This window comes from Caretta caretta, chromosome 24 (genome assembly GCF_965140235.1).
Source record: "Caretta caretta isolate rCarCar2 chromosome 24, rCarCar1.hap1, whole genome shotgun sequence".
NCBI lineage: Eukaryota > Metazoa > Chordata > Testudines > Cheloniidae > Caretta > Caretta caretta.
Genome location: NC_134229.1, coordinates 7,626,279 through 7,766,943, shown reverse-complemented (window position 1 = coordinate 7,766,943; position 140,665 = coordinate 7,626,279). Strand labels below are relative to the sequence as shown.

General features: G+C 55.8%; 2 protein-coding genes across 4 annotated transcripts; one reads left to right on the top strand and one right to left on the bottom strand.

The window, feature by feature from the left end:
* The first annotated feature begins 8,326 nt into the window (after positions 1–8,326).
* On the top strand, positions 8,327–13,776 carry MCL1 (MCL1 apoptosis regulator, BCL2 family member). Its single transcript, XM_048827794.2, has 3 exons — positions 8,327–8,998; positions 11,128–11,375; positions 11,985–13,776. The coding sequence occupies exons 1-3, from the start codon at positions 8,362–8,364 to the stop codon at positions 12,099–12,101; spliced, it is 1,002 nt and encodes a 333-aa protein (XP_048683751.1). The 5' UTR covers positions 8,327–8,361; the 3' UTR covers positions 12,102–13,776.
* A 40,434-nt stretch (positions 13,777–54,210) lies between these two features.
* ADAMTSL4 (ADAMTS like 4) lies at positions 54,211–112,888 on the bottom strand. Of its 3 annotated transcripts, none has more exons than XM_075122734.1 (19): positions 112,855–112,888; positions 111,942–112,051; positions 96,837–96,985; positions 88,748–88,817; positions 83,676–84,481; positions 81,604–82,930; positions 79,802–79,904; positions 68,207–68,343; positions 66,602–66,806; positions 64,244–64,422; positions 63,820–63,925; positions 63,184–63,426; positions 62,106–62,235; positions 61,047–61,251; positions 60,493–60,666; positions 59,419–59,592; positions 57,433–57,612; positions 56,591–56,735; positions 54,211–55,944 (listed from the first exon to the last, which is right to left on the bottom strand). In XM_075122734.1, exons 3-19 carry the CDS (start codon positions 96,866–96,868, stop codon positions 55,805–55,807), a joined length of 4,356 nt encoding a protein of 1,451 aa, XP_074978835.1. In that variant the 5' UTR covers positions 96,869–96,985; positions 111,942–112,051; positions 112,855–112,888; the 3' UTR covers positions 54,211–55,804. The 3 variants fall into 3 exon arrangements, with proteins under 3 accessions (XP_074978835.1, XP_074978834.1, XP_074978836.1); XM_075122733.1 differs by lacking the exon at positions 112,855–112,888 and adding an exon at positions 112,472–112,718; XM_075122735.1 differs by lacking the exon at positions 112,855–112,888 and adding an exon at positions 112,591–112,718.
* Positions 112,889–140,665: the final 27,777 nt, after the last annotated feature.

Genomic DNA, 140,665 nt, shown 5'->3' with positions numbered 1-140,665 from the left:
CTGGGCTGACTAACCTTCCTCCAGGAAGCCTACTTCCTCTGCTATCTCTAGTGGAGTTGGTTGAAACACTTCGGTTCCATCAAAGCTAAGATATTTTGCAGAGATGTATCTGTTTTGATGACATTTTCGATGTGAAGATTCCTGAACTCTTCGCTCACTGAGAGAGACCCAAATCAAAAACCTAATCTTTCAGAGCTGAAAACAGACATTTAGACACAATCCCATCTTGTAAAAGTATTTGGTTTTAGTCCATTGTGAAATGAAAACAAATATTGAAACCTCAAAAGTTTGTCGCACAATGGAATTGTTGTTCTCTGACTAGCTCTGGTCTCTCAGGCTAAATCACCCTCCCCACAGAGACAGATCAAGCCACTTCAGGTATGCCGGTTGGTTCAGCCATAATTACAGGAGAGACAGGAAGAGAGAAGGAACATCAGGTTGCCACAGAGCTCTTGGGAACCAATCCATTCTCCTCCTGCTTTCTTTCTTAAATCTCACTCAACCCTGGGGGAAGCTAGAATTCACTCACTTAATGGCAGACAGGCCTTTTCTTTTAATGTGGACAGGACCAGATCATTCAGACTGGCCTTTGCTCATAGTGTTAAGGAGCAACCTATAGCCACAGAGAAGTTATCCAAGTGGATCTCCAACCGTAAGGATGTGTTATGAGTTAGTTAGCCAGGGTAGCTCCACCCTAGAGCTCAGGCAGCTTCTGCGGCTTGTTTGAGGAATATTGCTGCATCTGAAATGTACAGGATGGCTACAGGCGCTTGAGTCATACCTTTACAAGGCCCTGTTCCTTACTAGACCCTTCCAGGTTGGATTCCAGTTTAGGTAGGTGATCTTGCAGGCATTTTTTAAGTAGGACACCGAATACGCACCAACAAGCAATTAGCAGCTTGTTGGTCACCAAAAGTGGAATCCATTTGGACCACCACTCAAAGAAAACAGTTACTTGCTCTACAGCAGTGGTTTTCAACCTTTTCTCATTTGCAGACTGACCCCTAAAAATTTCAAATGGAGGTGCAAACCCCTTTGGAAATTTTAAATGTAGTCTGTGAACCGCAGTGATCCGTGGGCCGCAAGTTGAAAACCACTGCCCTACCGGAAATATAATTCTTCAAGATGGATTCTATGGCCTGCCTCCATCCCCCCTACTATGACGTCCTGCTCCTATCAGATTCTGTACTGGAGAAGGAACTGAGGGACAGTTGGGTTCTTTATGCCCTCAGGTGGGGGCGCAAGGGGACACAAGGGACAGGTGTGGCCCCCACACACACTGGGTTCCTTTGGCCAGCAATCTGGAACAGCTGGGGGGATGTGCACATCAAGAATAGGATCTGTGTGGAGAGCACATGTCAAAGAACCCGCATTACTGTAGGGTCAGTAACTGTTCTTTTTTCCTATGATCTGGTAGCAATGGTATACAGGGTTCAGGAGCCACCCACTAGCCCTGTGTTCTCTACCCCTGCTCAGGAAAGTGCTATCGTAGACACAGCCTGTGTGGACGTGGCTCACTTGTATTGGGTAATTCTAAAACAAAGGCTTTTGACCAGGCAGTGGCTTCGAAGTCAAAAGTGGGGATTTGCCCCAATTACAGCCAGTGGAATAGCTGCAGCAGTGCAAACTCCTAATGTAGGCTGGCTGAGCCATGATTTGCTTTGATATTTATGTATATTACAGCACTGTCTGAAGGCCCCAACCGAGATCAGGGCCCCACATAGGAACAGTCTCTCACTGCCCTGAAGAATCTAAAAGAGACAGAGAATAGAAGGACAGAGAAGGGAAATGACTTGCCCAAGCCCAAGCAGGCCTGTGGTACAGTCAGAAATAGAACCCAGCTCTCTGGAGTCCTGAGCCACTTTACTAGCCCCAAGATGACAAACTGCCTCTGGTATCAAGCAGGAATGAGTTGTATCACTACGACTTGTGGCTGAAAACAGTTTTGCATGTCTATATCAGAGGTTTGCACGGCTGCAGTTACTCCAGTGGTTGGTGATTGATGGCTAAAATTCCCAGGTATCAAGGCTTAGCTTCCATTATCCGGCCTCTTCTGCTGTCTATCAAATAATATTTGGCATTGATAGAGCACCTTTCATTCATCCTGTTCCTACAGCATTGGACAAGAATCATCACGGACCCCTAAAATACGCCAGCTGTTTAAGAGCATGCCTCACACCATCCGAGAGCTTAAGACAGGAAGTGAAAAATACTGCATTCAACCGAAACAGCAGGGCACAGCTGTGCCACACAGCTGCCTTCAAGAAGCAAATCCTTACTGCCAATAATAAATACAGACCAAAAGTGAGCAGAGACAGGGACAAACTAAACAAGATGATCTTTCAATCCATGGGATGCTGATTTGACGCTCTGCACCCCATACTGGTTCTAGTCAGGGCTTGAAGGGCTCTCCCTCCAAACTGGGGGAGACAGAGGGGTAAAGGGAAGTTGGTAGCTTCCTAATGATTTTGCTCATTCACAGAAGTGCTTGTCTTGAACCCTACCATGCTCCCTCATTAGACCATTGTTGCAAAGGAAGTGATTTGCACCAAATAAAGAGTGCCTGTGACTGCTAAATCTACTTTGTTTTATTTCACCAGTGATTAACTACGCCTTCGGTGAGTGAGAGATTGCCCCCTCCATTTGCAGAGGAATGTGAGCTATGTTAGATACAGATCTGAGTCATGCTGTTTTCTTCAGAACTCAGGCATCCTCTCATCTCCTCCAGGCTCAAAGCTTGAACACAAAACCAATCCATGTTTATTGCATAGCAGCATTTTCCTAGATTAAGTATTTTCCTAGCTTAATCTTAACGTCTGCTTAAGGGGGGAGAACAAAGCAATTATTTCACTCATGTCAAATTGCATGTGGCTGTCTAGTTGGAGGCAGTGTGGTCTAGCCGTCAGAGAAAGCAAGGGCCTGGGCATCAGGACTCCTGGGTTCTACTCCTGCCTCTGCTGCTGATCTTTGTGAAAGTCCCTTCCCCTCTCTGGGCTTGTTTTCCCATCCATAAAATGGAGACAATAATACTTATTTACCCTTGTAGAGTGTGCTCGGACTATCAAATGAAAAACAAATGAATGTATTATTAGTGGCATGGTTCACAGCCCCTTCTCTGACCCTATGGCAGGCTTCTTCCAGCTGCAGGGTTCCCCTTTTCTCACCTCCCTGATGGCCCACAAATCCTCTTCACTTCAGACATCTCCTTCAATCAGTTCCATTCCGGTGTTTAGTCTTCTCTTCCCTCTGGATTGTGCACACCTTCCAGAACCTGTGTTCTGAACCTCAGGACTCTCTTCGCTTGGGATTTACCACGACAGACACTGGTGAAGAGCCATCAGGGCAAATCTCCTTGTCTAGATGCACTGGGGCATAAAATAAGCTGTGTTTTGTAGCAGTGCAGCTTATGTGGGGTTTCAAGATGGGATGAACTACATCAGTGTCACTCCCACCTTCCTTAGTCTACAGCTGGGGTTCGCTCCAGTCCAGCTACATTGGATTTAGCTTCACTTTCTGTTCCCATGTAGATATGTTCTAAGTGATTTGCCCAAGGTCAGAGCTCGAGCTTGCACCCTGAACACTGCACTAGTTTACACACATGGACCTCTCTCCTGCTTACTTGCGTGTTTTTATAATGCCCCAGTGGGAATGGCAGCTTGGGGGATGTGTAAGGCCTTTTAGGAACTTCTCCCACGGCCATAGCTACCACTGCTTGTTGGAGGTGGTTTAATTCTGTTGATGGGAAAGCTCTCTCCCATCAACATAGAGTAGCTACACAAGAGATCTTACATCGGTGAAGCTGCATACGTACCGATGTGCCACAGCAAGGTCTCTAGTGTAGATGTAACCAAAGTAACAACTGCAGCTGCGGAGGTGTGAATGGCAACCCTCCCCACCCCTCTCATCAGCCAAGTGTTAAATGCAAAACCTACTTCAAAGCCTTTCTGAATGCTCACAACCATGCAAAGGGAGGGGAGAAACAGTCATCTGGAGTAAATCCCCTCTCCACAGCTTGCTCTCATTTCACCTCTTCATACCCCAGACCAGAAAGGCAATGTGCACCTGAGGAGTTTGATTTCTCACCATTGCTGTGGTGGGGTGCTAGTATAGACAGGACTGCATATTATCTGTGTAACTCAAGGACAAGTAGGTCTCCATGATGTGGTGTTCATATCTGTGGGCTTCATTATGTGGTATACCCATGGATGGCGGGTATAAAAGGTCAGGGAAGGCTTTGCCTTCCCTGGCACAGCTGCCCCCACCCCGGGACACCTGGGCTGCGGTGACCCTGCCTCTTCCCAGAAGGCCCCCCCCCACCTGCTGCTGCCTACCTGCACTCCACTTCCCACCCCCCAAGTCCCTGCTGCTCCTCGAGGGCAGGGGAGTGAGGAGGGACACTGAGAGCAAGCAGCGGGTGCAGGGGGCTGGCGGGGGAGTGAGGTGGCTTGGCCAGGCACTGGGGCCACCAGCTTGGATGGGGGGTGGGGCGCCGGCTCTGCCCGGCACAGGGGTGGGGGGCAGCTCAGCCCGGTGCTCAGGCAGGAGGCAGTGGCTCGGCCTGGCGTTCTGGGGCACGACTTGACTCAACCTGGTGTTGGGGCTGGCCTGGCACTTGGTGGGGGGCGGGAGCAGCTCGGCCTAGCTCTGGGATCAAGGGACAGGTTTTGGGGCTCTGGCATGCAAGGGTCGGGGCCTTGGGTGGAAGGGGCAGGGCCAGCAGGTTAGCCTCCCCAAAATGGGGGTTCACCCGCTGCCCATGGGTATATCCCACTGCCCAGTGACTGTTACAGATCAGGGAGTAACATACGAGCATCAGAGCAGCCACACTGGGTCAGGCCAATGGTCCGTCCAGTTCAGTGTCCTGTCTTTGGACAGTGGCTAATGTCAGGGGCTTCAGAAGGAATGAACAGATGTGGCAATCACTGAGTGATCTCCCCCTCACACCTCCATTGCCATCATCCACTCCCAGTTTCTGGCAGTCAGAGGCTAGGGACACCTAGACAATGGAGTTGCATTCCTGACCATCTTGACTAATACCCATTGATGGACCTATCCTCCAGGAACGTATCACATTCTTTTCTGAACCCAGTTGTAGTTTTGACCTTCACAACATCCCCTGGTTGACTGCGTGTTGTGTGAAGAAGTACTTCCTTTTGTTAGTTTTAAACCTGCTGCCTATTAATTATATTGGGTGATCCCTGGAAGTAAATAACACTTCCTTATTCACTTTCTCCACACCATTCATGATTTTATAGACCTCTGTCATATCCTCCTCTTAGTCATCTCTTTTCCAAACTCTTTTTAATCTCTCTTCATATGGAAGCTGTTCCATACCCTTAATCATTTTTGTTGCCCTTCTCTGTACCTTTTCCGATTCTAATTTTTCATTTTTGAGATGGGATGACCACAACTGCATACAGTATTCAAGGTGTGGGCATACCATGGATTTATAGAGTGGCATTATGATATTTTCTGTCTTATTGTCTATCCCTTTCTAATGGTTCCTAACATTACCTGTTTCACTGCTGCTGCACATTGACAGGTTTCAGAGTAGCAGCCGTGTTAGTCTGTATCCGCAAAAAGAAAAGGAGGACTTGTGGCAGCTTAGAGACTAATAAATTTGTTAGTCTCTAAGGTGCCACAAGTATTCCTTTTCTTTTTGCTGCACATTGAGCGGCTATTTTCAGAGAACTATCCACAGTGACTCCAAGATTTGTTTCTTGAGTGGTGAGAGCTTATTTAGATCCCATTATTTTGCATATATAGTTGGGTTATTTTCCAATGTGCATTACTTTGCATTTATCAACATTGAATTTCATCTGCCATTTTGTCACCCAGTCAAACAGATTTGCGAGATCCTTTGTAACTCTTCACAGACTGCTTTGGACTTAACTATCTTGAGTAATTTGTATCATCTTAAATTTTGCTACCTCTGTTTACCCCTTTTTCCAGATCATTTATGAATATGTTTGAACAGCACTGGTCCCAGTACAGAGCCCTGGTGGACACCACTAGTTACCTCTTTCCATTCTAAAAACTGGCCATTTATTTTTACCCTCTGATTCCTGTCTTTCAACCAGTTATTGATCCATGAGAGGACCTTCCCTCTTATCCCATGTCTGCTTACTTAGCTTAAGAATCATTCATGAGGGACCTTGTGAAAGGCTTCTGAAAATCCAAGTACAGTCCACTGGATCACCCTTGTCCACGTTTGTTGACCCCCTCCAAGAATTCTAATAGATTGGTGAGGCATGATTTCTCTTTACAGAAGCCGTGTTGACTCTTCCCCAGCAAATCATGCTCATCTATGTGTCTGATAATTCTGTCCTTTACTATAGTTTCAACCAATTTGCCCGGTACTGAAGTTGGGCTTACCGGCCTGTAATTGCCACGATCGCCTCTGGAGCCTTTTAAAAAAAGTAGTGTCGTATTAGCTCTCCTCCAGTCATTTGGTACAGAAGTGGATTTAAGTGATAGCTTGCATATCACACTTAGTATCTGGGACAGTACAGTACACACCAGTAGCGATGCACCATTACTTAGATTGTCAGCTCTTTGGGGCAGTGATCACCTTTTTGTCCTGTGCACAGCACAGCACCTATCACAACAGGGTCCTGGTCTGTGACTGGGGCTGCTAGTTGCTACTGCAAGTAGAGGTAATTAATAATAATGATGGTTACAATGGTGGAAATTGTTAAGGGAAATGTTCCAGTGTAGACAAGAGCAGGCAGCATTAGGTTTGCACAGTAATCCTTCCCATGAAATCACAGAAACTGGAAAAGATGTATTTGGTCTGATCTAGCCACGTAAGAGTCATGGTATTCCATACACCACATTTTCTAGTGTTTTGTCCAGTGTAGCTATAACTCTCAAGCAATGACATTTCCAGCACCTCGCTTGGGATGCTATTCCACCACCTGTTAAATCTAGCTCAATTTCACCACGTCTCGTAATTATACCTCTAAACCAGTGGTTCTCAAAAAATTTTGTACTGGTAACCCCTTTCACATATCAAGCCTCTGAGTGCGACCCCCCCCATAAATTAAAAAAACTTGTTTTGTGTATTTAACACCATTATACATGCTGGAGGCAAAGTGGGGTTTGGGGTGGAGGCTGGCAGCTCGTGACCCCCCCATGTAATAACCTTATGACCCCCTGAGGGGTCCCAACTCCCAGTTTGAGACCCCTACTCTAAACAATTCATTCCCCCTACTTGGTGTAGTCCACCTTGGCAATACTGGGGCACTTAGGGCAGTGGTTCTCAACTTTTTTGGGCTCACGACCCATTGGTAGACCTTGATGGCCTATTGTGACCTAGTAAATTGCTTTTGTGCAAAAAACATCTGGCTTACTGAATATTTCTTACCCACGATATATAATATACAATATTAACATCATAAGTATATAGCTGTGCTGCTGTAGCAGCTCCAATGTAGACATATCCTCAGTGTGTTATCCCTGGTGTCTTCATTGTATTCCTAATCTGACACTTATACCCTGCACAGTTCCTTCATTTTCCATTGGCTACAATGCTTTCCTTCACTCCCTGTCCTGACATTGGGTACGATGTTGCTGTGCGCTGCTAAGCGGCTGGCAGGATTCATCCCAGAGAAGGCTGCACTTCCCTGAGGATGGTTTGAAGCGAGGCCTGTAAGTAAGCCTTTTACGTAGCACCCTGTAAAGTGGGCTTGTTTGGGACCAACCTTGCAATGACGCTAACAAGAACGCAGGCATCGCCTACCCGTTTAGTGCTCTTTTTTGGTTCTAAATCCTGGTGGGTTTTTTTTTTCCCCCTCCCACCCCCCACGAGGGGAACATTTTATGATCTGGGGTCCCCCCCACCCTTTTTTTTTTTTTTTTTTTTTAAAGTTTAAGGATTGATAGATCTGCGGTGAGAACAATTGGAAAGTCCAGAATTGCCCTTTTCTCTCTCTCTCTCTTTTCTTTAAAAGAGAACCAAAATATGTCCCCTCTCCGGGAACAGCGTGGGGAAACCCACAGGCATTCAGAGAGTCGCTTCCCCCCCTCCCACCCGCAGGAGGCGCAAAGCCAGCGAGGCTGGATTTTTCCATCGCTGCCTGGATCCCTCCCCCCCTTCTCCCCTCCCCCTCCCCAAACCAGACTCTCCTGCCTCCTCCCCCCCTTTCCTGCCTCCGTGCTCCCCTCCACGCCGCCCCCCCCCCACTCATTCATCACAGCCAGCCCCCCCACCCCCCGCCAGCGCTTCCTCAGGCCCCGCCTTCGATGAGCCAGTCCATTCATCACTTCCCCTTCTGGCCCGTGGGGCCCGCCCTCTCCTATATATACGGCGCTGCCCCCGCCCGCCTTCACTGATTGTCCGACCTGGGTGCAGACGGCGCCATGTTGGCGTTAAAGCGGAACGCGGTGATCGGCCTCAACCTGTACTGCGGGAGCGGCCCGGCGCTGGCCCCCTCCCCGCCGGACTCCCCGAGCGGCGCGGGGGGCCCTCCCGCCCCAGGCGCGCGGGACCCCGGCCCTCCGGCGGAGGCCGGCCGGCCGGCGCCGCTGATTGGCGGAGCCGCTTGGGGTCCCAACGGCCGCTCTGAGGGGGCCCGCGCGCTGATTGGCGAGGGGCCCCGCGCGCGGAGCGGCTCCCCCACCCCGCCCCCGCCGGCTCTGGTGGCCGTGGGGCCCCGGCCGGCCTCGCTGTGGCGGCCGGAAGAGGAACTGGACGGCTGCGACCCCGACGCCGAGAGGATGGGCCCGCCGCCGTCGCCGTCCGCCGCCGGCTCCTTGCCCGGCACCCCGCCCGCGGAGGACGACGACGACCTGGACGGGCTGTACCGGGACTCGCTGGAGCTCATCAGCCGCTACCTGCGGGAGGCCGCGGAGCTCGGCGGGCCCGGCGGCAAGAAGCTCCACAAGCGGCTGCCGAGCGGGCCGCGGGGCGCGGGCCCCGCCGCCATGGAAAAGGCGCTGGGGACGCTGCGGAGGGTCGGCGACGGCGTCATGGAGAAGCACCAGATCGCCTTCCAAGGTGAGGGGCGGGGCCGGGCCGCCCGGGGGGGAAGAGGGGCGGGGCGAGGGGGCGGCGGCCTCCAAGATGGCGGCGGGGGCGGACCCGGGTTGCTCCTAGTTGGCCCCGGCACTGGAGAGGCGGGGGCCTGGGGGAGCCGGGTTCAGGCTGGGGCCTGCCGCTGTTGGCTGGATCCCAGTTGAGGGGAGCTGCCGGGGCGGGGCGGGGCGTTCCCGCGCTGTGGGCCCCCCTCTGCCGAGCGGAGGTGGGGACCTTGCTGGTGGCCTGTATCAGGCAGCGGTTGTTGAGTCACCTCGGGGGCGGGGGGGTGTTTTGGGGCGATCGCGGGCGGTGGTTTTTCAGCCTGTGCTCCGTGGACCCCTGTGGCTAAAGGGTCCGCGCCAGGCTGGCCTTGCCATAGGCTAGTGGTTTTCAACCTCTGCTCCGCAGCTGGGCGCCCTGCAAGATATCCGGGGGGGGGGGTTCCGCAAATGAAAAAAAGTTGCCAACTACTGATCTAGGGACTGGAGACTCCGCCCCGGGAAGCAGGGCTGGGAGAGGGGTCAGCTGCATGCAGCAGGCTGGGCTGCGGGGCTCTTGGCACCAGTTACGGGGCATTCTTTCAGAAGCCGTTGGGAAAGAATAACCTTCGTTTCTTCAAAAACGAAACTAAACCTTGTTTATCTAGAGGGTGGGGAAAACCCTTTAACTTCTGCAAAACTAGATTGTCACATATTAACCATAGTAGGGTGCAGAAAGTGGGCAAACATGCAAATATATTGTAAATCTTGTCCAAAGGTTAGCCAGTTATGGATTAGTCGCCTTTGTTTTCTAGGCTGCAGTAGAACAGAAGTGCTAGCAAGTATTTATTCTGACTTCTCTCTCTCATTACACTATTCTAGCATTTTACACCAGCTTCACCCTGAGTGTGTAATGCTGCACAGTAGTCTTAAAATAGCTACAGAAATTTGAACGCTAAAGTCCATGTCCATGGCTGGGTGTCCTGTATCTTCTTGATTAGTAATACTCCAGTCTGAAATTTCTGGGAACTTCTGAAGGTCACATTTTTCTTCAATTCTATTCTAGTGTCTGAGTAATAGCAAAACAGAATTTCAGTTTTACCTTAAGCTCTGAGTTCGTCAGGTTCTATTGAAATGCCAGACTTTGAAAACTTTTTTCATGAAATTTGTGTAAGTCACATGTTACAGTACTTACCATAATATGAAGTCCCAAAACTCCTACTTTTGAGCAATATTATAACTTTTTTTTTCTTTTTTGAAGAGAGAGCTCAAATAACTCATTAAATTTTAGAAGAGTCTAAAGTATTTGAGATACTGTAGACTTTCCACAGGGTTATATTTTTACTAAGATCAAAGAAGATAAGGACTTTAAATGGGTTTAGTTCCCTGGGAATAGAATTCATTAGCCTTTACAGTTGGCATTAAGCCACCTGAATAAATTATGGTACCTCTTTCATGAGTTTGAGTAATGCTGGGATAAACCAGTATTTTTGGATAACTAATCTTTTAACTCCTGGTGCTGAATAGGGAACTAATATTGGAGAAGAATCCTGTAAATCTTAACTATAACAAGAAAGTAGCTTCAAATGTCTAATTTATGCTAATTCATCAAGGGAGCCCTGGGGTCAGAATGGTTGGACTTCCTTTTAATAAACATAATAAAGGAGTGACAGTTTCATAATTGTTCTAACTCACCTAGCCTGTTCAAGGAGAGGCCAAAAGACAGGCTGAAAAGAAACTGGTTTTGTTTGATCTGTCATTCTAAATCCAGTGAGGAGGAGGGTACTGTGATTTGGCTAATACAGAGGTTTTTCCCAAAGCTTAAGTGTGCAGTGTCACAGCGCTTTCATTTTAGGTCCCTGTCTCAAAAAGAATTTAACTAACTAAAATAGCTCATGCTAATATAATTGTGTACTAAAGCTTCCAGACTTAATGCCTGCATGCATGGAGATAATGGTTTCCCCATCTTCCTCTCTTCCTCTTGGGAGGAAGGATATACAATAGTTGTCTAGCCTTTAAGGCAGATATTTTTGCTGGTGTTTATGCTACCTATTGTATAGTATTTGCAGTTGCTTACACTGAGACTACAAAAGTAACTCACTATGTTCTTCTGCTAATCTCTTACTTCAGGAATGCTTCGGAAGCTAGACATCAAGAACGAGGAGGATCTGAAGTCGGTGACTGCCGTTGCAACCCATGTTTTCAATGATGGAGTAACAAACTGGGGTAGAATTGTGACACTCATCTCTTTTGGTGCCTTTGTTGCAAAACACCTGAAGAGCATAAACCAGGAGAATTGCATCAACACACTAGCAGGGATCATCACAGATGTGCTTGTCACAGGCAAACGAGATTGGCTAGTTAACCAAAGAGGCTGGGTAAGTGAGAGATTGCAGGGACTGAATGTGGTTAATGAAGTTGTCCATAAGTCTAGTAGTAATTGCCTATCTCTGGCTGACACTTGGTGACACCTGTGCTTGTACATTCCTAAGGTATACAGGATGATTTACCAATCCACTTAAAACTACTGGCTGGAGCAGTGCAAGCGGATTATGAATCACTTAATTGGTGTAATAAAGATACATGGTGTTTTATGATGTTACTCTGCACTTGGAGCACTTTCATCCATATATCTGAAAGCCCTGTGGACATTATCCCCAAATTAAAGATAGGAATCAGAAGGTGCAAAGGTGAATTGAGTTCTGTCATGCCATGAGTATTCTGCAATTAGAGCCAAATTCCACACTCAAGCCACTAGACAGGTTCCCTTAATCAGGTAGAATGTACTGAGTTGCTTCTGTATTTGGTACAAGTTTGTCATGATTAGTCCCCAGTTGGTGGTGTGCAGGGATGCTACTGTTATGAGAACTTCATAAAGACAAATTGCATTGTGAGCACCTCTTTTTCCCCTTCCCCTCCCCCCCCCCCCACCCCACCCCAGGTAAATGGCTAATGTTAGACATTAATAATTCACTTCTTTCTTCCAGGAGGGATTTGTTGAATTCTTCCGTGTAGAGGATCTAGAAGGTAGCATCAGGAATGTTCTGGTGGCTTTTGCAGGCTTTGCTGGACTGGGAGCAAGCTTGGCCTACATGATGCGATGAGCCATGGAATGATATAAATGACCTAAATGCGAGGTGGACTAGCTCTCCTTTGCATCTGGAGTTAGTGAACTGCACACTTCCTGCTGTGAAAGAATACCTATGACACTGTACTTCAAGGGAACATAGAGAATAACATCTGGGAATCTCACTGAGTGACTTCCCCCTCCCTCCCCTTCCCCCCTGAAAGGGTAGTGTGGTGCAGTCTGACTGAGAGTACCAACAAGAGGATTTTTTTGCTAAAGAGAACAGAAAATGAAGCAAGTAATACTGCTTCCTTGAAGAGCCTTGTGAAAGGATGCTAAGAGTACTGTTTTTAAGTGCAGTCTTGTCACTAAGGGAAACAGCTCCTGTTCAAGTCAACAAAAGCACCAGCGGCTCTTACTCCGGACTGTCTAGAGGCTTTTATTAGTTTTGGTATGATGGCTGTATACGGAATGAGTTTCATTTCCTTCGCTCTGAGTTGTGATCATAGCTCACTGGAAATGTGGACTAGGGTCCTGTGGACCCATTGAGTCTCTAAGTTTGTGGCTTGTGTCTTGAGTTAGAAGTGCAAAAAGGTATATTCTGGGTATAACCAGATATACCAGCTGTGAGTGGAACTTTTGCTGAAATATGCCTACATTCCATCAGCAGTGAAAAGGGGTACAGTCATCTTGAAAGCTGAGAAGCCCTGACCTTGCTGTAGCTAGCCAACTTTAACAGGCTGCCAGTAGAGCTCCTTAGGCCATTATTTGCCACCTCTGTTATGACTCTCAAAGAACACCTGCAGTCATAAAGAGAGGGAGTGCAGTTGTAAGTATGTAAAAAAACAAAAAAAACAACTTCGCAGGGGGTGGGGAGGCTTGTACAGAGAACTTTGTAAATGTCTATAAAACTGTAAAATATGTACATTTTTACAGAGATGATCTCTTGAGAGAGATGGCTAGAGTGAGTCCAGATCCCTTTATTGAAATGCTGTACACAGCATTTCCTTTTTTGCTTCTCTCTTACCCTGACTTCCACAAAGTGTCTCTTCCTCATGTACTCTAGTAAAACTGCTAGGCTTCTCTGGCGAAGTTTGGCTATGTGACTGATGCCTGTGTTCCCTATGACTTGCTGGCCGCAGCACGAGTTTTTGGTTTTTTTATTAGATTGTTTTAATCTTTGGATTATTCCTGACTCTTTAATGGCTGGGTGAGTGTTCTGGAAGCCACTGTTGGCTATTTCCTAGTCATGTTTTATTTTGACCTATTTTTTTAGTCTTGATTCAAAACTAAGCTAATTTGAATGTAAGCATTTTCTCAAACTAAATAAAACAACTAAATTGGATTGAATCTGCAGTTAGCACCATGAATCCATTAATTTGACATACTCAATTCAATCCTTCAGTAGCTATTTCTCACATTCACTCTGGACAGGCTTGCAGGGAGTAATCTGGTATTAATTTTTTTTTTGAACTGAGCCAGTTGATTCCCTCTCTGTATGCACAATAGTTTCATATTAAATTTTGGGTTTTCAGCAAAATGAGGTATGTTAGTCTTCACTGTATTTAAAATCTTGTTCAGACTGAATTAGGGTTGAAGTGGAAGCTAATGTAAAACAAAGCCTAGACTTCAAACATGGTGCTAGCATCAGGCTTGCTTGTTTACATAATAAATGAGCGTCCTACTCTTGTCAATAAAGTGGTTTTTGTTCACTTCTGCACAGTTAAATCTTGCTGCTGTTCCTCTGCCTGGAAGTTAAGGCAGTAGCACCCCATAACAGTATTTTGTGGCCAAGTGTATGCTGTGATTGTAGTGAACTTCTCTCTCTAATGTGCATGTAATTTCCAGCCTACAGTGGTAGCAGAAGTCTTCAGTTATAGTATGAATGAATATACTGTACAGGGGCCTGGGGTAGCTCTCACAGGGCTTAGCACTACCTATTACCGCAGTCCCACTTCTGCTTGCATCCAGCTGTTGCATCAAGTTACACAGATGACAAAGCATTGTAGCTTTTCTAGTACTCCATGTACAGCTGCTCTAGCTGTCTTAGCAGTAGTGTCCAGCTGTGAATGAGGAGGTGTCAAGACAAATCCCCAACATCCTGTCGATAGTGCAAAAGTTGTGAGAACCCTTACTCCATGATTATGTTCAGTTGACCCAAAATTGTGTGTTAGTAAGGAAACACATTCATCTCTAACACTTTAAATCTTAACGTGTTCAGCAGATCACAGCTCTCTTTAAAAGGAGAAGGGGGAGGGGGATCTTTCTTCACTAAGCAGCTCAATTTACCTCTTCAACAGTCGCATGCAAGCGTTCAGCTAAACATCACACAGGGCTACATAAAAAGTGCTAACAGCTGCACTCAAAGGCTCAACCACAAAGGGAGAGGCTAATTCAACAGTTGCAGTAACATTTCACAAATAGCCTTTAATCTTTAGAGTTTTTGTTTAAGCTTGGATAGGGTTAGTCTCTTCAGCACTGCCCTGACATTCAGGCAGGGTCCAGACAATGTGTACAACTGAAATACTTGTTCCTCTTCTTCCTCCTCTTCTCAGCCCCCAGAAATGCAACAGCCTTCACCAAACAGGCATAGCTTTTCACGGGTATATTAGATTCCAACTATTCTGCAATTGTGCCTGCCTGCTTTTCTGTAGCCTGTTCCCTGCTAAAATAAACTATGCAAATATAGTAAGTATGATATCTGTATTTAAACCACACACACTTTTTATAACCTGGCAAGGGTTTACTATTAATTACAGCCACTGGATAAGCTAACAGCATAGTTCTAGCTATACATTTAGCCTCCTTTCTTGTCCAGGGCAAGAAAACATCAATTGGTATTCAAGTATTATTCCTGCCTGAAGCAGATACCCAGGATTAACTCAAATAAATTGGTTAGTCTCTAAGGTGCCACAAGTCCTCCTTTTCTTTTTGCGAATACAGACTATCACGGCTGTTACTCTGAAACCTGTCCCATACAAGCTTCTTTAGAAACAAGTACCTCACTGCTCCAGCTTCTCTCCTCCATGAGGGGATTGCACTATGAGGGCAACTGGCCTGCTGCATCTTGCTGCAGAAGCAATATGTTCGATCATACTGACATGTTGTCTTACCAAAGGTTCCTCTCAACAATGGGATATGTGCTACAGCTGCCATCTTTTTGACTTACGCAGATGCCCTCCCTCACTACAAGCTGAGGGTGGTAGGTAGGATTGCTTTTAAAGGTATAGCAACTGGGGGGCGGGGAGTTCCTGCGGTATGAGTGCTGGCATTGAAGGAGCAACCAGCTGTATGAGATTACAGGAGAGTGGGGTGTGAGGTATGGGTAATGAGTTAAGAGTGTGCTGTGTACCCAAGAATCATGCTTGCTCACCCTCTCAAAAGCTTTAGGCTGGCTCTGTGTTTACTGGTGCTAATGACAAATTGCTTATAGGTGGGGAATGTGGGAGGCAGGGTACTTGGCACGCTGGCAAACAGCTGTTTCTGAAAAGGCAAATGCTGTATTTTGTGGTATAGCGGGGGATGGTCGTGTTCCTAACTCATGGGGTCTTCTCCCTGCTGCTTCTTTGCATTCATCTCTTGCTTGGGAGGCAAAGAGTGGCAGAATTCTTGACAGCATTGTTAAAAATGAAACCTTGTCACGATTCAACTAGAAAATGCTCAGTGCAATTCTCCCCACCCCCACTTCGAATGAACAGTCTGTCCGCTTTCATTGAACAATGCGGCAGATGGCCACCTTCAGCAGCAGCTGGTCACTCTGGCCCAATCCTCAAAGGTATTTGGGCTCCTAACTTCCATTGGAATCAATGGAAGTTAAGGGCCCCAACACCTTTGAGAATCTGGGCCTCTGCCACTGGAAGAAAGTTGGCAGTTTTTGTATATGGTGACAAGGCATCTGGCAGTGTTTGGCTGTGTCTTCCTTTTAAGCTACTTTTAGGAATGCTCTCTATGCAAGCCCTTCCCAAAGTCCAGTGGCTTCATGCAAAGGTGGGGATTTGCTATGGAAACATGCAAATATGGAATTTGTAGACTGGTTTCCCCTTCACCACTTGGCTGCTCTGTTTCTAGGTAGTGGGTGTAAAGTGCGTCAAAGCTGCCTTGCTTCCTGGTAACCATGTATATACTGTGAAGGCTATCTATTCAATACAGGCTATCTCGGCTTTGGTAAAAGGGTGGAAACTTCCTTTCCCTTTCAAATAAGGGCTTTCAGAGAGCAGAAAATGTGCCAGTAATCACAATCCATTTTTCCTTCTCTGAAGCAGTTGTTTAGAACATGAACCTTTATTAACTAAGAGTTTCCTCCAATTTTTGAACAAGGTCACTGCATTCATTCATTTATCCTTTCTGAGAGTGATCCAGCAGTGCCTGGAAGTAGGAACATGTTATCAATGCCTGCTCTATCATCTTGAACATATCTATCATCCCCCATCCGCAGCCCTTTCTCTCTTTTTAATAAAGATTCCCTGGACTACTTGAATTCCTTACTCCCCTACCACTGATGGTGTTTGTGGCCCATTAGCCAATCTCTGCTCACTTTCTTATATTAGAAACTGGGGCTGAGATTTTCAATGCTGGCTCTGGAATTTGGACCTCAGAGTGGGGTTTCCAACCCCTCCCCCACTTCAGGAAGCTTTGCAACTCAGTCAAAAACTGGACTATGGAATATATTCCCAGGATGCTAATAACGGAATTAAAAGTGACAGCAGTGTCCTCAAACTGCTGAAATGGCAGCCTGCCACTTTGGGGATAGTTCAAAACTCACCTTTTCTTCAAAACTTCACCACACTTCTTCTCTCCCCTTCTTTCCCCCCCCCCCCATCCCTATGGGGCAACCATTATTTTTATTCTGTACCCCATTGACATGTCTCTGCATTTAACACCAGAGGCAGAGGGACTTACTGTGCACTATGAAGAGTTGGTACGTGGCTGGAATACCGAAAAGGTCTGCCCGCAATGTGTCTTTGGACCTTTTTAAAATCAATTCATTCTGTTTACTGTCTTGCATCCACCACATGCAGCCTGACGGCAGTTGTTGCTCAAGCATAAATGCTTCATACCCTTTGAAGGGCGAGGAGGGAGGGGATCGCTTTGTAACTTTAACAAAGAATTCGTTTCTGTCAAAAGTGGTTGTTAGGCCACTGGGCCCAGCCCTCAAAGGTATTAAGGCTTGGAAGTTAGGAGTCTGAATACCTTTTGAGGAACTGGGCCTTGACTACAACTTTCAGGTCAGGATTGAAGTGGGGAAAGGAGCAAAATGGTAATCAGAAGTGATGTTTAAAGGTCCAGCTCTTGCCACCTGCTATGGCTAGAAACTTACTTTATGGTGCTGCAAACGTAGCAATCTCAGCACTAACAAAAGGTTAATTTGATGTTCTCATTGGGCCCTTGTCTAGCAGTGCTTTTGTACTACTGGTTTGGAGCGAAACATTGCAAGTTCTCAAGCTAACAAATGTACTGTTCGATCTCCCAATTATAATGCTCAGGGCATGATGTAATAGTTTCTATAGTGACAGACAGACGCCATAAACAGAGGACAGCAGTGGTCAACAGTCTTTGCCAGCTATTCACTGCTGCTCCCAACTAAAATCCCATAGCTTGGCTCCATCTACCAAAGTTACGCTGTTCCAAAGTATCACACACTAAACACTCAGCAATGTGTTTTTTTGCATTCTTGCTAAAGCGCTTACTTCATCCTGTGGCATGAGGCTAGGCCCGTTTCCTTTAATGGATGCAAGCTGAAGATGTTTTTCTGAAATACCATGCAAACAGCAATGTGCAAATCATGCCTGAAATTTTTTGGTGTTGCACTGCAACCGTTGTGCAAATCTCTCTTGGCATGCATGCTTCCGCAGGTAGCGGGACAGTACTGTGACAAAAAGACAGCCTAAGGCGTTCATAGAAATTGGAGAGGGAAGCAACCTGTTATGTGATCTAATACAGCAATTTCCAAAACCCCAACAGCACCATTTTCCTGGATTCTTTCCTAGAGTCTGTTCAGTTTTAAATGCCCCAAACAGCGAGCCTTCCATTATTTCTCTTGGGAGGCTACTCCAAGGCTTTGCAGATGGTTGTATTCACCTTCCCGTTAGACTCCATTAAATAGCTCCCATCCATCACCATAATATCTGAATGTCTCCTAACTCCCGATCAGGTATCGAAGTACTATTATCCCCATTTTCAAGACTGGAGAGCAAGGTGCATAGATGAAGTGACGTGATTGAGATCCCAAACTATGGGTTTGTCTACACAGCCGACGCTAAAGTGCTGCCGAATGTGGCTGCTCTGTAATAAAAGAGAGCAGCGCTGTACTAAAACCATCTCCGCGTGGGGAATAGCTCCCAGCGCTGGGATTAGCACGGTCTACACAGCCACTTTACAGCACTGAAACATGCATCGTTTTTTCACACCCCGAGAGAAGAAAGTTTCAGCGCTGCAAGTGGCAGTGTAGACAAAGCCGGAGTCTGTAGCAGAACCAGATCTCCTGAATCTCCACGCACAGCCTCAACTTCCTTCTCTAAAGTGCTCCACTTTGAGTCTTTCCTTAGACGAACTCACATCAGTTTTCTTCTCAGAAGTAGTCATCAAAGGAAAGGTACTTTATTGAAGTGCGACCCTAACCTTGCTGTCCATCCTTCTACTCTGGATATTTTAGGTACTCATCACATTACTGTAGTATCTGAACAATTTAAAATGTTCCAAGTATTTATTCTCACCCCTGTGAGGCAGGCCTGTGATCCCCATTTACAGATTTTTAGCACTAGCTGAGCAGATAAAGTCATGAGCGAACCCACCCCAACAGCTGGTTGTGCACAATGTTCTCACTTCACATCTTGGTCCCGACTGTTGGATTGGCACCTGTTTTTCAGGTCCCTTTGCCTTTCCTTTTTGCCAGCCCGCCGGCTCCAGGCGGGATATTCTGTTCGCCTTTCAAAGCTGCCATTTGTGAAGCGCGTTCTTAGAAAGTCCCTTTGCTCTGTTCTCTTGCCAGTGAGCAGATGCCAGTGTCCCAGAAATCCCCGGCATGTTGGCCAGCAGACTCCCTTTCTTGGAAGTCTCAGTAGAAAGAGTAAGGATTGAGAAAGCCATGAAAGCTGCCCCAAGACTAATGGGGTTCATGCAAAGCTGCTGCGATGAACGCTCTTCAGCACCCCCAAAGTGCTTTGCACCTAAGCATAGTCCAGTGGACAAAGCTGACTTATATGGGATCTTGTCTTTGCAAGGGAGCCTCTCTAAGTTACACCGCCTCTTTTAACTTTCCATCCTGGGAACAAACACTTGAATGCTGCCCATCTGTTAACACCATTGCTTTCCAATGAGATCATTGCCTTGGCTCATACTGTAATAAGAGACCCCAGGGCCTTGCAACAACAACAAAGGGAATCCTTCCAAGAAGAAGGAGAAATAATCGCTTGAGATGAGGGGAAGATATTCTGTCCCCCCAACAAGTTTGCACTGGTTCAAGTTTGCATGACCGTACGAGTGCTGGTACAAGTATGCATGAGCCTGGTTCTTCGGTCTCACTGGAGTTACATTGGTGCAAAACTGGCATGAGTTGCCCTGAGGGTGTTTCATGCCACCTTGGCTGCATAAAGCTGCCTTGAAATGGGTGTAAATAGCCCCCTAGAGTCCACTCAGGGCAGGGGGCCTCCCTAGCTGGTCTATCACTGCACCAGCCCTGCTCCCAGTCCCGCAGCATAGGGTGCCGGGCAAGAGCACACTGCACTCTGTGCTTCTCGGGGGCCAGTAGAACAGAATAGAGGAGAATGTATAGATACTTCCACGCAGCTGCTGGGAGGTGTCATTCCTAGCTCAGGTAGATATGCACGTGCTAGCTTGAGCTGGTGCCTAAAAACAGCAGGGTGGCATGGGATAGCCACCTGAATATTACCCTGCCTGACCCCCGAAGCGTGTCCTTGAGTGGTTCGCCTCCTGCCACAGCTACACCGCTCTTTTTTTCGGCGCTAGCTTGAGCCCAGCTAGTGCATGATCATCTACCCGAGCTGGGGGTCGCTCGTCCCAGCGGCTGTGTGGATGTACCCGATGTGAGCGCCGCCCTGCATGGCGCCCAATGCAGGAAGTGCTACCTTCTCTCTCCACCCCTGTCCCTGCCCCAAGTGCAGAGTCTAGGGCCAAAGAGTCCGGCCCAGAGTGTTCAAGGATGGACATAGAAGTGAGCGTGGGAGGCATTCCATCAGGATGAATTCATGCCTGGGTCCCAGCCAGGGCTGCAATGTGTGATGGCTCCCATTTTAATTCCTTTCTCGAGTGTAAATAGTGCATTGAACAGCCTGGGTTGCTTTTAAACCAGGTTCATTTCAGTTGCCCTTCAAGGTGCAATAAAAGAAATCCCAGGTCACCCCCACTTCCTTTCATAGACTCAAAGGCCAGTAGGAACCATTCGAGTCATTACAGGCATGGGTTCCACACGGTCAGTCGTTACCAGCTGCTGGCTGTTTGACAACATCTGTGCAATGTGCCAAAGGCTCTCGGCCTGGTCACAAAATCTAGGCAACAACTATAACAACAGGGTCCCTGGCTGGTGATCTTAGAGGACAGGCTCCAGGTTGAACGGGCCACAGAGCCGGAGCCCCCTGCTCTAGTTCACCCCCTCCAGGGCAGGGCTAAGGTACGTTGGCAGGGCCGCAGGTAGGATGCTTGAGCGGCTACAGCCTTTGCTCTGCCTGTTGTGCTACAGACTGGGATACAAGACACCGGGGTTCTAGTCCGAGCTCGGACAAGGCCTTCCTCCAGCGCTGCCCATTCATTCCCGAGAACCTCCTCTCTTTCCTGCGGGTGCACTGAGTTCCCAGGAGGTCCCTGAAACTAGAAACACCGCAGCTGCGCTGCAGTAATGCAGTAGTGTTGAGAGTCACTGCAGCGCCGGGGGGGGGTTCTTCCCTCGCTGTAGTTAACCCACCGCCCTGGAAATCTGCCGCGGACCTGGCAGCATCTACCCCAGAGCTTAAGTGCATCACACAGGACGTGAATTTTTTCACAGCCGATGTAGTTAGATTGATTTCACTTCATGGTGTAGACCAAGCCTGAGTCAACAAACAAAAGCAAGCCCAGGAGCTTGGAGAAATCGGAGGTCAGAAAACACATTTGGGGTCCTGAGTCCACTCCATGGACCATCCAGGGGATGTTCCACTGCTTTGTCCTTGGCCTGACGGCGCAGATATGTCTACTGCAGCAAGATCCCAGGCTTTAGCGCTGGATGGTCATCTCTCCTGCTCTAAATGCAGACCCCGCTTCTCGCCACGTAGCTGGGAGCTGGGCAGCTTTGGGTACTCTAGGTCAGTGGTAAGGGAGCTTCACCGAGGGAACTGGGTTAGCTGCCGAGGAAGGACGAATGAGTTGGAATAGTTAATGCTAAAGTATGTTTTGGTAGAGATATTAAACCTCATGCTTCAGGGTCTAAACGAATTGAACTAAAGTGACCAGAAGGAAACCTAATGTGGGAGGCAGATTATTCCTCATCTGCCTGACGAAAAGTTTCTTGCACCTTCTTCTGAGGCATCTGGTGCTAGGCAGGGTCAGAGACAGGATACTGAACTCAATGAATGACAGGGCTTGTGGGTAAGGCACTGGGCTGGAACTCAGGAGATTTGTGTGTTAGCCCTGGCTCTGCCACTGTGGGTAAATCAGCTAATTTCTCTGGGCCTCAGTTCCCAGGTGCAAAATGGGGCAACGAGATTGTAAGCTCTTTGGGGCAGGGACTGCCCCTCACTGGGTGCACACAGCACCTAGTACAACGTGGCCACCTCTAAGGGAAGGTGCAGAGGTAGCTTATCATCCGCCTTGGGTCTACAGCTGAGTCAGTTTCATTTTAAGCATGCTCGGGCCCGCCCAGCTGACCCTGCTTTCTCAGAATTCAGAACGCTCTTGCTAAGAATAAAGTGAAACATTTCGGTTTTACTGAGAAATCTGAAGGAAAGAGGGCATGGACCTAACTGGGGCCCCAGGCAGAAGGCGAGCTCGCTCAAGAGATCAGGGCCCACTTCCTAGAACAGCAAAGGACCAGGAGAGATAAAACGCCAGCTGCAGCTTATCGCTTCTCCGTGAGCAGAGCGGGCCTGCTGAGCAGAGAGGGGGTGGGCTAGAGACAGGACTGGGCATCAGATGCAAGTGGCAGCGAGTAGCTCACATTCAGAGAGGCTTGGCTCCCTGTGGGATATAACAAAGCCCCAGAGCTGGAGCAGGGTTCCATTCTACATGCAGGCTAAAGCCCACAATGATTTCCAATTGGATGTTTGTCCCGCCCAAGGGCTGGCAGAACCTAGCTCTTTTCATCCATTGGTCTGAAAGTATTTCGCAACACAGGGGAAGTAGCACCACGCCCTGTTTTACAGATGGGGAAACTGAGGCACGGAGCACAAGAAATGACATGCCCTAGATCAGAGCCAGAACCCAGGGATCTGGAGCCCAAAGCCCACATGGGGTAAGGTGGCCGTGGAAGCACATCCAGGAACCCAGCTGAGCTGAATTTATCTCACTGGGCTTCCTTCCTGCTGTCTCGGGCTGGAATTCCCCTTCCCGGTGCTATTTCCGGTTCCAACCCCTTTCTCCCCAGCCCCATCACCTTTGAGAAGGTTCATCGGATCCCGGCAAAGGGAAAAGAGGGGGACTGGCAAATAAACAGCCTGGGGGAGGAGATCAAAGGGGACAAGAAAGCAGCTCGGGCCTGGGCTGGCAGGTAAACGTCAAACAGAACCGAGAACAATGCAGAGCTTGAGAGCCAGCTGGGGCCGGATGGCAGCTGGTGCTGCAGGCCTGGCCTGCCATCTGTTCCCAAACAGCGGCAACCCGTCCCGGGAGGCGACAGCTGCCCCTTTTGTTTGCCCCTTTGCAAGGGGCAGCCTGGATCCCACTTCCCCAGCCAATCGACAGCCAGTTAATTAGCCCATCCTGCCTTGTTCCTTCCAAGCGTCGGCACCCAGGGGCTCAAGGGAAATCTGCTTCGGCCTGGAAATCCTGAGCTGTCCAGCTGGCAAGTGGAGAGATCCCCTCCCCCTCCCCACTTGTGCAGAGTGAAGCTCGACCTGGGAGGGAGCTAATCCACCCCCCCACCCCGTGGGTGTTGCATGCTCCCTCTGCATGTGAGCTCAGCATCATGGGATCTCCTGCTTTCCCCATCCCTGCACCTCCTGCTCCTCCACTCAGCACTTTGCAGAGACAGGAGACAGTCACATGTTCTCCTGCCCCCCACTGGACGTGGGCAAAGGGACCAGAGCCCAGCTGGCTGGAGGCCACCTGGGGGGATCTCTGGGGGATCCAGCCTGCACTATCTCAGCTGCATGTGGACACACAAGTCTGGCTCTCCCAGCTGGATATAGATTACACACACCAGGAGCAGGGCCCTGATGTGCTAGGCACTGCAAACACACACACAAAACACCCCCCTCCCTGAAAACACAATCGCACACACACAATCCCCCACCTTAACACTGCTCTTTCCCCCCACATACAACCCCCTCCACACAGCCCCAACCCCTGCTATACACCACACAACCTGCTACACACACTGCATACAAAATTTATGCAACCCCTTCTGTATACCACACAGCCCACCCCCATACAACTTATCATAGAATATCAGGGTTGGAAGGGACCCCAGGAGGTCATCTAGTCCAACCCCCTTTTTTGCCAATCCCCAATTTTTGCCTCAGATCCCTAAATGGCCCCCTCAAGGACTGAACTCACAACCCTGGGTTTAAAAGGGCAAGGCTCAAACCACTGAGCTATGCCTTCCCCCCTATACAACCCTCTGCATACACAACCCCCTCTGTATACCACCCAAAAAACCCCTATACACAGCCCACACAACCCCTCTGTACACACACACACACAACCCCCACTCCCACAGCTTCCTGCTACACACAGCACCTCCCCCCAAGCCTAACACACACCCTTCACGCACAAACACAACCTCCTTCCAGCACAAACACACACACCCCGTGACGGGCAGAGACCGGAACACACCACACCCATTTATAGCAACACACCCTTGTCCCAGGTCCATGGCTGAGCGATCCTTCTGGGACGCCCCTGCTGCCAGTTATCGCAGGGGCAGTCCTAGCTCAAGGCCCCCAGGCCCTGTGCCCAGGGGCTCTCCTGTCTTCTGACCCAGTTAAACGCACCCTGCGCCCTGCTATCAAAGCCGCATGGAGTACGGGGGGACCTTGGGTTGTTTAGATACAGAGATCCAAGATGCACCGCCCCTTGTTCTGAGCTGCCTTTCAGAGCCCCTGTTGCAGCTGATCTTGCATCTAGGAGCAGTTTCCATTAGGCACCCTGGAGCTGCTAGGGTGGCACTGGGGGAGCGGGGCAGGCTGGCAGCTGCAGAACCCCATGCTAGGCCTGGGCACCACCCAGAAACCCGGGGGTGTTTAACAGCCTCAAGCTGGGCTTCTGCCCAGGGCTGGGCCCTCCCACGCCTTCTGCAAACTGGCTGAGTCCCTGCGGAGGGCAAAGGGCGTTATTCCTGCACAGGGAGGGGAAGTGTGTGACAGCTGCTGGGTTAGGGAGGGGAAGGAAATGGAAGCAGCCCTCTCAAGTATAGACCCCGGAGCGTGCTGGAAGGGGATGGGTTAGTCACTTAGGCCTCACAAGAGGTGCTGTCGCAGCTCACGTAGACAGACCCGAGCTAGCTTGAATTTAGCTAGCTCGGGTGCCAGACAGCGCGGGCAAGGCCCCCTGAATAATTACCCAGGGCTCTGCGCAAACTTGTCCAGCCCCTGGTGCGGTCTGAGCTACTGCAAGTGGGACCCGACCTAGCTTGGCTGTGTGTACACAAGCTGCGCTCACGCCCCGTGGCTGCAGAGCAGACATATCCTAGGACAGGAGACAGACAGGTGGGGAAGCCCAAGGAAGCAACGAGACGCTACTGGTCAGCAGGATGGACTGTGGTCTCTTTAGTTAAGGGCTTGACTCCCAGCCCTCCATGCCTCTGCGGCAGACACAGTGATATTTCTCGTGCGGTTTGCTCCCTTGAGGGGCGGGGGTCATGCAGTTTGAAGCATCGAGGTCTGGGCTCCACACATCCCCAGGGCATTATCTATGCGAGCTGGGAGGATGCCCTCAGCCTGGGGTAGGTGTTTGGGGAAAAGGAAATCTGCTAGATCATCCCTTAAGTGGCTTGTTTCAATAGGAGCCAAAAATTCCCCCGTCCCCTCCAGTTTCCCTGCTAGCCGCTCTCTCCTGCAGCATGGGGGTGCCTGGACGTTACTGGTCCCCCGTCCCAGTTTAATCTGGCGGGGGGGAAGGTGGTCTTGTGGATAAGGCTCACGCCAAGAGGCCTGGATTCCCTGCACCATGTGAGCTCAGGCACGTCAGCGCCCCTCTCTGTGCCTCATTTTTGCCCTCTGTAAAATGGGGGTTGTGATACCGACCTGGCTTTGGTCAAAGCGCTTTGGGATCCTTAGATGGAAGCTGCCCGGTGCTGAATATAAAGGGCTAGTGAGGGTGGTAGACTCAGGCCCAGCAAGGCCTCAGCAGGATCCATCTCACCATGGTTCAAGGAGAAACTGGTCAGTCTCCTGAACATTAACACAAGGTTGAGGGTTAACGCTGGGCTCAGAGAGGGATTGGTGAGACTGGATGGGCATCTGGGGGTTATTGCTGGGGTCAGATGGGGGTCAGAGGCACATCTTGGGAGCATCAGTGGAGTCAGATAAGCATCATGGGGGCAGTAGTGAGTCTCTTGGAAGAGCCAGTGGAACTGGATGAATATCTTGAGGTGGTATCATTGGGTCCCCAGGAAATATCCGTGGGATCACAGGGTATCTCGAGGGTGCCCACGGAGTCATATAAGCATCTTGGACGGATCAATTTGATCAGCTGATTCTCACATGCCCTGCTTTGAATGCATTTCTCACCAGGGACCTCCCAGAGGTTCAGCTTCGCCTTTTGAGGCATTACTCTGGGACCCCCTGGGTGAGGACGCAGGAGGCTTATCACATTAACAGTCAATCCCCTGGCACTGCTGGGTGCCATAGGGGCATCTGTAAGCATCCAGGCCTCCTCGAGGTTACGGAGCCAAGTGGCCAATCAGTGGTCTTGCCAAGCGTTCACCAGCTGAGCCCCGGATTTTCCCCGCCATCGCTAGGGAAGTGGCTTTGCTTTGTATCTGGTTTCCCCATTAGTCATCCGGCCCCCTGACATGCAGCTGGAACGTTGAACCGAGTGGGTATTTTTCACCTCAGGGCAGCCGGGGGAGGCTGACCTTTTCACGAGGCCCATGACTAAGCCGAACTGGGTTAGAAACAAGAGTTTCCACAGAACACAAATATTTTGGTTGTTACCGGCAGCAGTGGCCGGGGAAAGAGTAGAGGAAACCATATGCTCAGAGGGGTTTTTAAGGCCAGGATTGGGCATATTTCACCTCATTATACACATGGCCCCAGCCAACATGTGAACCCTCCGCCAATTCTCATGGCAGTGCTTAGAGGTTCCATTGTGCTAGGCATCACACAGCCACGGAGTTCAAGACAGGTGGAGAAAGGGGAAACTGAGGCACAAACAAGGGCACTGACTTGCACACGGTCACTGGCGGAGATGGGAGTAGAACCCAGGTGTCTGAGTCCCCAGTCGTATTAGCCCCTCTTTCTACAGAGCCCTTCTATGGCACTTGAGGACCTTGAACCACTTTGTAGACAGGGTTTATTAGCCCCATTGTGTAGATGGGGAAACTGAGGCATTGCAAGCAGGCCACTTGCCCAAAGCTGATGGCTACCCTTTTGCTCTAACCACTAGACCCTACTGCCTCCTCAGCTCTGGAGGAATCACATATAGCCTGAAAGACTCAATCACTCGCCACGGGCCATTCAAGTCTAGTATTGCCCATTAAGGGGTGTCCTCCACCATCCCTGCCCAAGCAGCCGGCACACAGCCACTGTCAGAGGCAGGCTACAGAGCCAGATGAGCCACGCTCTGATCCAGCCACCAAGCCAGAGCAGAACCAGCCCCCATGGAAACCAAATCTCTGCCCCATTGCTAACCCTAAGAGCCGTTTGCTACTTCTGATGCCTGCGAGCCAGTTTAGTAGAGTTGGAGAAATGTGCCCCTCTCTCTAGGGTTGCTTGTGGCCAGTGGAGCTGACAATGCCAGCTGCAGATCCCATTCTGGACCTGTTCCCACAAGCTCCCTTAGGGCCTGGAACCCCCAAACCATGCATGCATCCATAGTCTCAACGCTTGAGTCCCATGCCGGGCTGCATGATGTGTTTTTTTTAGCGCTTGACTAAGCTTTTCCCCTTGGCAGCTCAGCGTGTTTCTGTCTGCCACGATGACACCACGGTGGGGCCATGAATAAAACAACACTTGGCTCAGCTCAAGCCAGCGGAACAGGGCTTTGATCCCCACTGGGCTCAGCAGTTCCTAGGCTGTTGACCCTGGAAGATGCGATTACAGAGCTTGGGTAATCAGGGCCTGCAGCATGGTGCTACACGGCTCATGCTATTATGGTTCGGAGGGCCGGACTGCAGTGGAATGCACATTAAAGAAACTAGCGAGGAGCCCTTCACAGTGGAGGGCATGGCGTAGATTCAGCCACTTTCTGTCTTTGTAGGCTCAAAGATCTACAGATCTTCCCAGGGCAATACACCATACAACAGTACCTAGTCCTAATATGCCACCATTCATCGGTACATCCCTGAGGAGGTCAGTATCATTAGACCCATTTTAAAGATGGGGAAACTGAGGCACAAAGAGAGGGCAGTTGCTCACCCAAGATTACCCAGCAGCAGGGAATTTAACCCAGGGTCTCCTGCCCTATCCACTAGACCATACTGTCTTTGTGGGGACATGCTCTCTAGAGATGTCCTGTGGGAGAAATCTTAGCAGCTGCAGACCTGTCAGATCTAAGTAAATATTAAAGTTCCCTAGTACTTTCCATAGGACCAGAGATTTGGTCTGTTGGCCATAATTTCTGCTCTCTCCCCAGCTGTGTGCTAGTTGGTTGCTCTTCTCCACCCCAGAGGTGGGTGCATTACCCTGGTGTTGTCTGAATACACAGCTTGAGAAGCGCTTTGGGGGGGAGCCTTCAAAGTGCTAGTGAAATGTGAGCTCAAGAATGTCGCTTTTTTAACGCCGTCCGAGCTGAACCGCAGGCTAATGGTGCCTGCTTCCAGATGGTGCCTGAGATTTTTACTGGAGTTGTTCCAGGGGAGCTCAATGAAACCGGCCTCTGAATCCGAACTAACGGCTACCTCCTTCACAAATCCGAGCAAACTTCCTGCCCTGGGTTGAATGCGCTGTGGGCTGTCAGCGTCCCCAGCCTGTCGCCAGAGCCTCACACCTGTCTCGAGTTTGCCGGGTCTCAGCCGAATGCACAGGGGGCCCACAATGTCCAATGGGATTGGAAGCCCCTTTCCCAGGGTCCCCTGAGGCGTAGGTGCTGATTTCTGGTTTGCCCTGTGGGTGCTCCGCCCTGAGGCCCCACCCTCTCTCCGCCTCTTCCTACTCCCTCCCCCAGCCTGCCACTGGCTCCTCTCCGGACCCCTCTCCGCCTCCCACCAGCTGCTGAACAGCTGATCGGCGGCCCACCCAACAGCTGTGACTGGTGCCTGCCGAGCACCCCCTATTTTCTCCCTTGGGTGCTTGAGCCCCAGAGCACCCATGGAGCGGGCGCCTCTGGCCCAAGGGGCGCTGCAGACAGGCCCCGAGGTGCCATGGGAAAAATGCATGTCGGGGCCCTGGGCTAATACCCAGCTGTCGGAGCTCAGGAATGATGGACGCTGGCAGAGCAGCATGCGGTCACCAGGCCCTGCAATGCTGTAGCCGCGGATTGAGGAGCAGCGGCGGGCTCTGGGCCAGAATAGCGGGGAAGGAGTGCTGGAAGCCTGGACCGAGATGCATTGGCTGGGCTGAGGGAACCCCAGGCCAGATGGAGCTGTGGGCAGAGATGTGAGTGGAGCGATTGGGGCTGGATTCCCGAGGGGGCCGGGGGCTTGGACGTGAGGTGCATTAGCAGAGCAATCCCAGGATACGGACCAGCAGGGGCAGCTGCAGTGCGGGGCTGACGTGCCCTGAACAAGCGGGGAATTTGCACAGCTGCAGGGTCTGCCGTATCGCCCCCGTCCTCAGTACTGAGCAGTATCCCATCGAGTGGCTTTCTGCTCCTTCCCTAGGATTCGGAGCTGGGCGGATGCCCAGGGCCCCTCTCCCATTTGCACTCTTTAGATCCCAGCTCACAGGAAGGAGGGCGGGCGGGGAATCAGCCAGGGAGAATCCTTAGCGATTGAGCGTGGAAAACAGCTTGGGTTGGATTTGGGGCAGATCTGATTTTACCAGAGCTGGTTCACACATACCCCACTGATCTGAAGCCCTCTGTGTACAAAACGCCCAAGGCTGAGCTGAACCCCTCCATCCCCACTCCCCACCACCAGATCCGAGGTGCCATCTGTGTCATGCAGGGAGATCACCCATCTGGTGCCTGCAGATGTTGCTGGGGGCGGGGGGGTGTCAAAAAAAGGCATTTCAGTGAGCACCCCCCCATTCATTCCATTCATTCCTTGTCCTGGGGCAGCTGTTCTCCAGCCAAGGCAGCCAGGACGACACACCGGCTGAGTTTGTGCCGTGCGTGCGCAGGGCGGGCTGGGCCCATTCAGAATGCGGCTTGTGTGGGACCAGTCCCACGCACTGAGGGTTACACTCCTCAGACGCTGGAGCCAGCTCACGGCACATTGGAAATAAAAATGAGGGTGAGTAACCCTTGGAACAAACTACCAAGGGGTTTGCAATGTCTTGATGTCTTCAAATCCAGACTGGAGGCCTCTCCGAAAGCCAAGCACAAAATGTTGATTTCAATTTCACTGGAGATGCTGGGCAAAGCCTCTGGCCTGTGTTATACAGGAGGTCAGACTAGGTGGTTTAATGGTTCTTTCTGCACTAAAAAACTTGTGAAGTGGCTCATTTTTGTTCATGCAGAGCTGGGAATAGAACCCAGGAATCCTGACAGCTACTTGTCCTCTAACCACTAGACAAAACTGCCTCTGAGAGACACCTGCTGTTCGGCAGCCGCCTGGCCCCTGGTGTTTTTAGCTGCTGATCTTCGCGTTGGTTTAACTCCTGTTGTGTCTGTTACCAAAGTGAATCATTTCGTTAATTAGATGTTGGTCTGAGCAAAGACTGGCACCAATGCTGAGAGAGATTTGAAGGCCTGGCAATCCTCATGCTTCGGGGCATAAGGTGACAGCCAACAGGGGGGTCAGGAAGGAATTCCTCCTGGTACCATCGTATTGCACAGTGCAGGTGTCAGTGGGTGGGTTGTGCATCCATCTCTGGCACCATTGGAGATGGGATGGTCCCTCCTGGTTTGCCAGCTCATAGCTTCCTCTTTGAGATCCGCCTCTAGTTCCCCCATCCTGTCTTGCTGAGCCTATTGCAGCTTTAAGCCACACCAGTGCTGCCATTTGAGACCCCTGCGGGGATGTGGCTGGTTCCGTTTTGGGCCTGTTTCCCCTTATGTTCTGCAGGTGCTAAGCCCAGACAGCTGAGGTCTCCCAACCAGGACAGCGGGACAGGATCTTGCAGCTGTCCATCCCTGTGGCAACAGCAGCTCATGGCTGGAAGGGCAGCTGCAAGGGAGGTATCCGAAGAGCCAGGCGGTAGGACACGAAGGCAGCCTCTGGTAGTTCTGCAGCCTGGGGGACGTTTGTAGATGTATTTCCCCGGTACTTTTTGCTTCTCCGAGGTTTCTATGCAGGGGACTGTCCCAGCAGCCACAAGCAAAGTTACTTTGAGCATCTGGTAAAAGCTTGATGTCTGGCTGGGCTTTGCAAGCGAGAACATCTCAGCATCATTAACTATTGATTATTTCTTTTCACGAGGCAATATGATAGGACAATGGCTGGGTGTCAGAGCTGCTGGGTCTTTTCCTAGCTCTGCCACTGACTTGCTGTGCAACCCTCGGCAAGTCACCTCTACCCTCCTTGTGCCTCAGTTTCCCCATCTGCAAAATGAGGGGCATGATCCTGACCCTCCTCTGCAAAGCATGTTGCGCCCGATGGATGAAAAGCTCTGTAGAAGCGCTAAGGTTTATTTATTAGTAGCCAAACAGGCCAAAGCAAAGTTGAGAAATCGAAGGCAAGGAACATATTGTTACAATGAAGTCACTCTCGGGTGGAGCAGAGCAGCTGATACCACACACCGCGACACTGCACAGAGCTCGCTCACCCAGCGTGGAAATGCGGCCACCTCTGGGGCGGAATGCAGGCAGCTTTCGAACAATTCACAGCAATTCACAGCAGCGCCATACAAAAGGTTAGAACCTTAGCCAGCTGAAACCGCGGAGGGGGATTGAAGGAGGCTAAAGGGTAATTACCCAGACTGGAATTTACCCCGGGCTGTGGAAGATACCATGGAATTTACGGTGACGAGGTGGCCAACACCCTGATTGTACGCCTCATCTGAAAACCGGGGAAATGAGTCTCCCTTACCCAACCTCTTGTGCCGTCATTTGCATGAGTGTGAAATGGGCTGGAAAGCACCAGCAGTGAGAATGCTGTGGCTAGTGCTTGCAAGTTGTGTGTAGCTGGGGAAGAAGGAAGTGACCACAGGTAAGAGCCAATTCCGGGTTCTCTGAAACCCAAGGGGGGCCATTTCTTAGAAACTCATCACGGAACGTCATCTCTCGCATGGCCCTGCTGCAACTTGCCATCATAAAGTGTGCTGGGAGCCCCCTTTCCCTGCCCATTGCAAGATCCTGGACGCAATACAGAGGTAAATGGGTGAAATTCTCTGGTCTGGGAGCTCAGACTTGAGGATCTAATGGTCCCTTCTGGCCTTGATGAAGCTGTGATTACAAGCAACATATAGAAGTCACTTCACCTGTCACTGAAATGCAACCCCCTCTGGGATGGAGCAGAGCAGCTGATACTGTGCAGCATGATACTGCACAGGGATCGCTCATCCAGCCTTGAAATGTAGCCACCTCTGGGGTGGAGGAGAGAAGCTGATACAGTGCACCATGACACCGCACAGGGATTGCTCATCCAGCCTTGAAACGCAGTCACCTCCGGGGTGGAGCAGAACAGCTGATACAGTGCACCATGACACCGCACAGGGATTGTTCATCCAGCCTTGAAATGCAGCTACCTCTGGGGTGGAGCAGAACAGCTGATACAGTGCATCGTGCCACTGGACAGGGATGGCTCTCCCAGCTGCTTATAGAAGTTCCTTCAGCGATCACCCAACCGAGATAGGTGAAAATGCATGAAAGGGTCCATCCCCCTCCGTGGGGGCATCGAATGATAACGAAATGCAACACGGCACACTCAGCTATTAATATATTACCCTGGGCGTGATCGTGTCCCCGGGATCGTGGGATATGGCACTGAGAACTTCCCTCTCCACTATATTTAGAAAGGTTATTTACAGCAGCAATTCCAGCAGTCCCTGCGGTATCTAGCGCCTTTCCCACAATTGACTCAGGACTTTTCTGCAGGAATCAGCAGAATATTTTCCCAAGGGAGTACTTGATGTACAGGTTTCACACACCCATGCGCACGGACACACACACGCACATAGACACCCACACAAACACACCCACTGTCATGCAGACACCTGATTTTGGGTACTCACACTCACAGATGAACACACACTCAGATGGGCACTCACACACATGCACTGTGGTGAAGATGCATTCCCATATGCTCTCAGATTTGCACACTTACATCCTCACGTGTCATTTCAGGCATGCATCGCACACACACACACACACACACTCCTACTAGGCAGTTTGCTCTGCCCAGCAACATGCTCCCTGACACGTCCACCCTGTTCCCACTCACTTGTGCATCCTGACACTTACACGCACAGCATTGGTGCGCTCACACGGACCCACGTGGCCATGGGCACTAAGAGGCACACACATCCCTGTGCACTCTCGTTCGCCCCCTGCACACGCTCCGACACTAGCGGACTTGTGTGCTCCCATTCATTTCGTTTCAGGTCAGGGCTGGCGCCCGGGCCTCTGGGCCAAAAGCAGAGCTCATCTGGGACACACGACGTTCCACGGGTCTGGCTCTCCCCGAGGGCTTGTCCTGGTGAACGGTCCCATGGGAGGTTCATCCCACCCGAGGGCTAGCTCAGATCACACTGTATATTGAATCAGTGCAAGTGTTGCCCCAGAGGCTGTCTTTAGCTGCAATGCCCGTCAGGGGCCATCGCACCAGATTAACCGGGTGTCCAATGTGCTTTTTCCAGGGAGAAAACTGAAGCTGGGGAGAGGACCCAGGAGTCCTGACTCCCAGTTTCCCCTGAGGTAACCTGCTAGACCCCCTTCCTCTAGGGTGACCAGATGTCCCAATTTTATAGAGACAGTCCCAATATTTGTGGCTTTTTCTTATATAGGCTGCTATTACCCCCCACTCCCTGTCCTGATTTTTCACACTTGCTGTCTGGTCACCCTACCCTCCTCTCTCAGATCTCGGAACAGAACCCAGGAGTCCTGATTTCCAGCCTCCCCCGCACTAACCACTAGACCCCACTGCCCTCCCAGAGCTAGAGACAGAACCCAGGAGCCCTGACTTCCAGCCCTCGTCCGGCTCTAACCACTAGCCCCCACTCCCCTCTCAGTCCCAGTGCAAAGGGAAGATTCCCCCACACGGGGACAGGGTGTTGCTCTGCGGCCGGGGCTGCTTCCGCTCTGATTGGCCCATTTTGAACATACACCGACACGCCTGTGCACACACGCCGGCCTGCACACACACACGCCTACTAGGCAGTTTGCTCTGCCCAGCAACAGTGCTGGTAATAGCATCATGGAGGGAAATCACATGGGTCGGCTTCCAGGAAGCCAGTTCCTGCATCACATAGGGGGAGGGGAGCTGCTCCCTGTCCTGCTAGGTGGAGAGATTCCCCTGGGCCTGACTCTCCCCTCAGCCTGGTGTAAATCAGGAGTAACTCCCCCAGAGGCTGGGGATCAGCCGCCGTAGGGCCCCCTATGGCTGTTTCTCGCCCGGCTGCCCTGTCTCTCCGCTTTCCTCCGCGTGGCTCCCACGCTCGGTCCATCCTCTCACACCGTCCGCCAGCAGCCGTGCCAGCCCCCCAGCAGCCGCGCCAGCCCCCCACTCATGCAGAGACTGCAAATGCAGATCGGGCTTAAAAATCACAAGCGCTGTAAAAAGTCATGACCTTGGGGCACCGTGTGTCCTGGGTCAATATTTTGCAGCCGCTTGAGCTGCACTGATTCTTACGGTCGGTCTTAGAGGCCCAGCTGAGATCAGGCCCCCAGCTGCTGTGCAGGCACGGAGAATTGGGAAGGGAAACTGAGGCACAGAGAGGGGAAAGTCCTTGTCCCAGGTGAGCGACAGAGCTGGGAATAGCAACCACATCTCCTGGCTCCCAGTCTGGTGCTCAAGCCGCTAGGTCACACTGGGACCCGCTTACAAAGCCATTCTGGCTCCTCCGGTAAACAGGAGTACTGTGTCCTCCAAAGGGTGCTACAGGATCTCAAAGTGCTGTGCAAATATTTATTAGGTCTCACGCCACTCGCTGTGGTGTACGCATCTCTAGTCTGCCGCTGGGGAAACCGAGGCACCAAGCGAGACGGGAGGCACAGTCATACCATGAGTCAGTGGCAGAGCTACAAATAGACCCCAGGAGTCCTGAGTCCTTCTCCCTTGCTCTAGCCACCAGACCACGCTCCTGCCCAAAGCTGAGAAGGGAACCCAGGAGTCCTGGCTCCCGGTCCCCTGTTCTAACCACTAGCCAGACCGCGTTACCACTTGCTCAGCCCTGCCTTTCTACCCTGTCCTGTCCTGCTAACCCCAGTTCCTGCAGCGGGTGTTAAATACAGGAGCGACCCTTGGAAATATCGGCGCGGGACGCCACGGCTGCAGGGCGGGTCTCCGTGCAAGGACACAGCCGTTCTGCCCTGGCTGAAATTAGCGGTGGAAAGTGAAACAAGGGAGGCCTGTATGGCGGGGGAGGGGGGCCGGACAAAAGGCCTTTTGTAGCTCCTGTTTATATGTAACCAGATGCACCAGAACCCCCCGGCGTGGAGTTAAAACGCTCCTGCTGCTGGTAGTGTCAGTGGAAAATAGGCGGAGGGCCAAATGGATCCCTGGTGTAGCAAACGCCTTTGTAGCCAGCCGAGTCCCCCCATGGAAGGGATCAGGCCCCTGAGCGCTGAGTCCCCCACAGGGGCAGGTGCTTGGGGGCAGGCTGGGTGAGCTCAGTGCGGGCAAAGACAAGGATTTGTGATTTGCTGGTGGCCCTTGAGGCAGCCAGGAAAGGCTCTAGGTCCAGTGAGAGTAGAGAATGCCTCAGCTTCAGCCTGTCTCATTCCACTGGCCTCCACCCCTGGAGGCCTGTTCACCCCATGGCTTATGTCACACATGAGATGAGTTTTGGTTGTTCTCAGTCCAGCTCCGGTTAGTTGCTGGCCCAGAGATGGTTCCCCAGCTGTGCTCAGGCAAGGGTCAGGACTGAACAGCGGGGCCAGGGGCAAGGGCTGCAGAAGAGCTGTCTGGGGGGAGCCCAGGGCTGAAATGAGGGGGGAGGGTCGAGCCAGAGGAGCATGGGAGCCCCGTGGACTGGAGGGCTGCGTGCATGGAGCTCCGGGCTGGAATAGCCCGTGGAGGATGAGGGACAGTCAGCACGGAGGGGCGTCGGCAGGGTTGTGTGGGACCCCAGGTCTGGAAGAGCGGGGGGAGCTGCAGAATGCAGCAGAGGGGTCTGTGCAGGGCTGCAGGAAGATTGGGGGGGGGGGGGGGGCGGGGTGTGGTGGGGAGCATGCACACTGCATGTTATCCGTGCCTGCCCGCGTGTGCTTGGGACCCCTGGTGGCCCTGACGGGCTCAGTGCATTGTAGGAGTATGTGAAACCTCACGTACACCCAGCTGGGGGGGTGGGGAAGGGGGACAGAGGTCAATCATCACTTGCTCATAGACATCAGTTGCACACGTGGCAGAGAGCTGACCCCTGAGCCTGGCCTGGGGCGAGGTCAGGGAGCTGCACACAACAGCCAGGAAGGAAGCCACAATCCCCGCCCCTCTCTGACTCCAGCCGGGAGGGTGGGGCAGGAGCCCCCATGAGCCTCCCTGCAGGGCAGCTGGGGCCCAGGCAGTGCGGGCTCTTGCAGGAGAGGGCTCTGACCCAATCACTGCCCTTCCCCATCTTCCCCCATCTATAGTCAACATCCTTGCAGCCGCCTGGCACTGCCCGCAACACACGATGATAATGCAACCAGCTGGATAATGCACGCACACACGCACACATATACACAAGTGGCAGTGCCCTCTATTGGATGCAATGAGAACGTCTCAACTGTGTATCGTAGGCCCTATACTGCTGACAGCACATGGGGATTCTCCTTTAGGTGCAGGGAATGTAGGGGCTTTTGGGAACCAGAGGACCCCTGTTGTTGCCATAATCTTCCAAGTGACCCCAGATGCGTTACAATGCACAAGGCTTCCCTCGGAAACAGTTTGCAGATGGTTTGCTAATTAACCCTCGCAATCCAGTGTTATTGTCCCTGTTGTGCAGGTGGAGAAGCTGAGGCACGGACAGCTGAAGTCCTGACTCCTCGCCCCGTGCTCACATTGTATCAGGTAGAGTCGCCGCCTGCCTGCCTGCACTTAAATGCGGCTGGTGCTGGGGCAGAGCACCACCCCTTTTGTCAGCCTTCTGACCCGCAGGATTTTCACTGTCTGCTCTCAACGACCCCTGTGCAGCTCAGGCATGGGGGTGGAGCTGGTTCTTAGGCCCAGATCCCCAAAAGTATTTAGGCACCAAACCTCCAGTGGGAGTTAGATGCCTACACTGCGTTGGAAGATCGAGGCCTTAGTCACCAATGCTGGGGACCACTCACGAGCCAGACTAGACCCGGTTCCCTTCCCAGAGCTGGGCTAGCCCTGCCCAGCTGATGAGAGGGGAAGCGTAGGGCAGAGCAGTTATGTCTGCAGGGTCCCTTTTCACCCCGCCTCTCCTAGATGAGCCTCTGCATTTTCCCAAGCTCAGGGACTTTCGGTCTCACACGGCTGCAAATGCTTTGGAAGACTGCCGAGGGAGTGGGAGAGCTCCGTCAGAAAGCACGAGGCGGGGAAAGTTTGCAAAGCCAGCGAGCAAAGCGACTCCCAGCTTAAGTTGCAAACAGTCCAGGGGAAATTCTGAGCTCTGTACCCGGGACGTTATTCCATCCTGGGGCATTTGCAGAGTTACGAACCCAAATTCTCCTCTCAGTCACACAAACGCAAACTCATTGCACGGCTACGAACGGACACGACACCAGTGCGAGCGCCCCAGCAAAGTGCCACGGCACTCGTGTTAGCGAGAGTCAGGGCTGCTCCGTTGTGACAAGGATTGACGCCGGTAATTTTGCTGCGAGGCAAATTCCCCCTCTTGCAGGGAGCTGGGAAATGTGTCCCCGCTGCAAAGCTTGGGTCACGATCCAGTTGCAAAATTCCCGAGCATCGCGGGGGGGGGGGGGGGGGGGGAAGGGGCCAGATCCTAATCTTCCATCCAGGCCTATGCGGTCAAACGCTAAGGGAGAAAGATCTGGGAATCTCCCCAAAGCGCCATTGGGGCAGGTCCTGCTAGGAGCCCTGTGGGCCCAGCCCTGTTTACACGGGCACTAAACCTGAGCAGACCTTGGCCTGCTGGCCAAGGTGGCCTTTGTCTCTGGCTTAGTCGGTTTGCGCAGAATTCACACTGCACTGGATTCAGGTGGGCCTGTGCAGGACCCAGCCATGCCACTGGGGTAGTCCCAGGGGAGGTGAGGGGACAGGCTGGGGGGGCTGCAAGGATTGGAAGGAGAAGAGGTGGTGAGAGGGAGACGAAGGGGGTGGGGGTTAGGAGGACGTGGGGCTGAGGATGAGGCGGCTGGGAGAGGGAGGGGAAGGCGGGGGAAGGAGATTGGGTGGGGGCGCTGCGGGAGGTGAGGGAAGGAGGCCAGGGGGACAGGCTGGGGCTGCGAGGCTTGTGGGGGGGAGGCCCCGTCTGGAGCCCCTGGTGTAGCGCAAGGCAGCCGAGGCTGGGGCGTCCAGCTCAGATTGCGGAGCCTGCCGGGCCCTGGGGCGGGGTGGGGGAGCCCCGCACGGCCTGACGTCATGCAGCCCACAGCCACACGGCCGGCGTGTCTCCCAGCCACGGAGCCGGACACAGGCCACTGCGCAGGCAGGAAGAGCTGTCATGGCCCAGCGGGTTCTCTTCGGGCTATTTTCAGTAGTCTTGGCACGCACCGTATCACACGGGCATCACTAGCTTGTATCAGCCCCAGGGTGGGGCCGTCAGCCCGAGGGGCTCACCTGGCTCTGCTGACACGATGGGATTAAACCTCACGAGCTGCCCCGGGGGCCGGCCCCAGGATCAGTAACCCCCATGGAGAGCCTGAGACACAGAGAGGGCAAGGGGCTTGCCCAAGATCACGCAGTGAGTCGGTGTCGGAAGGGGAACCCAGGAGTCCCGAAATGCCAGTCCCCTGGTGTAACCATAGACACACTCTCGCCCCTGAGCTGGAAAAAGAACCCAGGAATCCTGACTCCCAGTCTCACTCCCCGCCCCTGGCCCCTGTTCTAATCGCTAGACATCACTGCCTTTGAAGGCCACCGCACTTTGCACTCACTAGCTGAGCTGGTGCATTTCACATGGGCAGGGGGGCGGGCGAGCAGGGCTGGCCGCGAGCTCTTGTCTGCCCGCACACTTCCCGTCCCGGCAAACCGCTCCCCCATTGTTGCCAGTGGCAGGTACGGGCTTGCTCTGGAATGCCTGGGAGCTGCAGGGGGTCCCCGAGCTGCAAAGGAATGCAGCCCCCCCCTTTCCCTTTCCTTCCCCCCCATAAACACCAGGGCACTGAGTCAGACCCAGCAGGAAGCTTCTGGGCCACGATAACCACATTGCAAAGCAAGCGGCAGAGCAGCTCCCCGGGTTGTCCCAGAAACTTCCTGCCCAGAAGGTGCCGATCTGGTCAGCTGCCCACCATTAAAGCCTTTATGGCTAGTCACTATCAGCCCAGGACTCCTGGGTTCCAAGCCCAGCTCTGCCGCTGCCTTCCTGGCTGGTTTTCTTCTTACGGTTTGTATTCGCACCGGGGCTGGGAGCCTGTATCACGGACCCTGCTCCAGGTGCTGCACAAACCCAGAGCAAAGAGCCAGCCCCTGGCCCAAAGAGCGTCCAGGCTCAGGACAAGGCAAGAGGAGCAGCTGGATAGAGGCCGCGGAAACAAGGAGACAATGGTGTCTTGTAGCCCAGCTGCAGGCAGGGGTGGGATGGGGGGGAGCATACAAGCAGAGCGAACACTTTGCTAGCAGCCAACAGGGTTTTTTTGGTTTCGCTTTAAAGCTTTTTTTCTTTTTAGATTTTGTTTTTAGATCTTTAGCTTCTGCTCGCTGGCTCTCAGTTTCCTCTTCTATCAAGAGGCGATCATGCTGGAGGGGGTGAGGTGGCTGGGTGTAATTCATTGGGAGAAGCTCTGGCGTTACACAGATGGGGGTCGTTATCTCAATAATGAAGTCCTCCAGTCCTCCTCTGGCAGGTGCCATGGCCCTGGCTCTGCTCTCATCTACCCTGGGAATATATGAGCGCCCCCATAATTCCCCTGTGCCATGGGGCAGGATCATTAGTCCCATTTTAGAGAAGGGGAAACTGAGGCACGGGCCAGTGAAAATTACTCGAGGTCATGCAACCAGCCAGGGTAAGAGATGAAAGCAGAATCCAGGAGTCCTGACTCCTAGTCCCAGCTCAGAAATGGGAATGGAACCCAGGAGTCCTGACACCCAGACCCACCTTCGCCAACCACTGGAAACCAGTCCCCTCCCCGAGCCAGACTAGATTTCAGGACTCCTGACTCCCAGCCCCCTGCTCTAACCCCTAGACCCCACTCTCTCCAGCACACTACACCTATGCCCCTAGGGGCTCGAGGTACATTCCAAGCATTGCTCAGTCCCCAGCCCGGCTTTACTGGCTACACCCACGAAACCGCCAGATTCCTGGCCTCGCCAGGAACAAATAGCAGGGGATGAATCACCCCTGCTGGCTGTGGAAATATGTACAGCGGCTCGTTAGGCGTCCGGCCTGTTCAGCAATCTCTGCTCTCCAGCGCTGACATGCCTGGCACAACCCAGCGCTGAGAATCCCCGACTGGACAAAGTCAGGTCCTTGACGCTGGCTGCCAACCCGCCTGTGAACAAGCCACTTGCTTCCTTGAGCTCAGAACAAGACCCTGCCGAGGGACCCAAATGAAGCATCCGGCTTTTCCAAAGGAGTTCAGCACCCAGCGCAGGTGGGGCAGCAGGACGCTGAGCGCTTTAGAAAGAAATCTGACCTGCAGCTACCAGTGAAATGCAGCCACCTCTGGGGTGTGACGTGGCAGCTGTTTCACAGCTGTGCAACGCCACAGTATGGGACAGGACGTGAGGAAGAACCTGAGCTCAGGGCCCCGCCGGGCCAGATGCTACATTGACACAAAGGGAAAGACAGGCCATGTCCAAGGAGCTTCCAAGCTAAATAGCTAATGGGTAGGAGGGGAAACTGAGGCACAGAGAGGGGTCCTGATGTGCTGAAGGTCAGTAGCTGAGCTAGGCCTAGAACCTAGCTGTCCTGGCCTCCAGACCACTGCCCTGCCTACTAGCCCATGCTGCCTGCCGGAGCATTTGCTGCCTTTACACAGTTGCGAGATCGAGATGTGGAACCTGGCCTCAGAGGCTGGCCGGCTATTTCCTGCCCCAAACCTTGGTCCAGCACGTTGGCAGCCGCAGATTCTGCTTTCGCTGCCGGGTTCTGCTGAGCCGTGCAGTGTGGGCTGGAGGGGCCGAGCGCCGGGCTTGCAGAACTGCCTGGCTCAGTGAGACCAGCGCCCTCCAGCCCTGCCCTCCCCACATGCTCGCTGGCGGGGGAGTTCTGTTCTCCCGGTGAGTGCCACGCGGCCAGCACAGAGCTGACGACCTCCAACGCCAGCCGTCCCAGGACTCGCTGCAACCCCCCCTTCACTAGCCATGACCCCTCTATGGCAGCGCTACCCTGGCTCACCTGAGGCGCCTCCCCCACCTTTGCAGGGGAGATTCTTGGGGGGCTGTGGCTAGGGCCAGTGGGATGAACATACCCCAAGGCTGTGTACAGGCCCGTGGCGGGTTAAGATTTTCTAAAGCTTCATAAACATGTATGAAACATGCTTTTCAGCCTGAAACGTTTGGTGCGGGATCACGTCCCCCACGCTGGAATGCAGCCACTTCTGGGCTAGGGTGCAGCCGGCCTGTCACAGGCAAACAGCCGTGCAGGATAGGAAGCAAGGAAGACTCCTATTTCCTGCTGAAGCTGAAGAATGGGGAGGGGGAGGGGATTAGACCGGGCCATCAGGGTTCAGGGTTCAAGGGATTTTTATGGGCCAGTAACCTCTTGGCTTTTACTTCTCAGCTGAGAGACCCGTCTGGAGGGGCGGGCGTCACAGCCCCGGCGAGTGCTGCTCCAGGATGTGCGTCTGCCCCAATCAGCTGCTCCCTGGTGGTCTCGCGTCCACGCCCGGCCCTGCCTGACCCTGCTCGGGGCAGGATCGTAAACCAAGGTGGTACAAATTGCAGGGGGTAAACCTGGGATCCCCTCACGCCCCCATGCAGTGGTTGCTGGAACAGTTTTTATAGTGTGTGGGGCAGGGTCCCCCTCCACCCCATTACAGGACGCTGCCCCCACACCCGACTCTGCCCCCTGCTCCTTCTCCGGGTGGCTTGAATGGGGCGTCGTGGCAACTCTGCTCCGTCAAGCACCCCATTGCCCCCCTGAGCAGCAGCTGGGGAACAGGCCATCTCTGCCTCTGGCTCCTGTGTGCAGAACCCAGCAGACAAGCAAGACAAAGCTCTGTGTGTCTGCTGCCAGCCATGCCTGGCACCGGGGGGGGGGGTTGTGCCAGCTCCCAGCCATCTGCCATCTGGAGCACGCTCTGCACAGGGCCCGCCAGTGGGAAGCGGCTGGGTGGGGAAGACGGGGGCAGGATGCCACCATGGGAGAGCAGCGGGACAATGCCCGGGCAAGGGGGGGAAGCTTGCTCCTGGTGCCCCTCTTTGCAGCTAGGCACTGTTCAGGCCTAGTCGGGTATTTGGTGCAACCTCTTTTATTTCCAGGGAACGGACCGAGGCCTGTGGCACTGACATGGCCAGGCTCAAACCAGCCGGCAGCGCAGCTCCCACCCCCGCGAGGTCACACGCGCCTTCTGTCCCAGCCTCTGCCAGGTGCGTCCACACCTGCCAATCTCGAGCAGGTTTGAACTCACCCCGGAACGAGGTTACACACAGCTCGCAACAATCCAGATTGGCCGGCCTGGCTCGGCCCTGGTCTGCGGAGCAGGGAGAAGACAGGGCCGTTGCAGAGGTAATGAGCCCTGCTGGGGGGCAGGGGGGTCTCTGCAGCAGCCTCCTCTCTCTCCACCTGGCTCAGCAGAGCTGCCCAGCGGCTAGGGGGGAAGCCAGGACTTTTGCCGTGAATTCCAGCAAATCCCCCCCACCCCCCCCCCACACACACACAAACTTCCCGGCCTTGGACGGGCTCAGCTGCAAGGCAAAGGGAAAACGAAAGCGACAGGATGTGGTGGGCCGAGTGGGGTGAAAAGCCCCGGGCTGCGGTAGAGACAGAGAGGGGAAGCTGCAACGCAGCCGAGCGGCAAGTTCCCAGCCCACGAGTCCCACGCACAGCTCCTAGGACGGCTCCCTGCTCCTGCTAGCCCTAGCCAAGCCTGGGACATCCCCTCACCCCCCCGCCAGCTCTGCCGGTGCCCCTCAATCCCGACCCGCAGCCCCTGCTATCCCCGCCTGGGGTCCCCCTCCCCCAGCTCTGCCGGTGCCCCTCAATCCCGACCCGCAGCCCCTGCTATCCCCGCCTGGGGTCCCCCTCCCCCAGCTCTGCCGGTGCCCCTCAATCCCGACCCGCAGCCCCTGCTATCCCCGCCTGGGGTTCCCCTCCCCCAGCTCTGCCGGTGCCCCTCAATCCCGACCCGCAGCCCCTGCTATCCCCGCCTGGGGTCCCCCTCCCCCAGCTCTGCCGGTGCCCCTCAATCCCGACCCGCAGCCCCTGCTATCCCCGCCTGGGGTCCCCCTCCCCCAGCTCTGCCGGTGCCCCTCAATCCCGACCCGCAGCCCCTGCTATCCCCGCCTGGGGTCCCCCTCCCCCAGCTCTGCCGGTGCCCCTCAATCCCGACCTGCAGCCCCTGCTATCCCCGCCTGGGGTCCCCCTCCCCCAGCTCTGCCGGTGCCCCTCAATCCCGACCTGCAGCCCCTGCTATCCCCGCCTGGGGTCCCCCTCCCCCAGCTCTGCCGGTGCCCCTCAATCCCGACCCATAGCCCCTGCTATCCCCGCCTGGGGTCCCCCTCCCCCAGCTCTGCCGGTGCCCCTCAATCCCGACCTGCAGCCCCTGCTATCCCCGCCTGGGGTCCCCCTCCCCCAGCTCTGCCGGTGCCCCTCAATCCCGACCCATAGCCCCTGCTATCCCCGCCTGGGGTCCCCCTCCCCCAGCTCTGCCGGTGCCCCTCAATCCCGACCCATAGCCCCTGCTATCCCCGCCTGGGGTCCCCCTCCCCCAGCTCAGCTGGTGCCCCTCAATCCCGACCCACAGCCCCTGATATCCCAGCCCTGGGGCCCCCTGCATTTCGTCTGATGCACTTCAGATACCCAGTGCGTGGGATTGGCAGCCCCAGGGACTTAGGTCCCCACAGCAGTGACCCCTTCCAGGGGGCATCCAGGCTCCAGGGCTGGGTGCAGCTCTGTCTCTGTCCGCGGGCTCTGCTAGTGACCAGGCTGAGACCTGCCAAACTCATCTCACTTGGGCACCTCGCAAGCAGCCATCTGGCTCTCCAGTGCAGGGGAGCTCTGCGTGCATGGGTGCACGGCACCTCCCTGCACTGGGCTCAGCCCACGCAGCGCTGAGGAGAGAAGAGGTTTCCACATCATGTCTGGGGAAAGTTCCCCTTTCGGCTGGTCTGTGACGAGGCACTTGACCAGCAACTGCAGCTAGAGACACCCCCAGAGGGCCCAGGTAGAGCAAATGCAGGTCAGGCCGTGCACAGAGCTCTCAGGGGGCTGCGTGGGTCTCCAGCCCCCCTCCCTAGTGCGGCAATGGCCCCCACCCCCAGCTCTCCTATCATCCCCCCCACACCCGACATAGCCCCCTTCCCAGTGCAGCAACGGCCCCGACCCACCCCCAGCTCTGCCGTCGCCCTCACGCCCAACACAGCCCCCTGGGCACCCACTCGCCCAACTCTGCCGCTGCCCCTGAACCCCGACCTGCAGCTCCCCCCACCACCACCATTTAAATGGTCAGGCCTGACCTAGGATAAAAAATCACTTCACACACACACACACTGCCCCCCCCCATGCGTGGGGGGGCGCCCCAGGCCCGCCTCCCTCTCACTGTGCAAGGCGAGGGGGCAGTAGTGGCTGCCTCACCATGGGCTGGAATGGGAGCCCCCCCAGCCCACCCCAGAGCCAGAGCAGGGCCTCGGAAAACACCCTGCCAAGGGAGCCTGGCTGGAGTCACCCGCCCCGCCCGGCCGTGCCCCCGGCCAGCGCCGGGCACCTTTGGAACCAACCAGCAGGAGCACCCAGATACTGGCACCAGGGTGTGGCTGGATGGCCCTGAGCTGAGCAACCAAAAGCCTCTCGCTTACACCACGGGGGCCTGTCGGGGCAGCCCCCCCCCGGGGCTGGGCATGGCACAGATCGGGGGGGGGAGGTCTCCCAGCTGCTGCAAGGTGCATGTGTGTGTGTGTGTGTGTGTGTGAGAATGCAGGTGTGTGCACTTGTGCCTATGCCTGTGTGCGTGTGCAAGACACCAGCCCCTGGCTTGCCCCCGTGCGGCGCTGCCGAGGGCGATAGCAGTGCTGAGCCGAGCTGCCGGAGTCGCCTGCCATCCCTTCGTTCATCTGTTTCAAAGGCCAGGGATTTCCTGCGACAAATCCAAACTCCAGCCACCCGCCCAGCAATTCCCGCTCCTCGGGACAGGCCCCCGCTGGTGTTTCGCCAGCCGATGCGCCAGCAGGAATCCGGATGCGCTGGGGTTATCTGCCTTGACCCTGGGGAGCCTGGGGCCCGGCAGGCCGGCGGCTGAATCACTGCTCAGGAATGCTGGTTGGCAGCCCCCAGCCTACAGCCGGCATGAGCCGCCAAGTTCCCAGCAGTCCCCGCTCCCGCAGCTCACTAATCACCCTTCGCCTGCTTCCCACCCCCTCCACCCCTGAGCTTGGGGCATGGCCTGGTGGGGTTGGGGTTCAGGCAGTGCTAAGCCCCCTTCGCGCGCCCCATGCTCTGGGGTTGAGCCCCGGGGTTCAACTGCAGCAGCCTCAGGGCTGCTCTATCTTCTGCTACGGCCCCTGGGGAGCAGAGACTAGCCACAGCGCAGGGCACTCGGGCCACGCCCCCGATCCACCCCCTGCACTGGGGCTGGGAGAAGGGCTGGTGCAGAGCCCCCCATATCAGTGCCACACCACCCTACGTCGCCTTCGGTGCCAGGGGATGGGGGGAGGCTTCTCAGGGATCGGCTTCCCCCCACTCCAATGCCCCTTAGATTCCCAGTGGGGCCTCAGCATCCCAGAGAACCAGGAACACAACTTGGGGTGGGGGGGGGAACCTGCCAGCAGCAGCCTCAGCACAGGCCCCGAACGTGGGTCGGCCCAGGGCGGCTCTGTTCTCCGTGGGAGTGGGGGCCGGGCCCATGAGGCCGGGGGGCTGGGCAAGGGGTGCAGGCGGGCTGGCCAAGGTCATCCCGCCAGCAGCAGCTGCTCCCTGCAGGGCATCAAGGAGTGGGCTGGTGCTGGTGATGTGATGGGAGAGGTCTCGGGGCTGCAAATGCGAATGCAGGCACCTCCCTGCTGCTCTGCTGGGACAGGAGAGGGCTTTAAGAGAGTGCCCGGCTCTGTGCCAATCACATGCCCAGCCCAGCTTGTCCTTTGGACGGGACCTGCCCTGCTCCTGAAGGGTCTCAGGGCCTGACCCAGCCCGAATAAAAGATGTCTCCAAATACACACCTACCCACCCATCCATCCACAGAACCCCTGTCTAGCCATCCAGCCTTCCTCATGTACCCCCTCTATCCACCCACCCACCCATCCATCCACAGAACCCCTGTCTAGCCATCCAGCCTTCCTCATGTACCCCCTCTATCCACCCACCCACCCATCCATCCACAGAACCCCTGTCTAGCCATCCAGCCTTCCTCATGTACCCCCTCTATCCACCCACCCATCCACAGAACCCCTGTCTAGCCATCCAGCCTTCCTCATGTACCCCTTCTATCCATCCATCCACTGTTTCCTCTAATTTTTCATGACCATGTGCAGAATGAATTTTGTTAGCTGCACCAATATGGAGGTGATGTGTGGTGGGAATGGGGTTGAGGGGTTTGGAGTGTGGCAAGGGGGCTCAGGGCTGGGACACAGGGCTGGGGTGCAGGAGGGTGAGGGCTCTGGCTGGCGGTGCGGGCTCTGGGGTGGGGCCGGGGATGAAGAGTTTGGGGTGCAGGCTGCCCCAGGGCTGCGGTGGGGAGAGGGGATTCCCACCCCAGCCCTCTCTTGCCGCAGCAGCTCAGGCCGGGTGAGCGGTGCCTCTCCCTGCCTGCGCGGCCCTTGATAGCCTGCTGCACGGTCACACAGCTTAGAGGGAACTTAGCCACCCACCCACCCATCACGAGCTAGCTAGCCCCATATTCACCCTTCACCTCTCTCTCCCTCTCTCTCTCTCCCTCTCTGTTCTTTACACGCTCCCCCTGGCTGCAGTATCTGAGCCCCCTCCCATGCTCCTTTGCTGTGGCCACTGTCCTTTTCCAGCCCCAGCAGCTGATTTCTCAGCCCAGGCCAGGGCTCAGGGGTACGTCTCATACCCAGGGCAGGCCTGGGCTCCAGCCCGAGGGGGGACGTCTACACTGGTATTTTTAGCACCGTAGTGTGAGCCTGAGCCAGCTGATCCAGGCTCTGAGACTCGCTGCCGCAGGGTTTTTTGCAGTGTGGACGTCCCCAGGTGGCATGCAGGCAGCTGGCTGGGCATGGGAGGAACTGCAGGGGCTGCCCATGTCCAGCAGCCTCTGTACATTGCTCCCAGCTGAGCCCTCCCTCACCACAAGGGCAGAGCACCTGCGTGGTCAGTCACCGTCCGGCCGTCCCCCTTGCCCGCCGGGCTGCACTGCAGGAACTGGGGCCTGGCCGTTCCCATGGCAGGTCTGCAGGGCATGGGCGGGTGTTTAGGGTTTTATAGCCAGGAGATTGCCCTTGAATGGCTTCATAACAGGATATTTGAGATAGGACTGAGCACGTGGACACTACAGTGCAGATAGAAAACAAGCCCTGTGCATCCTGGCCTCTGCACCACCACACGGGGCACCTCCTGCCCAGAGCTAGGAACAGAACCCAGGAGTCCTGTCTCCCAGTACCCCGCTCTAACCACTAGCCCCCACTCTCCTCCCAGTGGCGGGAACAGAACCCAGGAGTCCTGTCTCCCAGTACCCCGCTCTAACCACTAGCCCCCACTCCCCTCCCAGTGGCGGGAACAGAACCCAGGAGTCCTGTCTCCCAGTGCCCCGCTCTAACCACTAGCCCCCACTCTCCTCCCAGTGGCGGGAACAGAACCCAGGAGTCCTGTCTCCCAGTGCCCCGCTCTAACCACTAGCCCCCACTCTCCTCCCAGTGGCGGGAACAGAACCCAGGAGTCCTGTCTCCCAGTGCCCCGCTCTAACCACTAGCCCCCACTCTCCTCCCAGTGGCGGGAACAGAACCCAGGAGTCCTGTCTCCCAGTGCCCTGCTCTAACCACTAGCCCCCACTCCCCTCCCAGTGCTGGGACTAGAACCCAAGAGTCCTGGCTCCCATTTTCCATAGAGCCCTGGCTCCCAGCCCTCCCTGCTCCAACCATTAGTCCCCACCCCACTTCTTTCCCAGGTACCCCACCTCATGTCATCCCAAGAATCAAAACTTGCTGACACACTACGGACGGGGGAGGCTTTGTCTGCTGGGCACAAAGCCATTCATTACAGCCATGATTTTCAAACGTTCCTAAGGGAGTTAGGGGCTCAAATCCTATGGAAATTCTATGGGAATTGGAGTCACAATTCATTTAGGCTCCTTTTGGAAGCAGCCTAGTGGCCAGTGCATTGGACTTGGGTGCAGGAGACCTCAGTTGTATTCTATGCCTCGCTCCGCCTGCTGGCTGACCTTAAGCAAGGCCCTTCCCCCCCATGCCTCAGTTTCCCCAGCTGTAAAATGGGGATAATTGTGATGGAGGGCAATTGCCTGTGATATCCTGGGTTCCCGTCACTGAATGATGTTTACTACCTTTGCGTTAAAAAAGTGCAGTTGTGGCCCTGTTACTGTCGGGTTGTGTGCAACCTTCCTAGGAGCCGTGACTAATGTCAACCTCGGGGAACTGGTAGGACCAGCAAAGGACGGTCTGGGCCGGGCTGTGTGACGTGCGTTTCCTAGGAGCGCCTCGGCTGCGTCAGAGCCCTGCGGCCCGTGGGGATGGGGGGGTGAAGTCTACACCTTGCTGCTCGCCCCCAGGCTGCTGTGGAGTGACCATCGGTCAGACGCCCGGCCCCATGCTCTGGTACAATCACAGCACGTGGATTGAGTCCTCAGCTGGAGGGGCCCGGACCCTGGCTGGAGCGTCTGCACTGCAGCCTAGATTCCACCACCGCACTGGAGCGTCCACACCGCACGCTCAGCCTGGGCTTACCAGGGCTGGGGCTGGGTCTCCCAGCTGTGCTAGCGTGCCCACACCTTAGGCGCAAGCCTGAGTCAAGAGTCCAGGTTTAGGGCGCCGTGTAGACAGACTCTGCGCAGCCCTGGGCGCGCTGTTCCGCTGAAGCTGATCGCTGGTGACCCCTGGTGGCTGAAATAGGTAACACACCAGCGGTTGTGGCTCTTTTCACCAAGATGTTCACAAGGGCGCTGCATGTTGGGTGCTAAAAATCGGCGCCACGGGACCCGCTGGGTGCCGGGCGCTTTGCAGACTTGGGCCCTTGTTTTGGTGCCTCGATGGGAGCCGAGCCCTAGGATATCCGGCTGCTGCTGCCCCCTTTGGGAATCCGAATTCCCTTGGTTTCCTCTCCATCTCGCCGAGCCTGCAGGGGTTGGGCTGGGTTTCACAATGACCTGGCCTCTCTGCGTGGCGTAAGTCGGTTTCAGGGCAGCTTGGCTTTGTCCTGGCTGTAGTCTTCCTTTCCTGGTCCCAGCTGTTGGCGGTGCTTTGGGGTGATGGGGTGCCCTCACCCGCCCGCCTTCTTCCTCACACTCCCCAGGGTGTGCGCTCAGTGACCTTTTACCCAGGGCAACAGTCGATATACAAAACCTGCCGTGCGTGTGGCTCTCTGCTCAGGGCTTGGGGGGTAGAGGGCCGCTGTGTGACTGTCCTGTCCTTCGCCCCCCTCCCGAGCATGTCCTTCCAATCCTAGCGCTGCTGGACTGCTTGAATCTTTACCCCAACTAGCCCCCGATCAGACAGTTACCCCATCAGCTTCCTCCGGGGACTAATTAGCAGCTGAGTGTTCGGCCCCCCGGCTCCTGGTCACCCCCTGCACGCTGGCACAGGGAGTTTTCACAAAGCCCCATTTTGGCCTCGTATCAGGGTGTTCCTGAGCAGGGCCTTAGGAGCCATTGTCCTGCCCTGCAGATCTTTACGCCAGGGCAAGTGCACGTATAACTCACTGGTTTGTGCCGGGGGGGGGGGGGGAGGAAACGCGGGGGCTGGAGTCCGCTCTCTCACATAGGTTTTGCACTGGTGGGCCCCCGTTGGGCTCACTCGCCATATAGGTCTGTGCATCGCAGAGCCCGGTCAGACCCGTGTGCCTATAAACTGACTGCGCTGGGAACCAGCAAAGAGGCAGGGCAGAATTCAGGCTTGAAGGAGGAGGTGAATTCCCCGGGCGGGGAAGGGCTACTTACCTTGCTGGCAATGTGCTGGTTCCAGGTGCTCAGGGCATGTGCTTTGCTGGGTTCTGTGCTGTATCTCCCGTGTGTGCTACCGTGGCCACTGCTGTCTGGGCAGCGTGGGATCCCCCCAGCTCATTGCTGCCCCCTCTCAGCTGATAGTGCAGTGGCAGGTCACCTCAGAGCATCCCGCTGCCCTAGGGCTGCGTCAGGTACCAGGACACCACTCCTGGCAGGGGGGTGTCTCTAGGGCTTGCATGCTGATTAGTTGCTGGGGACCCTGCCCTGTACCGACAGGAGGCCCAGCAGTGCTGGGGGCGGGGGGGTGTTGGAGTGCAGCAGTTCAGAGCAAATCACAGTACCGTGAGGTCCGTGAGCTGCTAACGGGCCCTGCCCAGCGAAAGCAACCAGCTTCTCATGCTGCTAGGGAAGGGGTGGGGAGGATTGCTGATGCTGATTGTTTCAGAGCAGCTTTGGGTGACCCTACAGCCGAGCTGCTGCCTCTAACGAGAGCCCAGCCACTAGCAGGGGCAGTGTTTGGTTCTGGTAAACTCGGGCAGTAACCGTGTCAAGAAGACCCAGTCTGCAGACCGGCCTGCACCAGCAGAAAAGCGTCCCACGGAGCTCAGCTCAGAGGCCGCAAGCCGGGCTGGACAGCTGTTCTTGCCAGATGTCAATAACACACCAGACCAAAGCAAACATACTCCTTAGAGCTACCATGTGTCCGGCGGCAGGCCCTGCAGTGAGAGGCAAACCGCTGGGCACCCCTCAGGCTGCAAGGATGGTTCCTCCGTCACCTCCTCGCCACGGATCGCAAAGCACCTTGCCATTCATTACTGAAGGCTCCCAATCCACCCCACATTGCCCCTGGAGATGTTAAGCGCAGAGCAGGGATGGGACTAACTGAAGATGGCAGGCCAGGAATAGAAACAGAACCATCCTGGCTCCCTGCTCTTACCGCTGTCTCAGGTGTCTTGATGCCCAGCTCTCTGTTAGTTCATGCTCCACTGCCCCTTCCGCCCCACAAGGTTCCCTCCAGCGTCTGCCCTCTGGAAGACCCATCCCTCTTTGTAGCAGAGAAGCGTAGCTCTCTGAGTCTGATTGGCCAGCATGTGCTAGGTTCTGCCGCCAGAGCCTGTCATGGGAATAGGAGACTAGCTGGACGGGTGACAGGTGTGTCTGGGAGAAGACAACTCCTGTGGGCGGACAGGCAGCTAGAGATGGTGGATTGTTTACAGTGCAATCAGCCACGTGAGACCATATGAGTGTGAGTTCAGGACTAGGATCCGGCTGCATCAGGATGCAGATTACGCACTGTCCGGCCTCTGCCTTCCTTAAGTTTGCAGGCAATTGGGGGAGAATGGCTGATTCGGCTCTCACTTGCTCCTGTGTAAATCCGGAGTAACTCCACTGAGCTCAATGGGCCTGAGTTTCTGCTTACCCTGGTGTAAATCAGGCGTGATGCCCTTGCAGGCCATGCAGTTACTCTGAGATAGGAACGATATGATGGGACTCAGGAGCAGAGTGGCTTTTCCTCCCCCTATGCAGCCTGGATAGAAGGAGGAAATGCAGAGGTGAAACTGACTAGAAAGATGGTAGAGAGACGAGGTGCGGGAGGGAATATATTTTATTGGCCCAGCCTCTGTTGGTGTGAGAGACGTTTTTGAGCTTCTTCTGCAGGGCTGGGAAAGGTAGTCAGCACCTCATAGCTAAACAGAACGTGGAACAGATTGTTTAGCATAAGGACCATTCAAAGAGACGCGGCCCGTTAACACCCCTGCAGGACCAAAAGTGGGTGAATGGGTTACACATTGTTGTAATAAGCCATAAATCCTTTGTCTTTATTAAGACCATGATTTTTAGCATCTAACAAAGGTATGAATTTAAGCTCCCAGGCTCGTCTTTTGAAGATGTCGTGCAGGTTTCCTTCAAGGCTGAGGACTGAGAGGTCAGATTGTGATCACTTTGTGACAAGTGGTAGCCACAGGTGATGTGGTGTTTGTGTCTTTTAGCGTTTTCCTGTGTGAATTCATCTGAGAGTGTAGTGATTGTCTGGTTTCATCCACATAGTTGGGACCAGGACATTTAGTGCCCTGGATGAGGTACGTCACATGTTGTGATGGGCATGTGTAGGACCCAAGGATTCTGAAAGGTGTGTTGTGGGAGGTGTTGATCATTGTAGCAGTGGAGACAGGTCTGTAGGTCTTGCATCTGTTGTTCTGGCAGGGTCTGGTGCCACTCTGAGTGGGTCTGTGAGGAGCTTGCTTCTGCTGATGAGCTTGGCAAGATTGTTATGGGTGAGGAGGAAAAGGATGACTTTGGCGACATGTTTAGGGTGGATATCTGAGAGTCGTCCATTGTCTTGTGGATATTTGAGGCAGGCAGCTATGCCATCACTGTGTGGGATGTTGGCATATAGGGAAGTAATCTCCATAGTGGCAAGGATGGTGTTCTGAGGGAGGTTGTTAATGTTGGGAGATTTTGGAGGAAGTCAGTTGTGTCCTGGAGGAAGCTGGCCCTTTGTGAGGTGAGTGGTTTGAGGATGGTCTCTACGGGTCTCAATATTCCTTCAGTAGGAGTGCCATGGCCAGATATGATGGGTCTGCCTGGGGTCTCTTGTGTCTCTTGGGAAGCATGCAGAAGGTCCCTGGGGTGGAATTGTGGGGAACGAGATTGTAGAGTTTCTCTTGAGAGTAGTTTGGGGAAGGATTTGATGATTAAATTCCTGGGTGACTTGTGGTGGGGGTCTTCTCTGATCTCTTCCTAGTAGGCAGCGTCAGAGAATTGTTGGCTGGCCTCGTTAACGTAGTCATCACGGTTGAGTACTACAATGGTGCCCCCATTGCATGCGGGTTTGATCCGTATCTGGTGGTTAGCTTTCAGGGACTGTGTAGCTGTTCTCTCGGTGGTAGAGAGATTGGGGTGGATGTGATGTTTTACTAAGGATTTCAATTTTTTCCCTGACACAATCAGTGTAATGATGATGGCGTGATATCATCTACTGGGGGGTCATATGATTCTTTTCCCTTATGACCTGTTGGTGGGGACGTGATAGTTGTGGGTGGTGTTGCTATTGTTGTGAAATTCTTTGAAGCAGAGTCAGCGAAAGAATTCCTCTAGTTCTCGACGTTAGTACAATACCAGATTTTGCAGTTGGGCAAAGTTCAGTCCCTTGTAGAGTAGAGACAATTCAGCTCCAGATACGGGTGGTCTTGATAGATGGATGATGTTGGGGTATCATGTAGCGTCCACGTGGGTCCTGGTGCCCTGGTTTCTCCCGGAGGTGGTGTTCTGTGGGTTGTGGAGTTCTTGGAGTTGGTTCCACGGTTTTGTTTTGTGTTGGATGGCTGGCATCAGAGGGAGTTGATAGTTGTTTTGGTTTTCTTGCATGGTCTCCACGTAGGATTCCTGATCTTTTTCCTTCCCATGTGTGGCACCATACACTGATTTCTTGTTTGAGAGGGTCCCTTTTGGAGTACGTGAGGTCTTGGTGAAGGTTCCTCAATTTTTCAGAAGTTCTGCAAAGCTGGTCAGCGTATTTGGGGCTGTATGTCAGGGTTAAAGGATTGTGGAGAGTGAGTGTTCTGGAGATGTTTTGTTTCCTGCCATTGCTCAGGAAGTCACTGTTGCTGTTCAGTTTTGCTTCCTTTTTCTTCGTATTGGGGAGTGGCCATTTCAGACACAAAATTCAGTTGTCTCCCATTGTTGTCTGCAATGATGCTGTAGCCAGGTTGGTCCCTGACAGAGAGTGAAATTCACCAGGCTCATGCCACCATCCCAGCCTAGCAGAGCGCAGAGTCTAAGGCCCCAATTCCGCAACACACATGAACATGCCCTTAACTTCAAGCATGTGAAACAGAACCATCCTGGCTCCCTGCTCTTACCGCTGTCTCAGGTGTCTTGATGCCCAGCTCTCTGTTAGCTCATGCTCCACTGACTTAAGCGCTCTGCTGAATCAGGGCTTTAGACTGTAACCTTTTGGGGACTGTCTCTCACTCAGCCTATGCAATGCCTGGCACAACAGGGCCCCAAACTCAGTTGAGGACTCTAGATCCTATTGTAATACAATAATAAAACATTATTATTCTTTACACAGTCCTTCCCAGCCCCAGTTCCCCCCTCCCATCTAAGATTTCTCTGCACCAACCAACCCTTAACCAGGTAACTAATCCTGAATACTCTTTTTTGTGTTCTTCAAGTTGGCAAAAGTAACATATTTCTTAAAAAGGGGGGGAAAATATAAGCCCACAGGGAAACATCAGCTCATCTTTAATACAAAATAAATTAGATTTGCACAAAAAAACCCAGATACAATCTTTATAATATATAGTTATATATTTATAGAATCTGGACACTCTGAATGGCTTTGCAGTAAAAATTTTCTATAAAATGTCTTTAATATAATGCCTTTATTTGTCAGGGGTTTTCTACCCCCTGCTACCCTCTTCTTCACCCAGCCTCATAAAATGTGGCCCTGCAATGCTCCAGCATGGTGTGTCCATGTTGTCGTCCCATGGCTGGTCCACAAGAGGTTAAAGGTCTACTACAGACACTGCCTAAGAGAGGTGATGCTTTAGCTTGACTGGTAGACGTGTGTGCTTTTTTTTTTTTTTTCTCCTGAAGCTCCCAGGTTCAAATCCTGTGTATAGCTCAAGCAGGCAGGTGGGGATTACACATGGACAATAAAAGTGATGGGAAATCTAGGGGCTGATCTGTAGCCCATGAAGTTAACAGCAAGAATCCCATTGGTCTCAAGAGAAGCAGAAAGACATGAGGGAGAAGCAGTTCAGTGACGCTATCACCAAAGCAGCCAGCCAGCCAGCCCATGCAGACGTCCTGGGGGCGTGGGCTCTACAGAGGAGGTTTGCTCTGTAAATTCCCCAGACAAAGCAGGGACAGGGAAGGAAGTTGATGGGGAAACAACTAGAGGGGACTCACTCGAGCTTGACACGCATTCAGGGGTCACGTCAGCACCGGCAGAAGCTGCTGAGCTGGGTGTGCAGGGCAAGCTCCCCACGTGCAGGGGCACCCCCTAGGGGTGAGAGGGGAGTTCAGGTTCCTGCTGCCCGTTCGGTCCTCGGCCTGGTGCTAATCGGGGCGGTGACTTGTGTCTGCCAGGAGCTGGACTGGGAGCTCCCCCAGCCTCCGAGTTGTGTCACCTCCATGCCCAAAGAGGGGGCTTGGAGGCCTCAGACATGACGCCCAGGCCAGGCTCTGGGGTGGGACATGTAGCACATGGGTCCCTTTGCACCATTACGAGGCCGGCCGGCACGGGGCACCACTGGGCTTCGCAGCTCCATGGGATGCAGGCAACACGAGGGTCAGGCTCCGTGGAAGCGCTGGGAGTCGCGTTACCCAGCAGGAAGCACCAATTCCTTCCAGTGGAGGGTGGGTGGCGGGCTTTCCAGGCTCACCTGTGGGGCTACGTGATGACGGGGCAGCCGGGCCGGGGGCGGGGCCCTACAGCATCCCGGCCCCAGGGAGCAGTCAGTATCGCGGCCTGCGGCGGCCCCTTCCCCTCACCACTGGGCCCGTACGCAGAATTGGTCAGTAACACACAAGGGCCCTGATCCTGGGCAGGACTGCCTCTGTTGGAGTGAGCGGGGACAAACTCCCGGCACTCAGCTCCACCCAGGATTGGGCCCTAGAGTTGCGAGCGGAACTGGCCTCTCCAGCGACAGGGAAGATGTGTGGCCCTGGGATGAGCCAGGCATGCGGCCTGGCCATGATCCTCGTTCAAAGCCGTTCCGGCCTCTTGGGCACAGTCTGGTTGTTCCCTCCCCACATGCTGCGGGGTGGCCTTGCGGGGGACGAGCAGCCCAGGTCCGTCCGAGTCCTCCCCAAGGAACACGCCCATCCGCATGATGAGCGTGCGAGAGCCTGGCCCCCGTCTCTGGCCGGCCGGCGCCGCTACCGGCTCTGCATGTCCTTGCTCCGCGCCACGGCCCGCGTGCAGGAGGTGCAGCACACCAGCTTGTAGTACGAATAGACGCAGAGCCGGGCCTGCACCACCACGGGGCAGTTGTGGTACTTGTCCCTGCAGTTCTCGTCTGGAAAGAGGAGGGGAGCGGTGAGGAGCCGGGGGTGCGGCGCACTCGGGGTTAACGCTGTGGGGAAACCCCGTTTGGTCCCACACCCCCCGCCCTTGGCGGGCTTCCAATCCATCATCACTGCTCGGCACCCATGGAGCAGCCGTCGCTCTCAGAGGGGTTTTACCAAGATGGGGGCGGGGCAGGAAGTATCATCCACTGCACAGAAGGGGAAACCGAGGCACAGAGAAGAAAAGTGACAGAGCTGAGAATAGAACCCACGAGTCCTGGCTCTCATCACTAGCCTTCCCTGCACTGGGAATAGGACCCACGAGTCCTGGCTCTCATCACTAGCCTGCGCTGAGAATAGAACCCAGGAGTCCTGGTTGCCAGTCCTTTGCTCATACCCCAAGCCCCCACCTCTCATGAGGCTTGGGAGGGGCACTCCTCACTCAGGGAGTCCATCCCCTCCGTATCAGTCTGCACCAGGTCCTGGCCCCAGCGTCTGCACCACCTCCCCTGTTAGCCACTCCCCCTACCCTGGGCTCCCTTTGGCTGCTCTCTGCTTAGGGCACTGTAGAGGAGAGGTTTACAGATGGACTCAGGCAGGGGTGAAGTGGGGTGGAAAAGGGGGTGGCTGACCACACAGGCGGTTGGCATCCCTTACCGAGCTCAGGGGTACAGGGCTGGGTATTGCAGGAACGTTTCTTGATGGGCTTGAGGTCCAACTGGCAGAGATTGCTGAAGGTTTTGTTCTGGGTCAGGCACTGCACCTCCCGCACCTGGACTCCCCCCACACACGACTTGGAACACTGCGGGGGCAGAGAGGGGGTTAGGAGAGTGACCGACACCCCCCCCGAACCATAAGGACCCCTGCACTGCTCTGCAGATTTTGTGCAGGGGAATCGGCCTCCCCACCCAGCACAGAGATGCAGCCACCTCTGGTGCAGAGCGTGGCAGCTGGCAACAGCCACTCGGCAATGCTGCACAGGGCTCACTCAATGCTGAAATGGTTTGGGTGCAGCAGCTGTTGAACAGCAGTTTAAGAGAGGAAGTGAAGTTGGGGCCTGTACGGGGAGAGAGGGGGAGGGGACAACCCGACTTGGCTAGGACACTAGGTTTTATGCTGGGACTTTTTATGCCATTTTATGCCATTTTTTTCTTCCTGAGGCTGGGGGCAGCTTAGAGCTGACGCACTGAGTGAAGCTGAGCCCCCACTTTTCCCTGACGGCCCTGCAGGAGATGCTGCCTCTCAAGTATCTGGCAAACGAATAGCCACTCATGCTATGCCAAACCTCCAGGGCCTGGAAAAATGGGCAATCAGATTGGCATGGCCACAGGGCGCGTACTGCACTGTCCTCTAGTGGATGGGATCGGAATGGTTCGACTGCATGTCATAGCCCTTGTATGGCTCTCATCTGAAGGGGAGTCTCCCTAGGCTCAGCTGGCAGGGGCCTGGGTTGGGGGTGGGAGCCCAGGTCTGTCAGGGAGGGGCCTGCAGGCTCTCACCGCGCTCCAGGAGGTGGAGAACCAGCGAGCGTCGCAGGCAGTTCCAGTGCAGGGCTGCAGGGAGGACGGCTTCTCCAGGGGGGCGCACTCTGAGGCCTCCGTCACATTGAACTCTGAGCCCAGCTTGCTGACACAGATCACGTCCCGCCGCTGGGAACCGGTGCCACAGTCCGCCGAGCACTGCGGGGGGGAAGGGAGGGGAGGGAAAGGGCTCAGGCCACTGGGGGCACTCAAAAAGAAAAGGAGGACTTGTGGCACCTTAGAGACGAACCAATTTATTTGAGCATGAGCTTTCGTGAGCGACAGCTCACTTCATTGGATGCAGGGCTCCTGCATGTCACCCACCTGGCACTGAGGGAAAACCCACCCGCTACCCACCCACGTCCCACCCGGAGTGCTCGTCATTAGGGCATGTCCTAGCGGGACCAGCCCAGCTGGTCATGGGAGAGGCTAATCTCTCCGTCTCTGTTCGCTGGCAAAGCAGCCGCTGCTCTGTGTGCTTCCTGGAATTGCGGTGTGTCCCTATGGGGTCTGCGAGAGACCTTGGCCCCCAGGAGGGCAAAACTGGGGTTGGCGAGTGCAAACACAGACCAGGGGAGCCATACACCCCGTGACAGAATGTCCCCATGTGCACACCCTGCACACTACTGTAACAATCTGGGTACTGAGTTATGCCTTGGGAGGTATCATCAGAAAAGTCATTGTCTGCTGGTCAATACTGTCCTGATAAAATATGGGTGGCCACATTGTGAAGCGATAGATTCCAACTGCATGGGGATCTTAACACATGGTCCAAAGGGAGCCTGGCAAACAGGCCTGTCTCAAACAAAGGAACATGGGCTCTGCTTAATTGGCATTTAAGCAGCAAACAGAGTCATCAAGCAGGGCGGGTAGAAACAGAAACCCCAAACAGGTGAGGAAAAGCAGCAGGGAACATCCTTCCACACAGACTCTCTGTCGCCAGAATCTCAGCCAGAAATGTTTTCCAAGAGGAGGGGAGATGCTGTAAAAAGGGGGACAGACACCCCAAGGCTCCCCTTCTCTCTCTCTCTCTGCCCATCGATTCTCTGCACCAGAGGGACAAAGGAAGCAGCCGTTGAACTGGGGAAGGGCTCCTGGCCTAAGAAGCTTCTTCAGTAAGACGGCAGAGAACACGTGGGGAGTAAACCTTGCCCCGAATTAAACAGAGATGGTGAAGTTAGGCACCCGCAGAGTTTTCTCTTTACTTTTCTTGTATCCATTTCTGACTGTTATGCCTCATGACTTGTAACTCACCTAAAATCTCTCTCCTGGCAGTTAATAAACTTGTTTTATTGGTTTTTCTAATCCCACGTGTCGGAATCAAAGTGTCTGTGAAACTCCATTTGAGGGAACGAGATGTGTGCATGTCACTTCTAGTAATAAATGGAGGGACTTTATACTCGCTTGTATTGTCCAGCAGAGGGCCGGGCAGGACAGGACATACATTTCTGGGGGGAAATCTAGGACCAGGGGAGTGTTGGGGTCACCCTGCAGTATAGCCAAGGCTGGTGAGGGCCAAGGTGTGTCTGGCTGGAGCACACACAGACGTAGCTGGGAGTGACTTGCACACCGGAGGCTGTTTCGGAGCGGTCCAGATTGGAGGCTATAGACGCCAAGCAGTGTAAAGGGCCCCCAGGTTAGAGGGCAGGGGTGACACAGCTACTCGTTAGGCTGGACTGTATGCTGGATATGTGTCTCACACACACACCACTGATTGTTATGCATGGGCACAAATACACACCAATACACATGCACACACACACAGAGCACTGACTGTTACGTATGGGCCCGTGAGCGCACACACACAGCACTGATTGCGCTGCCTGGCACACGCGTGTGCAGCACACATACCCCATGCTGAGTGCAAATGATCCCAGGAGGCTGCAGAGAAGTGTCCCCAGGCCTGGCCCCAAGAGCAGGGTGCTTTCCCACCCAGCCCGGCCCGGCGCCCACACCCCTCCTCACCTGGCTCCAGGGCCCCGTGTACCACTTGACAGTGCGGTGGCAGGGCCCGCTGTTGCAGGCTCGCATGTCGGCTGGCTTGGTGCCTGCGCAGGTCTCCTCCACCTGCCCGTTGGCATAGCTGGACAGACAGACCACAGAGCGGCGCTGGATCCCCGTCCCGCACTCCACCGAACACTGGGCCGATGGGAGAGAGAGAGAGAGACACCGTCAGGGAACCTGGCCGGGGGCACCTCCCAGCGTAGGACTCCTGGGGCCTGGTGCTATCTAGCCTGGGACGGCTCAGACCCCTGCACCTTGGTTCATTGCACAGGGATCCACCCCTCACTGGCCCCATGGCTCCTTGGGCCCTGCAAGGGGCAGGGGGGGCTGATGGGGCTTATTATCCATCCTTCAGCAGATCCACCCAGCTGCACTCCTGGGGCCTTGGGACGCTAGAAGGCAGCACTGCCCAGCATCGCAGGGAAGCCATGGCTGGGCTTCTCCAGGCAGGGAGCCACAGGCCAGGGTCTGCACGTAGCCCCTCCTGGCCCCCGACCCCAGGGATGCAGCAGCCCCAGCCCTGAGGCAGGGAGCTTCTCCTATGGGGAATCCCCTGAGGAACCCACTGAACTTATCCGGGCCAGGCTGGGGGGTTCCCAAGAATCTCAGGTCACAAGAGAAATGAGTTTGCTGGGCCTCAACCTTGTTCCTAGTGGAAGGGCTTCAGCATTGCAAGATCACCGCAAAATCTGGCATGACTGGGCTGTCCCTGCTCCAGGGGCCCAGGCCTGGGCTAGCAGGGGTCTGCGGGTCGGGATTGAGGGGCATCAGCAGAGCTGGGATGGGGCAGGGCTGGGCTAGCAGGGGCTGTGGGTCGGGAGTGAGGGGCACCGGCGGAGGTGGGGGGCTGGGCTAGCAGGGGGCTGTGGGTCGGGAGTGAGGGGCACCGGCGGAGCGGGGGGGTTCCCAGGGCTGGGCTAGCAGGGGGCTGTGGGTCGGGAGTGAGGGGCACCGGCGGAGGTGGGGGGCTGGGCTAGCAGGGGGCTGTGGGTCGGGAGTGAGGGGCACCGGCGGAGCCGGGGGGGGGTCACCGACCGTGCTGCTCCAGTCGCTGTGGAACCAGCTGCGCACGCAGGGCCCCATGTCGCAGGCCTCGTTGGCCGGGGGCCGGTGGCTGCCGTTGCACTCGCCATCGCTCAGCAGGTCGCCGCGGTTACTGATGCAGCGGATGTGGCGGGTCCGGTGGCCCAGGCCGCACAGAACCGAGCACTGGGGGGAGGGCGGAGCCGGAGGTTGTGTCACCATGGAGACTGGTGTCACCACGACAACGCCTCCTTGTATGGGATGGGAGGGAACCCCACACACACAGTCCTGCCCCCCAGGGGCTCCCCTCCCTCATGGCACCCCCCCGAGGCATCCCCCCTCCACAGTACCGCCTCCCAGGAACCCCAGATCAGACCCATGGGCCCACCTGCCCCACGTGCCCCCTCCCACCCCAGATCAGACCCATGGCCCCTCCTGCCCCCTATCCCCCCTCCACATTCGAGCCCCGCCCAGGGCTCAGGTCAGGCCCTGACGCATGGGGGCCGCCCCCCTCCGTGCCCAGCTCCCGGCACTAGCCCCGGCCCCGAGCCCCGGCCCGTCCTTACCGCACTCCAGTTGGTGCGCACCTCCCAGTGGCTGCAGACGCGGAGCTGGCAGGGCTGGGTGGGGCTGGGCTTGTCCAGCTGGCCGCAGTGCTGCGGGTGCACCATGGTGCTGCGGTTGGCGTAGGTCTGGCGGCACAGGACCTGGCGGTGCTGGGTGCCTGGCCCGCAGGACTTGCTACAGGCCGACCACTCGCCCACGTCCCAGCTGCGGCCGGAGAGAGTCAGGGTCAGCCCGGGCTGGGCATCGCGGCCTTCCAGACTCCAGGCCCAGCCCTGTGGCCGTGGGAGCCTGCACATGGGGCGCCCGCGGGAACCACAGCCCCGGGGGGGACACCCAAACTCACTGCAGCCCCGAAGGGGGCACGGGGGATGACCTGAACTCACTTCAGCCCCGGGGGTGAGGACCCGCACTCACTGCAGCCCCAGGGGGGGACACACCCAAACTCACTGCAGCCCCGGGGGGGGGACGGGGGACAACCTGAACTCACTGCAGCCCCGGGGGGGAGGACCCGCACTCACTGCAGCCCCGGGGGCAGGACGGGGGACGACCTGAACTCACTGCAGTCCCACGGGGGAGGACCCGCACTCACTGCAGCCCCGGGGGGGGACGGGGGACGACCTGAACTCACTGCAGCCCCGGGTAGGGAGGACCCGCACTCACTGCAGCCCCGGGGGCAGGACGAGGGACGACCTGAACTCACTGCAGCCCCGGGGGGGAGGACCCGCACTCACTACAGCCCCAGTCGGGGGGAGGACCCGCACTCACTACAGCCCCAGGAGGGCGGGACCCGCACTCACTGCGGCCCCGGGGGGGGGCAGGATCCGCACTCACTACGGCCCCGGGGGGGGGGGGGGGCGGGATCCGCACTCACTACGGCCCCGGGGGGGGGGGCAGGATCCGCACTCACTACGGCCCCGGGGGGGGGGGACCCACACTCACTACAGTCCTGGGGGAGACCTGCACTCACTACAACCCCGGACCTGCCCTCCGTACCCAGGCCCTGTGTCCTTGGCTCCCCGCAGAGGGCTCTGGCCAGGCCAGGGGACGCAGACACTCACTAGGCCGGGCAGGGCTGCGTGTTGCAGGCTTCGTCTGGCGCGGGCGGTTTGGGGGCATCGGCGCATTGCTCCTCTCCCACCTGCTCCTGGGAGTGGCGCGTGGCACACCGGAATACGGGCTGCCAGAGCCCTGCAGAGACACGGCGGGGGGGGGGTGGGGGAGAGGCTGTCAGCATGGAAGGGAGAAGGAAAGGAGGCCCCATATAACACAGGGGTCATAGACACAGCCGAGGGGACAGCGTGGGTGGGGAGGGGGACTCCAACAACCTGGGGGTCATAGACATGGCCGGGGGGACAGCAGGGGCAGAAAGGGGGACCCCAATAACCTGGGGGTCATAGACACAGGGGAAAGCAGCATTTGCAGCGGTGAGTGAGCTGCTGCGGGCTGCTGGAGTTGTTGGGGAAGCCATAGAGTTTGCTCATGCACCCGGCTGGGGGTCGGGGGGGGGCATCAGGGAGGCAGGGAGGAATGGGGCAATGGGATTGGGGAGCAGGGGACAAGGAGTGGGGGGAAGGGCAGTGGGGGAATGGGAAGGAGGCAGAATGGGGATCAGGGGGACAGGGAGTGAGGACGGGGTGTAGGAGGGGACGGGTCGTGGTGGGGATGGGGATCAGGGGGACATGTCTTGGGGGATGGGGCATAGGAGCGGATGGGACGTGGGGGATGGGGAGGAGGAGGGGACAGGTTGCGGGGGAACAGGTAGTGGGGAGGATGGGGGTACTGGGGTGGGTCGTGGGGGGACGGGGCGGAGGAGGGGACAGGAATCAGGAGGACGAGGCGAAGGAGGGGACAGGTAGTGGGGAGGATGGGGGTACTGGGGTGGGTCGTGGGGGGACGGGGCGGAGGAGGGGACAGGAATCAGGAGGATGAGGCGAAGGAGGGGACAGGTAGTGGGGAGGATGGGGGTACTGGGGTGGGTCGTGGGGGGACGGGGCGGAGGAGGGGACAGGAATCAGGAGGATGAGGCGAAGGAGGGGACAGGTAGTGGGGAGGATGGGGGTACTGGGGTGGGTCGTGGGGGGACGGGGCGGAGGAGGGGCCAGGCTGTGCGGGGGACGGGGCGCGGGGGTCGCTCACCTTTCCCACAGGAGGCGGAGCAGTCGGTGCTCCCCACCCGTTTCCAATAGACGTCGTGCGGCTGGGGCCGGGGCAGGGCGGGTGGGGGCGGCAGTGGGGGGACGCGGACGTTACGCTGCAGTGTCCCGGGGGTCCTGCCCGACTGGCTGGCCGGTGCTGCCGCCCGGTGCCGGGTCCCCATGGGGTGATTGTAGGAGGTGGGCGGCACCAGCTGGTCACTCGGCGACAACATGGTCAGGGCACCTGGAGGGGAGAACAGAAGGGCACCCTCGATGGGTGATATGGGGGGGAGGGCCTCCCAGGGGGGATGGGCCCCTCAGGGGGTGTTAGGGAGGCGAAGGCCACCTGGGAGGTGATGGGGGGAGGCCTCCAAGGGGTGGATGGGAATGGCCCCCCTGGAGGGTGATGGGGGTTGAAGGGGCCCCGTGGGATGATGTGGGGAGAAGGGCTCCTGCAGTGTGATGGGGGGGGAAGGGCCCCCTGGGGAGGGAGTGAAGGGCCCCCTGGAGGATGATGGGAGGTGAAGGGCCCCCAGGGATGTGATGGGGGGAGGCCCCCAGGGGTGACGGGGGGGTGAAGGGCCCCAGGGGATGATGGAGGGGAAGGGCGTCCGGAGGGTGATAGGAGGTTCCTTACTGACGTCCTGCCGGCGGCCGGGGGGGTCGTGGGCGGGGTTGTCGGGTCTGGCCCCGGCCAGAAAGAAGCGGTAGGCGACGCCAGGGTTGTCCTGCTGGAAGATCATCTGGGGGAGACGACAGAGAGCGGCTCGAGCAGGGGGCCCAGGGGTGAGAGGCACCCGCCATTCAACAGGCCGCCCAGCCGGTCTCTGAGCCTCGCCCGCCACAGCCAGCAATGGCCTGCCATGCTCGGAGCCAGCCGGCTGCTCCTCTGCGAGCCTCCTTCCCCAGGATCCCCCCCCCCCCAGAGCCTAGGAACCCCCCCACCCCTAGACTGCTCCCCATGGGTCCCAGGGTCCAGAATCCCTCCCAGCTCCCCCATTCCCCTCTACGGCACACAGTGCCCCCCTTCTCCAGCCCCCCTGCTCCCCCTCCATACTCACATACACATCAATGGGCTCTGTGGTGGGCCCCTCGGCCGTCAGCGACTCTCCCCCTGCACTGGGCTCCTCGTGGCCCGGCCGGGTGTAGATGAAGACGGTGCCGCCCGCCTCGTAGCGCCCGGGGGGATCCACTGCCCAGTTCCCGTTGATGATCGACTTGCCGGAGCGGCCCCTCAAGGCTGCAGCGCACAGAAGTGGGTGAGGGGCTGCGTCAGTGTCCTGAGCCTGGGGCTCCAGGACTTCCCCCGTGCTCGCTTGGGACCCCGGCGTGCTCTGCATGGACTGCGGGCCTGGAGCCCACGCTCCGGGGCACGGGGAGAGCTGCCGCACTGTGGGGCTGGGGTCACAGCACAACCTGGCAAGAACGGGGAGCCCGGGCAGCCTGCATGCTAGTAAAAGGTGCACTCAGTGTGTGTGTGTGTGTGTGTGTGTGCACATGTCCTTGTAGATTTTGCACGCATGTCTCTGTGTGTCGGTGTACAGGTGTGCCTGTATAAATCTGCGTGCAGGTGTGTGTCAGTGAACAAGGGTGTGTGTGTGTGTGTGTGACAGTGTACTGGGGTGTGGGTGTGAGTGTACAGGTGTGTGCATGTCTGTGTGTGTTAGTGTACCGGGGTGTGTGTGTGTGTGTGTATGTCAGTGTACAGGTGTGTGTGTGTATATATCTATGTGTGTCAATGTCCACGTGTGTATGTCTGTGTGCATGTCAGTGTACATGGGTGTGTATATGTCTGTGTGTGTCGGTGTACAGGTGTGCCTGTATAAATCTGCATGCAGGTGTGTGTCAGTGAACAAGGGTGTGTGTGTGTGACAGTGTACTGGGGTGTGGGTGTGAGTGTACAGGTGTGTGCATGTCTGTGTGTGTTAGTGTACCGGGGTGTGTGTGTGTGTGTGTGTATGTCAGTGTACAGGTGTGTGTGTGTGTATATATATCTATGTGTGTCAATGTCCACGTGTGTATGTCTGTGTGCATGTCAGTGTATATGGGTGTGTATATGTCTGTGTGTGTCAGTGTACAGGGGGGTACATATGTCTGTGTTTGCCGTGGACACGTGTATGTCTCTATGCACATCTCCGTGTCTTATTGTAGAGGTGTGTGTGTGTTTATGTCTGTGTGCGTCAGTGTCCACGTGTGTCTGTGCATGTCAGCGTGTGTCAGGGTACAGGGGTGTGTACACGACTGTGTGTGTCAGTGAACACGTGTATGTCTGTGTGCACATCTCTGTGTGTCATTGTACAGGACACGTGTGTGTGTGTATGAATGTGTGGGTCTGTGTGCCCATATGGAGGTGTCTGTGTCAGTGGATGGGTTTCAGGTTACCCGTGTGTCCGTGAGCCTGGCCTGCATGTGGGTGTATCTGCGAAAGAGTGCGTGGGTAGGTGCACACACGTGCATGTATCCGTGTACCTGTACATGTGTGTGCACGTCTCTGTGCACACAAGTGTAGGTGCATTGCACTGGCTGTCCCAGATCCCATTAGAAAATGGCCTGAGCGGCAAAGTGCCAATCTGGACCCAAACTCCTCCAAGCCTGGGAGAGGCTCTCCCAACGCAGCAGCTCGTTGCCCCTGTCTCATGCCCCTAGCCAGCGCCAACACCTGGTGCGTCAGAGGATACTCTTGCCTAGAGCACAGAGCTGCATGGGAGGGAATCTACCAAACCCCTTCCTGACCATGCAGGCGATCAGCCGAGACCCTGGAGCAGGACAGCTGCCTGCCCTCTTCTCAGCTGGGTGTGCGTGCAAGCTGGGTGTGACGTGTCCGGGTGTGTGACAGCTAGGTGCGGCATGCCTGCATGAGGATATGGCATGTGCCATGTGCGGCACGTGCCCGAGGTCTGCATGTGCAAAGTGTACAGGTGATGCAGGAGAGGTACATGCCAGGTGTATGTGTATTAGGCACGTACGTGCAATGCATCTGTGCAAAGCGTGCTCGTGCAAGGTGTGCAGGCAGTGCATGTGGGCTGGGCATGAGCAAGGAGCGAGCATGCAAAATGTACGTGCCAGGTGTGCATATATGAGACACATGAGCGTGTAAGGTAGGCGAGCTAGGTGCACATGTGCTTGTGATATCTGTGTGTGAAGTGTGCAGGCAATATGTAAGCCACATGCTTGTGCAAAATGTGTGTGCAACAGCGCACATATAAGGCACACAGACACGTGTGTGTGTGTGTGTGTGCATACTCGCGTGCAAGGTGTGTGCATGCAAGATGTGTGAGTCCGGGGTGTGTGTATATCGCACGTGTGTGCATGCGAGCTTGCACAAGTCCCAGTGCAAGTGCAGAGTCCCTTGGTGTGACGAGCAAAGTCCCAAGAGGTACCCATCCTCCCAATCCCATCCCAGCCCACCCAGCCCTTACCCAGGTAGTTGGGGCTCCGGGTCATCTCGGTCACGTTGATCCTGGTGGCGCCCTGGGGGATCTCGAGGATTTTGTGGTAGCCGATGGGCACGTTGGAGTCGCTGAAGTTGCCCACCACCAGCTTGCAGGTGGAGTGGTCGCCCCCGCACACACCGCAGCTGTCCAGCGTCTGGTTGGACCCCAGGACCCCGTCGCAGCCAGGGCTCTGTGGAGCGAAGGCCGGGGAGAAACAGGCATGTGAGCTGGGATGGGACGGAGCCGCGGCAAGGGCCCTCCCCTCTGGCCACCTAGCTCCATCCCTGCCAGCCCCCCGGCTCTCCTGCCCTGCCCGTGATCCCTGTGCAGAACAGACCCCCCCATGTGTGGCACAAGTACCCCAGTGCCCTGGCCATGTTCCGACTGAGCCCTGGGGCCTCCCCTCCCTGGGCGAAGCTTGGCCTGGCTGGAGGGTGGCCTGGAGAGGCGGCAGCAAACCCACATCGTGCTAGGAGCTGGGCCGAGACCCGACACACTCACTGCCCGACCCCCTAGCCCCGGAGGACCCCCCCGCACCTCTCCGAATAGGCCCTGGAGCAGCCTGTCATGGGGAGAGGCGGTGAGTCCCAGAGAAACAAACCAGGGTGAGCCCCTGAGAAACTAACCAGGGCCTGCTTTAAATCAGGGGGCCGCCCCCACTCTCGCCCAGGTCTCAGCCGGACTCCATAAGCTTAGAGATATGTGACCACATTGGCCCCATCCCCCACGCACCCCTCCCCAACACAGGCCCCTCTGCAGCGCTTCCCCCATTTCCTTCCTGTTCCCCAGAGGGACCCCAGAGCAAGGGGGGCTCCCCGACTGCAGCCAGGGGAGCACCCCTGCTCTGCCAAGAGGTTCTGCTGCTCCTAGGGGCAGCCTAGCAGCTGGTCCAGTTTTGGGGGGCACAGGGGTTTCCAACCCCTGAAGAGCCCAGCTGAGCCAGGCAGGGAGGGGGACCTGCACTGGGCCAGATGTTAAAGTTGGGGGTTAAACACAGGGTATAAATGACCCCCCCACACCCATGCAATCAGTGCTCAAGGTCAGGGAGGAAGGGGTTAACGAGGGAGGAGTACATGGCAGGGCGGGGAGGGTGCTGGGAGATGGAACAGGCCACCAGAGAGGGGAAGGGGGTGCGTGGGAAGGGCAGAGGGAGCTGAGTTGGTGGGTGAGGGCTGCTAGGTGGGGCCGGGCTCTGGGCTTCCCCTGCAACATCCTTCCCCCGGGGTCTTGGATCACAGATGCTGTATATCCCCCCCGGGGGCTGCCCCATGGCTCCCTCCTTTTGCACCAAGGGGGAAACTGAGGCACAGAGCACGGGTGCCACTCTCCTAATGTCACTGAGGATGTCAGTGGCTGAGACGGGAAGAGAACCCAGGAGTCCAGGCTCCCAGCCTGCTGCTCAGACCCAGAGACGTCCCCATGCCCCATTCCCGGCCAGAGTCTGCCCTGTTCCCCCTCCCCAGCCCCTCTCCCTTCAACTCCAGCCACAGACAGGGCCTAGAGCAGTGGGTCCAAGGCGGGGGGGGGGGGTTGTCCCAGAGCACAGAGCTCCCCCCTGCACGTACACGCCCCCACCCCCGCCTCACTTACCAAGCACTCTCCAGCCACGCAGATGTCGAGGGAGGTGGCCTCGCACGGCGTGCCGTCCTGCACCTTCTCCGTGTGCCGCACGTAGAAACGGTACCCCACCGGGCGGCAGTTCAGCTCGCAGCGCTGGGAGCCCCGCACTGCAACGACACGGAGCTGGGGTTCAGGGCGGCCCTGCCAGGGAGAACCCGCCCGCGGGCGATGGCCGCACCTCGAGCCCCGACCAAGAACAGGGAAACCGTGCGCCGGGCAGCCCCAGTGGGAGCCCGGCCTGGCCCCGGAGAGCTCCCAGACTGGATCGTCGCCCCCTTTCCCTGCCATTGTCCCGTGGAAACAGACCCCAGGTGTCCTGGTGGCAACCCAGCGCCCGCTCATCCCTAAAATGCGGCTTACCCAGGGCACAGCTAAGGGGTGGGGCGGGGAAGCTGCCCCACTGCACCCAGGGGTGGGCCCTGGCCGGCCTGGGTGACCCCCCACAGCACATGGGGAGGCTGACAAGCATTCGTGGGGCTTACTATATCCTGGAGGGGGGTTAAGGGGGCTTCTCAGGGGGGAGGGGTCAGATCAGGGCATTGCCCCCCCCTCCCCCAAACTGGTGGAGTAACATGAGGCTGGTGGGGGTGGTAGGTTCAGACTAGTGCCCCTGGCGGGTGGGCCGTGCACCCCAACCCCGGCTCTGGCCATGGGCTATCTGCCCTCGTGAAAAGCAGCCGCTCAGCTGGGACTGACCCCAGGGAATGGACCAGGCAAGAGGCCAGAGAGACACCAGGCTGGGGACCCAGCGGGGGGTCGCTCTGGGATCCAGGGGCCGCACTGGGAGCCGCCCGGGGGCTCGCAGAGAAACCAAAGACACGTTATCGTTGGCAGCGTGTGCTGCCTGGAGCTCGGAGGAGCCCACGGAGGGCTGCAGGCGCGTGCCCGGCGGGCACAGACAGGGCAAACAGGGCGCTCGCTCTTCAGGATGGGACAGGAAAGAAAATATCGCGTCCGGGGGGACTGCTGGGGAATTCGGCCTGCAGAAGGTGATTGGCGGCAACCTCGGGGAGATTGCTGGGGGATCTTTAATGATAGACCGGGGTTTGGGGGCTCATCTGCCCCCCGCCCTGCACTGACTCAGAGGAGAGAGCGCCACCTACTGAGCCCCCTCAGTCCCCCCCCAGCACAGGGCCCCCTAGCGGGGCACTGACTCAGAGGGGAGAGCGCCCTCTATTGGGCTCCTGCCCCCTAACCCCGGTTTGTTTCCAAGATCTCCTAGCCACCCGCTAGCCCAGCCTGGCTCTGAGTACTGGGGCCCGGGGGCCCGGCCCGGGGCATTTTGGCGTCACTGCTGAATGTCCAAACCCTCCCAACCTCCTCCCTGGGCTCGTTAATGAAACAGGGTTGTGGGGGGGGGGGGGAATCGAATGCCCACCTTGTCTAGTCCTTCCCAAGCTCCCCACCCTGCAGGCTGCATGCTACCCCGCAAAGGGTTAACCCCCCTCTGCCGGCCCCCACCTCGCTTCAGGACAGGGTGGGGTGGGGGAGCAGCCAAGGCTTTTTAACATTTTCCACAGTTTATTTTACTAAGAGCTGCTGGCTCCGGGGGTGATTTATCACCAAAGGTTCCCCCCGCCTCCCGCCCCCCCCCCCCCCCCATCCACATGGCTCCCTCCCCCCTGCCCCCTGGGACGTGCGGCAATTGGCCTTTCGCTGCCCCATCTCGCCTGGCAGCCCTGGCTGGCAAAGCCTTGGGGCTGACAGTGGGGCAGGGAACAAAGGGCTTTTTGTGTGAGCCTCTCCCCTCGCGTCCCCACTCCCACCGCGTCCAGCAGAAATCCAAATATTGGCCGGGAGCAGAAATAATACAGAGGGGGAGGGGCTGGGCGGGGGAAGCTGCTTTCACCCCGTTGCCTCCTGTTTACTCCGGCTTTACCCCAGGGTCGCGGGCCAATCATGGTCTACTTGGGATGGGTCTGGCTTGAACGTCCAGCTTTCGGTTCTTGCCAAGCTTTTCCCTGCATCATCACTAGCTCCGTGGGATGATGCGTAGCCAGGACCGGAGGGCATTGCCCCCAGAACACGAGAACGCGGTGGCTGAGCTCCTGGCTAAAGGCCGCACAGTGCGTCTCCTGGACGGTGACAGCTCTGCCGGGGGGCTGGATGGCAGCCAGGGCCCAGCCCGGCTTTGTCACTGGGGCGCAGGGAGAGGAGGAAGGATGGCCCAGTGGTCAGTGCGGTAGCCTCAAACTTAGAAGAGCTAGGGTTGTTTCCCTGCTCTTTCCCCAGCGTCCTGTGTCCCCTTGGGCACATTACATAGGCCCAGCTTCTCCAAGGTCGTTGGATGCCTCACTCCCATTAATTAGCCTTGCCCACAAGCGGGGGGTGTGTGTGGGTGTGTGTGAAGATAAAACCATTACAGATTGGGAGACGCTCTGGTACTACAACAGTTGCAGCCAGTAAATAGCGAGCCCAGCTCCTGGAAAGGAAAACCACCTGGCTCTAAATCCTGCAGAGGTTTGGGGCTGCTTCTCTGTGGGCCAGACACCTTGGGAAATCAGTTACACCAGGGCCAAGCGGGGCGCAAATTGCTGTTTGCTCAGACGAGCCGCGTCTCGCCCTGACGTGGGTGGGCTGGCAAAGACCCATGTCCTTTGCGCACCACAGTGGATAAGAGAAAGGGCAGAGGGGCCCTTTTGACTTTCCAAATGCATTTGCTAAAGCCCTTCAAAGAAAGCTACAAAGGAAACAAAGGGCTTATCTAGGCAAAGTTTTTGTCCTCTGGTCTAGGCAGGTTCTTCGGACAGTCCAGCTGTGCATTAAGCCACGGGACTAACCCCGACCCACAGCCCTCTGAGACCAGCGGGGTTAAAGTGGGTCAGGCCCTGTGTTGCGGCTGCAGTTACAGAGAGTCGTCGCCCCGTCAATTTAAGATCTGCCAGAAGCTGCACCAGTTAAATGGCTTTTAGTTCAGCTTTTGGGTGCGGACGCTCGTCTCTATGTCAAACTGTTTCTCCCCGTTTAACTTGCATCTGTACATTTCCCCAGCAGGAGCTGGGCCAGGTTGAAATCAATGTAAGAGCATCGCACACCACAGGTTTCAGAGTAACAGCTGTGTTAGTCTGTATTCGCAAAAAGAAAAGGAGGACTTGTGGCACCTTACTGGTTTCGAGGGCTATACTATCCTGTAGCTGCATAGTTAAAGCAGTGCCCCACTCCCCACTGTGAGTGGAGTTACACTGATAGAGAGGGGATTATACCAACACAGCATCAGTCCAAGAGGCTGGAAACTGGGAGTTTCTGGGTTCACCAGAATAACCCTCCATACACACACCATGTGCTCTGCTCTCAGCCGGCCTCAGGGTCTGACCCCAGCAGCTGCTCTCCCCCGCATCTTCTGGGCCCATTCTGCAGAGTGGGGAGAGGGCTGATTATGGGGCTCTCCAGGCATCTGAGAGGGAAAATGGAGGGGGGACCAGAGAGAGAAGGAGAAAACAGGGATGAACAAAGCAGTGGGAAGAGAGAGCGAAAATGGAAGATGGAGGGATGGGGAACAAATGCAGGAGAAGACTCCAGCCCAGCCTGGCTGGCCGCCCATCTTTTTCCACCACTATCATTCTTCACAGGTCATTAATCACTTGGGATGACTTTCTGCTCTCCCGTTTCCAACGTAAAGGTCCCATCCGTCCGGGCTCTTTTCTTCCCCAGGCCTCTGAGTCTTGGCCAGAGTCTCAGGCCCGCTGCTTCCCTCCCCACCCCGCAGATCGCAGAGGCAGATCACAGGGCAGAACGGCCGGGTGGTTTCTGGGTAACCAAGCTCACTAAGTCACCAACCCCCCAACATAATCAAAGCCCCGCCCTTTCACATTGGGAGCCAAATGGGCGGTTTACCTGGCAGCGGTTGCACCTTTGCAGGGCTGTTCATTTGCACGGAGGCGTCTGAAGCCAGAGCCCCCCGCCCCCGCTGGCTTGCAGTGACACTTGGGGTACGTCTCCCTGGCAGCTGGGGTGCGTGGCTGCAGCACGTGGTCCCTGGGCCTCTCCACAGGTGTCAGTCACACCCCCAGCTGCAGAGTAAACGAACTCCTTGCATCGGTCTCCTCCCACTGCAGGAGCCAGGCTCCTAAATGCCTTCTAAAAAAAGTCTCTTGGAAAAATGACCTCAGGCCTGAAGTGACCCCCAAAAGCAGGTGCCAGGCTGCACCGCCTCCTCCCCCACCCCCATTCAGTCTCACGGCGCAGCCCCAGCCATCCACTACAGCCCACCCGTGATCTTCACAACCTTGGGCAAACAGGGCAGTAAAGAGACTTAGCCCTCGTCTCTTAGGTCAGTGGTTCTCAATCAGGCGCACATGTACCCCTGGGGGCACGCAGAGGACTTCCAGGAGGTAGTCAACTCATCTAGATCAGTGTTTCTCAACCTGGGGGTTCGCAAATGCAGGGCCAGCATTGGGAGTGGCAAGCAGGGCAATTGACCCAGGGCCCCAGGCCACAGGAGACCCCCGTGAAGCTGAGTTACAGGCTTCAGCCCCGCTGCCGCGGGCTCTGGCTTCAGACAAGTCTCGCAAGTGAACAAGGCTCACACTGAAATGTAAGTGTAATATTTATATTCCAATTAATTTATTTTAGAATTATATGGGAAAAATGAGAAAGCAATTTTCCCGTAATCCGTGACACTTTTGTATTTTTCGGTCTGATTTTGTAAGCACGGAGTTTTTAAGTGAGGTGAAACCTGGGGTACGCAAGACAAATCAGACTCTGGAAAGGGGTACAGTCATCTGGAAAGGTTGAGAACCACTGAGTGTCACGTTCTCTGCCTCCCCCAGGATCGGTCTCGAGGCGGTTCCAGGTCGAGCGCAAGGGCTCCTGCCCACAGCCCGAGTCGTTTCTTGCAACCCCATCCCACCCCCCCAGCAAAGGTCATCGGCACCTGATCTCCCAGCCCCTGCCCCTCTGCGGGACAGGGCTCGTTAGGCTAGGAAGTTCCTGGCACAGCTCCCCAGCCTGACAGATCACCGCATACTTCGAAGCAAACGTCTGCAGGGCCCCCTGAGTTCCCCCACCCCCGGCCTCGCTCCCGCCCCACGCCAGTCTGGGTGATTGAATCCGGCTGTGGAGCTGCGGTAAGAGTCCAGGCCGCTCCGGTTGTAAATGGAGCGTGGGCACTGACGGGAGGCGCGTGGGACAGCGGAGGTGGGAGCTGGATACGTACGGACTGGGGCAAACGTTTGTTTCCAGTCAGGGTTTTGCATTAGGCTAGTGGGTTGCAGCCTTTTCTGTAGCCGGCCTCCCCTCCGGCTGCGAAGTCCCGCCCCCGAAAGCCTTTTGTGGTACAGAGGAATAAGCTGGTATCCCCTTTAATACTGTGTAGGCCCTCTACTGGTGCTCACCGTGTTTTGTTTTAGACACGGCCGGAGCAGCAGGCGGGTGGCATCTTCTACAGTCCAGAGCATGGTGAGCGCTGTTAGAGGGTTCACAAACTGTTTAAAGGGATGCTGCCCTATTCCTGTGCTGCACGCTTCGCAACTCCCCCCAGCCCTGCAGTAAAACAAAGAGATTGACAGCCTCTTTTTCAACCTGTCTCCTCCTGAGCTATCTGCCTGATCCTCCCGCCCCTCAAGCTGCTGGGCACTCAGCGCCTTGGAGCATGGGGGTGAATAACACTCAAGAAGGGTGTGGTCTGAGCGCAGCACTGGGGGCTGAGGGGGACAGGAGAGCCCTCACCAAGGATAACATCCTACAACTGCTGCTAACTGACAGTTACTCCTTTAGCTCAAGGGGCAGCGGTCCAGGGCTCAAACCCCGCTGGCAGGGGCAAAGGGTGGTTGTCACCACGTTAAGGGAAGATTGATTTTTGAGGCTGGTCCAAGGGGTGAGAGCGAGAGGGGCTGGGGCAGGAGACAGCCTTCGGGAGGGTCAGCAGGGGGTGTTTGGTATCGATGGGGGTCTAATGAGACAGCAGAATCGTCGCCAGGCGGGGGTGGAAACCTCATCAGGTGGGATATTTCAAACTAGATGGGACAAATCAGAATCACCGAGTTCTGACCCCGATCCAGATGGACCCACACCTACCAAGTACTGACCCAGACAGACCCAAACCCATCAAGTACTGACCCAGATGGATCTGAACCCACAAAGTTCTGATCCAGATCCAGGTAGACCCAAACCCATCAAGTTCTGATGCTGATGGACTGAATCCACCAAGTTCTGACCCCAATCCAGATGGACCTGAGCCCACTGAGATCTGACCTCCCCTAGAGTTCAGGGGGAAGGGAGGGGTGCTGTGGACGCGAGGTTGAGCCCAGAGTTGCTCTGTCCTAGTCCCCATTGGGTGACCCTGCCTTGCCCTCCAACCTGGCACCTCCCCTCTCCCTGGTGTGCTGTGGGTATCAGGGCTGGTTTAACGCTGGCCAGAAGCCAGGGTGCGTCCCAGCAGCTGGACACAAGGCATCAACTTGAGGGACAGGCGGGAGGCCCCAATTCTGCCCTGGATCGCGCTGCAAGAACTGGGTGCCACCCCTTCCACAGCAGAGCGAGTGATTAGAGATGCTGGTGCCCTCTGGTGCCAGCTCAGGGGAGGGGTGGGCACAGCCGGAGTGGGACCCTTTAGTAATAATAATAACCCAGCCAGGGTTTATTTTCCCAACGTGCTGTCTCAGCGGCTGGAGGCCACGGCTCTACCCCCGGCCAACTGGAAAGAACACAGTGTTTGAACAGAAACGCTATTCATCCCTCACGTCCTCACCCCCCGGCTGGGCTCGGCAGCTGAGGGCTGGCTGGGCATGGACGGTAGAAAGGTAGATGCGTGGGGAGTGCGTGTGCGGGGCATGACCCTGCACATCTGGATGGGAAGGGGAAGGACCTTGCACATCTGGATGGGCTCTGGCTAGCTTTAGCCCCTGGAAGGAGCTGAGAGACAGAACAATTCCCCCAGCCCCCAAATCAAAGTGCATGGCTCTGAACCTACAGGGCCAGCTTTACAATGCAAGATGGGGGGGCCCACATTGAGCAGAGCACAGAGGGTTGGAGCAGTTGGTCAGCTGAGGGAGATCTGGGTCCCTGCCCCACTGGGACATGCTGGGATATCCAGGCCCCTGCCCCACTGGGACACCCCAGGAGATCCGGGCTCCTGCCCCATTGGGACACCCCAAAAGATTCAGGGCCCTGCCGCACTGAGCCATGCCAGGAGATCCAGGCCCCTGCCGCACTGGGCCATGCCAAGAGATCCAGGCTTCTGCCTCACTGAGACATGCTTGGAGGTCCAGGCCCCTGCCCCACTGGGACACACTGTGAGATCCTGACCCCTGACCCATGGGGATGCACCAGCAGATCTGGGGCCCTGACTCATTCGGAGATCTGGGCCCCAATCCACAGGGATGAGCCTCTCGCCCCATGGGCCCATCACTGGGAGTTGGGGATAAGGCAGCGCTGGATCCAAACTGTAGTGGCACCAGCAAATTCACTTTGGAAATTATCCCCCAGAGGCGCCGGGTGGGGGTGGCTGCCTTTGATGCTGCCATGGAACTGGATTAGCAAAAGCCCGTCCTCGGAAAGGCCCCAGCTGCGCTGAGCTAATCATGGACTCCAGGCTGGTCCAGCCCTGGCCGTGCAGAGCCGTTAATAAGTCGTGTCCTTGTATTAACTGGCTAAAGCTACTTAGGCGGCCTGCGGCACCGAGCGCAGGGAAATGGCCGGCACCCGCTGATAACACTATTTAATGAATGCTCAGGACGTTGTTAGCTACCCTGCAGTCCCCCACACCCTGGCTCAGGGGCTCAGCTCAGCAGGAGGGGGCCCTGCTACCTGGCTCTGGGGCAAGCTCAGAGATCCATTTGCCCTGGAACTGGCTCCCCCACTCGTGAGCAGCACACCCCATGCCAGAGCCCTGGGATACGGACAGGGAGGGTTGGATGTCCGGACTCCTGGGTTCTATTTCTGGCTTTTTGGAGGGGAGTGTGGCCCTGTGGTTAGAGCTGGGGACTGGGCACCAGGACTCCTGGGTTCTAGTCCTATCTCTGCCACTGACGGGCTGTGTGATACTGGGCCAATCGCATCCCCCTGCTCTGTGCCTCAGTTTCCCCACCTGTAACATGGTTGATCCCTGCCTCCCAGGGAGGTTGATTCATTGTGTAAAGCACTTTGAAATCCTCGCGGGGCCGGAGAAGGATGAAGAGTCATTAACAGAGATGCTACTGCCAGCTGCTCGGCTGGGTTTAGAAAGGAATCTGATAAAGACCCCCTTGGCAGCAGCCTGATGGCTAACAACCCCCACCCCAGTGCCAGACCCACGGTGGGCAGGGCATGGGGAGAGGGGCAACCCCACGGCTGCAGGATGGAGACGTGAGATGGGCTCTCCCCAGGGAAGGCAGAGAGGCTGGCGGCTCAGATGTGCACAGTCCTTGGTTCTGCTGCACCCGGTGCACAATGAACAGTGTAGCGTCAGCTGGTTATAAATCTTCCAGCGCTTAATCAATTTGCTACGCACATCGTTAGACCTGGGCCATTCCGGGGACATGGCTGGGGGGGGGGGGGAGGGGAGGGAAGGGAGAGCACAGCAGGGTGGGCAAGGCGGCTCTGGCAGGGGATTGTTTGCAAAGGGGTCCTGCAGGGATGGAAGGTGCCAGCTGGGGGTGGGGGGAGTGGAAAGAAAGAAAGAAACGTGAATGGAGGAGAGAGACGAGAGCGGAGGAAGAGACAATGCAGGAAAGGAAGGAGAGAAAGAATGACAGAGACATAAAAGAGAAGATGAAAGAAAAGAACGAAGAAGAAGAGAGTCGGGGAAGGCAGCCAGCCAGCGGGCCCAAGGCGTGGGGCACCCGCTGGCACCCAGAGTGGGTTCTGGATTCCTGCTGCCCCTGCCCTGCCTGATGACTGAGCTGGGCAGAGAGCCCCGGCAGGGCATAGAATAACAGACTGGGCGTGGGGCTGATGCCATTCGGTGATTACTGCACAGGCCATCGGCCACGAGAAAGGGGATTACGGCCGAAAAGGCTGGATCTGCCGAACTCGGCAAAAAACACCTGCCAGCCCTCGTGCCATGGACACGGGGGAGGAGGGAGCCTGTCACAGACAGCAGGGGCGGGAAGGGAGGATGGAGTGGGCACCGCAGCACAGAGATGGGGGGCTGACTCCAACCTCCACTCCCCCCCCCCCCCCCCAGCCAGCCAGCTTCGACTTTTCTCCATCCAATTCACTTCGTGCTGAAATATTCCAGCCTGGGTCTTGGCCTCCGGGGACTGTGGGGCACAGAGGGGCTCCTCTCAGGGGGTTTCCTGGGCACTCCTCACCCCCAAATCAGCTAGTGCTGTGAGTGGGAGGTGGGGGAAGCTGGGTGTCAGGACTCCTGAGTTCCATCTCTGGTTCTGGGAGGGGCGTGGGGCCCAGGGGTTGGCATTTCAGAAAGGGAGCCAGTGGCTGGGGTTGCAGCTGCTGCCTGCACCCAGAAGTGGTGACTGATTTAACAGAAGATCCCCCAGGGTTCCCAGCAGCGACCGGACGAACCAGTTTGAATGAGATTAGAAGTGACCCCAGTGCCCCGGGTCAGAACTGGCTGTGATGCCCTGGCTCAGAACCGAGATCAGATTCCTCAGGTCGGCATTGGAATCAAGCCCGTCGCCTCCCCCGATTGGAACTAGCCCTGCCCATCTGGATCAGATGCAGCCCCTGGTTCCCTCTGGATCGGAACTGCTCCCTGAAACACAACACCTGGATTGGGACCAGCCCTTGGCTTCCCCTAGATCAGAACTGGTGCCTGGTCCCCCCAGATTAGAACCGCTCCCCGGACCCTCTCTGGATCAGAACTGTCTCCAACTCAAAGCAAATTGTTTTCCAAAGTTTGACACTGTGCTCTTATGGATTATTATTTAATTCCCATCCAGCCCTGCTGCAGCTGTCCCCGAGACCTGTGAGGTGTCAAGGTCCTGCCCTCCCACCCGCCTGTGCCCCCCCAGCCCCTGCAACCCCTCACCCCCTCCAGTCCGTGCCCCCTCTCCCGCACTCCTGCTGAGGACACAGCGAAAGGAAGTGAGCAAACTCAGAGCAAGAGAGTCAGGGGCCGAGGCAGGAAATGGGAATGTCCCAGCGCCCTGCTGGGACCCCAGCCCCCACCATGAGGAACCCCCCACCCCCTTCCTTAGTACAACAGCCTCCCTGGAGAGAAGTTTTCCAGCTAATTGGCTTCCAAAGTGCCCTGGATGCGGTGATTTAAGAGACAAAAGGCCCTTTCCCTGCAGACATGCTCACAGCCAGCAAGGCACACGCAGTCCATGCTTGCATGAAACACACACGCAGATCCATGCGGTACATGCAGGGAGGAGCCCATGGACACAGCCAGAGACACACGCACAAAGCATACGGGGAGATCCATCCAGGCACCATCCTCGCCCCACATGCCGCACACAGGTACACCCAATCATGCTTCTGCACACGCCAGCCCCCGAACTGCTGCTGTGCTCAACAGGACACACACGAAACTGCCCCCTGCCCAAACCCCAGGCCCGGGTTATGCTCCAGAGCACTGAGAACTAACCGGCTCATCAGAGAGCAACCCAGGCTGTGGGAAAGGCTTCTCAAGGACACCCGGCACACACCCTGCTCGGCCAAGGGAGCAGGGCAGTGTGCTTCCATCACCAGTGAAATGAGTTTGCTGGGTTCAGCTGAGCGCCACCAGACAGCGCCGTGACCCACTCCCTTGGCTGGGAGATGTGGACACATCTCTGGTTCACACCCGTCAGCATGGGTCACCCTGGAGCTGACAGGATAGACGCGCCCTGGCCCAGCTGGGGCCCATCCGTCACCGTGTGTGTACACAGGCCCGACAGCCCCTTGGCCGCGGAGAACATGTCCCCCAGGTGCAGAGACCAAACCCGGCCACCAGGAACGAGGCGGGGTGGGAGCAGTTGCCTGCGCCCGCGCGGGAGCAAAGAAAGGGGAAAGGACCCAGAGAGCGAGAGGGGCCGCAGCCAACAGCCCCTGAGATAAAACCAGTCCAGGATGAAGCTGAGCACAGGGCCCCTCTGCAGTGCCACCGTCAGCCAGGGGGGAGGGAGCGGAAAGCAGCGAAGGCCAATCCCAGCTGCAGGCCGGGGTCTCAGGGACACAGCCATCGGAGAGCAAAGCTGCCCATCCCAGCTGGGAACACCGAGGGGTTAAACGCAGGAGTGGGGGGCTGGTCCACAGCCTGGTCTCAGGCTGTGCGAAAGGAGCCCGGTGCTTTCCTACTTTGGTCATGGCACGAGGCCGCCGTGCACCAGCCCCTGGGCTGGAACGGGAGGGTGGGGTGGCCGGGCAGGACTGAGGGGCACCTGCAAAGCTGTGCAAGTGGGGAGCCCCAGACTCCACCCGCAAAGGGGGCTGCGGGTCGGGATTGAGGGGCATGGGCAGATCTGAGTGAGGGGGGAGGGCTGGGATAGCAGGGGGCCTGCGGGTCGGGACTGAGGGGCACCGGCAGAGCCGTGGAGAGGCAGCGGGCCCAGAGGGGGCCCCTAGCCAGCCCACCAAAGACGTAGGCACCCCCTGGGAACGCCAAGCCATGGCAGAGCAATGAGATGGTACCGCACGAGGGTCCACTGGACTTCCCCCTGCCCCGTAACCGAATGCCAGTCCCGGCTCCCAGTCCCCTACCGTCTGTGAAGGGCTCCCACTGGTAGAGGCGGCCCATGAACTCCTGGGTGTTGAAGGCAGCACACTGCACGGCTCGGGCGTCGGGCTGGTCAGCTGGGCACGGCTGGAAGGGAAAGGAAGCTGGGATGCAGCTGAATCTGGCGCTAGGAGACACCAAGCAGGTCTCCACATGGTGGCGCGTGTTGCTATATCAGTGCCCGCCACCAACATGAGATACAAATACCCTGGGCTCTGAAATGCAGCTGCCTCTGGGGTGGGGCATGGCAGGTCTTTACCAGCCACACAGCAACGCGGCACAGAGATCACTTGTGCACTGCCGAAATGCAGCCTCCTCTGGAGTGGGGCGGGGCAGCACTTGGTCAAGGGCCACATAGCAATGCTGTAACAGAGGTTGCTTACTCAGTGGCAAAATGCAGCCACCTCTGGGGTGGGACATGGCAGCTGTTCACCAGGGATTGCTCATATGATGCTCATCATCCTTTCTTTCTCCTCCCCAGCATCCGTCCTCCCCTCTTCTCCTACCCCATTCCTTCCACTCTTTGCCCATCCTTTTTCTTCCTTACACTGCTTAGCCACCCCCCATCCCACCATCTCTCAATGGAAGGGATCAATCCCTTGTGTCCGCAAAGCCCTCAAGGTCCCAGCTGCGGGGAAAGATGCTATGGGCCGTGAATGCACGTTCTTTGCCAGAAAGGGGGAGCCATTGCCATGGAGTGCTTGCCTTGTTTGGGCACCTTCCCTGTGAAGATCTCCAGGTGCTTTAAAAATGTTCCTGGAGTTGCACTCAGTGAGGCAGGAGAGGGCTGTCCCATTATACAGGGGGAAACTGAGGCAAAGAGAAGGGATGCGACTAGCCCGGGGCCACAGAGAGAACCAGCGAAACAGAACCCAAGACTCATGCCTCCCTGTCACCTGCTCTAACCATCAAACCACATTCCCCGCTCAGCCCCCTTCCCTGCTCTAACCAGTGGAACGCACTCCCCTCACAGAGTGAACCCAGGTGTCCTGGCTCCCTCCCCTTAACCACATGACCTCAAGTCACCAGACAATGGGGCCCCTAAATAACTTCTTCCGAACAGCCCCTGTAACTCTCCCAGCATGCCCTGGGCCCCGTCCTGCACCTCCAGCCCTCACAGCTATTTAGAGGAGCAAGTTCCCGCCAGCCAATGGGGGAGGTTTGGCCCGGGTTGTATAAACGAGCGGGATGGGTGATTTATAAGCCCTGTGCTCTCGGAGCACGGCAGCGGGGCTCGCCTGGAACCGGCTGGGCCTGACATTTGTGTATTTTTTCACTGTTTATTAAACCAAAAAAAAAAAAAAAAAAAAGGATAAATTGGCACAAAAAACCCCATTAGCAACCAAATCGCTCGTTGTCTGCCTTCCCAGCTCAGACGCTCTCCGCTTCGCTGGCGGCTGCTTCCCTAGATGGACTCGAAGCCTTTTACTGTTAAATGGACGCAGGCCCCACAAGATAGTTTGGTCCCGCTGGCTAAAGTGGAGGAGGAGGGAGTCAGGACTCCTGGGTTCTTTTCTTGGGATGGGCTGGGTGACCTTGGGCAAGTTGCTGCCCCTCTCGCCTGTAAGATGGGGTGGCTAATACTGTAATAAAATGGGTGGGCATGTGTACCCAGCACTGCCCTCTCCTGGAGGGAAGCAGAGCTGATCACCCGTGTGTCTTATGCCCTATACTGCTCATGGAGAATGGAGATTCTCCGGTAGGGGGTTTGAAGCATGGGGCTCTAAGTTCTAGTCCCACCAGGGGGGGCATCCAGCGCCCCTGTAGGGAAAGCAGAGGCCCTTACCTCCTGCCTGCAGGCTTTGAACTGCTTGCTCTCCCCCTCGCAGTGGAAGGTCTCTGTGCCGGGGTCGTAGAGATTCCACTGGGGCACCTCGCGGCCTGGGTGCAGGCCCAGCCTGGGCCTTTGCCCCCTGGCCTGGAACTGGACGGGGTTGCCACGGTGGAGCAGCCAGATGTCCGGTTCTGCCAGCCGGTGAGGCGAGGGCTGTTCCACGAAGAGGCTCTGGGAGGCCCGGGTGCTGTAGCCGCCTGGGCGGTACTCGTTCTGTCTCTGAACACGGGGCCTGGCCGGCTGGCGGAGATGGGAGGGTGCGGCAGGGTCAGCAGGGCCTGCTCCCTCTGGCTGGGCCAGGTGGGTGGCCTCAGGCCAGGGTTTTGGTGCTCCTGCGGCCCGATGGTGGGAGCGGGGATGGGGGTGGCCAAGTTCTGGTGTCTCCTTGTGGCCACCCCCTGCCCCGTGTCCCTTGGGCTCCAGCGGAGCCTCCACGGTGGAGCTGTGGTTCTTCAGCACCTTGTGCGTGAGGCGCAGCTCCCCCCGTGGCCGAGGGGCGCGGCCGCTGCTTGGGGCCCTCTCTCCCACGGGTGTCCCAGGGCGGGAAGACTGCTGGGTGCCCCTTGTGGCGCCCCCGAGCCCATCTCCTCCTCCTCGCTCGGTGGGCGCCTGCACACCCGCCCTCGGGCGCCACTCCCGTGAACCTGTCTCCTCCGGAGCCGTTGGCTCTCCCCCGCCAGGCCCTACGGTGGCCGACGGAGCCCAGCCAACCTGCTCCGTGGGAGAGGGGCCTGGCTGGGGCGTGCCCTCCGCGGTGCGATGCCGGGCCCCTCGTGGCTCTGGGGGCGCTGCTGCCGGCTCCCAATTCTCTCCAGGACTCGCCTCATCTGCCAAGGGGCCTGCGTGGGACTTGGCTGTGGCCTCGGCCTTCAGTGGCCCAGCGCTGCCCTGCTCGGCCGTGTGGGGCTGGCGGTGTGGAGCGGGCCCGTCTCCCCCACCTCTGGGCCTCGCCCTATGCCCTGCCAGCTCGGAGCTGTTCTCTGCCAGCTCTCCAGCCTGGAGCCGGGGCTGCACAGAGTCCTCCGCCAGCACGGACTTCCTCTGCTTGTGGTGCGGATGGTGCTCGCCCTTGGCCGGCGGCTCCTTCTCCCGGCGGGGGGCTTCCTTGGCCTTGCGCTTGGGAGTCTTGGTGGGCAGCGGTGGCTGGTCGCTCGGGGGCCCTCGGTGTCTCTTGAACCGTGGCGTGCCCCCCTCCGCCACCTCCTTGTGCAGGGGCAGCGCAAAGGGCACCTTCCCGTAGCCATATTTACCCGGTTTGATGGACTCTCGAATTCGAGACCTGCAATGGGGGGGAAGTATTGTTACAGGCCCTGCATAAACAGAGTAAAGGGGGAGCCAGGGACCCATCTGTCTTCTTGCCCCTAGAATGGGCATCCCACCCAGGACAGTGGGCAAGGAGGGAGCTGGCTAACGTGTGTGCCTACTGGCTTCAGAATGGCACGCCTTGTGTCACGTGCCCTGTACTGCACACAGCTCAAGGGGATTCTCCCACAGTTTAGTGGGGGTGGGACTAGGCTTCTGGAGTGGGAGGATCTGAGCTCTCTCCCTGCTGTTGCCACCGGGGCATTCCAGATAAGGCCTGACATATGATAGTGAGGATCAGCTGACTCCTTTTCAGTCTCTGAGTAGATTTAGCCCTGGGGACCGTGGCAGGTGGGCGGCCCTGGGGACCCAGGCCCTGAATTTCCATTTCCCAGGGCGAGGACAGAGACGGGATCTGCACCCCACCATGGTCTCCATGCCCAGATCCAAGGTATTTTGGTCTCCATGCCCAGATCCAAGGTATTTTGGTGCCTATGGGAGTTAGGATCCGAGCCTCCCCGCTGGGAAGGGGGCTTCAGAGCAGAGGCCAGGGCAGTAGGAACAGTGCCGGGACCCCCGTCCTCCAGTCAGTGACTGGCAGACAAAGGGCACCTGACCCAACGCCCAGAGCCAGCCGGTTCCCTCTCCCTCGCCTCCCACCCCGGCCTGGTTGCGAGCCCAGGCTCTGCCACGGGGGACCGACGGGGGAACCTGGCTCTCACCTCCTGGCGGCGCGGGACTCTTGTGTTGGGGATGTCGCCCACCTGGACCCGAGGGCACCGTGTTGGGAGCTGCCGGCTGCGCCGCCCGCCTGGTGGCTGCCTCGCCGCTCGGGTTTGAAGAGCGGGAGAGAGTCCTGGGCGGGCAGCCGCGCCGGGGCTGCGCCGCCATGTCTGGACGGCCTCTGCGGGCTGGAGGTGGCGGGAGCATCCGGGTGGCGCAGCCGACGCGAAGAGTGGGCCAGGCTGCGGCTGGAGGTGCCTGCTTTGCCAGACGGGTCCTCTTCCCGCCTTGGGGCTCCGGGGGCGAGGGCTGGGTCCCTCCCGCGGCTGGAGGGGCGGGAGGAGGCGTCCCGCAGCGGGGACGAAGGCAGCTGCTCGGAGGGGAAGGACTCGCGGCGGATGTATCTGTTCTGGGGCCCGAAGCGGGCGGGAGGGGGGGCCGGCCGGGTGTGGCTGGGGCCGCTGTGGAGGGGGAGGGCAGAGCCGGTGTGGAGGGGGAAGGCAGGCCCCGGTGGGGACAGAGGCGCCCCTGACTCCCCATCAGTGTGAAGGGGGTAGGACGGCCGGGGTGGGTAAGGATTGGCCCGTTCCTCCGGGTACAGGGGCTGAGCGTACGTGCGGGGGCCATGAGGGCCCCCCCAGGGGGCTCGCAGATAGGGGGGCAGGCAGGTGCGGACCCTTTCCAAGACCCCCACCCCACAGGGCTGGGAGCAGGACGACCACGGGCCCCAGCCGCTCCAGGTGCCCGCCACTTGGTTTCCATCTCCGTCCTCCTCGGGCACCTGCCGAGACGTCCGCTGCGGGACCTGCAAGGGCACAAGGAGACATCCCCGTCACCGGGGGGGCTCCCGCAGGAGGGGCCTGTCCCCAGCTCCAGGCCAAGGTGATGCTGCCGTACCAGCTGGGCTCTCACACCCTCCAGCTGGCCATGGCTCTGAAGAGCAGGAGACTTCAACTCCACTGGCCTGGCCTCAGTCGGAGCCTCCCACCTCCACCCCGTGAGCATCTGACCAGGGGCTCTCATCCCCTCTACACAGCTGAATGCCTGACTCAGCAGCCCCATGCCAGCCAGGACTCAGGGATGGCGCTGGGTGCCAAGGGGCAGCTGTGGCCCAGGTCTCTGGAGCTGAGACAGACGGAAAGACGTAGGTGGGCAGGGAGAGCCTCCTGGATCCGGCGGCGAGCGGGTTGGTACCTGGGAAGAGACCGGAGATGGGGGAAGAGAAGCCAAAAGACGGGGCTGAAGGGAAGCGGGCTGGGACGAGGGGCACGGACCCGCCCACTCAGCTTTTCCTTCTGTGTCCCTGCTGCGAAACGTGGGGTCCTTCCCTGTCCCCCCCACCTCAGCTGGCTCTGCCTGGCCTGGCCTCTCCCGGGTGCCTCAGACAGAGGGACAATCCCACGCCAGCCGGGGCGGGTCCAGCTGTGGGGAGCAGGCTGGGGAGTTTATCGCTGCCCAGCTGTTCGCTGCTCCTCACTACAGCATCCCAAAGGCCCCTGGGCCGGAGGGCTCAGCCTTCGCCAAAAAAGGAAATTAAGAAAACAGACGTGCTCGCCAATATTTGGCATGGTTCAGGAGACGCTAGTGCTTGGCTGGATTTTAATGAGGGCACAGGTACCGTGGGGCGGGGAGAGGCCTGTTAAACCCACTCAGTGCAAAGCAGAGCACTGCCACTGCCCCCCAACAAACGTTCCTCCTGCGCCCCACAGGTTGGGGCCTCTGCTCTAGTGGCTCGGATCAAGCCGGTCAGCCTGGCTACAGCCCGCAAGCTTCACTGGGCGGGCTATATATAAGTTTTGCGTAGCTCATTCATCAAAAAGATGGAAGGAGATTCAGCTAAGGTTCAGCATCTCCAGGGGAAGCATCAGTGACCCCTAGCTTTTGTAGAACACTTTTCATTAGGAGATCTCAAAGCACAGTGCAAAGCAGGTCAGGATCTTATCACCATTTGACAGATGGGGAAACTGAGGCAGAGCAAGAGGCGGTCAGGGGTAGAACCTGGGTCCCCTGAGTCCTGCTCCACTATTCTAGCCTCTGGGAAACACTGGTCCTAGGCTGAGAACTAGCAACTCATTCCATGCAGGCCAACAGCAAACAGCTGCTAGATGGGCGTAATGACTGTCTCCCAGTAACGCCCCAGGCTGCATTCAAACCAGTGATCTAGCGCCCCCGTCACACAACCTCCCCTCACGAGCCTGTCCAGGCCCCCGTGTCCGCATCAGAAATTTCCCATGTTTTTCTTTTCATTTCCAGGGACACTGGAAAGCGCCGGCCGGGCGTTCCACACCAAGGCCCCGGCTGCCCTGTGCCCAGCACATTCCTCTGCCCCCTCCTGGGCCAGAGAAGCAGTGGAGACGGGCAGAGGGAAAGAGATTTCAAAGGATTTGGGGCCCCCTCTCCTTCCCCCCCAAGAACAACGGCACCTGAAGGACCGACACAGTCAGGCTGAGAGCTGAGGGCCAAGTCTGCTGCTGGCGTCAACGGGCGCCGTTTGACTGGAGTCGATCTGGATTTACGCCTGCTGGGGCTCAGGCCCACGATGCCTCAGAGCCTTTCCAGCGCTCAGAAGCATAGCTACCTGTGCAGTGTAAGCCGTGGGGGCAGGGCTGAGTACAGCCCCGCTGCCCCTTCACACAAGGATACCTCCCTGGAGCACTGGGGCAGCCCTTAGACTGCCCAGCCAGAGCTGGGAGGCTGCTTACAGCGCTCTAGTCCCAGCTCTGTCACTGACCCGCTGGGCGACTGTGGCTGGCTATCGTGCCTCAGTTTCCCCTTTGGCTGTTCAGACTGGGAGCAAGAGGGCAGGGATTGCCTCGCACTCTGTGTCTCTGCAGAGCCCAGTTGGGGCCCTTCGGTGCTACTGTAACCCTGTGTCCGACTAGGCAGAGCACTGGCCTGGCCCGCAGGTTCTAGTCCAAGCACTGCTTGCGGGGTGACCTGGGGCAAGTCACGGCCCCGTGCCGTGCCTCAGTTTCCCCTGCTGTAAAAAGGGGGGCTTTGCCAGCTGCTGAGTGACACCCAAAGCCCCTGTCCCCAACCCTCAGCCGCACACCCCAACCAGCAGGGCCTGCCAATCCAAATCCCAAACTCCCCCAGCTGTGGGCCCAATCCTCCAACTGTTGGTGCCTCGTACGGCGGTGTGCCCAAGAGGGCGTAGCACGCCAGCAGATCAGAGCGGCTGAGTGAGGCGCTCACTGACTGTGCACAACGTGCAGGGCAAAGAGCAAACATCGGCTCACGACTTGGCTTTTGCTTGGGGGCCTCTGGTTCCTAAGGACGCTGGCGGAGGAAGGGCTGGGGGGGGCACAGAGACTGCTCGGCAGAGCCAGGGAAAGCTCCGTTTTGCAACACGCGGCCGGGTTAGCAAGGCTGCCCCGGAGAAAACACACAGAGAACCATCCCACCCCGCAGAGCGTCTGGCTTCCCCCTCAGCCCAGACTGCTGCTGATTTCCACGGGCTGTAAACTCCTAAAGCGGACAAGATGCTGCTCCTGCCCCCGCCAGTGCTCGCTGCAACATACCAAGGCCGCAGGGAGGACACTCCGCGCTGGCTCGGCTCTTTGGGAATTTCCTCGATGACGGTCGTTCAGAAGCTCCCGCCCTCCCCTCCAGCATCCCGCTCCTCATGGACTTGGCCCGTGATGTGACGCTGTGTTTTAATGCACGTCTCCCCTGCCCCTGCCTCTCCCCAAGCCCGCAAGCAGCCCTGACATGCAGGCTGCCTGCAGAGCCCCTCCAGGGGAGAATCTGGCAAAAGGAAGCGGCCTTTTGCCTGGAGAACCTGCCCGTCTCGCTCACTTGGTGCTCTCCCATCCCTGTTCGGTGCCGCACGCACGCAGCTCCCACAGCGTATGCAAATCCCAGGGCAGAATCTGGAGCCAAGCTTAAGCCTCTTTCTCCCACTTGTTTCTGTACCTTCCTCTGCTACTGGTTAACCCAGGGCCTGATCTTTACTTGTTCCTCCAAGGGTGTGTGTTGGGGGGGTTGCTCTGACCCTTAGACTATACTTCCCTTCCAGAATCAGGAATGGAACCCAGGAGTCCGGACTCCCAGCATCCCTCCTACTCTGACCACTAGACCCCCATCTCCCCCCACCTCCCAGCTGGGAATAGAACCCAGGAGTCCCGACCCAGGAGACAGCCCCCCCACAGCTGCTCTGGCAACACTACACTTGTGATCCCTGCACACAGGGCCTTGCCTGGCCCTCGGTGTAATTTAGAGCAGCCCTGAGGTTGCTCTAACTCATGCTCTGCTTCTCACAGCCCCATATGAGCTGGGGGAAGCAGAGACTAGCCAGAGCACAGGGGAGGCCCCAGGATGAGGGCTTTCTCAGGGGAATGTTTCCTGCCTGAATAGCATAAAGGAGCTGCACCGCCACTGAGAACCAGGCCCCAGGGGGTTATCCCTGCCCCACCATTCCTACTTGCTCCTGCTTTGCCTGATTTTAGCCACCTCTGGGGAAGAACATGGCAGCTGTTTAACAGCCCACAGCAACACCCCAGGCAATGCAGTGCTGGAGTACAACATACCCAGCCCCAAGGGAGTTGATGGAGGGAGAACACCATCTACCTCCAGTTGGGACTGGCCAGTACAACACCCCAAAAAGCACCAGGAGATTGTGACTGATCAGGTGCAGCCAGCACGCTCGGCGTCACCCCCACAGAAGGGAGAGCACCCCCTAAGGGGCACCTCCCCATTGCTTTCCAGGAGAAAGGTCTCCAGGTCACCAACCCTGCCTAATGTACCAGCCCGGCTCCGGGGAGGGGGTCACAGTCTATCCCCATTAGCCTTGTGGGCCAGTCCGGCTCTGGGGGAGGGGGCCAGGGTCTATCCCCGTTAGCCCTGCGGGCCAGCCCGGCTCCAGGGGAGGGGGCCAAGGTCTATCTCCACTAGCCCAGCAGCAGATCCCAAGAGGGACGCCCCAGGCAGGTTCCCTGCTGGTGATGAAGCCTGTGACTCCAGGAGGTGGCGATGCACATTGGGGCTGGCGAGATAACTCATCTGTGCTTCCCAAGCCGCCCCCACCCCGATCCTCCCGCCCAGCTGTAAGGTCCTTGGTCTGGTGACTCACCTTCCGGCTGCCTTGGCAGAGCTGGGCCGTCAGCAGGACCAGAGCCAGGGCCAGTCCAGCCATGCAAAGCCTGGAGAGAAAACCAGAGACGCGGCCGTTAGCAAGAGGAGGTGCCCACCCTGCTGGCTCCAATGCCCGGCTCCCTTCAGCCGCTGTTAACCCCTCGCTCTCCTGGGAAGGGCTGGATTCCAGGCCACCCAGCCCCCCCATTATCCCGACACCTCACAGCTGCTAATGTTCAGAGGTGGTTCCACACTCGAATCCAGGAGGAGAGGTGCCCAGATCCACTCTTCACGGTAACACAGGGGTGTCTACCCGCTCCACCCCACCCCGGCTGGACGGCCCAGAATGGGTGAGACCCTTCTCCATGGGTCTCTGCTATCGGCCCGTGTAATCCGTTGTACAGATTTTATCCAAACCAACCACAGCGATGCTTTCTTGCCTTGTGGCTAGGAGCCCCTGTTTCTGCACCAGTGCCCACGTCCCAGTGATCAACAGCAACCCTACAATAACAAAGCAGACCAGAGGATCACAACGGTCCCTACTGGCCTTGGAGTCTGTGAAACTATAAAAGCAAGGCATCCTGCCACCGCAACCCTACCATAATAAACCTGCGCATGCTGCCCCTGTGCTCACCGGCAACCCTCCAACAACAAGCCTGCATAGGCAGCCCCAACGCCCAGGAGCAACCAGAAAATAACAAACCAGTATGCCCATGAGCAACCCTACAATAACAAACCCCTCGAGGACTCCAGCATTCGAAGCAGCACTCAGAAAAGCACCTCCAACTCAGGAACAATTTGGTGACGATTTCGTGTCACTAGCAACCTGGGTTGGATTTGAACCCGGAGCCCTGAGCCACCTCCCATTCCCACATTGCCTGAGGGTGGGGAAAGGCGGGGTTCGAACGGGCGGCCGCGTAGCAAGCAGCTCCCTACCCCAATCCCACCACGCTCCTTGACCAGCACTAGAGATGAACCAGCGCCTTGGAGATGAAAAGTTCCCGTAATCCCAATTCCCAGGGGAGTCACTGCCGAAAAATGCAAACGGGGGGGAAGGCAAAGTTTGCTTTCCTAATAACCACGTCCAAAGTCTGGGGCTGGCAAAAAGCAGGGGCCACCATGGAGCATAGAGACCTATGAATAATCTGGAGGGGGCCCCAAACCCTCACCCCATGCCCCCCGGAACTATCTGAACGGGGGCTCCCATTTGAACCAGTGACCTAGTTATTCTCCATTGTTGCCTCCTGAGTCATCCACTCTCCTCCCGGATGATGAGTTCACACAAATCGGCCAAATATCTTCTCTCTCTTTTTTTTTTCTCCTCCAAACAGCAAAATAGCTGCTCGTTGTCTTTCTGACCCGCTCGTCCCCACTCAAAGCCCCCACCACTCTCCAGGAAGAGCCCCCCTCGCTCCTTTCAGCACAAAAACGGGAACCAGAACTGCTCGTGAACCCTGAGTCAGCCGGGGGCGGCTGGGACAGCCTGGCAGCTACGGCGTCAATCTGACAGAGCAAGGGCTGCTCTGGACAGCACATCTTCGCCTGAGGGTTGCAGGAGGGGGCTGCAGCTCCAGTGCAATGAGGCAGGAGCTGCCCCAGTGCCTGTCTCCGTCTGGCTGGACGTTACAAAGCCAACCGCTCCTCCCAAGAGAGTGGGAGTGCACCGTGCCCTCATGGCTAACGCACCAGCGAGGGCAGGCGTGGGCAAACTACGGCCCGGGGGCCGCATCCGGCCCTTCAAATGTTTTAATCCGGCCCTCAAGCTCCTGACGGGGAGCAGGGTCCAGGGCTTGCCCTGCTCCGCACATGCTGGGGCTCCACGTGGCTCCCGGACCCAGTGGCATGTCCTCCCTCCGGCTCCTATGCGTAGGGGCAGCCGGAGGGTTCCGCACGCTGCCCCGGCCCCAAGCGCTGCCCCCGCAGCTCTCATTGGCGGGGAACCATGAGCATTCATGGCCCACTGTACAATTTCCATACCCAGATGTGGCCCTTGGGCCAAAAAGTTTGCCCACCCCTGAGCTAGGGACTCAGAAGACCTGCCTTCTATTCCCAGCTCTACTGCTGCATGACCTCGGACAAGTCACAGCCCTGCTCCATGACTCAGTTTTCCCCCTCTTTAAAATGGGGCTAAGGTTATCGCCCTCCTTTGCAAAGAACTTGGGAGATCTATGGACATAAAATACTGGAGAGGCATCATTACGGTGACTAGACGAAAGACCCGGAGATAGAGGAGCTAGATGAGAACATGGGAAATAGAATGGTAAATCAGTGCCCCTCCTTCTTCCAAGACACCTGCTCCTTGACAGCCCCCTCAGCCCATGTCTCCTCCCCATGGACAGCAGGATGAGTGGTACATCCACCCCACAGCGGCACAGCTCCATAGTCTAGACTATCCCACCAGCGAGGGAAGAGGTTTCCCCCACCTCTGCGAGAGGCTGGAGGGTCAACAGAGGAATCCTTTTGTCGACGCAGCGGTGTCTGTCCCGGGGGCTAGTGCGATCGCAAGCGAGGGGTCCGTGGAGAGGCCTTTCCCAGCGAAATCCTGGTAGAAGCAGCATCAGGGAGGCAGCGATCAGTCACCTACCAGGGCAGCGATGGAGATCTAGGGCTAGGGCCCCTCTCAGCCCATTATTTGCTCTTTGGGGTCTGGAATTCCTGACCCTTTCCTGGACTTGCCAGATGATCCACCAGCCCGGCCAGGAACAGAGCGGGAATCCGGTGCCCAGGGTGACTCGCGCGGGGAGGTTGCAGCACCAGGCTGGGTTTCAGGGGCAGCCAGCAAAGGAGCGTGCAGTTTCACACCCAGGTGGCAGAAATGGCACCGGAGAGGCAGCAAACACAGCGAGAGGATGTAAAGAGCGCCCAGCTGGGAGGGTGACTGGAGAGTAAACCCAGGCTGGGCCAGTCCACGTCATGCATCAGGGGCCCTCATCGAGCTCTCGGCCAGCATCTGGAGTAATGCTAGTCGGTGCTTGTGACTCCTGCTGCAGCCAAGGGAGGGTTGGACACAGCCCCAGCGGCCGGCCCATGGTGTCTGGCCCGGAGCTGCCTGCAGAATCCCTGGCCTGGGAAATGAGGGGCGAGACCCCTGATCCTCTGCACACACTGAGGACGAGAGCTGGCCGAGGCCCCAGGGGTTAACCAGCTGGAGAGGGTACATCCTCCACAGCGTTCCTTCAGCCAGCAGCCTGAGAAAGCCAGCCCAGCCCTGCTCCGCCAGGCCAACAGGTCAAGGGCACGGGATATTTTCAGACTGGAGGAATGTGGCCAGTGGCCACACTTGGGCAGCACTTGGGGAAAAGTCGTTGTCCAAAGGAGACCGGAAAAGCTCTGCCTCAAGGGAATCCAACCCCCCTGTCCAAGGTCTCTGATGGCGGACGAAACCGACGCAGACATTCCAGGAGGATTCGCACATCCGCCCACTGAGCCCTGAGTTCAAGGCTCCGTCTTTCCCCCAGCGAGAGCTGGTGGCAGTGCGGGGGCCCCGAAGGCAGCCCAGGGAACTGAGGTGATCGCATTGCTCGATTATTCAGGGAAGCACCTGCAGCCAGAGCGGAGCAAATGTGGGATCCAGAGCTCAGGGTGCTGGGTTAAAATCAGTCTGATCAAGGAGTGATGCAGAGGTAAATTAAATTGATTCAGGGCAATGTTTTGATAAGCACCTAAGGGTACGTCTACACTCCAAAGGAAAACCTCAGAGCCCAAGTCAAGCAACCCAGGCTCGTGGGGCTTACATTGCATGGCTAAAAACAGCAGCGTAGACGCTCCTGCTCGGGCTGGAGCCTGGCCTCTGAGATTGTCCCCTCTCACTGGGTTTCAGAGCCCGGGTTCCAGCCCAAATGGGAGCGTCTACACGGCTATTTTTAGCCCTGCAGCCCGAGTCTCGCAAGCCCAAGTCAATTGATCCAGGCTCTGAGATTCAGTGCCACAGGTTTTTCTTTGCAGTGTAGATGTAACCTAACTGATTTAGGAGTCTAAATACCAATGTAATGCAGGCTCCTAAATCACTTAGGCACTGTTGACATTTTAGCCCTAAACTCATATTAAAATATCCTGAGATTCTAATTACAGTTCAGATTAAGATTCAGATCAAGTTTATTAAAACGCTGATTCAAATGATTAAGGTTCAAATTAAGATGAAGGGAGGACCCTGCAAACCCTTAAGCCTGTTTAACTTTACAGTCTCGTTCATTTCAATGGGAACGCCCACGTACATAAAACGAAGCTCTTGTGTACATCTCTCCAGGATCAGGGCCTAAAATCCAAATCCAGAGTAAAATTCAGATTACATTTATTCAAAGTAACATTCAAATGAGACGTATTCAAATTAAGACTAAGAATCAAGTTCTGATTCCAGTTACGATTCATTTTAAATGTATTCCAATTAAGATGCAGGATTCAAATTCGATTCATTCAGATTCAAATTAAGATGTGTGGTTTTGATTATAGATTCCTAGCTTCTAAAGCCAGACGGGACCACTTTCGTCTGCCCTCCCACATAACACAGGCCAGAGAACTGCCCTGAATTAAATCCTGTTTGAACTCGAGCGTGTATTTTAGAACAACAGCCAATTTTAAATTGCCACTGCTGGTGAATGCTCCTCCACCCTTGGGAAATGTATTCATGTTCAGATTAAAAATCTGGATTCGGAGTAGATTCAGATTCTAATTCTGATTCAGATTAAAGTCTCAAATTCAGAGCCTCAGACTGACCGCCTGGCGCGCTTATCCCAGCCGAACCCTCCCCTCTTTCCCCTCCGAGGTGCCCCTGTTAGATCTCATTCAGCTTCGGGCAATGGTCTCCGGCAGGGAATTGGTGGCAAAGCCCAGTCCCCAGCCGGAAGCCGGGTGCGAGCCAGGAGGACTAAAGATTGCTGGTCTTTTCAAGCGCTGTCGACACAGATGAACTCTCTCGCGCTCTGTGTTTATTATTGTTTCCCCCGCCTTGGACGGGGAGCTGCAGGCGCGTTGAGCCATGGTCTGAAAGGTCGGCTTGTTCGAGAGAGCTCCTGGGAGCTGCTCCACCACCTCGGCAGGGTTGGAATTAAGTAGCCGCGGCCCTTGGCCCTGACCTCCCCTGGAGAGGGCGCCTTCTTCAGTGTCTCATCTGCTCCCAGCCTGAGAAGCACCCCAGGCCAACATGGAACCGAGATCTCTGCGTCTCAGAGCCCGAGCAGCAAACCATTCAAGGGTCCCAAATGGCTGATGATGTGGTATCACGACATGCCTCCCTTCGTGCTCTGACTCCTGGTCCTATAGCAGGACGCCCACTAGAAAGTCAACGCCAGAACATTTCCCATGCACCTCCACTCCGCACTCAGGCACCAGCCCTTCTGCCGCTGCTCACACGATCCTGCAATCCGGCTGCTCCTTGGTTAAACAGCTCAGGATGGTAGCGCAGGGTGTAAGGAGAACTCATCCCATGAGCTAGAAGAATCTGATTTACCCCAGTGTAAATGTGATCAGTCAGGCTCAGGGTTGGACAGCGGCTCTCAGAAACTCCCTGGGTCTCATTCTCTGCTGCCCGGCAGCCTGTGCTGTCATTTACACCCATGCAGATTCAGATTCAGCAGAGATCTACTGAGGATCTGGCCCCAGTTCTGCTCGCCATCCTGGCTACAGCTGGGCCCTCTGGGCTGTCAGGGCAAGTTCCACGGCATTTACCAGGAACGTGAAGGGAGCTAGTGGCGAAGGAATGCAGCCAAGGAAGGACACAGCCCAAGCTAGGAGGCCAGCGGACACTTTCTGGGTCACCATCTCAGCACCAGGAGACATTGTGGAGCCGACCAGCCCAGCCTGAGCAGCATCAGACCACACGGGCCAGGCGCTGAGCATGGAGTTCGCCAGCAAACAGGTCCCCGCATGCAGTGTGGTGCTCAATCTCGGCCCGACACAGAGCATGGGATGCTCGGCGTCGCAGTTTCCCGTGGGCTCTAGTTTAATCTGCGGCCCCTCCACGGGCCCCTTAGCTCCAAGCGATGCCAGAGGCACGGCTGCCCATTTCATCTCGCAGGGACGTGCGTCGTGCTGGGCACTGGGGGTTCGGGGCTGCGTCCCAGCAGGGAAGCTCCCACATCCCTGAGGCAGAAGTGAGCCGAATTTGCTTCACCCCCACGCTGGTAGCTGGTGGTCCCTTTTTTGGTGCATTTTGTGCCCTTGTCACGGCAACGATGCGAATACATTGGTGCGGGCCGGTCTCCTTTCCCGTCCCCATCCCGTTCTAGAACTGGTCAGCAGCAAAATCAAAGCTTGGATCTGCAGCACGGTCTTACGCCATAGCAGCAACTCCACTAGCTAGCAACAACAGTAGGCTTTTATCCTTTAGCTGCACCAGCCCCCAGAGGGAGAGATGGGGGCACGTACCCAGTCTTTTAGGCTGCCCCTATATAATAGGACACTAACTGTTTGCCAAGCCACTGCCTTGGCCTCACTTCCAATCCCCTCATAAAACTCACTCCTGCAAACCTTACAAGAAGTGAGATTTAAAGGGAAGCTACCACCATGTGTCCATGCCCTAGAGCCAATCCAGAGCCCCAGGGACTGGCGGATCTGTTGTGATTTCAATGGGCTTTGGATCTAAGTGGCCACATGAGCCTATTAATCCTCCCTGATCTTTACCTTCTTCCCTTCACCCTGGTTTTTGGTCTGTTTATGACCCTTGCATTATGCTCCGTGGGACCAGGACTGAACCAGAGGCATTTAGCACCCGGCAGGCTTGTGTGTCCAATCAATGTTGTAAAATTCCCTGTGAACACCTAGGATCCCTGCCTTGCAGACCCAGCCAGCTGGGAGCATCCTTCTGCTCTTGGGGGGGAACGGCCTTAACAGGGGGCGGACCCACATTTGTCATGTCTCAAAGACCCTCGGTCTGGCTGGCTCAGCTGACAAGTAAAAGGACGGGCTTTCTACCCACCAGCCCCACACCTTCCCTCAGGCTCATAAGAATCACGCCACGTTCTGTGTGGTTTACGCGCCATCCCGCATGTAACCCTGACCTGGAGGGGCTGAGACAGAACTGAACCCACCTGATCCTGAAGCTGGGCTGGGCTAATGGTAACAGACAGAGGCCAGCTCCCTTCCACAGAGCTGAGATGGCTCTGGGGGGCTAGCAAGATAAATATTAATCTGTGTCACTAAAGGAGCTCTGGTTCTACATGTGCTCACACACGTGTGTGTACACATACACACGTGTGCACACACTCGCACGCCAATGTCTGGATAAGAAGGGGCCATCAGTTGTCCTTTTCTGACCACGGCCACCCAGTAACACCCAGGAAGTAGGAGCTGGGGCGCGGTGAGGGAGAAGAGAGGAGTTGCCCCGGCAGATCAGACTGTCGGCTCGTCACGTCTGGCATCCCTGCCTCCGGCAATGGCCGAGACCTGATGCTCCAAACAAAGGAAATAAAAAACATTCCACACTGCACCTGGCTGACTGTGCGGCGTGGAACGTGGGGCGGTGAGGAAGGAGGGAATTCCCTCCTGACCCCAGCAGGTGGTCACTTGCCGCCCTGAAGCCTGAGATCTGATTAACCATGTTACCTGAGCTCGCATGGCTTACATGCATGGGCCAGTGAATGGGACACGGGCTGGGAGGCAGAGAGCACAGGAGGAAGGATGGTCTAGTGATTAGGACAGTAGCATGGGATTTGGGTTGGCTGGGCTGGACTGCCTGCTCTGACACAGCCTCTCTGTGTGACCTTGGGCAAGTCCCTTAGCTGCTCTGTGCCGCAGTTTCCCATCTGTACAGTGGGGATAGTAGTACCGCCCTGCCTCTGGGGGATTGTGAGATAAATGCATTGCAGACTGTGAGTTGCTCAGAGAGATTATTTCTGGCTCTGCCCTTGACTCACTTGGTGTGCTTGAGCAAAGTGCTGTCCCTCTAGCTGTAAAGTGAGGGATGACGGTGGCTGGACCCCTATGGACACAGTAAGCCATATAAATAAACTGAGCAGGGGTTGGCTCTACCTCCTGCAGCAGTGAGTTCCACAGATTGACTGAAGTCCCTGTGCATTGGATTCCAGGTCTTTCTCTTCTCCACTTCACAACATCTAAACCTACAGAGAAGCCCAGGGACTATACCTCCTTACCTGCTGATCCAGCCTCCATGCACAGATCCCATCCTGCCTCAGTTCCTTCCTTTGAAGTGGAAGCTCCTTGCTTTACTTCTTCAAATGACCTCCTCTTCTTCTCAGCATCTGGGCTGTCCTGAGAGTCTTTTTAAGGTGTCCTTGCCTCCCTGCATAAAAATAGTAAGAGACAAAAGTCAATTGTTACATAAACCCTTTACCTCCACCTTAAATATTGACGGCACCTCCAGGCAATTCTGGTTTTAAGGGTGGCTCTGTTCTTAAACCTAACACTGAATCCCTTAGGGACATTTCATAATCAAAGAACCAGCTGCATGGGAGAAGCATCATTGCAAATGTGGCTTTCTGCTGGAAAGAACTGGGAACTGCTCGCTGTGTGTCTTAGACGCCACACTGCAGTGAGGATTCTCCATTAGCTCAGGTGGCAGAGGCCTGTGCTTTCAGAGAAGGAGGATGGGATTGTTGTGAGGTTCCCAGCATTGCCAGCCCCCAAGCATTCGAACACCAGGAGACAGGCCTTCAAAAAATCACGAGATTGAAACAAAATAATGAACTCGGGGATCTTGTTATTTCCTTTCTGGGTTTAGAGGCTTTGTTGGGGGGTCACATGTTCCAGCTTTTCTCTCCAACTGTGCGGGTTAGGAAATGTCTTTTCTTATTGAAATACAAGCTGAGAGCTCATCATCACCTGACTCCAGGAGCTGGGGCTTTGAGGAAAACGACAAATCTCGCGAGACTCCCAGTAAAATCCCAAGAACTGGTGCCCCGCCAGTGGCGGCTGTGATTCTCAGAGGGAACGCGTCTATCCATTGTCACGCCTCTTAGCACAGCGGGGGTCGCTCAGTGCGGCTGCCCCTCGTGGAGGGAGGGTTTCAATGGGACGGGTGCTTACAAAGCATGGGATTTTCACAGGAACCTATAGGAATCAATGCCCAAATCCTACTGAAGTGAGAGTTAGGCACCGGACTCCCTTAATCTCCTTTGGAATTCCACGCCTAAATTGCCATCAGTGAGTACGGTGACCCATGCCCCAGGGGCGGAGAGGCATCACCAGGATAAAGCGGAGACCAGGCTAGATCCCAGGGACGACTTCCAGACTGTGAGATCTCTGAGACGGCAGAACGGCTCGCCTGAGGAACACTGAACAGCAGCTGGGAAATATCTTCCACAAGGGTCACTCCAGGGTGCAGGCCCCCTGGCAGACTGGATGGGACGGGCTCATCCCATCTCAAACATGGGCTTTATTGAGACACCTCCGGAGGATCCAAGCCCAGGCTGGGGCGGGCGGGTCTCCTGGGGACGGGATCAGCTTCTGCCCTACCCCGGCTCAAGAACAGCTGCTTGTGGATCGGTTGCCTCTTGTCAACGTCCCACAAGGTTATCAGAAAGGGGGGCCAGGGGCTAAGGTCTCGTGTGCAGTCTCCATGAGCCAGTTCAGCCCTCGGGCTTTCCACTGAGGCCACTAGACTGGGGGGCAATTAACAGCCACCCTCACCAGCATTCGTCTCCCCGGGAACTGGACCCACCCGACCTGTTCGAGAACAAGGGCACCTGACTGTCGCTCCTGCTGGCTACTGCTGCTCTGGGCTGATGTCGAACAGGTAACCTAGGGAGATGGGCACTGCAGCCCCTTCTCAACCCACTGAGCCACCCAGCCCCTGCCCCAGAGCCAGGGCCCGTCAGGACCATGTTATACAGAGGGGAGGTCCAAACCAAAGTCAGGGCTGCTGCTCTCCCAGATGGTCCCATCCAGGGAGGTACCGGGCAGTGCAACACACAAGCTCGGCTCTCCCACCAGCCTTTGAAATAAGGACTTTCTCTTAGATCGAAGTTCAGCCCAACCCTGAGACTTTGCCCCCTGGTTCTACCCAGAGCAATTGCCAGGAGAATCCCCGCTGTGTCAGGATCCTGGGGGAAAGCCTGGCCCCGGCCCCTCGAGGCAGGACGCTGTCAGCCCGGGCTGGAGGCTTCTTTCTTGGCCTGTGTGTTTTGTGGAAGGAATCTGGGCGGCTGGCAACACGCTGCAGCCAGTGGGACAAAGTCGGTCACCGCACAGCGGGAGCCAGCAGCCCAGAGCAAGCCGAGATGTCCACAGGCGGAGGTGCGCGCACACCCCCCCACACACACACACACGCTGCACACGCAGACCCACTTCTGCTTCCACGCACAGAGCTGCGTACCCAGTCCAGAGACACAGCACGCGTGGACACCCCGCCTTGTACGCTCTGCGCCCCATGTCACCATTCCCACCCCCCCGTGCAGAGTGGGGGGCTCTGGCGCTCGCCAGGCAGGACGGCAGCTTGCACGCCCCCAGAGTTCCCGTCCCTGCAGGGCCGAGGCCCTGTCCCCCGGCTGCGGGGGAGGATGGCTGCGCACTGTTCAACTGTCCTGATAAAGAATTCCCCCTGCAAAGCCCGAACAGTTCCTTCCTCCGCTTGGGGCCATTGCTCCTTACGCAGGCTAATTCCATCCTTCCTTTAGATGGCTCCCTGAGCGGCATTTATAAGCTTTGATCAGTTCCCCGGAGACTCCAGCGTTCTCAGGACTAGGAGTTTAACCCCTTCCATCCCTCCTGTTAAGTTTCACCATCCAGCCTTGAAATCATCTTCCATCACCTTGGGCTGAGGAGCTCCAGATGGGCTGGCACTGGGACTACCCGCCCCCCCCCCCGCTTCTATATGACCCCCCTCTGCACCCATCCGGGAAGAGCACGTCTCCGAGTCAGTCCCTGGAGCACTTCCCGATAAGCTCTGCTCTGTTTACATGGCTGCGCCACTGAAGCCAATCGGGTCCCGCTGGATTTCGCCCGGGGTCAGGGAGATCAGAACCGATCCCCACTAGATCTCGGGTGCACTGTGTCCAGGGCCCTGTCCCCCTGCGCCTGTCCTCTGGCTGAGCGGTTGTGCATTCCTCAGCTCTGGATGCAGACTCGGGGCCCCATCCTGATTTCAGCGGCACTAGTGTAATACCACTGTCGCCCACGGGACTCGGGCACGGGAGGGTGGGGTCAGGCCCTGGATTGCAGGTGAACCAACTCCTCCCTCTAGTGATGGTTGAGAGAGACAAGGTGGGGGAGGTAATATCCTTTATTGCAGTGGTTCTCAACCAGGGGTTCAGGGGCCCCTGGGGGGGCCACGAGCAGGTGTCAGGGGGGCCGCCAAGCAGGGCCAGGATTAGATTTGCTGGGGCCCAGGGCCGAAAGCTGAAGCCGCCACCCAGGGCTGAAGCCGAAGCTTGACCAACTTAACTTCACGGAGCCCGAGGAGACATGGGGCCCCAGGCAATTGCCCTGCTTGCTACCCCCTAATGCTGGCCCCGGCTTTTATGTACAGTTGTTGTGGCAGAGATGAGCAGTGGAGTTTTTAAGAGTATCTTGGGGGACCCTCAGAGAGAATAAGGATGAGAACCTCGGCTTCATTGGACCAACGTCTGTTGGTGAGAGAGAGAAACGTTCGGGTTGAAGAAGATGAGAGTTTGTCTCTTTCACCATCAGAAGCTGGATCCAAACAAAGATATCTCCTCACCCACCTCGTCTCTCTCATATCCCGGGACCGGCACTGCAGACAACCGTCGGCTGTTGTCGCATGGTGGCACCTAGACGCCCCTCGCGCTGAGCACTGCATGAACAGAGCAAGAGACAGTCCCTGCCCCGACGAGGACCAGACCAGGCAGGCTCTTATCTTGCATCTCAATTGCTGCAACCTTCTCCTCTCTGGCCCGGACAGATACTGTCTGGCCTCGCTCAGAGCCATTCACGAGGCTGTTGCAAAGACGGTTTTCCTAGCCCGTCGCTTGGCCCCACTCTGCATCCCTCCACTGGCTGCCTCTTCTCCATCGCATCAAAGGTCGGCTACTTGCCTTCACTTTCAGGGCCCTTCCTGGCCTGGCCCCTCCCTCCCTAGCATCTCTCCCGCGCCCTCGAGATGTCGACCCACGATCCCAGCTTCTGTCGCCCACGTGATGCGCAGGCAAATGAGCCCCTTTGTCCTTCCTCCCCTGCTGCTCCTCACGCGGATGGGGAAGCTCCCTGTCAACATCCACAAAATGATCTGCTTCTAAACCCTCTTAAAACGCTACTTAGCCAGGGTGACTCCAAAGCACCCGAGACTAGCCAGGCTGCTGCTGTGCCATCCCCACCGCCCGCCACACTGACCACAATCGTCTCGTCGTTTCCCTGTGCTCGCCCGCCCGGCTGGCTGTCCCCAGCCATTGCAAGCTCCTTGGGGCAGAGACTGGCTTTTTGTCCTGCGTGTGGTTCTTCCTCTCTGTTTTTTTTTGGGGTGGGGGGGCGGTGTGGTTCTGGAAGGACCGAAAAAGTGGTGGGGGGGGGACAAGTTTGCTTCAGCCGGCCCTCCATTATGGTGGAGGCGGGGCCAGGCCAAATCTGAATGAGTGGCGTTGCAACCTGGTGCATGAGGTCACAATGCCACATAAATTTGGCCCAGCCACCCCTATGTGGCTAAGCAAAGGGGCTTTGCTGGGATGCCACCTGGCTGTGGTCAGGGGCCAAGGAGGGGGACCTGCCCCCCTCCTCCGTTGCACCCCGCTGAGTTCAGGTTCTCAGAAGTAGGAGGACGATGGTCCTTTGGCTTCCCATCTCTAGCACCCAGGGGTGCAAGGGAATTCAGAATCCAGCCCCATTAGACAATTTCTCTTCCTGGGTCTTGTGCTGTTATGTTTAGGTTCCCAAAATGACGGGGGGAGGGGGAGGGGGGAGTGCAACTGTTTCCATAACAACCACAAATGTTTTTGTTGCTTTTAAAAATAAACCCCATGGTCACATTTCTATTTGCATTCAACTCCCTATTTAAAAAGTCATCCATGTAAATCCACGCCCCAAACGTGGGGCTGACACTCCACATCGCTGGCTTAGATTCTGCAGTCAGTTACTCTCGGGTAAAATCAGACCAGCTCCCCTGGGCCTCTGGCCATTTCACTGCAAAAACAAGGTGCGTTTTTATATTGAGCTGGCTGGGAATTTTGAGACAAAACAATTTTTTTGTTGAAAAATGTTGATTCACCAAAACCGAACCTGTCTGCAGGAAAAGGTCCATTTCCACCAATTTCCTGACATGAAAAACACTTGGGGAAAAGTTTCAAAATCTCTCATTTTGCTGCTCTTGGAACCCAAATTTGGGGTTTGGTGGTTCGAAATGTAACTTAATTTATACTAAAGAAAGGTTAAAAAGGGCCCAAATTGAAATGAAATTTTTCAATCGACACAAACCAAAAATGTTTTCAGTTTGTAAACATTGTTGCAATTCTGATGTCTCATCCGGAGTTTGGCTGGGAATATTTTAAAACACTCATGACACAGAGCTAGCTGTCTCAGTGTACAATCCTAGCAGAGACAGGGCTCAGGGGTTTTTACCTGCATGTAGCTAGCCCAGGTAAACTCCAGATGGGGAGTATATTATTGAGCCTGATTAGCTCCATCAGGGTAAAACCATTCCTGCCCTGTCCACTAGGATCTTATACCAAGATCCTATCCATGAAGACAAGAGCCTGATTCCCATTTACAACACTCTGGCAGAGCCAGAGGGCCTTAAAGTGGGCATGAATTACAGTTACACTTAGTCCCTGGCTGTTAATTAGCACTTTCCATTGGTAGATTTCAAGGGCTTTACCAGGGAGGTAGCGATGATGATCCCCGTTTTACAGATGGGGAAACTGAGGCACAGAGCCATGGTCACCCAGCAGGCCGGTGGCCGAGGTGGAAATCAAACCCACATGTCTATCCACGAGGCCACACTGCCTCCCTTGATACCTCAACAGTGGGCCTTAGTGAAAGTTAGGCTCTCTTAACTTTAAGGTGGTTGTGCTAGATGTGAGATTTTGGCTCTGTCCCCTGTTGGCCAACCAGCCCCTAATCCACGCTCTGGTATTTTTATCTAGTTGGGATGTCTCCAGCTCCTTGTTATGTGGCACTCGCTCAGATGGCCAAGTGGGATCTAAATACGCCGCGCCCGCTGCATTCCCCTTTAGCTTCCCAAATCGGTCGTGACCAAGCGGGCGATTAGAAATAGCACCATCTCTCCAGGGTGTGGGAGGGTTCACCAAGCCACGGCCAGGCAGCAGGACAACTGCTCAGCCAAGGCACATCTCTTGGTGAGAGGGAATAGACCGGAAGTGTCCTGAACCCGACCCCAGTGATCTGTCCACTAAGCCACATGACCTTCCTGTACACTGCTTGAGAATCAGGCCTCACTGACTGATGATTGTGCCAAGGCTGGCAGGACTAACTCCCTGGCATTGCAAATTAGTCACCGCTCACCCTGCCAGCTCTCTGATCAGCCCGACCTCTGCCAGGAACTCCCAAGCCCGGCGCAATCCACTCCAGAACCTTGGACTTCAAAGGCCCGTGTCTATCACGTCGCCTGAGCAGATGCTGCTGTGGAGAAGGAGGACAATGCGTTTAGCCTCAGGAAGCATCTCCCCAGCCTGCCTGTAATCCCTACCTGCGTCGTTCCTTCTCAGCCTAGCCTAACCTTGCAAATATCCATGGGATCAGAGTACGGCATGGTGAGATCGATTCCTCACGGCAGTGAGCATTGCCATCCCAGTGGGCCTGGGGGTCAACGCCTGAATGAGCCCCTGAGCTCCCCCTCCCCTCCTGAGACAGTTCTCTCTGGGGTAGGACTGAGCCACACTGCAGATCAGGCTGACACGGACGCAGCCCCTGTCCTTTGAAGACACAGAGCTCTCCAGCACCGTCAATCCAGCAGCCGTCACCACCACTCAGGCTGACCAGGCCTAATCTCCAAGATAGCTGAGCCACCACAATGTCTGGGAACCAGGGGACATTAAAAGACTCCTCTGATGGGAGCCCCCTAGTTCCGGCAGCACCTAATCCCCAGGGCTAGAGCTCCAGGGGCCTGCAATGCTGAGGATACAGTTAAGCAGGGGGTCTGACGGGATGATCTAATGGCTCCTACAGATCTTAAGGTCTATGACTCTATGAACCTGCCAGTTCAGCTAAGAATCAAGAGGGAGACAAACCCTCCTCAAGGTTTCAGAGGAGATTATGCAAAGGACGGAAAGAAGCCCGGAGACTTCTCGCAGCGGGTTTTTGTCTGTGGGGAACATAATTAGTGCTAATCACTTTGGAACCAGATCTCTGGGCTTGAAGCCATGATCATGTCTGTCCCCGGCCACCCCTCCACCAAGCTAATGCCGTAAGGGGCTGGGGGAGCAGAGGGCGGGCCTGCTGAGGCCAATCGGAAAAGTGAAGGTTGTTGGGAATCAGATCAGGTTGTAAGTGATGTTTCACCTGCTACGTCATCAGATACCACCCAACAGGGGTCGCCCATGGGCCCTCTGATCTGGCCCTGGATTTAAGGGCAAGGCAGAGAAAGGTATCCTGCCTGCCTCTCCTCCTATGTCCTCCCTAGCACATTATTTAACCACTTCTTAGCTCTCAGTGCTTAGCGCTTACAGCACTTTTCAGACATGAACTAACTAACCCTCCCAAAGGCCTCCGTGAACAAGGACAGCATTATCCTCCCCATCGCACAGAAGGGGAAACTGAGGCAGGGCGTTGCAGTGACTCACTCAGGGAATCCTTGTCAGAGCTGGGATGAGAACCTCGCTCTTCTCAGACCATACAGTGACTCTCCCCACAATCTGAACTGTCCTTCGAGCTACGAGAAACCCTCATAGCTGCACTTGTCAGCTAGTCGGTGCTGGAATGCCAGCTGCTAAACTTTCACCAGAACTTGTTAAATATGAGGACACGATATTATAAAGGGGCTGTATAGGAATGACAATGGGAGCTTCTTATTTGCTCCATCACTCGCCACAGGAATAAACAGGAGTCAAAAGGCCAGGATTTAGCAATCTGTGTCCAGTTCGGCTTTCATCCCTGATGCTATTGGGGTATTTAACATTTTGCTCACTTTTGACTGTAAAACCAGACTGGTCAATTTCACTTCATGTTTTTAGTCAGTTTCACTTTCTGGTTCTCATAGGTCAAGGCAAGTTTATTGTGTTTGGGTCTCTGGTCCCACAGAAAAATTAAAGAAAAAGTGTGACACATGCTAGCCCCATCTCTTACTGCACTACTGCAAAGGGACCAGGCGCCATGGTGATGGGCCTGGTATAGGAACCTTTCTAGGATAGAACACAATTTTTGAGATTATAATAATATTTCCTATTCCAGACCCTTTGAAAATCCCACCCTAACCCTAAATTGGCGATCTAAACTACCAGATGCTTCCTCTTTCAACTAGAAAGCTGGAAAATTTGGAACCCGATCTGAACGTGCATTTCACACGCCCCAAAATTTGAGATGTGGGATTTTGCATTTGGTTTGTTATAGTAAGAGAGCCAGCCATGAAATCCAGATTCCAAAACACACCAGGGCTTGGAAGAGTTTCTCTGGGTGGGGCCCAGATCTGGGTTATGAACTGAATCCAAACCCCCATTGTTAAAGAAACAGCCCTGCTCGGTTTTGTTCAGATTCAAGAGCACAAAGTTCCTGATAACCTCATACGAGCCACCAGTCGTTTGCAGCAGGGAGGTGGGGGAAGGGAGGGGGCAAAGGGGAAAAAAATATGCTAGAGGAATTAAGTGTCCGGGGAAAGCAGAAAGCTAAGACAGATGTTTTCACACAGAAAACAGGAGGTGATTTGCAGATAAAGTTGGATGCTGTGAGCTAACTGTCTAGCAAGCCATTTTAATAACACACAAAAAACAATGAATAAAACGAATGCTGAATGCCAAGACAGCTGATGCCTAGTGGAAAAAACTTTCAGGAACACTCTGTATGGAAAAGATCCTGCCTTCACTCCTTTTATTGATCTCTATTATTAAGGGATTTGAGAACTTTTGCATGAGAACTCAGGAATTTGGCTCCAAAGCCTATAAATTCCCTACCTGAAGTTATAACATCAGAGTCATTTCTGTGGCAGCCAGCTACAGGACTGCCAACTGCAAGCATCCTAAAATCACTCTTCAGGCCCTCCAAAATCATCAGATAGGTTTAAAATAACGAGATTTAAAAATAATAATGCATTTTGAGTTCTTTTTATTTGCTTTCTGGGTTTTGAGCCTTCCGGACACGAGCTTTTATCTGCCACTGTGAGGGCTAGAAACCTTCTTTTTCTTTTAAACCGAAGGTGAGATTTTTGTACTGTCAAAGGATTCCAGGAGCTGGGGCTTTATGGAAAGAAACACCAGCTATCACGATAAAATGCCAAGAGCTGGCAACGCTACAATGGTGAAATGAGAAACATGATGTCAGGAGGGAGAAAGGGAGCCCCAGAGAACAGCAAAAACCCCATTTTCAGGCAAATAGTCCTGACAGTAATAAAGAAAAAGGGAGAGGAAAACCCCATATTATAACTAGCCAGCTCAAAACAGGACTGTTTGCCTGTAGCCATTTCCCACACAGCATCATAGCTTTTCTGCCCCTTTCTCACTGGACAAGCTGTTTCATATTCCCTAGTAACGAATATCTGGACAAGAGCAGTGGTTCGGTCCTTAAACAAAAGCCAGGTCATCACAATAAAATGGAGATCCATGATCTTTGCAAAGAGCGAGGGGACCCTAAGAGGGGAAGAAGAGTGGTTCTAAGCCATCCCCCTCCTCCCCTGATCTTCGGTCTGACTCAGGGCTGGGCCAACCCATGCCACAACTTAGAGCAGCCTAAGGGCTGCTCTGAGCCACACGCCCCCTAAGGATCTTTACACCAGCTAAGGACTGCCGGAGTGCTTTGCATTACGGCTCCACCTCCTCTCTCCATCGGCCCCCTGCCGAGGCTATGGTCAGCATAGAGCTGACCAATTGGATGGGAGACTGATGAAAAGGGGGTGTAGCTTGGGACCAAAACCCAGTCCCAGCTCTTTTTGCCTGGCCTGTCCCATCACATATAAGGGGCCTGAGTGTCTTTGAAAAGAGACTTTCTCCTCTGTGGGATTTTCAAACCACAGCAACATCTGACACTAAAACAGCAGGGTCCGAAGTAGCAGGACCGCTACTTAGCACATCGGCAGCCCATTCCAGGGAGGAGGCATTTCATCTACCAGGAATGACTAGAGGCAGCCCGGGACTGACACCTCAAACGCCCTGGGACTTTGAGGGGTTAAGGGAACCCAGTTTTGCAGCCTGAGCTTTATAGCCCATCCTCCACTCCTCCCCATTGACTCAGGGAGGCATTTTCCCCATCTGGTGATAACACATCACAGAAGTTCAAAGCCAAATTTCCAGAGGGGGCCTTGGATTTTTAGTGCCTCAAAGGTACTGAGCACCCACCACACCAATCAGAGTCAACAGGAACTGGGCCTCTCCAGCATCCTGTAGCCTGTCTCACGTTGGGCCCCCCAAATCACTAGTTACTTTGGCCCTGATTCAGCAAAACACCTGAGTACCATTTATCAAAGCGCTTAAACACAGGCTTAGCCCAACGGGGATAGACTTGAGGACAAGCGTAAGTATCACAGGCTCTAAGGCCCAGCTCTTCAAAGGGATTTCGGCTCTTGACGGCCACTGATTTCCCTTCCATCGATTGATCTGGGCCTGAATAACCTGCCTAAGGGCAGACGTTAAGTGTCAGGTCTAGGACTAGGCCCCAGATCCTCCGGATTGCCACACCGCCTCCCTGGAGACCCGGACCTGTTCCAATTCATTACACTCACATATGTTCCTTAATACTATGACGTACTCTTTTCTTGGAGATACACTGGAAAAGGAGGCAAATCGCTGGGAAATAAAGCAGAGACACGGAGACAAGAGGAAACGAAGAGCCAACATCAGGAGAACGCTCCCGCTTGGAGCCAAACTGCTCCGCTTAGTTCAGTCCCATTAAAAGTCCCTGCCTTCCTTTGGTTGCACATCTGCTTTACAAGGCTCCTCAACACCAGCGTCCAAGCGCTGCTCACGTTTTGGAACACAAGAACAGATTGCGTCTTCCTAAAGCCCAAGAGTTTCAGATGAGCTCAGCGTGGGGGGCGGGTTGCCAACATCTTTGCAAAATCTCACCAGGGGAGCTGCTGGGTGCTGAGTGCTTTGGAGAATCTAGCCCCAATCAGGGGTGCACTGCTGATCCCCTGGAAATCTGGCCCTGCGTTCTTGGGAGAATCTAGCCTTTCATATTAACAACCTCACCATCTGCATTAAATCAGAGATCAGCCAACCCCGATCCTGCAATCAGATTTGGGTTCAGGAGTCCGCCTGCATGGATGTCATTGCAGCTGCAGGCCCACAGCCAGGATCACACACTGCTGCTGAAAGCACCTGTAACTAGATGTACCAAGTAACGAATCAGCTTCCATCCACCGGGGGACAAGGGCCGGTCAAGCAGAACATGCTGCAAACTGGTGCAAATCAGCATCCGTGGCAGAAACGTCACTACCAGAGCTGAGTGGGAAATGGGGATTTTTACCCCCCCATGAAACATTTCTACCAAATTTTCCAGGTTTTCCCTCACAAACTGGATTTCAGCAGGATTTCTCTTGGTCATAAAGTCCAGCAGCTCTGTTTTAAGTGTTTGCAGAATCGGGGCCTAAGGGTACATCCACACTGCAAAACAAAATCCAGTGCTGGCCATGAACCCATATGGTTCTTCTGTCTCTACTTTCTTTGATTCCCACGGATAGAGGTGTGAAAAGGAAGCGTCTAAACGTGACATTTAGGCTCGCTGCGCACTTACTCCAATCAAAGGGATAAATATGGCAGGGAAATGCTACTTGCAGCTCATCTAATGACGTCTCGGGCACCATCTCTTATGTGTTGGGATGGTGCCCAGCACAAAGGGTGGTGCTCCAGAATACACAGAATAATCCAGGTGCATGGAACCATCAATTAGGAGGGATTTTATACTACAGCAAAGTCATAACACACACACACACACACCCTGCCCTGTCACAGGCATGGATTGCAATCTGAACATTGCAGGGCACTGAAATAGCTTTGGCTTTCCATTCTCTTCCACTAGAAACAGAGTTTGTTCCGCAATTAGAAAATTCCACTGCACATTATTTTGGGGACCGCTCAAAGCTTCTGGGGCTGCTCCTGACCTTAGATTACAGGAGATCAGGCTAGATATGAGGTTTAGTCTCTAGTACTCCGTGCTGGTTCTAAACTGACTCGGACAGAGGATTTGGGGGCTTGGGGGCAGGATTTAGGGTTAATGCGTGGGCAGGGGTTAATGCTGGTATTAGCACTCAAATATACACCTCCTCTAAGCGTACAATATATCCCCATATCCTTGTTAAATAATACTTTGCTCTTATAGATCACCTTTCATTGGAGGAGGTCAAAACCTTTCACAGATAGCCAGGATCTGAACTCCCCACTCAGGCAAACTTCCCATGGGAGCCCGTGAGACCCTAACCAGTTATATTTCACAACTCCCCTGTAAAAGCAAGGAATATTCTCCCCTTAGGAAGACAGAGGCACAAACCCTGTAGTGTCAGCTCTCCTAATTTAACTGAGAATCTTGAGCTATTTGATGCTTTTCTTGCAGACCCAGCTGCTGGAGTCATGTGAATATATCAGAATCTCAGGTTCCTGTTTGTTTGGGTTTTTTTTTTATAGTACATTACTCGCCCTCATGGTTATGAAAAAAGCTGCAAGTCATGAACATCAAAGTCTCAGAATCCCGAGGCCTTACAGGAAGCCCACAAAATTTATTCTTTTCTTTAGAAATCTCATCATTTCTAAACCAATCTGGTGGATTTTTTTTTTTTTTTTTTTGCCTGCAAGTGGGGGTGGAGAGATGACTCATAATTTTCAAACACTTGTCATTGGCAATACTGAAGAGCAGGCAAATGACTTGAACAAGGTAACACAATGGAAGAACGGGGAAAAGAACCCAGGTGTCATGACTCCTGGTCCCTGATCTGATGATTAAACAAACTCTCCTCTTCCTCTCCTCTTCCAAATGGGGGGAAGGATAGCTCAGTGGTTTGAGCATTGGCCTGCTAAACCCAGGGTTGTATGAGTTCAATCCTTGAGGGGGCCATTTGCAGATCTGGTGCAAAAATTGAGGATTGGTCCTGCTTTGAGCAGGGGGTTGGACAAGATGATCTCCTGAGGTCCCTTCCAACTCTATGATTCTATGAAAGCTAGCTCTAGAAAGTCTATCCCAGGGGTAGTCAATTATTTTCTTTTGTCAAGTTCCAAACTTCTTGGTCAAGGTATAGCCAAGGTCCAGACTCCAGAGAAAATAATAAAAAAACAGCCAGCAACAATAATGATCATAATAAGCAAATGAAAAGATTTTGGGGGGTCTGTTCAAAAGTGTCTGGAGGTCCGGATGTGGCCCACACTCCACCTTGCTCGAGCTGCTACCACAGTGCATATGCACCGGAGAGAAAGCCCACAAACACATTTATAGTGAAGTCATTTTTTTTCCACCAAGCAACTCCACTCCACACGGGAGCTTCCCAATCAGCACATTGCAATGCAGTGAAACAATCTGGGCCTTTATTCGACACATGGCTCTATAAAGGGAATTTTGCTGGGAGTTGACAGCAGGTGGGTTCCTCCTGCCACCTCCCAGAGGATTACGGCCCGCTAACGTTTTCCCTCGGGGATTAAGCCGTGCCGTGTGAACGAAAACAGAGTCCAGCACACGTACTCCTGGAAGGACTGAGGTTCCAGTCACCCCAGCAGCTACTGCAATGGGGTGATACGCATCAAGAGGTGGTTTTTAGTCTGTTTGGGAACAGAGTCCTGGGCTGGGTGCGACGGGTTGGCACCAAATTGGGCTGAGGTTGAAGCAATGTGTCCCATAAAAATATGGATCTATCTATCGCAGAGAAAAGACCCAATCCCATGCTTGCACCGAGGACCACCCAGGCTGGCACCGAGGACCAAATGGGAGAGAGGTCATAGGTTTTAACTCTCGAATATATCACGGGAGGGTAGTGCCAGCCAAAAATGGCTATAGATCAGGGTTAAAAAAACCCAACAGCACTCTCTAGGTTCCTTTATTCGATGCAGGGTCCTTTTATATTTCTCTCAACACAATCCTTTGCCCCTTTAGTGATAACGGCAGAGCTGCCAGTGGCTTCCACTGCCCAGATTCCTCACTGGAGTATCTTAGAAAAAGGAAAACGCAGCCCAGTAAATACCCGGACCCTCAGGGTGGATCTGTGCTGGGCCCAGAAATGGCTAAAGGCCAGAGCTCTGCATGCACCTTTCTCTTCCCCTCTGTAACCCATCCTTGTTTGTAAACATCCCCCTCCCTGCCCCCTTCCCTGAGCCCTTTGAAATGAAAGAATCTGAAGTATTTTTGGATGCCAAAGTGAAACAGTAGAATGGAGCATTTTGCTGTTTGCTACTGAACAGAGAGGCCCAAAATCAATGGGGCAGTCTGGCCATTGACTTCGACAGGGGCTTTGGATCAGGACCAAAGCCTTCAAGTGTGAGAACCACAACTGGGAAGGAGAAAACCGCTGGGGAGGGGGGAGAATTTTTCACTTGCACATTCCATAACAATTTATTTTGAGCTGTTTTCCAGGCAGGGATGGGGCAAAACTTTGTCTCTGCAAGAAATAAAAGTTAAAACAAACTTGATGGGGCTCTGTTTTGTGTGTGTGGCTTGCTAAAGCATTGCCCCGGCTCTCATTGCCACTTCCCAGCCACTGCTTTCAACACACCCCGGTGCACACAGATAAACACATCGTGGTAACTATGTCACACCCACGATGGGCAGAAAAAAGGGGAACTTTAAAAAGTCAGATTGACTTTTTGTTAAGCATCTGGTGTCTGAAATATTATGAACCCCCGCCCCACCCCATTACTTTTACAACAATCCACCCGGTGGTTCTTTCAGGCGGACATCAGTGCAAGGTGAAATATTACCAGCAGATGAAAGCTTCATTTGCAACCAAGGGTGGTACAACAAGACCCATTTTAACACACACACACACACACAACACAATTTTCTGGCATTTTTCTGGGGAGTAGCAGCTAAAAGATAGTCTCAAAAACCCAACAGGTGTATGACAATTAGCCAGCAGCACACCCAGGCAACAGGTTTCAAACTACAGTGCAACTGACCCAGTTCCAGTGAGTAACAGACAGGGGCCGAATGGAGAAGAGCTGCTTTTCCATGGCAATCCACTTATCTACAGAGAATAATCAACCGGCGTCACTTACCTTCTTTCTGAAGAGCTCCCGAGTCACATCCAGGGGTTGGGGCGAGGGGGCTGCAGACTGGACGTTTAACCCCTTGGCTCTCGGGTTTGTTTTGAGAAAGAAATATGCTCCTGGAGAAATAAGGGGGCGGGGGGGGGAAGAAGATGAGATAGATAGAGAGAGAGGGTGTATAGGGATAAATAGATAAATAGATGGGGTGTATGGAGAGTAGAAAGAAAGAAAGAAAGAAAGAAAGAAAGAAAGAAAGAAAGAAAGAAAGAAAGAAAGAAACGGGGGAATGGAAGGATAGAAAGAAACGGGGGAATGGAAGGATAGAAAGAAACGGGAGACGGCTATAATATTTTGGGAGGGAAATCCACTAAGTAGCTGGTAACGCCAGATATTTTGCTTGGGCTCAAACAGCTGGGTTCCTTTTCCAAGGCAGAAAACTCGCTTTTCCAGCGTCTACGGATGCCCCCAGTCCAGTACTGGTGATCCGGGGGCGCTGGGCGGTTTGCAAGCCCCTCACCCCACTTCTGGTCTGCGCCCACCTCCCAGTGCAATGCAGGCAGAGGGGTCCAGCGGCCGCTCCGGACCTGGCTGTAACTTTCTTGCTGCCGGATGGGAGCCCCTTTCGCCCCTAAGGGTGGGTGCACCGGGGCCGGCTCACCCCGCCGACCGCTGCCCCGGCTCCTGGTAGCCCTCGCTGCCTGGCTGGTCAGTTCCAGCCGGTCCCCGGGTGCAGCCCCCCGGGCGCGGATCGCAGCAGCGGCCGCCCGGCCAGCCCTGCCTCCTCCTGCCCCTTCTCCGCCTCCTTCCCCATGCATCCCCGGCCGCTCCGCCTCCCCAGCCCGCTTCCCCCCCGCCGCCTCCGGCCGCGCTCCCTCCCCTGCGCCCGGGGGCTTGGCTCCCCTGGCCCCCCGCGGCCTCCTACCTCCCCGCACGAAGTTGCTGCCGGCGAGAGGCTCCCAGCGCCTGGCCTGAAAAAGGACGGAAGAGAAAAGCCGAGCCGAGCCGAGCCGAGCCGAGAGACCCCCACCCCCCCGGAGCAGCAGCCGCTCTGGACTCCTGTCCCCCCCCCCCGCCCCCCAATTGCCAGCTGCGATTCACACATTCCGCCTAGCCACCCTCTGACCCCTGCCCCCCAGGGGCTGGAAATTCAAAGGCAATAACAATCCCCTCCCCCAAAGTGGGGTGATTATCCCCTCCCGGGAGGGGGGAGGGGGGGACCGAGGCACGGAGAAGGGAAGGGACTTTTGCCCAGGGTGACTACATAGCAAGTGTGAAAAATAGCACCATTTTTTTTCTTGCGGGGGGGGGGGGGTAGGTATAGTTGCAAGACAAAGCCCCTAATATCGGGGTGTCTCGTCCCCCTATTTTTGCCCAAGCTGGCACAGCGACTCAGCAGCAGCGATCGGAAGGGAACCCAGGTGTCCTGACTCTCAGGCCCCAGCGCTAAGCGCTACAGGACCAGGACGCGCCAAGCTGCGTGGTTAGGGAGGCTGCCTGGCCTAGTGGATAGAGCACTGGACTGGGAGACCTGGGTTCTGTCCCTGGCTCTGTCGCTGGACTGCAGGGTGAGCGTGGGCAAGTCCCTCCCCCTCCTTGGTGCCTCAGTTTCCCCACCTCTAAGGCCAAGCTAATGGCACTGGCCCGCTTTGGAAGGCGCCTGGTGCTCTGTGGCTGAAAAGCGCCAGACAGGAGTTGGCCATTGTCGGTGTCGGAAAAGTGGCCATGGAGACCTGGAGTGTGTGCCCAGCTCTGCTACAGCCCCTTCTTTGCGACCCTGGATTATTGACTCTCTCCGGGTTTCAGCTCCCCAGCTGCCAACCGGGGCTACAAGAGCCTTTGTCTGTCTTTGGTGCAGCGGCCCTGGGGAGACTCGGCCTGCCACCATCACACAAATAAACCTTACCACTCAAAAGCCCATTGGAGGCGACAAAATGGCCACAGGCAGGCGCCGCGGATCCCTGGGAGCCTCTTGCTAGAGCCCTTCATCCTCCATCACCCTCACTCCCTTTCCACCGATCTCCACAGCCCTAACATCAGACTGAGCAGGGCCCATGCAGTTCTGAGAAGTACCCAGCTCTCTTCTGGGTGCTGTAAAGCAACGACAGTATCTTGGGAACCCCTTGCTCAAATTAGCCCAAATGTGATGCACTGACTCTCGCCAGTGCCCCCACGAGGCACCCCTACATTCAAGGCAATCCGAGCAACCGTGTGGATTTTAGAGCACTTAGAAGAGTTGCTCTTTAAACAGAAAGCTGGTCTTACCCTGGCAGCACATGGCTAGGATAACTGGAGCGATAATAACTAGATCCCCAACTTGGGAGTGGCGCAGGGAAATCCTGCTCTGGAGGGAAGGACCATAAACCCTGCCGTGAAATTGCGTTTTATCTCTCAAGCCAAGCCAGAGCCAGCCCCCAAACCCAGTCCTGGGGAGTGCCACCTGTGAGTCACACACACAGTTCCAGCTGCACCTGGCAGGCCCCCCTCCAAACACCAGCCCAGCCCCATCCTGTGGGGCTTACAAGGTCATACCCCGAGTTACGAGGGCTGCAGCTCACAACCGAGAGGCTGGACCATGTGTATTTGCCAAGCAGAATTCCCCAGGTAGGGCTGAGCTAGAGTGTAAACACCTGGACACTTGGCTGCTTTTGACTGAGTATGTGGAAGTGGATCAGCCTCGCAAAGGGACAAAATCCCTCAGCAGATCTGGGCTTCAGGACACAAACCAACCTCGAACAGGTGGGGGCTTGGAAAACCCTTCCTCTGCAGCAAGGGTCCGGCCTAATTATTATTAGCCGGCCTCTGGTGCTGGGCGCTGCACATCTGCATCGTGAGAGTGAGTGCCTAACCCGCAGTCTGAACAGGCCAGACAAAGGCGGGGGGAAGGAAGAGGATTAGCTCCATTCTACAGCTGAGGAACTGAGGTCCAGAGCGATTAAGGCCCAGATCCTCGGAGCTATTTAAATCACCCAATGCCTCTTGATTTCACTGGGATGCCTTTGAAGATCTGGGCCTAAACGACTTGCCCAAGGTCATATCGGAAATCAGGGGCAGATCTGGGAGGAGAGCCCAGATCTCTGACTATGGCCCAGCTCAGTGTCTTAACAACCCACCCTGCTTTAGGGGCATCCTGCATCTCCCGCTAAACTGCATCAGCTCCAGGACACGGCCAAGGACGGGATTCTGATTTTAGCGGGGCTGCCCCGGCCCCCGGCCTGGCAATCCTCACAGATTACCTGCGTGTGAACAGGCTAGGGAAACAGCTTTCTCTGCTCCTGCTTCCTGTCCCAACTGCCACGTGGAAATCTGGGTTTGAGCCACAAGAGCAGAGAGAGACCGTGAAGCCAAAGGTGTCCAGATTGCAGATTGTCAGGGTTTGGCCTCCTGCTCAGATCTGCTCTAGGAATGACTTGAGGGCAGTTCTCTGGCCTGTGTCATACAAGGGGTCGGACTAGATGGTCTCCAGGGTCCCTTCTGGCCTTGGGATGGATGAATCATGCACCGCTGGCAAAGGCTCATTTTGACTCTTCTTCTGAGCAGACCCCAAGGAGGGAGAGTGGTGAGTCCCACCCCTCCAGCTCACCTTACATGCCCCTGGCTGTCTTTTTTGTGGGTGTGCTGCTCCTTCCCCTGGCCCCACACTTACCGGAGGTCTGAATCCGGCCCTCCTGCTGTGGGAGCCGGCAGGTATCAGCGGTTAGGAGCGCTCAGAGCACAGCTACAGGATTGGGCCCCACTGGCTTCAAGTTGCTCCTTAGCTGGGGGTGAACGCAGAACTCAGGCTGCTTTCAAATTGCCAACCAGCAGAAATGTAGGTGCCATGGGGAGTTAGGCACCAGAGGGGGTGCACTGCTGCTTTGACAAGGTCAGTAGTGCCGAGGGGTGCCAGCAGCCCCGTATTATCAGGGAGAGCCTTTCTAGAAATAAAATACTGCCTGCCCCATTCTAAAGCAGCCCAGAATGCCTTTGATCTCTGCAGCTCTTACCACTCTCCTTTGGCCGCTGAGCTCCTGGGGACAGGAGGGGCTAGGGCATGGCTGAACATGGATGCACACTACCCGGGACACGGCTGAATGGCACAGGAGGCATCAGCGTTTGGGCCTCGTGCGTGTGCCCAGTGCTGGTGCCTGCAGTGGGATATGTGTGGGCAGAGCAGGCTCTCTGGGCTGCTCACCTGGGGAGGCAAAGGGGATCCTGGTGCTAAGAAAACTGCCCTGTAATTCTCAAATATAATGCTGGCAGCCCGGGTAAGCATCCCTCTCTAGTACTCGAAATCCCATTCATGGTCTAGCCCTTCGTCTCTTGGGCCCAGATCCTCAGAGGTATTTAGGGGCCCAGCCGGAGGTCCTGGCCTCAGTTTCCCCATCCGTACAATGTGGGGAATGGCACTGCCCTGCCTCCTTTAAGTCCATTGAGGTCTATGAGGAGCTCAGCTACTCGGGTGACGGGAACCAGCTCAGGCCCAGAGCTAGACAGACGGAGTGTGTCAGGGAGCAGCTGGCCAAGAGCGGGTAAGAGCCAGCCAGACGTGGTGACAATTATGTCTGACAAGGCTTCAAATACCACAGGGAGACGGAGTCTCCCTCGCTCTCCCCAGTACGACTCGGTCTTTTGCCAGGCGGGTCACTGGCTGCCCTGTGGTTACGGATTTGGACGCCGCTGCTCTTGCTCTCCGGGGGGCTGGATCACGCCCAGGCCCCGAATGAGCCCTGTCAGGACTTACAGCCCCAGAACCCAGTGAACACAACGCGTTCCGGCAGGTTCCTAGCGCAGGCGTTCTCCTCCGTGCTTGGGGCTTTCTCTGGTTGCAGCCTGGGAGGGCGTCCGAGACGCATGCCAGGAGGGTCTGATCCAAAACCCGTCGGGCTTCCATTGACTTCAGCGGGCTCAGCTCAGGCCCCTGCCAGCAGGAGGAGAAGGGGACAGGAGGAGGCTAAAAGCAGGCTGAATCTGGAAATATTTCCTCGCGGGCAGCTCTGTGCAGGGATGCGGTAAAGGTCACATTGTTCCAGCCGCTTACAACGAGACCAGACAGTACTTTGCAGGGAACAAGCTTGCACTGGGCAGGGTCTGGCCTAGATGCAGTTGAGCAGGACCTGATCCCAGGATCCTAACCGAATACTACAAATAAACGGTACACACACATTTTATATACAGTGATATGCAGAGAACCCAGGTGTCCTGACTCCCAGGTCACCCTGATCTACCACCAGACTCCACTTCCTTTCAGTGCCAGGAATAGAACCCAGGAGTCCGGACTCCCACAGGCCCTATCCCCTCCGCTTCTTCTAACCCATTCCACTTCCTCTCAGCAACGGGACTAGAACCCAGGAATCCTGATTCCCGTGCCACCCCCTTGCTCTAACCACCAGACCATGCTGCCAGAGTTAACAATAGAAAAAAAACCCCGCATTTGGGGTCGAAAAGCCCTTCAGCCCTGGCACTACCGGGGTGCGGCTGGAGGCAGAATTGTTGTATTTCAGAGACGTGATCTGCATCCTCTGCAAGGAGGGAAATCCAAGCCCTCCGGCCCTGCAGCAAGTCTGCACACGTTCAGGGCGCTGCCTGAGACCAAAAGGGTCGATCTCCCAGCGGGGAGGGGAAGGAGCCTGGCCTCCTGTATCATACAGGCCACAGGTCTTCCCCCAAATGGCTCCTGTTTGAATGCGCTTCGTCTTGCAGGCCCAGCAAAACATTTCGTTTTGATTTTGGCCTTTTAAACCTTTTTTAAAAAATGTTTATTTAGATTTAAAAAAAAACTCTCTGGCTTTAGTTTCTAAGCAAAAAATCACAACTTTTTGTCCGGGTGATGGTGAAACTGGAAGCTTTGACATTACTGAAATGCTGCAGGGTTTTTCTTTATAAACAAACTTTGATTAAAACTGACACTCCCCCCCCCCCCCCCCAAAAAAAAATGTCTTGATTTTGATAAAAACGGCAGTTTCGGCTAAAAATAGGTTTCCAAGAAAAATTTCCCACCCCCTCTGCTGGAGACATTTAGCCTGGTCTTACCACTTCAACACAGTTCTACCAATGCCAATTTACTTAGTACAGGCAAGACCTGATGCAGCAGCTGGGAATCACCTCTGCTTTTAACGGGATGCTTCCCAGGGAAAACTCTTGTACTAGAAAACATATCATTACCTGAATAACTTATAAAACCTCAACACAGGATCAGGGCCACTCAGAATCATGCCCCTTGGGTCACATTTTATGGCATCGTGGCTGGTGTACAATGATTGCAATTCTTGTGAAATTTTTCTGAAAGCCCCAGCTCCCGGATTCCTGTGATTTTGGGAGAACATTGACTTTCCTTTAAAAAAAAAAAAGCAAGTTTCTAAGTCCTTGTGATTCTGGAAAAAAGCTTAAAAATGTGAACCCTAAACCCGGAAAGGAAATAAGAGCGCCTAAAACATGTATTTTTTTTTAATCCCATGATTTTAAGTCAGTCTCGTGATTTTTGACTCCTGATTTTCAAAAGCTCAGGGCTGGCACCATTGCACCAGGGCCACGAGAGTGCATTCACGGCCAGGGCGTCCCCCCACTTGGCACTGCTGTCAATGACCGTCTCTTCGCAGGGCAGTGGCGAATGGGGTCCCTACAACACGGTTGTGTCTTTTTGCTCTTGTACACAATGATGAGGATAATGTGACGGAACCCCACGGCACGACAAGGGCCCTGTTTGCTGACTACACGCAGCGTGCCGAGCCTCGCGCCGCACGCACGCTGCTGCTCTGCCTGGTGCCTGGCACCTTTGGAGACATAAAACGTGGTGAGTGCTGTCAAGGGGTTCACAAGCTATTTAAACGGATACCACCCTCTTCCAAGGCACTGCAACCATCGGGCTGGCAGTGTAAATAACCGCACGAGGTGCAGGGCACTGGGAAACCAGGCCCTTTGTCTCTCTCTCTCTCCTCTTCTCATAGCACCTAGTGCCACTTTCTTCTGCATCCCCCACTCCTGCTGGCACAAGAGCCTTCTCCTCTGAATGGCTGCTGCCTGTCTGTATCTTTCCCCAGCTCCGGCCTCTCTGCATCTCTTTCCCAACCCCAGCTGTAACCCTCTCCCCCTGGCAGGGCCTCCTAATTTCTCCCCGTTTCTCCCTATAACCGAGTGGTTTTTTACTCCCAGGAAGCATTTGGGGAGGAGAATAAAGCCCTTGTGCCCGGGCTGTGCATGGGACTCCTCTCCCAAGCACTGGTTTAGAGAGGAGAGTAGACGGGTGAGGTCTGGGGCGGCCCTCTGATCTCTCCTCCCAGAGGCAGCATGGGCTAAGGGATGGGGAGTCTCTCGCACCAGTGGGTCCCCTAGCCCCAGGTAATTGCATGTCAAGTCAAAGCCACAAATCGTCCAGCAAATTCCCTTGCCAAAAATAGAACAGAGCAATTAAAAGCATTTGAAAAAGCTGGCTCAGGCTGCTCCCAGCCCCCTCCCTGCCCGCTGGGAGTCAGGGTCTCCGAAGGTTCGCTCCCCTTCCGTCTGTGCTGCCCCCTCTCCCCCTGGTTCTTGGCTCCAGGCCTGCAGTCTGGGGTTCCCCCTGGCCCCGGGGCTGCTACGGCTGTGGGCTGCAGGCAGCTGCTTCACCTGCCCAGACAGAGCCCCGGGCGTGAGCCCTCCACCCACTAGGGTGCGGCCGAGGGCTAAAAGGTGGGATACAGGCCAGTGGGGTGGGAGAGGTGCCCCTAGGCCAGGGACCCAGCGACTCCAGGAAGAAGAGTTTGTGGAGCCTTCGCCTTGTGGCTCAGGGGTTGGGTCAGCATCTGGTGTTCGTCAGTAGTTTGCATCTGTCTGGGCTCAGACTGTGGTGACTGTCTGGCACGACGTGGTTGGTGCTCGGTGCACAGGCATTTGCATCTCCAGTGCTGCCACCCTTTTGGGATGGTCCCTGCAGGAAAGCCAAGGTGAATTCTCCTCTGCTGGGGCCCTGTCTGCCTCCATTGTGGATTTAAGTGGCCTTTGACAGCCGCATACACAGACCTAAAGGCAGCCTTCGATTTGGTCGTGAGAGCTGGCTGGGACTGGTTCAAGCTTTAGCTAATGACTCAGGGGCCCGGGTGCGTTGGGGAACCGACAGGTTTCATGCTCGATCCGGGGTGATGCAGGGATGTGTCCTGGCCGCAGCCCAGGTCCGTTGTGCAATGGATTGGCTCCTTGGACGACTCCTTGCAAATACCGAGATAACCGCTGGTTTGACCTCTTTTACCAGCCTGGATTATGCAGACAGTGGTGTCCTCTTTGCTCAGGACACAGGTGATCTCAAAGACACTGCAGAGAGCTTCCAGCACAAGGCAGCTGCCTTGGGGCTAAAGGTTTCTGGACGAAACCAAAAAAACCCCAGCCCGTCGGTGCAAAAAGCATGATGCAGATATCCGTGCTTCCGGCCACACCACGGCAGCTGGGGATGTCCTCATCTCTCCAGGCAGGAAACTGTCCTCCAACGGGGCTGTCTGCCAAACATCCTAAGGGGAGTTTGTTTAGCAGCCTCAGCCACAGACCACCTGCCTAGGGTGTAGAGCCAAAAGAAGTTACCACTAGATACATGAGTAGGGCTTTGTCAAGCCTGCGTGTTTCAGAGCTGCTTCCATGGGTCTGCAACCTGGACCCTGCTTCAGCAAGACATCGGGAGGCTGGGGGCATTTCACATCCGCTGCCAGAGGTGACACTGAGCACGAGACGGGTTGATGATGTCAGGAATAGGGACGTACCACTGAGAACTGGCCTCAAGAGGCCGGAACTCATCACTGGCTGCTGTTGGCCGGATCTTTTGGGTCACGTTGCCCACCTCGGCCGCAGAGAGCTCACACGTCAAGCCGGACTTGAGGTCAGGAGGGGACGCTGCCTGGTCATGGACTGGCGGCGGTCCCGCGGTCAGCTGAGATTAACCTGACTGCAGCAGATTAGCAATAACCCTGTGGTGCTTTCAGACGCCTGGAATAAAGCCGGGCAGTGAGGTCATGATCACGCGGTGTAGCGGACCCTGGTGTTATAGCATATTGTGCTGGTGGCATATTGTGGTGCCCTGGGAGGACAGCTTGCCCTGCCCCTGCCTGGGGCTCTTCCTCTGTGGGCAGCGAGGCCTCCCTCCATCCCAAGTCCTGGGGCCCTGGGCCAGAGGTCCTGGGGGAGGGCTGTTCCCACCGGGATTCCCCAGTTTCACAGAGTTCTTTTAAGGAACACAAAGGATTTGGACACAAAGCAGGGTCTGCCACCCGTCTACCGTGGGCTGCTCTTAGCATGTCCTCTCTGTCATTAAGAAGTCCCATATGCTTTCCCATTCTGCGTACTGTCCGAGCCTGTCCCCCCAGCTGGCCCATTGCATAGATGTCATGGCAGCCGGTCCGGCTTCGTTCTTAACACCCCGTCCCGCTGTTGCCATCTGCTTTGCTAGAGCACTGTAGAGCTGCTCTCTGAGAAGGGCGCTAAATGGGATTCCAGGGGTTGCTTGGTCCTCTCTGGATTTGGGACTGGATCATGGCCGGTAGGGAGGAAGAAGAGAGTGAATATTTCATCCCTGATTTATGGACCCCTGCTTTGTCCCCCTCCACAGGTCAGGATGGACCCAGACACCCCCGAGCAGCCCTCTCCTCAGACTGGAGAGAGTGCTCAGCATCTGAAAGTCAAGCTGGCTTTGGGTAATCACACTAGCCAACTCTTTTCCCTTCCTGGGTCCCACAGCATGTTACAGAGGGGGGGGAAGGGTCCCGTTACTGATGGGAAAACAAGCCCAGCACAATTTGGTGCTTTGGTCTAATGGGAACCTGCTGGTTGAGCCAGAGCCAGATGGAGAGACCTGAACGGTGGTGGTGGAACCCAAAGCCACAGGTCTGAATCCAGCCCAGGTGTAGGGCAAGTGTCTCCAGTTCTCACCTGATAGCTGATGGGCAGTGGTTTGACCAGGCTTGGTCCAAAGACTAGCCTCCACCAACTGGCAGGCTCAGCACAGACCAGGCCATGCAGCGAGAACGCCCACGCCACCCACCTCGGCTTGCGGTTTGCTGCAACCAGATGTGACGGCAGGCATGCAAACCTGACCGCTGTTGGGGGGGGGGATCCCTCCTTAAGCTGATGCGTTAGCGGGACCCTTTCTCGAATGTGTTTGCTGTAGTCGACCTCGCTCTTAGTGAGGAGCATTTGTATTTAGGGCTGGCACCTGTCCAGGTTTTCCCAGCATCGTCCCTTTTGTGAGGGAGTTGTCCTGGATGAAATGGGTCAGGTGTCCTGGTTTGTTGGTGCCTATTTGCATTAACGGTAGCACGAACAGAGATCGGGGCCCTGTTGTGCCAGGACAATTCCCGCTTTGAAAGGCTTGCAATCTAAATAGACAAAGAATGGGAGTGGAAACTGAGGTACGCAGAAGGGAAGTGACTTGGCAGAGCTGGGAATAGAACCGAGGGCGCCTGATTCCCAGCGTGTTGTTCTAACCACTAAACAACTCTGCCTCTCTAGAGACTGTCCTGCTGCCCCCGAGTCGTTGGGTCCGACATACAGCGAGAGGGTACCCCAGGGGTCCAGGGGACATGTGGAGAGGATGGAGGTAGCGTGCTTCTGATAAGACAGACACTAGCATCTCCACAGCGTATAAATAACGCTCCCTCAGCGAAGATGTGAGCACGATGGGGCTAATATGAGCACTTTTCTGGCAGGGCTGGTTTCCTGCGCCCATCCAGAGGAAATAGAAAGCGAGTGAGTCACAGAGACCTGAGGAAAAAAAGGGGATTTTTTATTATTTGACAAAGTTTGAGCTTATCGCACTTTGATCTGGGGCCAGAAAATATAGGATAAAAAAAGACAGAGACTCTTCAAAGGGCAGCTGGATTGTGCTACCCTGGTGGCCTCCCTGAGACCCCGAATATCAATCTCGCACTGAGGGGGCCGTTTCTCTGGGGAAGAGAAAACCCCAAGACCTCAGCCGAGTCCCCCAACTACGGCTTGTCCTGGCGGTCCAGATCTATTCTTAACTAATCTGGCATCTGTAATGCGCCAACCCCCACAGAACCCAGCCCCCAGGGCTTGGTGCTCTAGGGACCCCGGGGACGTGGGACGAGGTCTCAGAGCATGTCCCTCCTGGGGCTTTTGCCGCACGGGAGGCCCAGGCAAAAATTCCTTGGCAGCTAGTGAGTGAGGGGCCTGACTGGCTCAGGAGACCAAGAGCAGGCCGCTTGGTTTGAATCCAGCACTGCTGGCTGTCAGCCAAGGCCAGGCCGTTCAGAAATGACTCTGGGTGTCTCTGTATTATGGGTCCCTACAGGGGCCTGGCTCTCAGAGGGTGGTGGCTCCACCCTTTCCAAAACTCAGGCCCTTTTAAAGGCATCTCAGATGAAGTCACCGCCCCCCCCCATCACCAATCCCCCCTTTTGACAATTTAAATGACAATATCCCCACCTGCAGGCTCCCCGGGACCTGGGGCTTGAGTGGCCATTCCCCAGTGGGAAGGTATCTATCTGGGGGCGAGGAGCTGGATTCACCATCGTTATTATCTAATACTATTTATTTGTATTGTAGCAGCACCCTAGTGTGCTAGGCGCTGTACATTTTATTGCTAGTAGGTGTATTACGGTAGCACCTGGGCACCTCAGTAATGAGAACCCCAATGTGTTAGGTGCTGTATATTTTTGTGGCTATTAGGTTTATTATGATAGCACCTGGGCGCCACAATCAGAGACCAGGACCCCAGTGTGTTAGGTGCTGTATATTTTTATGGCTATTAGGTGTATTATGGTAGCACCTGGGAGCCAAAATCACAGACCAGGACCCCAGTGTGCTAAGGCGCTGGACTCCTGAGGAGAGAGACCAAGGGCTGAATGATCCAGGCCGACTGATCCACCTCCCTCATCCCATGGCAGGTGCATTGGGCGCGGGCCAGCGGGTGGGCAGCTGGCCCCGCCTGCCCTGTAGCTATTCCCTGGCTCACCAAAGGATCCAGGTTCCAGGGCTGACGACCCAGCACCTTTCACCAGCGCTAAATTCTCTGGGGCGTTTTAAAGAGGCCTCTGGGTTTCCTGCCTTTAAGGAAGCACCCCCCTCTTTCCTCCTCCTCCCCCCACAGTCGAATAGTTGGGGTTAGCAAAGCAGGATCCTGGCAGCCAACTCCGGTCATTGAATTAGTGGTGGGATTAGGGGTAGGCCACAGAGTAACAGGGCGGCTGACCAACCTGCCCGCTGGCACTCGCATGCCTTTGCCAGCTCTGCGGCCAGGCTCCGGGGGTTGCACGTAATCAGTAGCACATGGAGAAGGGCTTGGGATTGCTGTGTTGAGTAAAACCCTCGAGCCACTGTGGTCTGGGCATGCAGGGAGCTGAGGTTAGCGGCTGCCTGGGGCTTATTTTTTTTCCTTTTTTCTCTTTTGGAGTATTTCTCCCTGTGGCTCAGAGGGGAGAAAAGGCAGAAACATCCCAGCAATGGGAATTTCTGTCTCTTGGGCTGATTAGCTAGTAGTAGCATCCCCAGCAACCCTCAGAAACCATCGAGGCCCCGTGGGGCTGGCTGCTGCACAAACACAGTCCCTGTCTCTGTGAACTTGCCATCTAAAGAGACCAGGAAACTGAGGCACAGAGCAGGGAAGGAGTAGAACCAGTGGCAGATTAACCCCTGGGTCAAGGGGACCTGTGCCCAGGGGCCCTGGCCAATTGCGGGGCGATGGGAAAAAGGGGAGCCCCGACCCGCTCCGCCTGCCTGGCGCTCCTGCCGGGGAGCAGGGTTGGAGCGCTGGGTGGGCAGGGGAAGCACCTGACCCCACTCCCAGGCAGGAGCGCCGGGGAGGGGACGGGGGGGACTGCAGGCGGAAGAGGTGGGGAGGGGCCCCACTTGCTCTGGCCCAGCACCCCACAAAACTGTAATCTGCCTCTGAACCCAGGTCTTTTGACTCCCAGGCTAGCACTCCACCCACTAGGCCACGGCGCAGCAGCGGGAGCCACCTTGATTTGCACCCAGCCTGGTTGGTCAGCTGGTCTCTTCTATCTCCAGCGGCTTCCTGACCCTTCATCCCCCGAGGGAGGTCATACTGCTGCGGCACTGCATCCAGCACGGGCGGCTTGCGGGGGCGCGGACGGCCTGTGTTTGTGCAGGGCTGGGAACAGTGCGCCCTTGTGAGACGGCAGCTTCATTCAGCAAGTGGCTTCCAGCCCCCGAAAGGGGCTCGGCCAAAATACACAGCCCGTGGGCTGGGGCCGGCGTTGGAGGTACGGTCCTGTGGACGTAGGGCTGGGCTGGACCAAGAAAAGTGGAGAGAAGGTTTCTGCTTCTCCTGCCCTCCCCTTCCACGCCAGGCTCCCAGGCAGGCACGAGGCGATGTGCTGGTGATGAATCCTTCCCCCCGCCCATGTGCACTGCAAGCTCTCCCTGTGGTCCACCGGTGGAGGAGACAGCTCTGTGCAAATTAGCCACCCACTGTCCCCTGAGCTAGCATGGGTTTGTCTCATAGACTTTAAGGTCAGAAGGGACCATCACGATCATCTAGTCTGACCGCTGCAGACGGCAGGCCGCAGAGCCTCCCCCACCCACTCCTATAACAGACCCCTGGCCTCCGGCTGAGTCACTGAAGTCCTCAAATCATGGCTTAAAGACTTCAAGTGACAGAGAATCCACTATTTATTCTAGTTTAAACCTGCACATGACCTGTGCCCCACGCTGCAGAGGAAGGTGAAACCCCCCCAAGGTCTCTGCCAATCTGACCCAGGGGGAAATTCCTTCCCAACCCCACATCTGGCGATCAGTTAGACCCTGAGCATGTGGGCAAGCCCCAGCAGCCAGACACCTGGGAACGAATTCTCTGTAGCCCTGCCCAGCTAGTGTCCCCTCTCCGGCCGTTGGAGATCATTGCTGCTAGCAGTCGCAGATCAGCTACATGCCGTTGTAGGCCATCTCCTCAGACTATCCCCTCCGTAATCGCCCCCCAGCTCAGCGCGTCAGAAGCACCAGAGATGATCTTCGGGCCTCCGAATCCATTCTGCTATTAAACAGCCTTGTCGGGCGAGTTCTTTCGGGGGGGGGGGGGGGGAATCTGGAAACGTTTTGGTTTCGTTCAGTTTCCGAACACAGGGAAAAAACGGTCGAAATGGCGGAATTTCCCACAAAATGGGAAAGCCGGTTCCAGCCCAACCCTATGCTGTGTCGGCCTCTGCCACCTGGGCTGGGCCTGGGCATCAGGCTTGTCATGGCACTGCGTGAGCGCAGGCAGGGGGGCAGCCAGGGCCTGATGCTAATCGCTAATAATTGGGGCGGGTTTATGCCAGGAAGGGCCCCCAGGAGTTTGCTGCAGGAGGCGTTTTCCTGACGCTGCTTTACTAACCTTCTGCTCACAAAGGCACCTTTGGCAAGTTGCAGCAGATCCAGTGAATTCCCTGCCCGGCCCCTTGACATTTCCACGGGAACGCAAATAGAGGGGAAGCCACGGCTGGAGAGACTCGGCGTTGGCTTGTTTCCTCCTCTCACAGCTGCCCTGCTGGATTTTAAAATTCATCACCTGAGATCGGGAGGAATGGGAACCCAGGAGTCCATATTCCACCTCCTCCCCGGCTCTAACCACTACACCCCACTCCCCCTCCCAGAGCTGTGACTCGAACCGAGTCCTGGGCCCCAGTCCCCTGCTCTAACCCGCTAGAAACTCTGCCTCTTAGAAACTGCTGACAGTTGCACGGGGCTGGATTCAGCCTCAGTGGAGTCACACTGGATTGGGGCCAGGCGTCATCAGCGGTGGGATCTTACCCACAGCCTGGGACATGCTTGGGGATGTAAGAGGCGTCCCAGAGGCAGCAGTGAGGCCTGGATGACCCCCCCGCCCCCGTCCCTCAGGGTTCTGCGTTCCAGTCCGAGTGGGCGGTGCTGATCTGGCGCCCCAGCACCAGACAACAGGGTCCCCTTATCGCGGGGAGACGTCCCTCCCGGCAGCTGTCGCTCTGTCGGCTCAAGGCTCAAATTAGCCCCCGGGAGATCGGAGCCCCTCTTTCCATCCGGCTCCTATCGGGCCTGGCGGCTTGTCCGTGTGATGTCTGAGGGCTCTGTCAGCGCCTGCAGGCTCTGGGCCTGATGTCCACCAGCTGCCTCTCCAGCTCGGGCATTGAGGGCTTGGGCACCCACCGGCTGCAACACGACTGAAGGGAACGGCTCAGAAGGCTAAACGTCAGGTTTGAAATACACTGGGCCTGATTCTCAGTCCCATGCTGGCCACTCCAGCCAGGCAAAGAGCCCAGAAAGTCGGGGGAACCAGCCCCTAGAATCCACCCCTCTGAACAGGGCCCCCCTTGCCTGGTGTGGAGCTGGCGAAAGGACCCTGCGCCCCGCCCCGGCATAGGAGGCAGACCAGGAGTGTGGCTGGAGTAGCACACACTGTGCTATGCATATTCTGTGCTCCCCAAGCCTTCATAGGGGGCAGCAGGGAGCAGAGTGTAAGCTAGAGCAGCCCCAAGACTCCCCCACACCTCCCCATAGACATACGCTGCTGCTCGCCTTCCTAGGCACTGCAATTCATTGACGGGCCCTGCTACCGAGCTTGCCAGTGAGGGGACCAATGTGAATCCATGGTAGGGGGGTGGTTTGAGCCGTGGATCCCCCGGGAAAGGAGATGAGACCTTCCAAACTCATGTCACACAGGCCAACAAGAGCTAGAGAGGGCTCTGAGTCTGCACCAAATCTCTGAGCGCTGAGCCCTCTGGGGCGAGGCAGGCATCAAACTCCAGCTGGGATCTGCATCTGAAACTTATCCGCCGGGCCTGTTTCTCCAACAGACCAGAGGCAAACATCTTCGGGTCCTTCGAAGTTGAGCTCTGGATGCAGTGGTTTTCCTCTAGCCGCTCTCAGCTAGTGTCACTCAATATCCGCGGTAGTGTCGGTCCGAATGTTTTTCATGGAAAGTTCCCACCCCGCCTCCAGAAAACAACAAGTTTCCTCCAAAACGTATTTTTTTGGCAGGGAAATGCCCATTCTAATGAAACATGTTGATTTTCCCACCTCCAGAAATGGAGGAAAAGAAAAGTCTCATTTCATTTCATCTTTCCACTTTGTGGTTCCACGGTTGACTTCAAACGACGGGTTTCGTTTGTGTTTGGAGTGAGAATGTCGCTTTGTTCCTCTTTTGTAAACTGACATTTAAGTGAAGTCACACCGGGAAAGTCGCTTCAGTTCTCGGTGCGTCAATTGTCTCCTCTGTAAAATGGGGATCGTGCTACTGTATGGGATCTGCGGAGAAGAAGCACTAGATAAGAGCTAGGGATCACACGTAGTAAAATAAAGCGGGGCAGAATTTGGTTTTTATTGTTTTATTATTTTCCACGGATAATCTTGATGTTTATTTTAAGCATTTTTTATCAGTTTAAATGTTCCCAGTTGCGGGACATTGTGGAGAGGTCAGACAATAATTATTTCATGTAGATATTGAGATTAAAGCTTTAGCAGCCAGCTGTTTTAGCAGAGCTGTGCTACATGTATTCTGTGCTCCCCACGCCCCATAGGGGGCAGCAGGGAACAGAGTATAATTTAGAGCAGCCCCAAGGCTCCCCCACACCTGTGCTTTATGGTGCATTCATTACAACATGCGTTATACACATTAAGGCCAGACTCTAACGAGTTCTCAAACAGTATCTTTTTTTCTTACTTTGCCTATCTATAAATGTCAGTTATTAACAATGGATATGGTTTTTGTTGGTATATGGTGAATTCGATGTTAACTGATAAAAATCTCATCCTTCCAAGCCTGTTATAAATCAGACCCAAGCGAAAATTGCTCTTTCATTTCAAAATGTCAATTTGAAACAAATAATTTTTCATTTCAAATCCGTTTGACACTTCCTCCAGGAAAACGGCCATTTTTTTAGTCCAACACAATTTGGAGATTGTCTGTTTGGAAGCACTCGTGGGGAAAAAATGTCAAATTTTCCAACCAGCTCGAATTAGAACTATTGTTGCAGAATCTAGAGGCCCCAGCTGAGATCAGAGTCCCATTGCGCTGAGGGATGCTCAGACAGAGCAAGGACGTCCATACTGGAGTTGAAGGGGTAATTTCTAACTCGAGGAGACATACCCACACTAGCTCTGATTGAGCTGGTATGCTAAAAATAGAAGGGTAGCTGCAGCAATGCAAATGGCAGGAGGGGTAGCCAAGGATTAGCCCTGCTGAGACATGACGTATGTACTCAGGGCGGCTAGCCATGCGTGCTGTCAGCGTTGCACTCTATTTGTAGCATGCTAGTTCAAACAGAGTTAGTGGCAGATATGTCTCCTGGAGCTGGGAACGACACCTTCTAGCTTCAGCGTAGACATACCCTGAGAGACCGTCCCTGCTCCCCAAGAGCTTGCAATTAAAACTTGTTGGAAAATTGGATTTTGCATTCCATGGAAAATTTCGAGATTCAGAAAAAAAAGAAAAAAAAAACCCCAACAACCCAAAAACCCATTGTCGTCCATTGGGACAAAATGGCGAATTACTTTGTGAAATGAAATTCAGACAAATTTGTTGGTGTGGGTCACTCGTTTCCATTTTTACCCTCTCTCTCTCGCTGTAAAAAATAAAGACACTTTCCAAACCAAAAAAGTTTCCAGGTCAAAAAATCAAAACCTTTTCCTGCCCAAATGTCAAAATGGGACATTTCAAGATTTTCTAAATGGTGTTCCCCGCCCTCAATTTTTTTTCTAAAGGAAATGTAGCCGAAATCTCTACAACTTCCCAAGAACAATCCCTTTCCTCAAAACAGCATTCTCCAAAGGAAAACCATGTTGGCAAATCTTCGACACCCTGCTCGACTCACCACCCGATAGAGAACCCAGACAGGATGATCGCCCCCTTTCAGGATGGAAGAAATAAAGCCCAGAAAGCAGGAGTGATTTGCACAAGGTCACGCACTGAGCTGGTAGCAGGAACTGAACCCCCCCCTCTCCTGAGTGCCAGCCCAGTGCCTTATCCACAAGCCCATACTGTGATATAGCCCAGGGCTGAGGGCCTCGATATTTCATCTGTAACAATCCCATGAGCCTCCAGGTGCCTCCAAGCTTCTCCTGGCTATTGTATCATGGGCACTGAGCCAGACAGGTCTGGAGAAGGGATTGAGGGCAAGTGGCGTCAGGTGACTTGCCACCAGCCGTTCGCTGCTGAGTCCCAGTGGCCCGGCCAAATGTTGACCATCCCAAGTCACCTGGCAGTGGGAAGACCGGGGTCACTGGGGGGACACAACACAGGAAACGTCACCTCTGGCCCCTCGCTTATCTCAGCTTGTCTGATTCCATTGCAGCTTCAAATTTAGCTGGACACCGGGGCGCCTGGGGCTGACCAAGCCGGGTGGGGCTGGGCATTGCTGTGTCTGTCCCGGACCACCGGAGCCGCATCTCTGTGGCCTTTTTCAAATGTCTTCAATAAACACTAACAAAGATCCTGCCCTGGAGTCACCTCCCCACGTGTTTCCAGAATTAGCACTGGGCGCCAGATGTAGCGATTAACAGTCAGGAAACCAGCCAGTCCCAAGGTGCATGGGCAGGGGTGGGGAGAGAACCCAGGAGTCCTGGCAGCCAGCCACATGCATCACTCTCCATTAGAGCTACGGATATGTGCCGATGACATGCCCCTCCCTGAGCCGGGAATAGGACCCCGGAGTCCTGGCAGCCAGCACCTTCTTCTCAAACCACTAGACAACCTCTCTTCCCAGAGATGCGAATACAACCCAGGTGTCCTGACCCCAGCCCACTTGCACTGACAATTAGACCACACCCTTCTCCCAGAGCTGAGACTAGACCCCAGGACTCCGGGCTCCCGGCACGCCCGCTCTAGTTCCTCTGACGCCGCACGCATCGAGCTGGTGATCGCCAGCCAGCCTCATCCACAGGACAGACAGCGCGGAAGCGGCACCCTTTGCCGGCCCTTCTGCCCGGTGAAGCAAGGGGGCAATGCCGGAGGCTCAGAGAGAACAAGGAACGGCAAGGCCCTAGAGCAGGCTTGGCATAGCCCCCCCAGCATAGGCAGCACCCAGGACGGGAACGGACATGGCCGTGATCAGGTGCCAGAACAACCCGTCATTAATCAGGGTGCTGAAGTCACCCCTCCGGATTGGGGGTCTCTCCAGACTCACTTCTCCTTCCTCCCCAGCCCGGCCCCCCTCGCCCCAGAACACCTCCCCACCTTTAGCGTACCCAGGCCCCTGGGCGGAGGAAATCCAGCCAGCCAAGCGGAGCAGGCGCACTGTGACTTCCCCGGCAAAGCTGGTGACTCTGTAATCATCATCTCGTGATCTGATCGCACGCCAGTGACTCAGCCCCCGGCACGGACAGCCGCGGTCCTGGTGCTGGGAGGGAACGCAGGCGGGGGCGGGGGGGGGTTGTCTCGTTAGGATCTGGAACCCTGGGGCAGCAGCCGCACAGGCCAGGATGCCAGGCACAGTGCCGGGAAGGGGACGCAGGGCAGCGAGGGTGGATCAGAACCTCAGCCGGTTAGAGAGTCGGGCTCGGATCAGGACCTCCCTGCAGCACAGCCTCTTCCGGCACGGCCGACTTTTCCCAGTCCCAACACCAGCGCTGGAACCCCCCCGAGCATCCTTGCTCCCGGCGTGTCCAGGCCTTCCCCTGGGGTCTCCCACCCGAACGCCAATCAGGCCTTGCTCGGCAGAGCTCCCAGCTGGAGCTGGGAGGGCTGCAGGCCAAGAGCAGGCGCTGACCGAGTGGAGGACGAGGCAGAGAAGGGGGCGCTCTGCCAACAGCAACACAAAGAGCGGCGCCCCTCGGGCCTGGGTGGCCAGGGGTCAGACCTAGAGCGCCTTAGCTAATGCAGCAGCAGCCACGGGCCAGGTCGTGTCATAGGAAAGCTATGGGAAGCCAGCCGCCAAGCCCAGAGCGATGGCCGAGGGAGGAGGCTGGGCTGGCCAGCTGAGGGGTGCCAAGGGTGGGACGGAGCGGGGAGGGGGGGTTTGGAACGAGAGCCTCACTCCAGGTTCGGGACCTTTGTGGGTGGAGCAGCAGCCCGGGGATTGTCCCAGGGCTCTAATCACATGCGGGCGGGGGGGCTTTGGGGAGGGGGGGTTGCCAGGATTAGTGTGGGGGCAGGGAATCAGGAAGCCTGGAAAGGTCAGAGGCTCCTTGAGGGAGTTGCTTATGATTATTGAGATTATAGCACTGGCGAGAGGTCCTAACGCAGCCCCAGATCCCATTGGGCCAGCTGCGCACTCCAACCGACCCAGGGACCCCCCTCAGTGTGCCAGGCGGTGCACAGACCCCACCCCCCCAGACCCTCTCCCCACTGTGCCAGGTGCTACACAGACCCCGGACTACCCCAGCCCTCCTCCCCCACATACACTGTGCCGGGAGCTGCACAGACCCCAGACCACCCCAGCTCCCCCCGCCCCACTGTGCCAGGCGCTGCACAGACCCCAACCCAGCCCCCCCCGCTGTGCCAGGCACTGCAGAGACCCTGATCCAGCCCAGCCCCCTCCACGTGCTGAGCCTTCACGTACACATCGTGAGAGACAGGCCTGCCCCCAAGAATTCACAATCTAACTGGACAAAGGATCGTCACCCTCACTTTACAGATGGGGAACGGAGGCCCAGAGGGACCGTGTGACTCGCCCAAGGTCACATGGGGAGTCTGTGTCCAAGCCAGGAATGGAAGCCAGGCCCCACTCAAGCACCTTAACCTTAACCCTGCCCCCGCGGGGGCGGGACTGGAGTCACTACTCTCAGCTAGGCTCAGCTGTGTCCTAGTTCCCCCTCCAGGGGGTCAGGATCCGGCAAACCAGCTAGACTAGAGACCGAGGGGAAATGCAGAGCGGGGGGGCCGGGCGAAGAGACACCTGACAGGTCCAACGAGGACCCCAGCCTGCCTGAGCAACCTCTTGGGTCAGCAACACCGAGCGGCAAGTGACCCTGGAACACACAGCACAGGAAATGCGTTGACCTCTTAGCACCAGAGTGTGTTTGGGCCGTTCCATTACAGCACTGACCCTGTGTGTGTGTGTGTGTTTGGGCCATTCCATTACAGCACTGACCCTGTGTGTGTGTGTGTGTGTGTGTTTGGGCCGTTCCATTACAGCACTGACCCTGTGTGTGTGTGTGTGTTTGGGCTGTTCCATTACAGCACTGACCCTGTGTGTGTGTGTGTGTTTGGGCTGTTCCATTACAGCACTGACCCTGTGTGTGTGTGTGTGTTTGGGCCGTTCCATTACAGCACTGACCCTGTGTGTGTGTGTTTGGGCCGTTCCATTACAGCACTGACCCTGTGTGTGTGTGTGTGTGTGTGTGTGTTTGGGCCGTTCCATTTCAGCACTGACCCTGAGTGTGTGTGTGTGTGTGTGTTTGGGCCGTTCCATTACAGCACTGACCCTGTGTGTGTGTGTATGTGTGTTTGGGCTGTTCCATTACAGCACTGACCCTGTGTGTGTGTGTGTGTGTGTGTGTGTGTTTGGGCCGTTCCATTTCAGCACTGACCCTGAGTGTGTGTGTGTGTGTGTGTGTGTGTTTGGGCCGTTCCATTACAGCACTGACCCTGTGTGTGTGTGTGTGTGTGTGTTTGGGCCGTTCCATTACAGCACTGACCCTGTGTGTGTGTGTGTGTGTGTTTGGGCCGTTCCATTACAGCACTGACCCTGTGTGTGTGTATGTGTGTTTGGGCCGTTCCATTACAGCACTGACCCTGTGTGTGTGTGTGTGTGTGTGTTTGGGCTGTTCCATTACAGCACTGACCCTGTGTGTGTGTGTGTGTGTGTGTGTTTGGGCCGTTCCATTACAGCACTGACCCTGTGTGTGTGTGAGTGTGTTTGGGCCGTTCCATTACAGCACTGACCCTGTGTGTGTGTGTGTGTGTGTTTGGGCTGTTCCATTACAGCACTGACCCTGTGTGTGTGTGTGTGTGTTTGGGCCGTTCCATTACAGCACTGACCCTGTGTGTGTGTGTGTGTGTTTGGGCCGTTCCATTACAGCACTGACCCTGTGTGTGTGTGTGTGTGTGTTTGGGCTGTTCCATTACAGCACTGACCCTGTGTGTGTGTGTGTGTGTGTGTTTGGGCTGTTCCATTACAGCACTGACCCTGTGTGTGTGTGTGTGTGTTTGGGCCGTTCCATTACAGCACTGACCCTGTGTGTGTGTGTGTGTGTGTTTGGGCTGTTCCATTACAGCACTGACCCTGTGTGTGTGTGTGTGTGTGTGTGTGTTTGGGCCGTTCCATTACAGCACTGACCCTGTGTGTGTGTGTGTGTGTGTGTTTGGGCCGTTCCATTACAGCACTGACCCTGTGTGTGTGTGTGTGTGTTTGGGCCGTTCCATTACAGCACTGACCCTGTGTGTGTGTGTGTGTGTGTGTGTTTGGGCTGTTCCATTACAGCACTGACCCTGTGTGTGTGTGTGTGTTTGGGCCGTTCCATTACAGCACTGACCCTGTGTGTGTGTGTTTGGGCCGTTCCATTACAGCACTGACCCTGTGTGTGTGTGTTTGGGCCGTTCCATTACAGCACTGACCCTGTGTGTGTGTGTGTGTGTGTTTGGGCTGTTCCATTACAGCACTGACCCTGTGTGTGTGTGTTTGGGCCGTTCCATTACAGCACTGACCCTGTGTGTGTGTGTGTGTGTTTGGGCCGTTCCATTACAGCACTGACCCTGTGTGTCTGTGTACATTGGGACTCCTGAGTTCTGTTCCCGGGGCTGGGGCCAGGACTCCTATGCTCTGTTACCGACCTGGCGGGAGTATGGCAGGGGTGGAGCAGGGCCCGGGGCGGTGGGAAGAATCTAGTGGCCAAAGCAGGTGCCAAGAATTCAGGCCTCTGGGGTTGTGTTCTCAGGTCTGGGCGGGAGCTGGGTTGTGTTCCTAGCTCTGGGCGGGAGCATTGCCAGCAGGAGCTAGGAATCCCGGCTTCTATTCTCAGCTCTGCCACTGACCCATTGTCTAACTTCAGGCAAGTCACACTGTGCCTCAGTTTCCCTCTCTGTATGAGGAGGAGGATGGCGCTGCCCTGCAGGTGTGTGAAGAGCTTTGAGATTCTCAGAGGAAAGGTGCCAGCACAGGCCAGGCTACGTGGGCTCAGGTGACTTGGACTGGAATTTACCTGAACGCATCTCCCTACGATGGATGAACTAAGCAGCCCACACCCCAGCCAATAAATCACGGGGGCTTTGCAGCCTCCCTCCCCGTCCATTTCTAATTAGAATCACTCAGTGTCCAGTTTCCCTCCTGGTGGCGGGGCCTGGGATCCGTTGTCTCTTGGCCCTGCCCTGCTGCTTCCGGACTGTCCAGGCAAAGCATTGGCAAGGAGACCTATCCGAGAGCAACATGCTCTGAATCCCACATCTCGGTTACAGAGCCCCGAGATCTCAGTGCCGGGACCTTCTCAGGGGCCGACCTCCTGGGATGTAGAGACAGTGGGGGAACTCCAAGCAAACATCACCCCCCCTAGATCAAGGGGACAGTCAGCTTGGCACTGCTTATTTCAGAGACAGGGAGGGCTAGTGGTTAGAGCAGGGGGGAATCGGGATCCCTGGGAGGGGAGTTTGTATAGTGGCTAGAGCAGGGGACTGGGAGTCAGGACAGCTGAGTTCTTTTCCCAGCTTGGGGAGAGGGGGGGTAAGTGATTAGAGCTGTGGGCTGGGAGTTGGGGCTCCTGGGTCTATCCTCAACTCTGACCCGGTCCAACTGGCCAATGAACACAGGACAAAACCACCCCTTAACCTCGCAGACCACGCCAGGAGCCAGTTTTAATCCTCTCACCTGGACATGGGATCCTCCTTTGCTTCCTGGCCTAGGGAATTATCCTGGAGCCGTTCCGCAGCCTGCACAATGCAGGAGCTCAGACTGAATGGCCTCAGTGGTCCCCATCGCGGCAGCGGGCTGATCAGGGACACGCGACGGTGACTTATTGCGAGAACCTGTCACCCAAGCCAGATCCTGCAGCCTCCCAGCTCCGTGGCATTCAGGCTCTGAAAGAGGCCTGGGGTCCACTCCCAGGCCATAAGGACAAAGCCTTTTGCTGGTGTCTGTCCCTATGGAAAACCCTCATGTTTCACGGGCAGCTCTGCTCTAGGAGCTTGAACGGTGCAGAGGGTGGGGGGGGGCAGGGCAGGACTCCTGGGTTCTGTCCCCAGCTCTGCTACTGACTCCCCATGTGACCTCGGGCAAGTCGCTCTCTCCGCTCTGTGCCTCAGTTTACCCCAGCTGCAAAACAGCGATCTAAAAACCAGGCTAAGTCCGATTGCTGTGCAAACTCCCCCCACCCCCTCACACACACCCTTCATGGATCCTCAGAGGGGCGGGGCAGCAGGAGACTCAGGAGGGAGCAGACCCCATCCTGGGTGGCTTCCCAGAACTGGCTGAGGCGAAGGGGGTCAGGACCCGGGAAGAAAACTAGCAATGGGTCGGGGAGCAGCTGTTCCCAGGTGGGACCTAGCACAGGCTGGAGGAGGGACAAGGCAATAGAGGGGCGTTAGGGTCTGGCCACAGAGACACAGGGAACAAGAGCTGCTGCTTCGTTCCTATACAACCAACCCCAAACACAACCAACCCCAAACCCACCCCGCTCCTGGCTCTGCCTTCGATAAGGCCGGTGCAGGAAGCCCAGGGGGGGAGATCTCTGAAATCTACCAGGCAGATGTGCTGCTTTTCTCCCCATGATGGCGCAATCGCTGGGACATGGTCTCCTCGCAACAGGAGAGGCCCTGGCTAGTGCCAGAGCGAAGGGAACAGGTGTGGAAAACACCAGCCACTTCGCTCTGGTCTCAAGGCTCCTTCAGTCAAAGCAGCTAAGGATGAACAAGCAAACGAGAGACTCGTCTCAGGGCCACGTGTCCAGCTGGGGTGGTAACCTCATACCTGGCCCGTGGGAGCCTGGGGCTCTATTCCTGGCTCTGTCGATGAGCTTGGGTAAGTCACGTCCCCTCTAGGCACCTGAGTTTCACACCCAACCTTTGTCCATGTAGGTTGCAAACTCTTTGGCGCAAGGGCTGTTTAACACTCTGTGTCGGTACACCCCCGAGCACAATGGGGGCCCGGGTCTCAGCTGGGGCCTCTTCTTGCTACTGGAAAGTCAGCAAGCACCTGCCCCATTGGTGCCATCCCTGCCCCAAAGGAGCTTGCAATCTAAACAGACAAGAGTGACACAGGGTGGGACGGGAAACTGAGGCACAGAGCGGCAATGCAATTTGCCCTCTGTCACCCAGCACAGGCAAGGACAGAACCCAGGCTGGCTGGCAGTGATTTACCCACTAGACCACGCTGTTTCCGTATGCTAGGGGCGGGGCTGGCCTAAATTTGCTCCAGCCCATTTCCCTTCTCCGGGGGCCATCCAAACAGCACCTTCCTGTGAATTGACGCTGTTCTGCGTGGCGCAAAGAGCGGATGGGTTTGGAATTCCAGGTGCCCCCGGGATGGGGAGCGGGAGAATGGGAGGAGCGTCTCTGAATGCGATGCCCAAGGACGTGCCGCCCACGGAGTCCTGTCAGGGGCACGTGATATTATCCCCTTCAGAGAGCTTTTGAGTTCCCTCCGCTGATGCTGGTGAGGCTAACGGGGCCGGTGCCAAGGGGTTAGTTTGCTCCACAGACTCGCTGATGCGAACACGCTGATGGAAGAGGGCAGCTCAGACAGCGAGTTGTCAGCAGAGACTGCTCCCCTGCCAGGTGCCGATGGGGAACGGTGGGAACAGGCGGCTCCCAGGGCACTGGCACTGAGGTGGGCAGCCTGGGCCTGATCTCAGAGAACCAGGAGGTGCCTCACTGCAGGGGCTGAGCAGCCTTTGCTCCCATGGAGGGCAGGCCAGGCCGTGAAAGCGGTTGCAGCATGATGCCCTGTATGAACCGAGTTTGCTGGGGCTCAGTCTGGTTCCTACCAGGCAAGCAACCGCAATCCTCTTTGCACGTGGCAGCCTCAACCAAGAGGCCCAGGATGGAAGTGTCCTACCCCCGCACCCCCCAGCCACTGGAACATTTTGCCAGGGGGGAGGGGGGAAGCTTGCTCTGCCATCACCCCTGCGGTACTGGCTCTGTAGATAAACAAAGGACATTGGTCTCCAGGGCTATTCCACCAGCCTGAAACTCCCTACTCACGCAAACTACATGCACCAGCCAATGGCAGGTTGGAAGGGCACCTGTGGGCTAGTAGACTGAGCCTGGGGCTGATAAGCAGGAGACTGAAGTCACAACCTTGGACAAATTCTTTTCCAGCTCTGTGCCTCAGTTTCCCCATCTGTTAAAACAAGGCTAATTAGTGTTTCTATGGCAGTAGCTCCCAGAGGTCCATGTCAGGGCCCCAGTGGGCCAGGTGCTGTACAAACATGTACAGTCAGGCCCAAGCCTAACGAGTTACAAGCTAAGAAGACCAGGGGCATCTGAGAGGTGGGAGCAGAGAGATACAAATCCTGGCCTGTGTTATATAGGCCATCAGGCCAGGGGATCCCAGCAGTCCTGGATACATCATCCCACCTACAGAGCTGTGTGAAGTGGGGCAGGATTTTTCATCCCTATCCTGCACTAGCAATTAAGACCCATCTTTTCTGGGGTGGAGGAGAGGAAGAGTTTGCAGGATTATTGGGAGCTAATCCCGGGCTCAGTGAGTGAGATTAGCAGATGAGTTTACTGGGCAGATGGGGAAAGGCTCCAGGAACACAGCGATCGCACAGCTCTCCCGGACTTCCCCTGGGAGGCGTCGCAAAAACGAGGCAGCGGCAAATTCCACAGCAGGCTAATGACAATCTTCCTGTCCCTGTATTGGTCCCCCATGCTGAATACGCATCCCAGCACCCAGTGAGCTCAGCAAACCAGGACTCCAAAGTCCTGGGTTCAAGTCCCCATTCTACCACGGGCTCTGGGCTAGAATCTGGGCCTACATTCAAGGCACCGGACCAGCTTTCTTCCAGCTGAGACTCCAGAGCCAACCAGGTGAGACAGTGCGAATTCACAAGCAGAGCTGGAGCACTGAATTCAGGGGCCCTAACGCCCCGTGCCAATGAGCTCTCATTGCATGCAATAGGATGTGGGGGGGAGGAACAGCTTGTTTTTCTGTGGGGGGGGGGGTTTCCCCAGTGCCAGAAATGTTCATTTGGCCCTAATGTTAATTAGTCCAGTGCTCTAACCGCTGCACAGCGCTTCCTCATCTCTGGAGGAAGCAAGCAGGCCAGGCAGCATTCCCCAACATCTGCACCAGGACGGAAGTGGGAATACCCCACAATGCACCTGAGCAGCAGGACCAGAGGGCATCAAGGGAGGCCAGGAGGATGTATTGCAGACATCCTCCCCCGCCACTCACACACACTCCTGCTGGGGATCCCTGGATCTAGGGGCTGCCTGTACCCCAGCCGGTCTCAGTGGATCAGAGGGATCTGTTCTCAGAGCGGTAGCAATTCTCCCTTGGCAACAACGCTTGATGGGGGGGTTTTCAAGGGAACGAGATGCAGAAGGGATGAAGGCAGGAAAGGAGGATGAGGGAGGGAAGAAATGAGAGTAGAAGAGCCAGACAAAGGGGAGTGAGGGAAAAGGGGGGCTGTATACCCCATCATCTGCTGAGCGGGATCTTGGAGATGTCTTGCTGACAGCCAGCCTGACTCTGCTCCATGTCACCCCCCCATGGGACAGGGGGTCTCCGTTCCATAGAGTCGCTCTCCAGAGCGTTTGTACAGACCGGCTCCTTCATCGAGGGAGGGAGAGTGGGGTGGGCGGCTGGCCCTGACTGCCTTCACAGCCCACAGCAAAGTGACCGCAAGTGTCTCCCACACATCCCAGCACTGCCTTCCCCTGCTTCCAGCCCCGCTTTGTTCATTTGCCACACTCCCGTAACCGTACACCCCAGAGCTTAGCCAGCTCCCGGCCCTGGCAAGCAAGAGTTCCTGGCTCCAGGTGCCTCTGCTCCTTGCCATGTGAAAATACTTAAGCAAGTGAGCTGTGGCCGAGACAGCCTGGCAATTCTTGCGGGGAGCAGGGTGCTGTCACGGCTCCGGCTCCCAGCAGCACCCCCACACACTGTGACTCCACTCACCCCCAAAGGGGCTATGCCAGGGATTATTCTAGCCTTGAGAAGGATGGCAGGACTTTGGGGGGCGGGAGCACCCCATGATATAAGAGGCCTTGTCTGCATTCAAGGGCCAGTTTCTGGTGTAAAGAAACTGGAACCACTTGGAATCCCCTTCCCGCTGCATTCAGCGTTCTTTATACCTTCTTGCTGTGCAGTGTTCCTGTGCGCTGTTAAACAGCTGCTGCCCTCACCCCAGAGGTGGCTGCATCCCAGTGTTGTAGACGGGATTCCTAGGTGTTGTCAGTAAACAGCTGCTGCATTTCCATGGTAGGTGAGCAATCCCTATGCAGCGTTGCCATGTGCTGTTCAACAGGTGACATGCCCCACCCCAGAGGTGGCTGCATTTCAGTGCGGGTGAAGCACTCAGAGATGCTGTTAACAGTGAAGTCACGAATAAAGCATTTGGGCCCTGCTCATAGGGATGGGGGAGGGAGTCCCGTCCTGCTCAGCATTCAACTGCATCGTCATCGCATCAGCCAGCGCGCTCCCACTCGCAGCGTGAGACCATACGTTCCCAGCGCACAGACAGGGCACGCTCCCCGTGGAGGGTTGCACGGCCTCAGCTGTGCATGAGCGGCGGGCTCCCAGGGCACACGAGCTGCAGGGTGTTTTGCCCTCCTGGGGCACACAGCTCGCACTTTCCCCGAGCAAGCCTGCATGCTCGTGGGGCCCAAAGGCTTCGCACTCATCGTGCACACAGCTCGTGGGCCGGCACCATGGGATTTCGCACGCGCCAGCCACGCGCCCGGGCTGCACAAAACCGCACGCTCACCAATGCACGCC

What these genes read in the sequence shown, in the direction of transcription:
- ADAMTSL4 (XM_075122734.1), bottom strand. Translation starts at nt 96,868, where the DNA reads ATGGGATCTGTGCATGGAGGCTGGATCAGCAG. An exon ending in GCGTGGCTGGAGAGTGCTTG is followed by an intron (nt 66,807 to 68,206) that starts GTAAGTGAGGCG and finishes TTCGCTCCACAG; the next exon opens with AGCCCTGGCTGCGACGGGGT. An exon ending in ACAGCGACTGGAGCAGCACG is followed by an intron (nt 59,593 to 60,492) that starts GTCGGTGACCCC and finishes CCATCGGCCCAG; the next exon opens with TGTTCGGTGGAGTGCGGGAC.
- MCL1 (XM_048827794.2), top strand. Translation starts at nt 8,362, where the DNA reads ATGTTGGCGTTAAAGCGGAACGCGGTGATCGGCCTCAACCTGTACTGC. An exon ending in GCACCAGATCGCCTTCCAAG is followed by an intron (nt 8,999 to 11,127) that starts GTGAGGGGCGGG and finishes CTCTTACTTCAG; the next exon opens with GAATGCTTCGGAAGCTAGAC. An exon ending in TAGTTAACCAAAGAGGCTGG is followed by an intron (nt 11,376 to 11,984) that starts GTAAGTGAGAGA and finishes TCTTTCTTCCAG; the next exon opens with GAGGGATTTGTTGAATTCTT.